Here is a 120,184-nt window from a genome sequence, read left to right as displayed (position 1 = left end):
GCATTGAAAGAATATGTATTTTTACGCACAAAACAGTTCAAAAAGGTTGAATATTTAAAAGCTCCAAAGACCTTTCATTTGTATTGCTCAATTTATTCTTTCAAAATTAGTCGCTCCATATATGACACGTTCAATTTGTTTTGCTTAATATGTCCTTTCATTTTTAATACCTCAAAAGCCCTTTCATTCGTTTTGCTCAATTTGTCCTTTCATTTTTAAAAACTCCAAAGACCTTTCATTTGTATTGCTCAATTTATTCTTTTTAATTAATCGCTCTATAAGACCATTTCAATTATTTTTGCGAAATGTTTTGTTCAATACTCAACAATTGAACATTTTTAGTTGTTGCCGTGGGGAGCATTAAAAATGTTATAATCCAAGAAAAATAAAATGAAACATATTGATAATATTGAAGATGCTGCATATCCCACTACAGATGACTAACGACAGAATATTAAAAACATGTTTTATGAACAAGAGAGCTTTGCTGCTAAGAAAAAATGCTCATATAGTCCTTTTATATTAAATAGTTTAAGTCCTTTCATTTCATTATTCACAACACAATAAGCTTATAAGACCTTTCAATTTAGAAATAAAAAGCCCTCTCATAATGAATCATCTAAAAGCTGTTTCTAACATTCTTTTTAAAATTGATAAGTCCTTTTATATCTAAACTTTATTGTCCATTCTGTAAGAAAAATTTAATACAATTCATAACAGCAAAGTCAAGAATATTTTTGCAAAAAGAAAACAAAACATTTCGCATTGCAAAAATACGTATTATCTACGCACAAAACAGTTCAAAAAGCTTATATTTAAAAGCTCCAAAGACCTTTCATTTGTATTGCTCAATTTGGACTTTAATTTTAACAGCTCATAATACCTTTCAATTGTTTTGCTTTTAATGTTTTCAAAATGAATCGCTCCATAAGGCCTTTAATTTAATTTGCTTTTAAGGTTTTTTTTTTCAAAACTATTCACTCCAAAAGACCTTCTTTTTGTTTTGCTTAAGATTTCCTTTCATTTTTAAAGCTCCAAAGACCTTTCATTTATACTGCTCAATTGGTCCGTTCATTTTTAAAACTCATAGACCTTTAATTTATATTGCTCAATTTGTCCTTTCATTTTAAAAAGCTCATAAGACCCTTTTGATTTGTTTTGCCTAATATGGTTTTTTAAAATTAATTGCTCCATAAGACCTTTAACTTAATTTGAGTTAGATGTCCTTTCATTTTAAAAGCTCCAAAGACCTTTTATTCATATTGCTCAGTTTATCCTTTCATTTTTAAAACCTCATCAGACCTTTCATTTGTATTGCTCAATATACTTTTTCAAAATTAATTGCTCGACAAGACCTTTACTTTGTTTTGCTCAATTTGTCCTTTCATTTTTAAAAGCTCATTAGACCTTTCATTTGTATTGCTCAATTTATTCTTTCAAAATAAATCGCTCCATAAGACCTTTAATTTGTTTTGTTCAATATGTCCTTTAGATTTTAAAAGCTCTGAAGTCCTTTCATTTTTTAAAAGCTCATTAGACCTTTCATTTGTATTGCTAAATGGTTTTTTCCCAAAATTAATCGATTCATAAGACCTTCCTTTAATTTGTTTTGCTCAATATGTCCTTTCATTTAAAAAGCTCCAAAGACCTTTCATTCATATTGGACAATTTGTCCTTTCATTTTCAAAAGCTCATTAGACCTTTCATTTGTATTGCTCAATTTGTACTTTAATATCTGAAAGCGCAAAGACCTTTCTTTTGTATTGATCAACATGGCCTTTAATTTTTAAATGCTTTTTAAGACCTTTTGATTTGTTTTTCATTTTTAAAAGCTCCAAAGTCCTTTCATTTTTTTTGCTCAATTTGTCTTTTCATTTTTAAAATTTCATAAGACCTTTCATTTGTTTTGTTCAATATTTTTTTTCAAAATTAATCACTCCATACATAAGACGTTCAATTTGTTTTGTTCAATATGTCCTTTCATTTTTTAAAGCTCCAAAGTCCTTCAATTTGTTTTGCTAAATTTGTCCTCTCATTTTTAAAATCTCAAAAGACCTTTCATTTGTTTTGTTCAATATTTTTTTTCAAAATTAATCACTCCATAAAAAGACCTTTCATTTGTATTGCTCAATTCATTTTTTCAAAATTAATCGCTCCATATATAAGACATTCAATTTCTTTTGCTCAATAAGTCCTTTCATTTTTATAAGCTCATAAGTCCTTTTATTTGTTTTTCCCCAAAATTAATCGATTCATAAGACCTTAAATTTGTTTTGCTCAATATGTCCTTTCATTTAAAATGCTCCAAAGACATTTCATTCATATTGGTCAATTTGTCCTTTCATTTTTTAACAGCTTATTAGACCTTTCATTTGTATTGCTAAATGGTTTTTTCCCCAAAATTAATCGATCCATAAGACCTTCATTTAATTTGTTTTCCTCAATATGTCCTTTTATTATTAAAAGCTTCAAAGAACTTTCTTTGGTATTCCTCCTTTCATTTATAAAAGCTCATTAGATGTTTTTATATTTCTCAATTTATTTTTTTTAAATTAATCGCTCCATGAAACCTTTAATTTGTATTGCTTTAAATGTCCTTTCATTTCAAAAGCTCCAAAGACCTATAATTCATATTGCTCTATTTGTCCTTTCATTTTCATAAGCTCATTAGACCTTTCATTTGTAATGCTAAATTTGTACTTTAATATGTGAAAGCGTAAAGACCTTTCTTTTGTATTGTTCAACATGGTCTTTCCTTTTTAAATGCTTTTTAGACCTTTACATTTGTTTTGCTCAATATTTTTCAAAATTAATCGCTCCACGAGTCCTTTAATTTGTTTTGCTCATTATGTCCTTTCATTTTTAAAAGCTCCAAAGACCTTTCATTTGTATTGCTTTAAAGTGTACTTTAATATGTAAAAGCATAATAAGACGTTTACTGGATTGCTCAATATGTCCTTTCATTTTAAAAGCTCCAAAGACCTTTATTTTGTTTTGCACAACATGTCCTTTAATTTTCAAAAACTTAGAAGTCCTTTTATTTGTATTTCTTAACAGTCCTTTCATTTTTTAAAAGCTCATGAGACCTTTCATTCATATTGTTCAATTTGTCCTTTCATTTTCAAAAGCTCATTAGACCTTTCATTTGTATTGTTTTTTTTGTATTTTTTTTTCAAAATTAATCAATCCATAAGACATTTAATTTGTTTTGCTCAATATTTCCTTTCATTATTAAAAGCTGCAAAGACCTTTCATTTGTATTGTTCAATTTGTTCTTTTCATATTAAAAAGCTCAAAAAGTCCTTTCTATAACTTATGCAAAGTTTTTACAATTTCAATTATTTTTGCGAAATGGTTCAATACTCAACAATTGAACATTAATTGCTCCATAAGACATTTAATGTGTATTGCTTCAGATGTCCTTTCATTTAAAAAGCTCCAAAGACCTTTCATTTTAAAAGCTCATTAGACATTTTTGTATTGCTCAATTTATGCTTTCAAAATTAATCGCTAAATATGTCCTTTCATTTGTATTTCTCAACACCACCTTTCATTTTCAATAGCTCATACGACCTTTCATTTTTTTTTTTCAATATGTCCTTTCATTTTAAAAGCTACAAAGACCTTTTATTTTATTCAAGAATAAATGCTGATATATGAATTTGTGGGCTTAAAAGTATTAAAAAGAATTTTAAAAAACTTGCCTTTTGATAAATAATTTTCATTAAAGTATCTCATAAGAAATCATACCACTCTTCTAAATCTAATTTTTAGTAATTCCACATAGTTTCTGATATTCTTTATAAGGTTGATTATCCCTACCAGTCCTATCATATTAAACCATTTTCTTAAGGATAAATCTGAAAAAATTTTCAATAAAGTAAAGAAAGCAAACCAAGACTATTCCAACACAATTAAAAATAAGCTCTCAAGTCATTTTAAACTTCCAAAAATTCTTTTGTTAGCTAAAAACTCTCGTCAAATGTTTTGACGGGAAAAGTTTCCCTAATTTAGAAATCTCATCTTGTTAGAAAGTAATATTTATAATTTCATGGATCAAGAACAAAAACCAAAATAATAAGCTTCTCCATTAACATTTCATGAATCCCAAATATCTTGGCCATTTTTGTCCCCAAAAGCTGATGAAACGATTAAAAATATAATAAATCTTGTTTTCGTTTCGCAACTACTTCCTTCTTCCAAAAATTTCGGATTTTCATCTTTATATACCATAAAAAGAAACATGTCAAATATGAAACAACATGATCTCTATAATTTCGGCGAAATAATTTCTTTCATTATTGTAATATTGTAATGTAAAACTAATAATTGTAAAGAACTCTGTAACAAAATCAATCAATCAATATGTAATATGTATCTCACCGATAATTTGTTACGAGAATAAATATTTAGATCTTAAAATAGATTTAAAAACTCACACTTAACGTAAACGTAAATATTCAGAATAGAAAGAAATTGTAAAAATTGTCTAGAAAATTCTATTTGGAATGTTCACTAGTTTAGATGATGAGATTCACACAGAAACTGATCACAGTGTCCCCCCCCCTATCTTCAAACATATTTTACCCGACTTCGTCGTCATTGGTCTAGTTTTAGCGTAAAAATCTCCGCCATAGAATTTATGAATTCAGTCTAAAAAAGATTTTGGTTAAATTAGGTGAATTAGGTCTTTTGTGACGCCTCACCAATCTGCATGTATAAGTAATAAGAAAGGCCAGTATGTGAAGGACCCGCTAGCATTAATTTTAACTTTAAAATGTTGTATTTTAGCTGCGATCTTTCTTACATTTTAAAAAATCTGGGTTTTCAGGGAACTTTGCACCTTCTTGCAAAAACTGTTGATTTTAAATCGCCATTTTTCATCTGACACTGTAAAAAAAATTGCGGATATTTTTCTGTTTAAATTTTAAAATAAAACATTCATTTAGGCAAAACTTTTCAATTTTTACCAGCCGGCGTCCTTACTCTGGGTCATGTGAGTTGCCACATAAAAAAAGTGGGCCTAATCGATTCAGCCGTTCAGACATTTATTGGATATAGACAGGACAAGCCAAATATATATGTATAGTACACCACGAAACTTATTAGATAGGGGTTTATATTTTAACCTAGCTGAAGGACCCAGCGTTACCCGTGTAAAAATATAATTTGAGAAAAAATATATTTAAAAAAAATCATTTAAAAAATCGATTTTGTTAAGCCTATTACACCTTTCGGCTACGAGTGTCCACAAAAAAGTCCCGCCCAATCGGTCTAGCTGTTTGGTCGGCTATAGGCAACACATATGAATGTCTTGTTTTATGTAGCCTGTGAAAAAAAATGGATTTTTTTTTAAAATCTCTATTTTTTAGCCTAAACACCCCACGGTCACCCATGAATGTCCACAAAAATTTTTAGCCCATTCGGTCTAGCCGTTTGGCCGGCTATAGGCAACAGATAAATATACGAAAGTCTTGTTTTATTATTAAGATAATTACCCTACGCCTACCCAGCTACTAATAAGCATCGTTTTGAGTCTTTAAACTGATGAAATGGTCCAAAAGAATCTGTCGAGGTGGTCCAAAAGAATCTGTTGAGGTGGTCCAAAAGGATCTGTTGAGGTGGTCCAAAAAATCTGTTGAGGTGGTCCAAAATAATCTGCTGAGGTGGTCTACAAGAATCTGCTGAGGTGGTCTAAAAGAATCTGCTGAGGTGGTCCAGAAGAATCTGTTGAGGTGGTCTACAAGAATCTGCTGAGGTGGTCTAAAAGAATCTGCTGAGGTGGTCTAAAAGAATCTGCTGAGGTGGTCTAGAAGAATCTGTTGAGGTGGTCTACTAGAATCTGCTGAGGTGGTCAAGAATCTGCTGAGGTGGTCTAAAAGAATCTGATATGTAAGTCCTATTTTAAAATTGCATGCGATTAAAGTTTGCTCTTATAACATTATGCAAAATTTTTTTGCTCGATAATAAGTTTATCGATTTTAAGCTAGCCTTATATCACTCCATATATATACAGGGTGTCCCAATAAACATGGGAATTCAGTGTCGAATTCGATATCGTCTTTTTAAATAATTCTTTGATTTAGTATAGCGATACCTACTGAGAAAGCTGTAATCTGTACGAGTTTCGTCTGCTATGTTCACATTTTGTTTGTTTATGTTTTGACTGCATTCGGTTGTAATAAGTTAAGTTAAACATGAAAATTGCAACAGAGTAAACTTGTCCGTCTTCACTGTTCATCTTGCAGAGACATTATAGACACATCTTTACAGTCATTTGACCTTTTCGTAAAATAAACTCTAGCAGACATAATAATATTAAGGCTTGGTATTACAATTCTAATTCATAACAAAGACGATATCGAATTCGTTACTGAATTCCCATGTTTTTTTCGGACACCATGTCTATCGTTATATGTCCACCTTCAGGAATTTGAATTTTAAAAACTAACATTTAAAAATACAGGGTGTTTCAAAATATAGAGCAAATTTCAATTTTTTCTGTCGTAGGGGTGTAGATTTTCTTAACCCTCCTCCCCAGGAATTACGGCTTTTTTCATGGTTTAATTCACTGTATTAGAAACATGATTTTTAGGGGAGAGGATTTAAATTTATCTAAAAGAACAAAAAAATGAAATAATCTTTTGATTTTCCATTTTCTGCGAACTCATCAAAATCATTTAATTCTCAAAATTATTTAATTCTCAAAATTATTTAATTATCAAAATCATTTAATTCTCAAAATTATTTAATTATCAAAATCATTTAATTCTCAAAATTATTTAATTCTCAAAATTATTTAATTATCAAAATTATTTAATTATCAAAATCATTTAATTCTCAAAATTATTTAATTATCGAAATTATTTAATTCTCAAAATTATTTAATTCTCAAAATTATTTAATTCTCAAAATTATTTAATTCTCAAAATTATTTAATTATCGAAATTATTTAATTCTCAAAATTATTTAATTCTCAAAATTATTTGCCATTTTCTAAATAATTCTTGACCAAAAGCATTTTCAAATTCTTTCCTTTCTAAAATTTCTGAAAACAATATGTTGCTGTTGTTGTAGCTTCATCCTGGTTCAGGTTCTTCGTCTTCTTCCGGTCCAAGGCAATCAGAGGCTTCAATAGGTTGGGTCCATAGGCTGGTAATGGTAAGGTTGGTTGGGTTGGCTGCACAGTTGTAAAGGTTCTTGATACGAGAGAGATCCTTGACGTGGTGCAACCGACGGGGCTGCGAAGTACTGCAAAGCCTCTCATCAAGGAACCGAGAATTCTTTATTAAAACATGTTACCGGTGCGAGCTGAGGAAGGCGCTTACACACACTACACAGACCCCCCTAGAAATGCTCCCAAAATGGTTCAGTGCGATTTTATTTCTAAAATTAATTTCAGTAAAGAAGTCGAGAGAACAACAGATACCACATTACAAAGTCTCCCCGATTTCCGAAGAATTTCCAAGTTCAGCGTTTTTAATACTACTGAAGAGATTTAAGTCTTTTACCGACAGATAATTGAAATTTACGTTTAACAGAACATAAAAACATTTTAAACTGGATTAATAACATTTTTTACCTCACAATTATTTCGTTCAATTCAGATAGGATAAACAATATATATTTCATGTTAAGATTCAATTTTGATTAGCAAAAATAAAATTACAGTTGATAAGAAAATCACATGAACAGACTGAATAATCAGATAAAATGTCGAGGTTATTTTAAAAAAATAAGTATGGCTTCTCAGACCTCTTCTTGTATTAAGAGAAGAAATAATGAGAATATCTTTCTATATATTAGGACTTCATTGTAGGCTGTGGATTTATTTCATACAATTTTCTTCTTCATTTTAAATTGGGACTAGTTGCACAAAATGACTGAACTAGCCTCTGGACAATGGTAACCGGTCTCGTAAAAAATTAGGAATGGAATAGAGTTGTTAGGTTTGTGCCTCTATGCAGACTCGTTGGTTTGGTTTGCCAGAGCTTCAGCCTGTAGTTCTTCTCTCTTCTGCCGAACCAGCTCAGCTTTCCTAGAAACAACGGGTTTGTTAAAAATTCCAAATTAAAAATGCAGTCCAACTCGTCACATTTCTTAACGCAAAGAAAAAGTTGCCAAATTGTACCATGAAGACGAATTCATTAGTTATTTAATCTTGAACAGAATATAATAAAACCTTTTCAAAACAGAGCAAAATAAAATTAAACCTTGCAATAGGGCAGAATTTTATCAAACCTCCTAGAAGAGCAGAATATAAACAAACCCTCCCTGAAGAGCAGAATATAATAAACCCTTCCCAGAAGGGCAGAATATAATAAACCCTTCCCAGAAGGGCAGAATATAATAAACCCCTCCCTAAAGAGCAGAATATAATCAACCCCTCCCTGAAGAGCAGAATATTATCAACCCTTTCTGAAGAGCAGAATATAATCAATCAAACCCTCCCAGAAGAGCAGAATATAATAAACCTCCACCAAACTGTAGCTGGGACCGCTAAAAGAGAGTTTCGTTCTCTTCTGAGGGCGGTTGGCAACTGGAAGAGCAGAATATAATCAGAATATAATAAACCTCCACCAAACTGTAGCTGGGACCGCTATAAGAGAGTTTCGTTCTCTTCTGAGGGCGGTTGGCAACTGGAAGAGCAGAATATAATCAAACCCTCCCAGAAGAGCATAATATAATTGAAACCTCTCAGAAGAGCCGAATACAATAAACCCATCCCAGAAGAGCAGAATATAATTAAAACCACTCAGAAGAGCCGAATACAATAAACCCATCCCGGAAGAGCAGAATAAAATCAACACCTCCCAAAAGAACAGAAAAAAATGCCAACCCCTCCCAGAAGAGCAGAAGATGATCAAACTCTCTCAAAAGAGCAGAATATTATCAAACCCTCCCAGAAGAGCAGAATAAATGCAAAACCCTCAGAGAAGAGCAGAATATAATCAAACCCTCCCTGAAGAGCAGAATAAATGCAAAACCCTCCTTGAAGAGCAGAATACAAACTGAGAAAGATAAACACAAAGCTTGAAGTAAACAAATATATATTTCACATCAATAAACAACTAATCCCAGACTAATCTATTAAATATTCAACAACTTTGAAAGTGATTTTCAAATACATTTTCAATTTTTTTTATTAGAGAACTTTTCAATTTGACATTTATATGAAATTTATAATAAATCATTTGGTGCAACAGTTTTGTGGGTACTGGGGAATAGGACCCAGGGGACATATAGACTCATGAGAGAGAGAGACAAACTGAAACATATATGAAAACGGCCCTGAAGCCACCACCTTAGGGCCCCATGCCTGTCCTAGCCGAAGTGCTTGGACCCTTGGACTTGACCTAATCCTAAATATCTAACTCTAACCTTAAATCAAAATGTAATGGATATATTTCATCCATGAAGTATTATCATTCTTCATACCTGTTCTGTTCAGCTAGTTTATCCATGAGCTGTTCCTCCTGTTTCTCCTTGGCCTGTCTAGCCTTCTCCAGTTTCTCCCTGATACTGTTCTCTAGTTCTGCAACGTAGGGTTTTAATCTATCCTCTTGGTTGGATCGGACCTAGGCAAGAAAATTGAGCTAAAATCATGTATTTATTGTAAAATTAAGTTTAGTCTGGGGTATTTTAACAAAGAATACCCTTTCAACTCCCCAAAATTGTATCTTTAAAAGTTTTTTAATTTTTACAAATTAAGAAAATATGCAACAACAAATTAAACATTTCTTAACCCACGAAATAAACTTACATGATAAAATAATGAGCCAATTAAATGAACTTGATAAGTAATGAAAAAAATTACACCCTCGTCAAACTTAAAGTTAGATCAGACTTTTTTATTGAACTGACATAAGTTGGACTAGTGATGTATCTCTCCTTTCTAAACTTCAAAGGGCAAAATTAACCCCCCNCAACTATGTTAAGACACGACAAACCGGGCTGGATGGAGTTAAGATTCCTCTCGACTAGAATATATTTTAGCGGCAACTCAAGTTTAAAGATACATGTCCTTAAGAAATCGGAAGAATACCTTGCCAACATGTTCCTGGTGTTCCTGGATCTTCTTAAGCATCTCCTCCATCTCTTCATCCCTCTTCTTCTTGTGGTTCTCCATCTTCTCATTCAAGCTTGCCTCAGCAGCAACACGAGCTTGCTACAATAGAAAAAAATACCAATTTGTCGTTGCTATATAGGGTTATGACCAAGGAGCGTGGAATATAAGGGAGATGGAATCGACCCGGCCCGCCCTACCATATTTTAAACAATATACATGCTTTGCAGACAGGGTACTGCAACTGGTTCACCGACATAAGGTCAAACAACCCGGGGTCAAACAACCCAGGGTCAAACGAACTAGGGTCAAACGAACTAGGGTCAAAAAACATAGGGTCTAACACGGTCAAAAGGGAAAAAAAATATTTTATGTATTTTTTTCAGGTTAGGTTAAGACATTTTTGGGCCGAACGCTGCCGCTAGAACAGGCTAGGGGGCAGAACGTTGCGGCTACTAGTTCTTATGAACATAAAAATAGTTCAAATTAACCAAAAATAGTCTAAATGAAATTTTGCCCATTTGTCGCACTTATTGACTATGTCGTTTTACCCATTGTCGCGTTTTTTACTATGTCGTTTTACCCTATGTCATTTGTCCCAATGTCGGTAAACACATAGCGTCAAACGACAAACGGTCAAAAACGCGACAAAGGGTAAAACAACACCACTCTGAAATTAGAAAGATAAAATTTTTATTTTTCAATAACAGAAAATATTTTTAATTTAATCCTTCTATCGGCCCACAACAGCTTTTTTAAAATACAAACAAAAAATACAGAATACATCTTTCAATACCCCCTTTATTTGCCGTAATTATGACAAACGCAAACCACACAAAAATCGAATACATTGATGGGCAATATTATTAGGAAAATATGCATTTTGTTTCCCTGAACTTTTAAGAATTTGAGAATAATATAAAAATGCTCACCTCCAGCTGGTGTTCCAACTCCTTTTGAGCCTTCTCTATTTTCTCCATGTGCTCCCCAAGCTTGTCTTTAACCTCCTGAAGCTGGCTAGATCTTTTCTCTTCAGCTACACTCAGTTTAGAGCTCAACACCTAAAAAGAAACATTTCAGAAATGGTGGATATGCATAAGATGCGCCATGTTTTTATTTTGAAAAAAATATCAATTTAGATTTTGCCCACATTGAATGCATCAAATTTAAAATCAGTGCTTAAGATCCGGATTCGCAAAAATTTGAACACTTACCGTAGGAGAAATGGTTTTGCTGGAACAGTTCCCGAGGGGTGTATATTTTCATAAAAACATCCGCCCCCCTCCTTATGAAAATCATGTTTGAGCGGGGGGGGGGGGGCTTATTTACTGTATTAGGGAAAATAAATATATTCATGGATAAAAGTATCAAAAAGGATGAAAAAACCTTAACTTTTAAATCCTCATTTATCTCCCAGATTTTCATTAATCTTTTCTTAAAAATATACATCCCTGCACTTTCCATAAAGCTCCAGTATTCTTACCTCAAGAGCTTTGCTGGATTTCTCCGCAACTAACTCTTCCCGTTTATTCTGCACGATCTCGATCTTGGCTAGCTGAGCGACCAGATTCTGAACTCTAGAAGAAACTTTATTGTAGATCGCTATGAAAACAGGATATATTTAGGACGACATTTATTAACTATTAAATCACTATCAGTTAGAAGTTTTCATTATATTTTGAGGCTTGTTAACCAAAACAGAAGATTTTTCAGTTTAGAGTTAAAAATCAGAAAGTATTGCAAGTTCAATACTGCACAGTTAAAGGGACCGTAAGCGTTATTTAAAGTGACCCTCCATGCAAAGATGCCAATACCCGATTCATTATGTGACTAAGGTACCCTTAAAGCTTTGTGTGATCAAGAATGAATTAGATATCAATGTGCATAATTTTATTTTTAACTGCTTATTTTAACTTATTGTTTCTCTATTCAGTATTGATAAGATAAAGATGTCAAAGATACCGTTGCAAATAGGACATTGCCATCGTTGCATGAAAAGTAGCTATAAATAGGTCTTACAGAGAATTAGGGAAATTATTTGCTGGACCGGCAGAATTGGACGACAGAATAAAGTATTGAAACTGTCCTAAATACTTAATAGGCGGAATAGAAGACAAAAAACAAAACCGCGAAAAAATAATAGCTGTACAGATAGCCATCAACGGAATTTCAAACGTGAATATTTAAGGATTAGTGTCAGTGCTTAGGATCCATTTAATTTTAATGGGATCCGGATCATGGATTCGCACTGAAAAAAATGGATCCGGATACAGATAAAAGTTATTTTTTAAAATTTACTAAGTATTTTTTAACAAAGAAGACTTTTTAAATAAGTCTTTTCACCTCGCTTATTTTTATGCTAAAACTTGATGAACCATTCAGAAATCAGGAAGGTTTATAATCTCTCTTTTTTTTAATAATTTAGATTTGGGTTTTAAGAGTAAATTTTTTATTCAGTTTTTGATTGATATTGCGCCCCTTGGATCCGGATCCGTGAATTCGCATATTTTTGCGGATCCGGATCCAGGAAGCCAAAATCTTGCAGATCCAACAGATCCGGACCCTAAGCACTGGTTAGTGTTCGTCAAAATAGTTTGATACCCGGTCTTTCACAAACCTTAGAGATTCAAAGTTTTTTCTTCGGTCATCAGCGGACTGAAGTTTCTTGGTGATGTCTTCTTCAGTGATAGGAGAACTTGGTGGAGTTATCTTATTCTTAGGTGCAGCCTTTACTGCAGGGGATAGTAATACCTCATACCTGCAAGAATCAAACTTTTAATTTGTAATAATGAGTCGATATTAAATCTTGCTAATTTCTAACAAAGACAGACTTCAGAAATTTTCTTTGTTCGCTATTATTTTCTCATGTTAGTCAATCGTTTTGTTTGGCTCAGTTTCATTTGCCATAATTACACTTGACATAATACTTTTGCCATAAGTAACACTTGCCATAAGTTACACTTGACACAAGTCACACTTGCCATAAGTTACACTTGCCATAATGATTACACTTACCATAATTACACTTGCTATAATTACTTTTGTCATAATTTTCCCATTTTTAAAAAGATGTAAATCTGTCTTTTTTATTGCAAATGCGGGAAATTTTCCAATGAAAATTCGCAACTTTAGTTTTCTCATTGTTTTAAACCAGATTCAGCTCCATATTTTCTAGAGCTGAAAGAGTCACTATGAGGGGATTGCTAACATTGTCCTACAGTATAATACTCTTCCCATAGAAGAGTACCTAAACCTGATAGCTCATGAATTAATTCAAACCAAATTTGATTTGAATTATGGCAAGAGTAATTATGGCAAGTAACTTATGGCAAGTGTTACTTATGGCAAATGTATTATGGCAAATGTTATTATAGCAAAAATATTTATGGCAAAAATATTATGGCAAATGAAACTGAGCCTATTGTTTTGACTATTGAGGGATATTTTGCCCCGGATACATGGAACTAACAAGTTGAAAATTCGGATCCTAAGCACTGAATCAAAGAAACAATGAACAATGTCTTCAGTAATATGTGTTGAAATTTGTATAAGGAAACTAATTTCACCTTTCATAAATAAACTTCGACACAGGGATATATATTTTTATTGAAAATTCAAGGGCGTATACAGGGGGGGGCATGGGGGGCAGTGCCCCCCCCTAGACTTGTAAAGGGGGGGGCGTAGCCCCCCCCCTAGAATTCTGCAAGCCTTTCACACTTTTCAAATCTTAACTGAAGAGTGAAGAACACAAAAAAAATAAGTTTGCTTTTCATGATTATTATAAAAAATCTAAATTTTAAAATATATATAATTACAGTGCAGTGCTCATGCTGTAACCAAGTTAACCTAACCAACCTAACCTAATTTTAACTTTTAAGTTCACAGAGTAAACAGAGTTTAGTTGGGTTCAGAGAACACACAGTCTGCATACATTTGTACAGCTCACACACTTTACATTATATGCTAGTCTTGTTTAGTAGTGATGCAAAGCCGCGAAGGCTTGAGTTTGGAGGTAGTAAAAGATCATTTTTTGTCTTTTTAATTTGGATTGAATTTACTTTTTTCATTGCACCCTCAATTTGTATTTCAAACTAGCTGAAGTGCCCGGCGTTGCCTGTGGAATTTTAAAAATCTAATTAAAACAAAAAAATTATAATTTATTTAGCTTATGTTATCCCCAAGGGTAACCATGAGTTTCCTCACTAAAATTCAGCCCATTTGATTCCGCTATTTGGCCAGCCATACTAGCAAACATATAAATGAATGAAGAACTTTTAAATAGATTGCAGCAATTGTACTCCTACTTTTTTTTTCACAACAGAAACTTTTACAAGTCATAATTATTTTCTGGACCTTTGTACTTCTTTTCATCTCATAGAATTTAAGTTTAAGTTGTTTTTATTTTCAAAAATGTCTTTTACTATCTCTAGTTTAAATACTAAATATACCCATAAAAGTATAATAAAATGTCGATTTTTTAGAAACAATGTTTTTTTCTGCTAGTTTTGTTTGAAGGAGAGATAAAGTAGTGCTTAGAAGGTTATTATTTGGACTGTATGTGTGCCTTTTAAGTATCTTATACTTATGCCTGATATCCAAGAAGCCAAGTGTTATGAATTTACAGTTCGAATTTTGCCCCCCCCTAGGAGCTCCTGGGGGGGGGCAAAAAAAAATCTTGCCCCCCCTAGATTTATTTCTGTATACGCCCTTGTGAAAATTATCCCGACCGTTAAAACAAAAGTTTTAAATTGTATAAGAGAAAAAATATGTTAAGAAATTAGACGCATCTTAAGGTGGAGTATCAGAATATGAGAGAGGGATTGCTAGGTTAAGAGTCAAATCTTTCATTTATTTGCTAATCTTTATTATGTGGTTCAACGCAAATCTAAAGAAAGGAGTTCAGAAATTTATCTTCCATGGATCTGGGAACAAAAAAATAAATGTTACCTTAGACCTCCATCCTTTGTCTCTTTGTCTTTAGTAGCTGCTTCGATCGAGGCAATCTCCTCCTCAGAAACTTCGATCTGAGGAGCTTTAGGTGGAGTTTCCATATCCTCAGGCTTGGGCATAGTTGTCACACTTTCGGCTTTGGAGGGGGTTGTCACACATTCTCCTAAAATATATTGACAGGTTCAAGATTAGTAAACTGTAACTAGTACAGAACTCAACATTTATGAAGATTTTATTTGGATATTTATAATTTTATGCTCAACTTAACCATTAAGAGATTGAAATGTTTTTATTATTCTCTAATTAGTAAACAACTAATATCTGTATTAAAGCCAAAAATTATTTTTTTTCGCAAGATTTGATTGATAATTTAAAACTTAGATCTGGATCCATGGTTTACGGCTCTGGATCCAGAAAGCCTAAATGAAGCGGATCCAACGTTTTCCGTTTCGGATCGTAATAAAAACAGATATAAATGTTTCGTCCATTAAAGGCGATAACGACTATTCAGAGCTACCATTCCATGACAATGTTTTTGATGTGCAAGTACATAAATTTTTATTTCTATAGAATAATGGATTCAGATTGATGAACAATGGTAACACAGTCTTTAGACAGGTGGTACCTGAAGCTGTAGGTTTAGCTGGAGATGCGGTGGGAGTAGTTGAACTACTCGTAGAACCACGCTTCTTGGGAGACTCCTGAATAATCGATTTAAACATGACTGGAAAAATAACTTACCAGTTAAACGTACTATCACCATTATATCAAGTGATTGTCTATTAAAAGAATTATATGCCTGATTCATTTCAGTACAATTACACCATTTATCCGGAACAGCTAAGAGGAATATATAGAGTTGTTTATTCATCATGCCGATATAATATTGTTCATGTTCGGCTTCATTACTCTTTCTGCACCATTTATTCACAAGGAACCCGTAGTTTAAATTTCATTGGCAAAACAAAAATAATTTTTCCGTAATATTTGCTACGTTAAATGTTTTGGGTCTATCATAAAGAACACTTTCTGGACTCTCCTATATATCTTGTACATGTTTTCGATTTTAACTATTTTCAACAAAATTAATATTTGTTTTGAACTATTTCAGTGTAAGGTTATGTTAAGACAATTTCTGGACTGAGAGCTGCAAACTAGGATAGATTAGGAGGCTGGATTCCAGGGATTTCAAGAGGAATAACAGATCTAATGACCTGATGACTGACTAAAAGAACAACTATGAGGTCGGAAGTTGGGGCCACACGTCCAATGATATCCATGTGTTACATGTAAGTACATGTACAAACTTCAGGGAGATGTCCAAAAAGCGTACAATAAGAAGTTACCAATGTTTATAAGGTATCAGTTTCAATGGGACTTGTCTCAATTAAATTTACGTAGACATAATTCTTTTAGAGGGAAGTTAGACTTGTAGATAGTAACTGCAAATGTAGGCTGGTAGTTAGTAATTACAAACAAAGGCTACCAAATTTTAGAATAAATTGCGCAAATTGAAGTACCCCTTTACAAATTAACGGCTACCGGCTACCCATCCCTATAGAACATAACATACCTCGGATTTAGCTGGAGATTTAGAGTTGGTTCCACCCATTTTAGTATAATATTCTTTCTAGAATAATAGAAACAAATAATACATGGTAGTAGACATAAATAATAATTTTTATTTTTATCTCCGTTAACCTCGTTTCAGAATTCGCTTGACATTATACAGTGCAAGATTATTAATTATTCTTTCAATTAAAATATAAATTCTAATCAAATCTAAAAGAAACAAATGATTAAACAGTTTGAACTTGAGGAGAAACTACGTATTAATTCGATTCTGCTGCTGAATCGGAATTGGAAAATACCGCCAAATGTTAGATGTCGTCTTCAGTGCGGAAAATACCGCGTAAGTATGAAGTAAGAGCGTATATATTCTACACTAAATTTTAATGGTAAAATGAAACTTATGAAAAATTAAATTTTGATTTTCTAATTATATTTTAAAACTAAATAATAAAGGGCGAAAAATATGTACATATTGGTCGTCTTTTATATATATATATATATATATATGGTATTTTTCGACCTACGCAAATCCGCTATACTTCACTTCTGACCTACGAAAAATCCGCTATACTACACATCAGACCTACTAGCATATGGTTTTACAGCTGCTAAATGGACTTGTAGCCGCAGCGCCCGGCCCTCTAGCCTGTCCTAGCCGCGGCCCTCGGCCCCCTAGCCTAGGTCCTAGCCGCAGCGCTCGGCCCAGAAAAGGTCTTAATCTAACCTAACTCAAAAATAATACAAAAATAAACAGCTGACGTAGGTCCAATATTGCAGTAGGTGCGATAGTCTATAGGTCAGAAGTACAGTAGGGGGGAACAACAGTTTTAAAGAGTAGTACTTACGTGCACCTCTCATCATATCGGATTATCATTTATCACTCCTATAAAGTCAAACTACACACGCTCAAAAAACTAGTATTTTCTGCATGCAATTTTTTATTTAGCCTTATATACAATTTATTAAATGATTTAATCTTTTTTAAATCTTCTAGAAATCACCTGATTTGTCCCGGAAATCGCAATTGATAGCTATAAACGAAAACGATCTAATATGAATATGATATGGGAATTACCCTCTTAAAAAGATGAGACTTTTATGAAGACCCAAAACTGTAAAAATATAAAAGAAATGAAAATTTGTTTGACTTAAAAGACTCAAAAAGAGTCAAAATTAATGACTAAAGACTAAAAAACTAGATTTTTAACTCTTCACACATTATAGTTTATTTCGACAGATATTTTCCCTTAAGCATGCTAAGCTATTCTGAAAATAGGAACAAAAAATTCCAAAAATAGAGTCAAAAACATCAAGATGCAAATCTCAATTTAAATCTCAAGGGGGGGCGAATGTCCCCCCCGCCCCCATTGTATCCACCCCTGCATATATTGAAATATACGTAAATTTTTGCTGCGCAGACCAGAGAATACCACATGCAGTAGTTCAACAACCATTAATTCAAACGATCAATAGTTCGAACGCCAGTAATTATAGTTCTGTTAAAACAAATTCGAAATATAAGGAAGACGATTTTTCCGACTCAAATGCCGACGTTAATTCTCTAAATGTGTGTGTACACAGGAAGCAAGCACACCACATGTGTCAAATCCCCGCTCACCTTAGCTCCCGCTTACGGTGCAAATACGCAACAATATTTAAATAATCAAATTTTTGGTAAAACTTATCTGAACTGAAACAATTGTCTTTTAAATATACTTTCTTTGCTATTCTAGTCATGATGCAACTATACTATTTTTCTGTTGTGAGACGAATCGGGGTGAAAAGGAAATGGGGGGCTATTCCTATGAAGTCATCTGTGTTACTTTGATTAAGGTTATTACGTTTAATGATGCGCGAACCGCAAAAAAAATGTTTATATTTTTTTCTTTTTTAGTAATCTATCATACTATTCAGACACAGTGTTTACTGTTTAAGGATTTTTCTGTAATAAATAACTGAGCTCAACATAATAAAATTCTATCTTTAAAAGTTTGGCATTTAGCTATGAATCTATCTATATTATAGCTAACTTTAGTTGCAATCGTAGTTTAAGTTTTTACAATAAAGAAATTTGAAATTGATTCTTTGCCACAAACTAAAGCTTTCTCAAATTTTTTAAAACCCTATATCTTTGTAGCCCTATACCTTTGCGGTTTCAAACTACTAATAATAGTTTGATCCTAACATAATTTATAGCTTGGATATCAAAGGTTTACGACATCGGGTTGATATGGGGAAAGAAAATTAGAGCTTGTGGCAAAAAATTAATTCATTTAAGATATTATTGTGTAATTATCATGTAACGGTTAACGAACTGTTTCTGGATCTCCTGACAGGCGCGTACACATTATTTTAGCCACGGGAGGAGGGAGGGTAAGATAAAGAGAAAAAATTTCCCTCCCCCTCCCTCTGGGCGTTTTATGCCCCCTCCCTGGCCCTTAAATTGCTCTAATTTTATCTAAAGTCTACATATCTACATGTCTCATTTGCAGTCCACAGTAGTCCCAATTCAAGGAATATAGTATATATTATAGTAATGTATCCTTTTATAAAGTTTTGTATTACTTTCTGAAGTCCTGACTCCTGAGTAGTCTCCTGTCCATAAATTTTCAAAATTCCATTAAAGACTATGTTAATTCCGATGACCAAATTCAACATTTATTACAGATTTATTTTTTTATTTTTAAATACTGTGTAAACTAAAATTACATGATTAGCAATTGTAAGTTATAACCGGGTAAATTTACAGAAATTACAACTAATTTATTTGTTTAAACTAGATATATATATAGTTAGAGGAATATTTACTAGGACATTTTACATGCTTCCTCAGCTGAATAAAGTTTTAAAAATATCTGAAATATTTGGAGTTAGATTGTTAAAATTCCCCCACCCCTTCTTTCTTCTTGTTTAGCTGTTTGGCTTTCTGGGTTAATTGTTTTGTTTTGTCAAGTATTTTTAGAGAGACATAACGGCAACTGAATTTTTAATGTTTTTTTGGGTTCAAATTCCTCTTTAATGTGTTTTTGTAGAAAGGTTATAAACTTGTTTTAAACCTTCTTGGGGTTAAATAGGTTTATTTCTAGAATGTCGTCTTGCAATTTTGCCTTGTAATCTATACATACTTAAATTTTTTTTGTTTTTATGTTAACGCCTTCTAATCTAAAAGAATTATAAATTCTAAAGTTTAAATGACGAATTAAAGAATTTTTGATAAATCTAAATCTTCAGTTCTTCGTATTTTATATTCTCCTTCTCTGAAGATTGGAACATAATTGTCCAGGATACCGTTCTCATGACCAGGAGGTTCAAGACGGAGTTGGATTCTCTTCTTCTCCTAAACAATATTTACAACAACACTAATAATTATAGTATATTTGAGATAAAAGGATTGTTCAGGTACTAGGTAACAAGTTTTGAATAGAAGATTCTGATTTTAACGATAATTTCCATCTTTCTCTATTCATATTAGAGTTGCCGAATTGATACTTTTTTACAAGTTTTACAAGTTTCAGATATAAAATTTTAAAAAATGAATTATAAAAAAAAATATTTTTTTTTACAAAATTTCCACAAATCCCTAAAAATTGATAACCAATCCAATCGAAAAAATATGTTTAATAGTGGTAAAAAACACTGATTAATAATTGCCTCAAACTTTATAGTTACAATAGAACTAGTAAATTACCACGTTAGGGTTTCAAATATTGACTATCTAGAGCAGACTAGAGCAGACAGAAAATTTAAGATGTGAGACATCAGGGTTAAGAAATTTACGTATTAGAGAATCAGAGGTTGAGGGGCGGAAATTCGTAATTATGTCCTTACAGCATATTGGATGTACAATGTACATTAGGCCATATTATAGAATTAAAATTAAAAAGAATTAAAATCTAACCTGGCAAGCAAACTCTGTTTCGTCAACATCGTTCCAGCAGTCTGATTTATAATCTTCAGGTAGGGGTCGGCCTAAAGACAAACAGCAACAAAAATAATATCAAGTTAAAATATAAAAAAGGTTGGAAGGGAAAAATTAATTAAGGCTTAGTTCCGCGTAATGAATCCTTTTACTACTAATAAGTCGTTAGTTCTTCTGACACCTTCTTTTTAATCTTTAATGTAATTGTCAAGAAAAAATTGTTTGGATATTATTGTAAACCCTTACGAAGATCTTAATGATTTTGCTTCTTTAACAAATTTAGAATGAATTGAATTTAAAATGTGTTAAATTGCTGTTTTCCTTCGTATTCACAGAGTTTTTTCATTGGTTTAGATTTGACCAGCATTCTGTCCACAGATATGGGTTTCTCCTAAATTCAGAAAATAATTAATAGAATTCTTAAAGGGACTGTATACGTAACGATAATTTCAAATTGATTCTTAGTTTACAGAGAAACATGACCGATTTACAACAGAGCAATAAATATGACGATATCGCGGGTTTTTCCTTAAAAAAATGATTTGCAGATTTATGCAGCATGGATAAAGAATGAAAATTTACAGAATTTTACACTTCTTGAGATAGAAAAACGACGATATCTTCACAATTGCTGCTCAGATTAATATTTAAGGGTACCGTTGTGAATCAGGCATGGAATGGAGTAAGTTAAAATTACGTGGACAGTCCTCTTAAAACCATGGAAACAAATTGCCAGTATTTATTCTTTTATTGGCAATTAGAACAGAACTGAAGACTCGCCCCTTACTCTAAATTGATCCAGCAGAATTCATATATTGAAACAACAACAATTTCCAAAGATATAATGATAAAAGCTTATATAAGAGTAATAGAACTAGGAGTGTAATTAGTTCAGTTTCTTTTAATGTAAAAAATTGAATTGTTACTGAAAATCAGATCTTTGATCAATTAATAAACAAAGCAGAATTTTTAGCCGGTCCAAAACTAAATTAAGTATTTTAGAATAGAACAAAAAAATATATTTTACAATATTAATTAGATTTTTATCGTAAATTTAGAGTTAAAGTACATACAGTGTTACCGACAAAGGTTGAGAATTTGTTAAGAACATTTTCTTCCTTAATCATCAAAATACTTAATTGAATTTAGAAACCAAAAATCAAGCTTCAAATTGTCACATTTTTACAGTTTTGGGTCGTCGTATTAGTCTCATCCTTTGTTGGTAACCCTGTATTTAAATGTTTTGGGTCGTCGATTTAGTCTCATCCTTTGTTGGTAACCCTGTATTTAAATGTTTTGGGTCGTCGATTTAGTCTCATCCTTTGTGGGTAACCCTGTATATAAATGTTTTGGGTTGTACGCGTCGTTTTAGTCTCAACCTTTGTGGGTAACCCTGTATATAAATGTTTTGGGTTGTACGCGTCGTTTTAGTCTCATCCTTTGTGGGTAACCCTGTATATAAATGTTTTGGGTTGTAGTCGTCGTTTTAGTCTCATCCTTTGTGGGTAACCCTGTATATAAATGTTTTGGGTTATACGCTTTGTTTTAGTCTCATCCTTTGTGGGTAACCCTGTATATAAATGCTTTGGGTCGTCATTTTAGTCTCATCCTTTGTGGGTAACCCTGTATATAAATGTTTTGGGTCGCCGTTTTAGTCTCATCCTTTGTGGGTAACCCTGTATATAAATGCTTTGGGTCGTCGTTTTAGTCTCATCCTTTGTGGGTAACCCTGTATATAAATGTAATCTTGAATTGAATAATAAGAGACTTGTGGGTGATTATGTTTCTCATGTGTGTGACGTCATTCTTGCATGATATCATATCATGAAGCAAGTATTTATCTATTTTTATATAAACTGCATCATCCAGGATTTAAAATTTTAAACAGTTTACAGAATCAACCTTATGTGTTTATATTCAGTAAAGAGAACTAAATATACGAATTAATCTGTTTTTCAGTAAAAACGAAAAATACACATTTTTGATTGTATAATTATGATAAAAATAGATTTATTTCACCTGTGGGCAGTAGAACACATCTGGGGTTTTTTCGTTAAAAATTATAGATTGTCTATTTATATCTCCTGCTTCTACAAACACAAACATAAATAACACAAGGAACACAAACATTGTGCACAGATGTGTTGCAGGAACGAACACAACTGGTTTGTGCGCGCACCCTCTCTTATTGTAGGAGGTGAGCGTAAACTGCTTGGGAACCTAGTGCGCACGCGCATTTCTTAATTCTTGGTATGGGAGGTAGAAGATATTTTTACTTTTCCAACCCCAAAAAAACAGAAGAAGAAAGTGGAAGAGAAGAATTGAAAGGAGAAAGTAAGAAAAGAACAATTTTACAAAGAAGAACTCCTCCTTATTCTGCCCCCCGTTGTATTTTCTTTTTTTACCTTCTTCCAATTTTATTTCTATTTCTCTTCCTTTCCCTTCTTTTTATTGTTTTGCTATTTATATTTTTATCCTCCCTTGTTTCATGTCTTTCCCTCGCTTTCTTTTCATTTATCTTCTCTGCTTATATATTCGAACATTATGTATTCGTACTCATTTTTGATCATGTTTTAAACATCCATAAATAAAAAAATGTTGTTAGATTCTTTATTTTGAGGATAAAAAAAAACATATTTCACATTCTTCGTAGAAACATCGTATACTGAAGGTTAAAAAACAAGAAACAAATGGCGACAAAGTTTTTATTAAAGTTAGACAAAGGTTAAGATACATACAGAAATGTTTCAAATTTATTTATGCTGAGTTGTGAATTGAACAAATTTTTCATTTGGTTAGTTCTAAACTCAAAATATTGGAATAAAAGAGATTCAACATGATCTTTGGCGTCTTAAAGTTGAAAACTTTGAATGCAAATTTTAGCTATATTGCAAACAATTGTAAGTATCAAAAGATAACATCTAAGATCAAGATAGTAATTACAAAGAATTGAGTCTTTGCCACAAACTCGGATTTTTTAAATCCCAATTTCTTTAAAACCAAATGTCGTAGACCGTAGATATTTCAAATTATGAATTCTGGTGGATTAAACAATGTAAGTTTGAAATATGAAAGGTATGCATCATCTGGTTGTTGAGATTTAGGTGTTTTAAATTGGTATTTGTGGCAAAACTCAATTCTTTTACTAAAATTTACTAAAACCGAGTAATTAATTGTAAGCAAGTAATTCTATAAAATACTAAAGATAAAAACTGAAATGTTACACAAAATTAAAACTTTATTTTTGCAAGAATCAAAAAATAAACAATTTGATAACTCTGCGTTGATCTATTAAAATTAGCTGATAAAACATTTATATGGAAACTGCAAACGTTTCTTTTAACAACACTTTATTAATTTAAGGAATTGGCTTGTATAATGTAAATTCATTATTTAGTTAGAGTAAAAAACACAACTGTAAAAACAAAAAAGATACATTTTATTTTGCTTAATCTTAATAATAAGAATATAAACATTTTATTATCCTTAAAGTTAAAGTTAGATTCAAGATTTTAAGATCTAAGGCAACAATACGAGTACGTGTAGAGTATAGAAAGAATGTTTAAATTTAAAATATGTATCAGTATAGAGTAAAGCTACAGTTATGTTTACAGTGTATAGAATTTGTACGTGTATTTGATGCGTAGGAGTAGATTCAAGGACAAATGTAATTATCCTTCTCCTTTCTCATTCTTCCTTTCTCCCGACTCATCCATACTAAACCCGGATCATCCTTCCTTTCTCCTGGCTCATCCTTTCTTTCTCCCGACTCATTCTTACTAAACCCGGATCATCCTTCCTTTCTCCTGGCTCATCCTTCTTTTCACCCGACTCATCCATCCTTTCAGCCCGGCTCATCCATCCATTCTGCTGTCTCATACCTTCTTTCTTCCGACTCATCATTACTAAACCCGGATCATCCTTCCTTTCTCTCGACGCATGCTTGCTACACTCGGATCATCATTCTTTTCTCCCGGCTCATCCTTTCTTTTTTCTCGACTCGTCCCTCCTCTCTCCCAGCACAGGTCCTTACTTTTTCCGACTTGTCCCGGCTCAACATTCCCACCTCCGGCACACCCTTCTTTCTAATGGCTTTATCCTCCTTTCTTTCTTCTAATTCTTCCTTTTTCACGGCTTACGCTCTACCGGCTTTACCCTCCTTTCTTCCAGCTCATCCTTCCTTTCTCCCGAGACGACATTACTCCTCCCGGATCATACTTTCTTTAGTCCGGTTCATCCTTCCTTTCTCCCGGATCATCCTTTCTTTCTCCCGGCTCATCCTTCCTACCTATTGCACATTCTTCTTTCTCCCGACTCACCCCTCCCTTCTCTATACTTATCTTTCCTCTCTCTCTCCTCAGCCTTCTTTTCTCTCGGTCAATCCTTCCTTTCTCTCGGCTCATCCTTCCTCTCTTCCTGCTCATTATTTTTAATCCCGGCTCAACCCTCCTTTCATCCGTCTCCTCCTACTTCTTCCTACTATTTTTTTGCCACCTATGCTTCCCTTCCCGATGATAATGTTTTACTTTCTTTTCGTTCTTTCTTTTTCTTTCTTTTTCTTTCTTTTTACTTTCTTTTCCCTTGCCAATCCTTCCTTGGATCCTACTTATTCTTCATTTTACATCCCTTTTTTTTCTTTCTTTTGCTCGTCCATTCTCCTTCTACTCTACTTTCTTCATTCTCATTCTTCTTCTTATATTTGTGCTTTCCTTTCATTTCCTTCATAAATCTCCTCCCCCCCTTTCCTGTCCTTACCTAGATATATCCTCCAGGTGTAACATTCTTCTAGTTTACGACTCATTAATTATCAAAATAGTTGCTGCCGGTCACAGGTCAACTGTATCATGGATTTTTACTTTTTAAAGGGAGTGACCGGCAATGTATGGTGGTTTAACTGAGTATAAAGTATTGTATAAAATCTTTTTAGGATTCATTTGAGACATATAAAACGTTTCCACGATGTATAATTACAAAAATTACAAAATAACAACGACCAAAAATAAAGTAAAAATGATACAGTAAACTAATTAGATGTTTAGGAACATATTTCTCAAAAGAAATTTTTCAATAAATCAATGTTAGAATCAATTATTTCGTTTTCATCTTTATATTGAATTTCTTATTTTCTATGAATTTGTTCGCAGATTTTTACAAGTTCTTCAAATGTGGTCTTTTCAATATTAATTCCAGAAAATCTGCAAAAAATCTTTGTGAATAATGAGAAATTACAGAAACTAATACTTGAATAAGATTACTTATTTTCGATGATAAGAGTTAAGTTTTATTTTCTCAACTTGTTCCTAAACAACTAATTAGTTTTGTCGTCGTTATTTAATAATTTAAAAAACCAATTCTGAAAACGTAACCACCTAAATTCATGATTTTGAACGTCGATTTTGCGCTCAAACTCAGTAAATATACGTTGTAGAATCGTTTTATATGTATTAAATGAATCCTAAAAAAGTTGTTTACAATACTACATTAGAGTTCCTTTCAATTTCCAAATACCCAAGTTTTTGACAAATAGTGAGTTTAGTGTCAAGGCATCTCAGGACACCTCAAATGCAATGATGGATGAGAGAATGTCAGCAATAGAGAAGAAGATGGAGTTACTGCAATGTATCTGGGATAAGGTCAATGTCAATCCTGCACCAAGTTTTGCTGCAAAATTTTACAGTGCGGTAACTAGAGGTAATGATGATTATAGTGGTACAGGGGCAAGACCAAAGAATCTTACAGTCCCCCTAAGAGCAGGAATAGGTAGAGAAAGATCTCCCAGTGTAAAGAGAGGATTAAATGATGGAATAAACTCTCTAAACAAAAAATGAAATGTAGGGAAGCCAGTTGTCTCTGGTACAAGAACTCAAGAGAAAATTCGAAAGATTAAATCCCCTCCGGCTGATATTTTCTGTTATGGTATTCCTAAAGGTACCACTAAACAGGATATTGTGGATGACTTAGAAGAAGCTGATATTAAGATAACAGTTGGCGATATTGTGCAGATGTCTAAACCAAATAAAACATCAAATGTTATTAGCTTTAAAATCTCTGTTCCAGCTGAAGATCTTGAGAAAGCCTTGGATCCCACTGTGTGGCCCTTGCGAGTACGTGTCCGTGAATTTATCCATTATAGGAAGCGGTATTCTGATAGAAATGGAACCACAAGTGTATCAGATTCTGATAAAAATGGAACCAAGAGTGTAGAGAAGAATAGTGCTACTGGTGGCGCAACAGCAGTACAATGATGGATACAGCTAGTACTTTGTGCTTAACTAGCTATAATAGTGGGAGTATGGGAATTGATAAACAGAACTTTATAAGTTTGCTATCTTGGTTCTCAGACATTTTATGAATTCATGATAAATAAGTTATGTAGTTAATAAAAATCAATGTTTTCTATTTGTGCATAATTTTGCATATTTTTTTCTCTTTTCTTTTGGAAACCTGTATTTTCAAAAAAAAATTATTTAAACAAATTTAAACTACACCATTTATATATGTATTTATATCTTTGTGTGTGAATAAATCTTTATAATATAATAATATTCAGTTCAACCACCATACATTGCCGGTCACTCCCTTTAATGAGACAAATAATTCTGCATATTGTTCATGTCAAGGTTAGAATGAAGATGGAACTAAACAAGAAAGTTTATGCAAAGCCTATATTTTCAGGTGTACCCAGTAAAAAAAGTAATACATTTTAGACAACGAAACCTTTCCTAATATAAAATGCAGGAGAAAATGGAAATGGAAAAAAATCTAAATAAATGAATCTTTTAAAAGAATAGGACTTAATTGGTCTCTTTAAAGTAAAAGTAAACTTTATATATCGGTTTTCACATTTAGAAGTAGGATTAAGTTGTTATTGTACCTGGGTCAGTGCTTAAGACATTGTGTGCACTTTTATAGGAGCTTGGAGTTTGGAGAGCAGTTCATTAATTACCAGAGTACAGATTAATAAATAATCTTACTTGGAGTTTAAACGCAGTAATTAGCACGTTTGGTATTTTTAATAAATTGTAAAATTTACTTTTTAGTGCAAGGAGTAGCTCCTTTAGTTCTTTATTCCATGTGTGGTAAAACTAATATTTGAGTAGATTGTTTAGTACAAACATTTCACTTAGGACAGTTTAACATCATTGAATACCTCTCTTGGTATTCTAGTTGGAAGAACTATATTATTCACTAGGTTTTAAAATGTACAAATGTACTTTTGCATAAAAGGTGATTTTTAAGAAGCTTTTCTGCTTGGAATCTTATTTGAAGTAGAAACTGGAATCCTTTTCTAATCTTTTTACAAGATCACACATGGAGCTGCACAGCAGAGGGGAAGACAGATGGGTATAACAGCTGCCCCTTGTTTATTCTCACCATCGTCAAACTTGTCATACTTCTCTCTTCTAACCTTACCCTTCTCAACCTTATCCATGGATACAGGTCCACTGTCAACCATGGATTTAGGTTCAGATTTAGTAAACTCTGCGCCAGGTGGGTAGTAAACCTTAGGACCACTCACAGCTTTGGATTTAGGAGGAGAAGGTTCTCGTATTAAAGGAACAGGATCTACTCGGACATGAACTGAAGGTTCGTCTGGAAGTTCTGTTACTTCAAGGGTTTGGTTGCTAGGTTTATAAAACATTTGTGGAGTTGGGGATCCGCCCTTGTTCACTGAATCAAATTCTTGAAACTCTGACATTAGTTCATCAATTCGCTTAGGTGGGTTCTGTGGAGTAGGGGATCGGGTAGAATGGGATGGAAAGGGAACAGATTGTATATCTTGAGATTTATTAGTCTGCTTAACAGAATTATATTTAGTATAATAGTTAGGTTGGGTTAGATCTGGGCTCTGGGATAAGGGAGGAGACTCTGTGTATGTAAAAGGTTGACCGGATCCAGGTTGACCAGGAGTAGGTTGGTAGTAGCTTGACTCTTGACTTCTAGTATCATCAACTCTGTAGGAATGGGAGCTCTGCTGTGTTCTAGTAGTAGGTTGAGCTCCACGTCTAGCTGATGGAGGACTATTGGGAGTTTTACGTCTAGGAGAGGGTGAAGGAGGTTTCTTTGCTATATCCGGGTGGGACATGTGAGTACTGTATTCGTTGAACGCATGAACAGTCCTCTTCACATGTCCCTCTTTACCTACTGTTTCACTGTAATCATCACTATCTAACCCGAAGTTGTCAGACGAAACAGTATAATCAGCTCCGGCCTCTGGAGATAGATTTCTAGCATTGTTCAGATCATAGAGAAGAGTATCAAGCTCATCAATATTCTGTTTTAACCTGGATCCAGGTCTCTCATCATCCTCTTCTCTCTCTCCACTCAGTATTCTCTCTCCGGAGCTAGAGTACTGGTTGGACTGAACCTTGTATGTAGTAAACTGCTGTTGTTGTTGCTGTTGTTGCTGAAGAGTTGTTGATGTTGGTTTACCAGATCCAACAGTTTTAATACTTGGCATCATATGTTGAACCTATGAAAAAAAAATATTTAAGATTAAAAACTTTGATGTTTTCCTTTATATTTCCTTAAATATTTCAACTCTGTCTATGCTGTTCAACCACTTTTTGCCATTTGTTTAATCTGATCCCTGATGTCAGAGACCTTTGATATATCAAAATAATTCTTGAGTAAACGTTTGAAATATCAAAAGTTTACTATGGTTAATTAGGTTGCAACAATATAGGGAATACAAATTTGGATTTTCTACCTGTTGTTCAAGATTGAATTCTCCAGGATCTTTCTCCGTCCTGACCTCATGCCACTCCCTGGTTCCCTCAGGTCCGGAGTATATCTTGTGAGACTCTTGGATATAATTAGAGCTCTTGACAAGACCATGTTCAAGATCTTTGAGTACTCCTCCCGCCGAGTCCTGTAGGGAAACATTGCTGGCGGATTTCTTTAGAGAATATCCGGTAAATGGTTGAACTGGGAGACGAATAGACCCTGAAATAGATACATTTTACAAATTTTATTTAGTGTACAGAAAGCAATGTATATTCTTCTTTAAAAAATACAAAAACCCTAACTGATCCACTCAGTATTTGTAAAAAAATCATTTCGTTCGCCCAAATTTTAAATTTCTAAAATGTGGTGTAAAGAATCAGGCTCTGTTCACAGTTTCCCACTTAGTTTCATTTTAATACTTGATAAACTTTGAAACCTAGTATTCAACAATATTCATGAGAATTTATAGCAATAAGTATAAATAACTAACACCATGTCCGTGCACTACCTTGATTAGGTTGGTTGGACTGCTGAGTTTTAATCTGTTGCTGCTGCCTCTGAGTATTTTGGTGCTGAATACTTTGCTGCTGTTGCTGACTGCTCTGTATAATCTGCTTACTACTGCTCTGCGAAATCTGCTGAGAAGAGTAGGAATAACTCTGCTGAGATGAGAACTGCTGAGAGGAGAACTGTTGATTAGGATTGGTTGAACCTGAACCAGTTTCTAGATCGGCTAACATCGTGTCCAGTCTCCGATCCCAATCCGTCTCCACGAAGGGACTTGATACACTGAGGGCACCGCTCATTCTCTCTCCTTGTGATAACCTTTACTCCGTCCTGACTCAGGGAGCTAGCTGATCAAACCTCACTATACACAGATCCTATTGTGACCGTAGTAGAATGACTGAAGGATGAAAAAGGTCCGGGGGTAGCCCAGCTAGTCCGGCCCAGCGCTCTATCACTATCCTTGCATACTGAAATAACTGTGTTAGGCTTGGCAAGGTCTCCTACTGCTTTCAACTGAAAACATACTTGTAATCTGGAGTAGATATGACGGCAGGAATGTGTGAACCCAAGAAGGGATCATAATATTCTCAATTATGTTTGTGGATTGTTTTTAGTTCTACATTTTTTTGATGGTTTGAGAGGAAAAAAGGACAGATTAACTTTATTTGTAACCTTTTCTCTTCTTTCCAAATTTAAAACGTTGTTTTCATTTTTAACCATGGTTTCCTGGGATCATGTCAGAGAAAAGAAGAAAGAAATCAAATACTATAACAACTCTATACATGGAAATCGCTAGCTATAGCCAAGGAATGTAAGGTTAAAACTCCCATAGCTTTGTTTTCTTTGAACGTACTGCAGTTTCAGGGAGGAATATAAACAAAGGTTAGTCCTCCCTGAAACTGAAGTACGTTTATTTTGTAAACAAAGCTATGGGAGGAATGGGAGTTTCTATTTTATTCTTTGGGTATATAGCAACGTGGCAGATTTGCGCTTGATTTTTTTTATTTTTGCTTAAAAACTTTTTTGTGCACCTCGTGTCATTACTTCTGTTCATTAACTAAATATTTTGACCCTAAAAAGCATCGAGTAGTGTCGATTTAATAAATACTATTTTGTAAGTTTAATATTTTTGCTTGGTTAAAGCTGACAAAATTTCTGTAATCAATATTAAGGAAGATACAACAGGAACTTTTGTTTACATAAAATCTGTACTGCATTTTCTAAGAGGAACGTAAACAAAGTCTTAGGACGAGTTTTGTTTATGTTCTGCACCCAGAACACAGACTACACAGTTTGCTCATAAACTCTACCTGGATAGGTTGATCAGGCCTGTTGTGTCCCGGCACGCCATGATACGGTTCCATGTAATGTTTTTTGACTGAAATCTCTCGGCCACTTGTTGCATTCAGGGGTTAAGTTTTACAACTTTTAAAGAAATACTCCAATTTTAAACATAAAACATAACGTTTATGAATATTGTCTATTTTTAAAGATTTTGCATTTCCATTCAAAGGATTCTTAAATATCCCTGAATACAGATGTCTACTGATTGGTCATGTACAGTACTTGTACACAATAGAACATGCTGTGGAAAATATCGCATATTATAGGTGTTAATCGATATCTGTAACTCTTATCTCTGACACAGAATAAGAGAGTTCCTTGATCAGTAAGTACATGTCAGGGAGTAAGGAATAGAAGGGAGATGTAACTGACGCAGTTCGCCCTACCATATGATAATACATGCTTTGCAGACAGGTATTCCATTTGTATATGAAATATTCAGAATAGGTTATTGACTGTATACGCATGTAAATATACATCAGACAAATATTTCTTATACAAATGAAGTACCCGTCTGCAAAGCATGTATAATCATATGGTAGGTCTAACCGCGTCAGTTATATCTCCCTTCTATTCCTTACTCCCTGGTACATGTGTACTATACTATTTACTGAGCTGGGAAATATTAATTTATAGTTTGTTGCCAGACATGAACGGCTCAAAGATTTTCATTGTTTACATCATTAATCTTAATATTCTGTCATGCTAACAACTAATTACAGGGTTATGTACAGCATATTGGATTTTATACAAGTGTTAATTCAAAACTAAGAAAATCTTGTAGATATTTAAAGCAAAGTGTCAAAATATGAAAAATGTTCTCCCCTTTTACCGTCTATTTCCAATTATATATTTATGATTCTCTACAACTGTAAACTTTTTTTAGTTGCCATGCCATTAAATAGGCCATTAAAAGACAATATTCAAGGCAAAATCTAACCTTGTAATCGTCATATTTTCAGAGTTTCAGGTCATCTTTACAGTCTCATCCTTTGTGGGTAACCCTATAGTTTAGACAACATATCCATCAATTAAATGAATCACTTCGAGGAGGTAATTTTCTGCCGAATATTGGGCAACGCCGTGTCTTCATGGCAGTTAGAACTTAACATTTTGGGCTTTAAGTTTGTTATCTCAGTCTCAGACAAATATTTCCAGCAATGAAAAAATCCAAAATGAACTCTTCATCACTTTGAAGATTAAGAATTTTCCGAACTCTCAGATATCTGATTATTTCTCAAAAATGTTTAAATTTTGACACTATCTTATGTTTTAATGCAAGTCTGCAGTATAGAAATGATGATGTAAGTATCTTGATATATCTAGGTTAAACTATTCCCTCTATTAGGTTTAAATATAAATATGAGCTTTCAGCTGGATTTTTATACAAACAAGATACAATTAAGTGCATTGAATAAGAAACTGTTAATCTAGTATCATTCTTACTTAATAGAGGATTCTAAACATATAAATTTCCAAATCAAAATGAAAAGTTTCGTTAAAAATAAATATAAAAGAACAATAAAAATAGAATAATTTTAACCTATATTTAATAACAATTTCAAGCCAGCAACTTAAAAAATAATTTAGATGATTAATGCAAACTGAGTTAAAGCTTCTTTCCACCGAAAGTAAATTTTCATGCAAAACTGCGCAATTCCGTGCAAAAATTTGCGCAAATCGCAAGCAAATTTGCGCAAAATTGCAAAAATAACTGCAAAATTCAATATTTTTGAGTTATTATAGTTTAGTATAGAAGTTTTGGACATTCTCGGGCTCAGGAACAGCTTTGAGCGGTAAAATATTTACATAGACAGATAGTTGTGATCATAAAGTAAAACATAAGAAATAAGTGAGCAATCCCTTTAAATCAGCTTAAAGGGAATTGATAATGAAGCTCCAAGATATTTTTCAATTCACACTTCTAGGATATTTAGAATATTTAGGTTACTCTGAATGTCAAGGCCTTGAAAACTTTCCAAATATTTATATTTTCAAAAATTTGCTTCATTCCTTCTCATATATTCTTACAAACAAATATAGTTTGAATAAATCCCAGACATAGCAAAATAATTGAGTTTTAGCCACAAACTCAAATTGTCGAATCCTATATCGTTACAGCCTGTAAACTTTTGATATTTCATACTTTGGCTATCTGATCTGTAAAAATCATAGTTGAAAATATCTAAAATTTCTTTGTTTAATGTTTTAAAAAATAGCTCGTAATGAAATTTCATTAATTAACAACAAAAAAATGTTATTTTCTAATGATTGAAATTAAGATAAAATATTCTGATGTATTTTCATTTGAAAAATAAAGGAATTGAGTTTTTCACACAAACTCGGATTTTCTAACTCCTATATCTTTGCAACCCAATGTTGCAGACCTTTGTCATTTCAAACTATGAATTTTGCTAGATCAAATAGTCTAAGTTTGAAATATCAAAGATACATCATCATCAGAATGCAAAGATATAGGAACGAGAAAATTTGAATTTGTGGCAAAAAAAATAATTCCTTTAAGCAAATTCATTTAGCAATGTATGTAAGTGTTAACCCTTCTTACAAAGCAAACAGAATATAAAAAAATTTTAGACATCATGCTTGAATTTTTCACTTTTTTCTGTAATCAATTGGATTTCTCTCAGTTTGAAAACAATCTCAAATAATTCTTGAATAACAAGATTAAAATTTAATTTTTCTGAAGTAAAGTTCAGAATTGTAAACAATATTTTTTATTTCAGAAAATGAAAAATAGGTTCAACTTTGAATAACAATTCCAAGCTTTTTTGTTGAATTTATAATATCCTTTAATCCTACAAATGACGGATGACGAATAAATTCTCATCTAAACAATTGATTTTTTTAAATTTTATATTTGCAAATCTGTGTAAAATGCAAATTTGAAGTTATGAAAATCGTGTAATAAGTAAAATTTTCTTTCAGAGAAAAAAATTAAAATTAAGATAAAGTTTAACGAATTTAAATTTCATAATATTATTATGTAGGACGTTATTCTAGCTCAATTTATAGAGTGGCTCGTTAGGTTTAAAATGACTTTAAGATTTCTGCAAAAGAGAGTGGAGGGCGTTTTTTTGGTCAAACACTTTTAAAGCTAAAAAACATTGATATCTTTAATTATCAGATAAAAGTGTTAAAGTGAGCATTGTTAGGGCCACGGACGTCTTTATGATGGAGGATAACTTGAAAATTTAACAACAGTTCTTTTGAAGAAAATTTTGAGATTCTATTATGTAGAAAATTAAATAAGTTTATTAGATTAATAAAATTCTCCCAACAATAAATATATTTTGAAAAGTTTTGATCAAGTAATGAGAAACCTACAACTAAACTGTGTAATTAAGGATTATGAAACATTTTTGATCAAGTAGTCCATACAAAATAAACTGATTAAGTAATTAAGGGATTGGAAAGGCTTCAACTGCTATACTCTCTACAGCACATTCATCAGTTCCCCGTCTTATTCTAAAGAAGGAAAATATTTCAAAATATATTGAAAAAGTTTTATTTTTGTATATATATATATACATATATGTGTGTGCATGTTTATGTATATTTGCATATGGTATACTTAATTTTTTATTTAAAATATATTTAAAATGTTTAGATAAATTTTTTTTGCTCAAGCTAAACTCCCACCTTGGACTTTCTGTGTCAACTATAAAAATTCAACATGATCAAATTTCAAAAATATTGTTCACCTCTCGAAAACAAGAATGACAATCTTTTTACTCATTTTCCATTATTTTTTTCTTCAAGAATTTTCTTATTCAAATAAAACCAATCATTCTGATATTTTTTCTAAATGTATTTCAGCACTTCAGCAACAGAAAACATGCTCTAATCTGTACCAACAACTGATGTCAATAAATCAACGCAAATATTGTAATATTTAAAGTATAGGTGACTCATGCTAAAAACCTCCCCCAGCCTCACACCTTTATCTCTTTGTTCTTTTAATGAATGCGGAGTAGTTAACCTGAACTGATTCATTAAGATTCAACAGTGCACCCTAGACCTTTGAACCGAACAGACGTATGAGTTAAGCTCCTATGAGCACTTTAAATGAAAAATAAACAAATATATTCCACACTATAACTATTTACTTTACACGATATTAATATCTAAATCTACTGCAATAACCTGCCTAACCCATTCCTCATACGATACGACATAAGAAGCAAATTTAATGAACTTCAGCTGCGTCGCTAAACTACCTACTGTCGGTTCAAATTTTAACCACCGATTCAAAATTAAAGGATTTGGTGATTCAAAGGAAATGAGTTTTTGCCACACACTCTAACTATTCCCCTCCAATATCTTAGCAACCAGATGTCGTAGACCTTTGATATATTTAAAACTATGAATTCTGTTAGATCAAATAGGCTAAGTTTGAAATATTATAGGTTTATACCATCTGGTTGCAAAGATATAGGAATTAGAAAATTTGAGTTTGTGTTAAAAACTCAATTTCTTTTGCACCGGCTGTCCCTGGGACCGAATTAAACTTGAACTGCCTGCTAAATAAAAAATAATTGCTAATTGAAAAGGTTCATATTACCAACAAATATTTCAGTCAGAACAATAAAAGTGATCATTGCTTCGAAATGTTGTAAATTGGTAAATAAACAGCCGAATGGGTACGTTAAGTCGCCAAGCGATACAGGTGAAGTTGGGAGTAGGTAGAAAAAGTCGATCAGTCGATACAATTAGTAAATTTCAAATGATTGACGGNTAGAGATATAATAATAATCCAGGAAAGCGTTGGGTTTACTATAGTACTGTAAAAGGGGTTCTATTTGGATCATATCAATTCGCTAGTTTTTGCTTTGATTTTTCCCAAATAGGTTAGATTTAAGTTGTAATTGTACTTTCCGGACCTCTAAGCCTAAGCTGAGGTTATTTACAACTACTTGTAGTTGTACACAATTTTATCGTCTTTTGAGATGAAAATGCGCGAATTTTTTTTTATTAAAACTTCGCAGAGTGAATCGTTATTTTCCTTAATTGTCCCAAGGGACTTAAATAACTTAACGTCCTCTCTGTTGAGGGAATCATGGGTCGGTAATGTTGGTTAAGAATAATTAAATAAAATGAACCTGAAATATCCTCCCTCTCCCCACTCTTCTCCCCAGGAGTTCTTAATTATCCAGTAATCTTCTCCTAACCTCTTATCATGTCCATATCCAACCAATAGAACAGCATGGTTGGTCAGCTAAAATACACTCTAAGGAATGTCAAATTTTCATTTAGCAAATTTATTGGAGCACCAGAGCTAAATTTAAATTTGTAGTAATATTATTCTTCAAATTATTTTAAACGATATTTGTCATGGATCAAAATTTGAAGAATAATGCTAATAAGTTAAACTTGACACCAGTGTCTCTACAAAGGAACTTAGTTTTTGCCGCAAACTAAAATTGTCTAATCCCTATTTCTTTGAAACCTGATGATGTAAACCTTTGATATTTCAAACTTAGGCTTTCGTTGTTGATAGAATTTATAGTTTGCAATATCAAAGATCTACGACATCTAGTTGCACAGATGTAGGAATTCTAATGTAGGAGTTTATATAGATGAAAATTTTACATTTCATATTCAATAAATGTGGAACTAACATCTACTTTTTTACTCTACAGAGGTTTGGTCCATCACCATCACTGAATTTTAAATTTCATAGAGTGTATACAAGGACAAGTTTAGACGACCAGAAACTCTGAAAATTATACGGCCCTGTGCACTAAATATGATATCTTAATTAATGTTTACATATGCTGTACAAATTAAATAAAGAATCTACGCAAAAAAATCGAGTTAAAAAACTCTAATTTCACTGAAACAACGTCTTTGGATCCTTTGAATAATTTTCCTCGTGCGCGGAAACTAGTATTTTCACCTATTACATGACTTTAATTCCGATTACGTTCTTGTATTGAAACAAGAAAATTTTCAAGAAAATAGTGCCTGAAATAGCAGGACTTTTTTCTAAAGACCTTTTATTATGAGGATATTTTACATACACTTTTTTATTTCAGAGACGGTTATCAAATCAAATGAACAGGAACGAATCATGAATCTCGGAAAAAAAAGATAAAAATCTAAATTCCATCCATTCCGAGTAACCTTGTTGAAAGAGAGTAATTAATCTAAAATGTTAAGAGAAAATTTTTACTTCATATGGTCGGCGTTTATATTAATACAGTAAAGAAAACTTTAGATAAACTTATGATTTCCATCAGGTTTTTTTTTCAATTTTTTTCAAGTCTACAGGTAAACAAAGAGAGACGGTAAAATATACAACTTCTCTTTGTTTCAATGTTTATATGTATCCATGTTGTATGAAAGCTTGGCAGCAATTAAAATTTAAATCGAAAGTCATGTTCATTGTATTGATATATACGACGACGACTGTATATGAATTATTGACCCCGTATTGATGTAGCGTGAAGGTCGATCTAACCTGAAACGGATGATAATCTGTAACCGGTTGTCTCTGTTGTTGCAGTACAGGCAGTTCGCCAGTGTGATGATACACACCAGACTTGTACATCATAAAGTCATCGTAAACCTACATTTGCATTATACATGAATCATATACAGTGATAGGCGATTATATTAATACAATGAAGACGACTTTTGATTTTAATTTAGATTTTAATCAACCTGTTAAACAGCATAGGTACATATAAAAATAGAATTGATTACTTGTAAACTTGTAATCCGAAAAGAGCTCCTAAACAATAAGAGCTTAGAGTCGTCTTCATTTTATTGATATAACCGTCTACATTTAATTTTCAGCTGAACAAAATGGTGTTTTGCCTTTCTTCCGTTGAAATAAAGCTTCAACTAAGGAATTTATTACGGTTTAATTATATATTTTGAAATAGTTTTTTATGAATCTGAAATGTATCAATTTTAGAAAGATTGTCTCTAAACTGAAAAGATCTATAAGAATATGAAGAAATACTTTTTATAATAAAAAAATTTAACCTCAAAAGAAACAGACAGTGGGCCGTTCTTTACAAGAGCTTTCTTCATCTCTAGTTCATTACAACCTCCGTAGTATCCTCCGACATAAGAGTAGGAAGCTGTATAGTGCCTTAATCAGACATTCAATTAACTTCATGAGTAGCCTCCGACATAGGAGTGGAGGCTGTATAGTACCTTAATCAGATATTCATTAAACCTGCGAAGTATTCTCCTACATAGGAGTAGGAGGCTGTATATTGCTTTAATTTTACATTTATTAAACCTCCGCAGTTCTTCCGACATAGGAGTAGGAGGCTGTATATTGCTTTAATTCAATTAACCTCATGAGTAGTCTCCGACATAGGAGTGGAGGCTGTATAGTACCTTAATCAGATATTCATTAAACCTCCGCAGTATTCTCCTACAGAGGAGTAGGAGGCTGTATAATGTCTTAACTATACATTTAATGAACCTCCGTAGTATACTCCAACATAGGAGTAGGAGACTGTATATTGCTTTAATTATACATTTATTAAACCTCCGCAGTTCTTCCGACATAGGAGTAGGACGCTGTATAGTGCCTTAATTATATATTCATTAAGACTCCGTAGTTCCTCCGACAAAGGAGTAGGACGCTGTATAGTGCCTTAATTATACATTCATTAATCCTCAATAGTTCCTCCGACAAAGGAGTAGGACGCTGTATAGTGCCTTAATTATACATTCATTAATCCTCCATAGTTCCTCCGACAAAGGAGTAGGATACTTTATATTACAAACCATCCATAAAATACGCGCGTCGTTTTTATTTTTCACAAATATACTTACGAGAATAATGTTTATTAAAAACGATTAGTAACTAATTTTAATTAAGTTTATTGAAATCTGTCATAAAGTACAAAAATTATTTTGCTCGTAATACATGCATTCATTTAATTCCAGAAAAACATGTGTTTCTTGTAGATATATATATATATATATATATAAAGAATTAAAACAGGATGGAATTCAATACATTTTCAGATAAATGTTTTACTTCATTTTTTCTTTATAAATTGGAAGATCCATTTGATATCTTCTATAAAATAAAACTCTTCGCTTATATATATATATATATATATATTTGTATGCATGCATGTATGTATATATATTTATATGTTAACTATAGCTGGCCACACGGTTGGACCGAATGGGCTGAATTTTTTTTTGAGGGAACCCTTCGAGTACCCGTGGGTAACTTTGGCTAAAAAATCGATTTTTTTTGATATTCTTTTTTTAAGATTAGATTTTTAAAAAATTCCACGAGCAACGCCGGACACTTCAGCTAGTATTTTATATATATTTTATGCGTTGGTCGCTCTTCTTCAAATTTTACCCGCTAATGGGCCCAAATTGGTAAAGAGCTTTATAGAGCATTTTTCACTTGCCAGTTTTTCCATATTTTTGCTAGATTTTTCAACAAACATCTGATCTTTATATAGTTTATATTAGATATCAATACCTTATACAATTACGTGTTGAACAGGATCCGTCTAAACCTAAATATAATTTAATATTATCTATCTATCTATCTATAAAGTAGTAATTTATATGTTGATATCTGTCTGTTTGTAAGTCCGATCATATTTCATGAACCCTAGGACTGATTTGTCTGCCTTTTTTGTTGGGAAACTCGGTAGAACCGCGGGAATGCTTTTAAGTTGGTTTTAAGTTTCTAAATTTAGTCAGTTGATCTTAATGAGGAAAACTTAGTTTCTGGGAATCCATCCTGAACTACTTTAATATGATATTAAACCAAGTCACTTAGCTAAGGGGACTGTAGTGTAGACTTAATTTCAAGTGGCTCTCTGTTTATAAAATGATTCACAGATTCACAACGGTACCCTTTAGATCTTGATCAGGGAAACAATGGTAATAATGTTTTGAATTCGGTTAACTTCTATTTACTGAATAAATTCTTGAGTCATCCGTATAAAGAAAACACGATTCAAAATAATCCATGTATTCAGAGTTCAGATTGAAAAAACAGAAAAGTTTAAAGAGTAGCGTTTTATAATTGGACATACAGCTCTTTAAATGAAAGGTCACATTAGATTACGTCTATAAAGCCCGTACCCAGGAGGAAGGGGGGGGCGCAAGGGGTCAGGTACAGCCCCCTTTCTCCTAAAAAGGGGTGCAATGACGAATTTGCACAATTTTTTTAAAATAGGTTGCTTGGTAAATCATCTATTTAAAAATTGAGATATTAGTATTCAAAGTTTTTAAAATTTGTTACTATTCTGCAACCTGTATACTGTATAGTGTCTAATATTCTGCAACCTGTATACTGTATAGTGTCTAATATTCTGCAACCTGTATACTGTATAGTGTCTAATATTTTGCAACCTGTATACTGAATAGTGTCTAATATTCTGCAACCTGTATACTGTATAGTGTCTAATATTCTGCAACCTGAATACTGTATAGTGTCTAATATGCTGTGTCTAAACAATTCCCTGTTCCCTCAGACCAACCAAAATAAACCTTCTTTCAAAAATATTTGTCCTGAGGTAAGATTTTTAGAGTGAACTGGTTTCTTGTTTCTTTCGCAAATGTAATGTAACAAATATGTTTCCAGTATGTATCTAAAATTCAATTTTGCAGAAACATTGCCTCAGTTTTAATATTTTGTCCAGTCAATTCAAAATCAGTGAACGTGAGTAGTAATATCAAAATTATCAACATTTTTGTCTTCCAATATCGTAATATTTTAGTTAAAAACTAAATTATGGAAATTTTCCATAAAAAACATCAAATTCAGGGAAAATCGAATTTTCATTGTAACATTAAGTTCAAGCTTAAATGTTGACAAATTAGAAAATAATCTACAACATGCATACAATTCAAGCTAAAATTACTCGTTTGTATACCAAAATTCTGAAAATTTTCGTTTCACTCGGTGATCATGGGCTCATACTTTAACACCACTCTTTGCACCCCCCCCCCTGGGAGAAAATCCTGGTTACGGGCCTGGGTATTTGGTATTTGATCCGTTTTTCAACATTCAAGGATTTCCGGCTCTAAGATGGCTCTTTGAAATCTAAGAGATTAGACATGTTAAAAGATGTAACATGCTCTACATTCTACGAGTTTACTTTATTATATTACTAGCTTGGGAATTCCCAGCGTTACCTAGTGGTTTTCCCATAAAGTAAACCCACTCAAGTTAGAATTTTTAAACTGCAAGCTAAGAACTTTCCCGTGGTTCTACCGAGTTCTTTAATCAACACTTGAAGCAAATCGGTTCAGGGGTTCCTAAGTTATGATCGGACATCCAAACATTCAAACAGAGATTATATCTGACATAAAACACATATAATTTTTTCATTTTATTGTTGTACAAATTGTTTCGTGTTTTTAACACAACTCGACAGAAAGATAGAATACCACAAGAAAAAATAGGCCTGACGTAAGAAAATCAATCTTTGCCAGAATTGTATCTTATGTCAATGTTTTGAAAATTGAAAAAAACTTTATTTTAAAATTTGTTAAAGTTTCGATTTCGATGTTCTAAAACAGATAAAATGATTACCAACTTTGAATTCTATGGTTTAATTTTTAATATATTCTTGATATATTTACCTTTGTACGGGTTACAATTCTCCTCCACAACTCCATAGCTCTTCCCGTACCTGGAGATACAGGGTGTTCCAAAAAATATGAGAATTAAGAAATGACTTAAAATTCGTCTTTGATTTCCGATAATAAATCAGCTTTTTGCATTCATTGATTGATAGATTGTTGCATTAAAATCTGGAGAAAAAAAATATTATTTTTATTAAGTAGTACCACTTTTTATATTCCACGGATATTTAGAATGGTACATAAATCAAATTTGATTTAAAAGTCATCACTTAAATCTATTACTAATAAATAAAATTTTTTAATGTCAGTGATTTTTCCACCTTGCATAATTCTTTAATTACATCTTCATCTTATCTATCCTTTTATAGATGTTCTCTTTTTTTTGATTGGGGGAAATTATCTTTTTTATCTCCTAATAAAATGACGTCCTATTCCCATGCGCTGAATACCCAAAGAGGAGAAAACCACTTAATTCACCAAAACTTGATATCTTTCTCTTCATTATTTTATTTTTGGGTTTATTCTATTTCTGCCTATTCTTCTATCTTTTTATCGATTTTTTTCACTTCCTTCTTTCCTTTCTTTCTTTATAATCTCAAAAAAATATACTCCGACAGTTACCTCTCTTCATCTCATTTATTCATGTACTAACCTTCCTGCAATGAGATATGGAAAACCTCCCTCGCAGCCTTGAGATAGTGGAGAACAAGATACGATATCCTTAATCAAACTTTGCGATGAAACGTTTTAATCAAACCTTAGAATCAAACCTGGGAATCAAACCTTGGAATCAAACCTTGGAATCAAACCTTGGAATCAAACCTTGGAATAAAGCCTTTGAATCAAACCTTTGAATCAAACTTTGGAATCAAACCTCGGCTTTTAACCTTAGAATCTCGTCTCGTAATCAAACTTTGGAATGCAACTTTATAATCAAACCTTGGATCAAACTTTGGAATGCAAGCTTAGTATTCAAAACCTTGGAATCATTCAACTCAAAATAAAACCTTGAATTTAACCTTTGAATAAAACCTTGAAATAAAACCTTGAAATAAAACCTTGAAATAAAACCTTGAAATAAAACTTTAAAATAAAATCTTGGAAGATTCAACCAATGCAAACTCATCATAAAACCTTGTAATCAAATCTTGATGTCAAACTAGTAGAGATGTCAACGATAGTGTAACGTAACGTAAAATGTACGTTTTTGTACGTTACGTTACATTAATGTGTAACGTTTGTTTATATTCTATATAACGTGAACGTTAAACGTTAACGTTATAGGAGCTCATACCTAACTTTAACGTTAAACGTTAAGGTTAGAGGAATATGCCCCCAACGTTAGCGTTTTGTGGAAATGTAACTTTATTTTTCTAATATCTACAACTTTTTTGACCATAACGTAAAGAAATGTTTTGTTTCCAAAGGAAGCTTGAAAGTCTAACGTTTGAAAAATGAATTGTGAATTGATTGAATATCGTAACGAAAGGATTTATATTTCAAAGTTCAACTTATAAAAAGTGTAACGTTGTAAAACTAAAAAATGCATTACTGTTTATGAAAACGTTTTGAAACGTTTTCCCTTATAGTATAATGAAAAATTCAACGTTGCAGAAATGGGTTATTATTTTAATAATCAGGAAACGAAATTTTTTTTACAGAGTAAAATTTCAATAATGTAACGTATAACATTTAAAAAAATGTAATTCTGTAAATCAAAACGTTTCATAGCTTTTCTCTAAATACTAAATTGATTAGTCTAACGTTAGATATACGTCTGATGAAAATGTTGTTCATAAAACGTTAGACTATGAGGGCTGAGTTTTAATTTCAAAAGCGTAACAATAATTTCAAGTTTAAAGAAAATGAGTTTATGCCAAAAACTCTAATTTTCATTTAATATATCTTTGCAACCCGATGTCGTAGACCATTAATATTGAAATATTCAATGTTTAAACCATCGAGTTAGAAAGATATATGGATTAGTAAATTTGAAAAAAAAAACTTAGTTCCTGTCTAAAGTGTAAACGAGTTTTTTTGTAACATGCTATTTGTGAAATTTCAAATCTTATAAATGTTTCTTGGACATTAAAGGTTTTGATTTGCCATTGTTTGATGAAACCCACTAATACTTTGGAAAAGGAATACGACATTAAGAAATTTTACATATGCATTTTCTGTTATAAAGCAAATGATTTACTAATTGCAAAAAATCATAGATATTAAAAAATTCTGATTTTTAAAAACCGCCCCAACATTTGACTGTCCTTCGTCCTATGCAAAATTTGTTCGCAACTATTACGTTGAAAAAGAGAAGAAGTTAAAGCGTTAAAGCCGTTTTTAAGTTATTTAGGAAAAAAACGGGGGGAGGCTGTAAAACAAACCCCCACCCCCTCCAGCCGTTTTGCCCTCATTTAGAAAATAATTATTTTTCAGAGTTGAATAATGAATATGTTGAAAAGCAGTGATTTATCCTGGAGTACAATCCTAGGATATGGCGTTGGTCATATTTTTAATGATATATGTGCATCAATGTGGTTCACCTATTTACTACTTTTTTTTCAAAAGGTCAGTTAGTTTGGTATTGCAAGCATACTCGAACGGATTCGCGTATTTCTTTTTTAATTGCCATTAAAACTTTTTTTTGTCTTTGCAGCACATTGTTTCCAGCTGTGAACAATAGATGCGTAATCATATGACGCATATTATGTATTTTCGATTTGACATTAAATCTACATAAGTTCACATATACAGGGTTACCCACAAAGGATGAGACTTCAGAGACGACTCTACGGAATATGCACTGTCTGTTTCCTTAAATATATAAATTCCTGCAACTTTGAAACTTCTTTAAAGACTTCAAAGAGGAGGGCCTAATTTAACCCCTGTGATTGTCAGATTTAAAAAGTTTCAGGTCGTCTTTACTGTCTCATCCTTGTGGGAAACCATTTAAATGCATTAACCTAATATAGTAATTTGGACATAATTGGTCTGTACACTGTACACTTTGGCCCGTACACTGCACAGTATAATATTCACTTTACAGTGAGATGAGGGGAGAAAAGCCAACCACAACAATTTTCTCGTCCGAGCCACATTCTTCTCATTTTCTTATCCAAGCCCGAAATTCTTGCGTTTCTCATTTTTTCACAAATTAAACTTTTTTGGGAAATTTTAATATTTAATTTTTACAATGATGTGATCGAATTTTTAAAAATATCTAAAAATATATTTTGAAAATATCTCTTATGGTCGGATTTTAGAAAAAAAAATCATTTAGAGATGGCTAGGACGAGGAAATGGTGATAATGTGGCTCGGCAGAGATATTGTTGTGGTTTGCCTTTCTCCCCTCGTTAGATGGACCGGTACAGTGTTTAGAGGCTTGGCTTTAAATTTAAAAAGTCTAAAAAAATTGTTTATTTACATTAGGATTTTTATCTTGCGTATACAGCTGATCAATGTTTGTACTTCTGAATCATAAATTATTTGAACTTTGACCAAGGAATAATTATTCAAAACAATCATATCAAACGTCAAAATGTTTTAACAAAACTTTTTATTCTTTATTTACTCTTTGCGAACAATGCATTTTTGTTTTCATTTAATTGTTCATGGACACCCTCGCAATTAAATACTCTGCCTACCATAGTTTTAGTAGAAATAAATATTTCCAATTACTGCTATAGCGCCGATATAATGATTTATCTCTAATTGGATAATGAGCTAGATAGAAAGATAGATGTTACCGCCATGTACTATTTCTTTTGGTTCAGAATAGACAACAAACACATAACTGAACCCTGATTGGATCCGGCGCTAACGGACTCGGCATACTAGACTGTGGCAGAGGACAAGGGGGGTGTTCAATTAAATATTCTAGTTTTTTGTCTTTGACACAGAGTACAATCTTCTAATTCTTATATCTTTGCAACTAAATGTTAGTGACCTCAGATATTTCAAATTATGAATTTCTGCTAGACAAAAGTTTAAATATCAAAGTTTTACACTATCAGGTTTCAAAGATATAAGGATTAGAAAATTTGAGTTTGTTACAAGGATTCCAATTGTTTATTTGTTTTTGTTGTTGTATATAATCGAGTTTTTTTAGGTTTTATATTTTCAAACAGTGGATAGTGGAGTTCTGTTACTGGTTGGACAAATAGCAGATGGAATATCTACGACTATTGTTGGAATATTGGCGAGCAAACTATCAAATTTATTCTTTTGCAGGTCACTTGAAAACAAAAATCATTTATTTATTATTTATAAAAAAGACGTATAATATAAGAGCCTAAAAGCGGAGCCCATACAAAACTAAACTTTTCACCACAAAACATATCTTTTCAAAACTTATCATCAAAAAACTTATCATCACAAAACTTATCAAACTACAAAACTTATCTAACAACCAAACTTATCAAAACAAAACTTATCAACTAAAAAACTTATCAAACTACAAAACGTATCAAACTCAAAACTTGTCAATAAAATTCATGAATCTAAATTTTCAATTCATGGAAATGTTCCAACAATTTTTTAAAAATCCGCGAATTTTAAGAGAAAATTCGGTAAACTATCAGTTTCCCAGCCCCTTTCTGGGCAGACATGGTTATGAAGGAGGATAGCTTGGGAGTAGGTGTTCCAGGACACCAAGATAAGAATAAATCTAGATACAAGCGAAGGTCACAGAACAGAACGTAAAAATGTTTTTAAAAACAAATTTTGTAGTTATTTTAATAAGTTTTGTAGTTTGATAAGTTTTGTGATGATAAGTTTTGTTTTAATAAGTTTTGTGGTGTTAAGTTTTGCGGTGATAATTTTAGTGACGATATGTTTTGTATGGGCTCCCTAAAAGCTATGTAGATTCTTAAAAAAACAGATCGTGAAGATATAATGAATAGTATTTAAATAAATATTCAAATCGTTTAATAATTAATTTGCTTACCGTTATCAACAGGGTGTCCCAGGAAACATGACAGCTAGAATACTACTTTAAGGTTGTTTTTGATCGTTGAAATTATTTGCGGGATTTGTTGTTAAACCATAATGACAAACTTTTCCTAGTCCTTCCTGGCTTTTACAAAACGTGCTCTGTCTTTGTTGTGCTTCCGATATTACCGGAGATATTAAGAATTTTGATTAGATTTAAAATTTTTGAAGTTTACCAAAACTAATGAAATACCTCCGGTTATTTTAAAATCCCAAAAAATTGTTTTTCAAGTGAAAGCAAACTTTCGTGCAAGAATGCGCACAAATTTGCTTGCCGAATGGGGGGAGGCAGGCTGCCATATGCCATAACATTTCACCCTTTCATACGTTTTTAAATGATAAATTTAGTGCATTGAAATTGCAATTTTTTTTTAATCCTGACCACATTATCTTAAAGAAATTGAAGAAGTTTATTACAGATCAATAAATTGTGTTTTTAGATTATAAACCGCTTGTCATTTTGCAAAGAACATTTGACATCAAATTTTACGCATTGTGTGGGCACTAAGACAAATTGTTAGGAATAGTCTGTAGAATAAAAAAAGATAAGAAAAATCACAATCTTTACTGCACATTAACTGAACTTTACAAATAATATTATATTTTGCAATTTTCTTGTTAAATAGGGAATATGTTCGGTTATGGACGCCCTTTGAACTTTAAGAATATGTTCTGGTGCATCATTTTTATTGTTCATAATGTTTTCAAAAATAAGCCATTTATGGAGAAAGATTGAACTTACTTTTGGGGAAAATAAGCTAAGCAGTTTACATTAAAAGGAGTCGAGCCGTCAATATTGTAATTTAAAACTTGAATATTAAGTTCTTTATGTATATCATTGTGATGTATGTATGACGTCGCTGGATTTTTGAAAATCACAATTTCAATGCGCTAAATTTATCATTCAAAAACGTTAATAACTGCCGGAATACTCATCTGCTGTGGTATCGATTGTGGCTCATAACTGCTGGAAGACAAAAAACTAATATGTGGCATGGAAGGAAAAACCGTGTGGCTTATGGACGTCTGCCTCCCCCTGTTCGCTTGTCTTGTACTCCACAATTACTTTTACGCGGAATTCCGCATTTTTTAAAAAGGCATTTCAGTATAAGCATGGTGTTGTGATATAGTTCATGGCCAAATTTTCTATGCCAGCTCATTTAAAAATTTTAATGGTTGAGTACTAACAAATGACAAAAAAGGTGTTTTTAAATGAATGATCGACCTTTCGACCGTCTGGTAACCTCCTTTGCATTGCATTAAAATAGCATTCTTTAAAATATGTTTTACACAGTAATAAACAGAAAACTCTGGAATAGGAAGAAGACTTTTAGCCTCAATTGTTATCACTTAAAATAGCCCAAGGAACATGAGGCACTGCACTGCAACTAGTGATATGATAAGTTATTAGTAAAGCTGTTTGCTTTGTAACACCAAAAATGCACTTCAGTATTGTTCCTGTTCCACGGTTTTCTGGTTATCACTTTATTCAAGACATGTCAATGTGATAATGTCAAAAATGAGAGTTCTAGACCCCCCCCCCCCTACCCCATGTTTATAACACATTTTTACGTCAGAAAATATGGCGGGAGAAAATCTTGGCATCTGATTGGCTCTGCTTGTGTTCTGGTCAGCTTTCCATTCATTTTCTTGCCTTGCATAGGATGCGAGTAAGTACAGGGGGAGCCAATACATTGTGAAACATGAAGACGACATTAACAAGTAATTTCATATATTTGACAGTTTTACTACAGTCAGTCAATTTTATATGTAATTCAGTTTTATCAGTATGCTTGAAATCAATTTTAGTCATAAAGTTTTTAAATTGTTTGGATTGGACGTTTTTATTATTTGAGTCTCATAGTCGTCTTCCTCTTCCACAATTTTTCTAAGCTCCCCCTCAAGGTGATTGAGCTGTTAATATACTTGCACAATGTACACTAAACAATAAACAGTGATAACCAGAAAACTCTGAAATACTTTTAAAAGTCCAATGAGCATGGGGGGAACATCATGTGCAGTGTAAACAGGCTCATTTCTTTAGATTAATGCTTTAACTAAATAAGTGTCAACTTAAACTATTTGATTTCTAGACACCAATTCAATCAATCACTAATAAATCACTAATAATAATGGGTCTGTTTAAACTCCAAAAATTTTCTGTCTCATGCTCAATTTTATAACTTAATTCCTATTATAGAGTTTTTAAACTGTCCTCAATGTGCATTTTGCACTTCTATATATAAATTTGGCTTGTCTGTCTGTTTGTTTGTATCCAATAAACGTCAAAACGGCTGAACCGATCGGGCCCAAATTTTTTGTGGGACATCACGTGACCACAGGGAAGGTTTATGAATGATCGAAATTTCAAATATTTGTCTCCATCAAAATTCGATCTTCATTAAATTTTTTAAAATTTTGAAAATCCACGAAATTTTTTGTGAAAATCCGCGAATTATTTTTGTTTTGTTTTACGATGTACAGAAAGAGAACATGTTCACAATTAATTTAGAAGATGGGCGCGAAGCGCCCTCTAAGGCTAGTTACAATATACTTCTTACACTGTATACTGTACACTGTGTATTTCAAACTGTACACTGTACATTTCAAACTGTACACTGTACATTTCAAACTGTACACTGTACATTTCAAACTGTACATTGCACATTTCAAACTTTACACTGTAAATTTCAAACTGTACACTGTAAATTTCAAACTGTACACTGTAAATTTCAAACTGTACACTGTACATTTCAAACTGTACACTGTACATTTTCAATATGTACATGTACATTTCACTATAAAGGGTACAATTTAAATTGTACCAAGTAAAGTGTACATTGTACATTTGCAATTGGTACACTGTAAATTTCAAACTGTACACTGTACATTTCAAACTATACACAGTACATTTCAAACTGTACACTGTACATTTCAAACTGTACACAGTACATTTCAAACTGTACACTGTACATTTCAAACTGTACACAGTACATTTCAAACTGTACACTGTACATTTCAAACTGTACACTGTACACTTTACTTGGTACAATTTAAATTGTACCCTCTATAGTGAATTTACTGTAAGCTACTTATTGTTAAGTTTTGCTGAGTTACAGAAAAAAAATGGAATTTCAGCAGAAAAAAATTTTGAATAAATTTATTTCAAAGATGGTCCTTGGTCTGGATCATCGTTTAACCCTATCACGTTTTTTTCTAAATAACGGCTGACATTAGAACACTAAAACTATAACTTCAGTTTTTCAACTTCATAGTTCTGAAAAAAATGTCTAACAATCTTTTTTATGCATAGACATTTTAAACAAGCATTGTCCAATAGGGATAGGATTTATGGAGTTTACAGAATTCAATCCCACAACTTAACAATAAACATTTTAAGTGTAAACATTGTAAAATGTATAAACTTGTTTTATTGTTCACTGTTTCATTATTTAAAGTTTTATTATTTAAATATTTACTACTAGAGAGTCAAGGCGCTTCGCGCCCATCTTCTATATAAATTGTGAACTTGTTCTTTTTGTTTACATTTTAAAACAAAGAAGAAANAATTTAATGACGATCGAATTTTGATAGAGACAAATATTTGAAATTTTGATGATTCTTAAACCTTCCCTGGGCTCCCTAGATGTCCCACAAAAAATGTGGGACCGATCGGTTCAGCCGTTTTGACGTTTATTGGATAAAAACTAACAGACAAACAGACAGACAAGCCAAATTTTTATGTAGATAGATTATAATATGTATTAATGTTTATGCGAGAATTCGATAAGTTTGCAAGATACTTCAGCGAATTGTTTAATCTATGGTTAAATACTCAAAATATAACGGCAAAGAAATTCAGTTTTTGCCACGAACTCAAATTTCTAAGTAATGCTGTAAACCCTAGATATTTAAAAAATACATCATTTGATCATACAGAATTTAAAAGTTAGAAATATCTAAGATCTACAACATTCAATAACAAAGATAAAGGGATATGAAAATCAGAGTTTGTGGCAAAGTCTCTATTCCTGAAAAAAAACATAAAAATTTCTGATTCATTGCTTCAAATAATTTGCTGAAAAATTGGAACTAATTGAAATTAGAAATAAACCTAAATATGATGATTTTGTTGGTTGTTTTAATTATAAGATAATGTAAAGGAAACTAATGCTGACGTCAGATTGTTTAATTTATTACATTGTTTGTTTTCTTTGAATTTTCCTTCAAACAAAGTTCTTGAAGATAAATATAAGGCATGATATCTTCCATGAAATGGAACCTGGTGATTTGTCATAATATTTCCACTAAGATGGGACCAACAACCAAACAGACAAAGAGGGGAAATTCAAATAATTTTAAAATCCTGGTCATACATGAAAAAATGAAGTACTAGCTTTAAAAGTTCAAACTACTGTCATAACCATTTTCTAGAACCGCCCTACGAGGAACCCAGATGTTCTACTATAGTTGTTTTATCATCCTGTTCCAGTTTGGCTGGGCGTGTGTTCAAATATCTCATTTAGCATTGGTCACTCAACTTTCAGGTAGGCACGACGACTACGGTCAATTTTAATTCGACCTGGACCGACTCCTTGTACCGACGCAGCTATTGTGATGCGCGTATAGCATGTTCTGGACCAACCATGCCAAAGTCGTCCTGGTTTCAACTTTGATGGCGCGGCCAGACTTTTTTGCAGTACCCGGCCTATCATAGGCCTATTTGGCATACCCGGCCCTCTTGCTTAGTTTAGTGTGTAGGAGAATATCACAATATTACTTTCTCAAGAAAGAGAGGTTCATTTCAAGGTATGTAGACAATGTACAGTCTACATTCCTTGGTTCATTTGGTGAACCCCCGTTTTAGCCGACTCTAGTCTGCATATGTACTGTACAGCTTGCCCTGGATAGCTTAAAGTCTGTCTGGTGCGTTAAATGATATTACCTATCTATAACAAAATTACGCAATTAAATTTAAACATTATGTAATCTAAAGATAATATTACATAGTTCAAACTTAAATTTTACCTTATTTAAACGAAATTATTACATAAATTGAACGTAATTATTATATGTAATATAAACATAACAATATCAAATCAAAACATAATATTACAATAATAACCTAACATACATAGTAAATAATTCAAATTTAAATATTTCATAATGCAAATATAAATATTATGTAATTTTAACGCAGAACAGGGGTGGAATAACCCAATTATGAAAAAATTACCAAATAAAAATGGAGCTATAGCAAGCCCACACATGATCGATTGAGAATTCTTTATGAAAACTGTAAAACCATTTTTATTCAAGATAAAGGAGAGACGAGAACATTGTTGACCTCCCTCCGATATCTTGGAACTGTGGTTGCTAATGTACTTGTCTACGCTGTAACCTGGCTATTTTTTGGTCTTGAAGGAGGAAACAATGACATATCATCCAAGGACTCAGAAAAATTCAGGTGAAACTTCAGAAAAAAAATAATTCCTCGTTCAATGTCAATGGATTCTCATTGTTTATTTTCTTTAACAAATAAGAAATGAACATATTAGCCATTTTCCTGATCCCTTGATTTCAATATCTACTGTGGGCACATTTAATTTTAGGATAAATACAAATTATACTTTTCCATATCTTCATTTTAGCCATACCCATAGATAAATAAATAAACATAGATAGCTTATGTACGCAAAATCACCAAGTCATACCTCAAAGTTCTCTTCAACCCCAGATCATTGATCTCGATATCCACAATCCAAGAGTTCCAATCTTAGATCACAGCTAGTGCTTCATAGGATAGGTTTAACTGTATTGATAATTTCAATTGGTTGAACATAGTACATAGTGATAGGATTTAACTTGACAAATATTAATATCTTATAGAATTGGAATAGTTTTCAACATGAAAGGAAAAGACAACATTTATTGATCTTAGCATCATTCAATCTTCTTATAAGCAGAATTTATTTTTCATCTTTCCTAAAGTTATATTTGTATTAAGCTGGGACTTTTTTGCTGGATATATCGTTAATCCTGATCGTTTGACCTCAATATCCACAGTGGACACTTTTGAATTTTATGCAGAATATGCATGAACTCTTGATTTTGAATTTCTGCAATTTCTCAGTTCTCTCATTGGTTGAATGCAAAATTATCTTGCTTCTGATTGGCTGTTGATTTTCCATAGAAGACACTCTTCACGCGTCGGGATTTCGACTAAAAAATAAAATAATCAGTAAATTTAGAAAAGATTAAGATCGAACATTGCATCATAAATCGCTATTTAATCAAAAGTAAAATATTAATGATTTTTTATTGTTAAACATATTATTATCATTTCTATCATTCTGTTGATTTATTCTGTTGATTCTACCACTTTGATAGGTATTTCTAAAACCAAATCCAGCCAATGAAAAGTGACCTAGCTTTTTATGTTTGTACTTCTATCAGAGTTTTAGATTGGTTGACTTATCTACACTAATTTTTGACAGGTTTTTAACACAAGGATGTATATTTTTAACTGTATAAATTGTTTAAAATTCTAAATATTTGTTTACTTTGTTTAGAAATGTTATGTTGGTTGGAGTAGGAGTGGGATGTGTTACCACTGCTCTCTTTCATATTTTAGTTAGGTTTGTGGCATTTAAAAAAATGTTATCTTTTTTTGGGGTCTAGTAAGGAATAAACCGTAGTTGTGTTAATAATGGCGACTTCTGTATTTATTGAATTTTAAACCCCAACTCCGTTCACTGGATAGAAGTTTATAAATATCGATAACGAAACGATCAACCGTTAACAATAACGGCCGACATTTAATAAATATATCGTTAAAAATCGAGATTATTCTAAAATTTCTCATACCTTATGCCGAATTTAGACCCTGAGAGAAGACAATCATTTATTACATTTCTTTTCAGGATTCAAATGTTGTATTTTCAAAAATGGCAAATTTTTGCTTTGAGAAGTTGGAAATTATTGTATCAAAATTTTGTAATTTCAAAAATTATCGCTATTTTTCTAATAATTTTGTTCTTTTTAGGGAACCAGACACAAGAAGTTTTCAACAAGAGGTAATTTGCATTTTCTCTGTTCTGTAGAATTGCTATCTACTTATCTATCTATCAATTTAAACTAATGAAAAAAAATAAATTTAAGATTATTCTTTTTCAGGCTCTAGGCTCCAATCTAAGTAGTTCTAGGAAAAGCTATCTTCAATGGCTTCTAAATCCAAAATTTTATCTGGTAACAACTAAATCCGCCACTAATTTATATTAAATATAGTTTAAACAATAAATATGTAACTTTCCTTATCCTTTCCTTTTCCTTTTATTTATATTTTTATATTTTTTTTAGAATTGGGGGGAAATATTCCCACAACCTCTTTTTTTAGAGGTTTTTAAGTATTTTCTCCTGAAACACTTTTTTTTGTATGTTTTTGTTATTTTTCATAAATAAATATTTTTTACTTTTTTTAAAATCTATAACTCATCATTTAGATAAAGGGACATATCTATTATACTTTTAAGTGACATCTTTGTTGGAAAGTGTCATTAGCAATTTATAACCCATCTATCTAATTATAAACAATAGGTTTCATAAAATGATACGAATATTATTTATTAAATTGTATTTTTCAAAAAGAAATAGGGCTTTGCCCCCTCCCCCTCCCCTGTTTACTCTGTGCACCACCTTCTTCTTTGAACAAATTTAGTTACGAAAAGTCTCTTGAATATAAAAATGTCTATCATAAAGGGACTGTAAATGAAATTTCAAGTGACCCTTAAATGCAAAAATGGCAATGCCCGAATCACAACGGTACTATTTACATCTTTGTCTGATCAAATATGAATTAAATATGATTTAGATATTATTGTTTATTATTTTTGAAACTTCTAATTGTGGTTTAATTATCAGATTTTAACACATTTTAAATCTCAAAAAATGACAATATCTTATACTTTTATTATTTTCCGATGAAGGTGTCAAGGGCAAATTTTCAAGTTTGCATGAAGGGTCACTTGAGTATATATATATGCTTACAGTTCCCTTTTAGATGAACGTTTTCTATTTAAATTTTCTTATATTATCAGGTTGGTGTCGTTTACACAGCTTCAAGATTATTTGTTAATCTGTCCCAGTCCTATATACCTCTTTATCTTCAGGTAGTTTACAGGCTAGCCCAATAAACGTGTAAGTATCGCCCTTTTTGGCAGTTGTCAATATGATATCTGCCTAATCCAATTGAAGCTTAGTAATTTCGCAGATTTTACGCAATTTTGACCAGTTACACAGGATCAGTCGGAAATTTTGTTAAACGTTATTTTGAATTGATTATTACGAGCTATTTTGTTGAGATATGAAACTAACATTTTGGTTGCAAAATATTATTTACATAATTAAGTAGCTAGTATATTGGTTTTTGTTATACTAGACTGCCAAGTGATGAATAGCATCAGTTAAAAACAAAGAGAATAGAATATATATTAGAGGGGAATTTACTAGAAAAAAGTGTAAAACGGCCATTTTGTCGTACTGTTTCCATACTGCAGGTGTACTTCACATATTTATGCTATATAACCTTTTGGGCCCTGGAATATCATAAAGGGGGGGTAAGAGGGCGGTGCCCTATTCTAAACCCCTTTGTACAGGTATCAAAGGGGGGGGTAGTGTTCGAACTAAAAAAAATAGTACGACTACACTCGACTATTAGGTCATCGGGCTGGTTTCTGTTTTTTACTTGTTAAAAATTTGTATGTTTAAATATTGTTTTATTTTATAATAAAGCAGGTTTGTTTGTTTGTAAGTAACAAAACGGAACCAAAAACTATCGTTTTTCTTCGTTTTAAAAAATGTTTCTAATGTGTAGATTATTCTCCGAGGAGTTGAGTTGGTGTCTAGGAGGTGTAGTTGGAGCCTGTGCTGCAGTTTGGTTGTATCTTGATGTTGGAGGATTTTTTCTTAAATATGGAATATTTATTGTGTCAATCATATACGGGGCAGCTAATTCTCTTCTACTTATCACAAGGTACACTGCAAATCTACGAAAGGATAGGCTAAATTTAACAAAATTACTGGTAGGATATTGCTCCCTATAGCTTTAACTTTACGCACAAGCATGGAAGAGTAAGTTTAAAGGTAACATTATAGTAATAAAATACAATTTTCTTCCCCTCAATTCTACCGAATTCCCAGTAAAAATTTGAGGCAAATCGGTTCAGGATTTTCTGAGATTTTATCAGACATACAAACAGACAAACAAAAGAAATTACTACTTTTGTATGCAGATACGTTAAATTTCTTAACAATACAAAACCAGGTTTTTAAAATATTTATTTTAACTAAATTAATAAAATTTATTTTAGTTTGGCCCTGACTGCTAATCTGATTGGATCCAATACTGACTTTGCATCGTTCATTTATGGACTTATGTCACTAATGGATAAGGGAATAGACCAATATGAATTCACCACTTTTTGATTTTTTTTACAGAGAGTCCTATAAAAAGAAGTTAAATAGGAAAAAGTCAAACATTCTCATATGTGTATTTTATTTTGTCAAAAAGTAAATAGTTTACTACAGTCGTAGTCGTATATATCAAAACAATAAAGACGACTTTCAATTTCGATTTCTCCCAAAACCTCTTGATTACACAAAAACATGGAAACAAAGAGAAGCAGTCAATTAACAGCTTATCTTTGTTAACTTGTAAACTTGTAATTTGAAAAAAGCTTGTTAGAAATCAAAACCTAAATAGACAAGAAAATGATATTCCAGGGTCCAAAAGGTTATACAGCATAAATTTGTGAAGTACACCTGCAGTATAGAAACAGTACAACAAAATGGCCGTTTTACACTTTTTTCTAGTAAATTCCACTCTAATATATATTCTAGTCTCTTTGGTCTCATTGTATCATAACAAAATCTAAAAAAAAACAAAGTTTAATTTTCGCAGAAATAACCTTTTAAAAATAAACGTTTTATCAGGAATCGTCCAGAAACTGAACTTTTCAAATTTGACATTAGACAAATGTTGAATTCTTATTTTCTAATTTTGAAGGTTGCCAATGGAATCTCTGTGCTGGTTATACAAAATGAAGTCAGCTGTCTGAAAGTAAAAAAAAAGCATTTTTTATTTATTTATTTTTTATGTTATTTTAGTAAAAAAAGGATCTTAGGAGTTTTTCCAATACTTTGTAAGAATTAAAAGCATTCATTAGAAGGAATTTATCATATTACAGCATACGTCCAAACATTCTTCTATATATTAATTTTTTATGTTATTTTAGTAAAAAAAGGATCTTAGGAGTTTTTCCAATACTTTGTAAGAATTAAAAGCATTCATTAGAAGGAATTAATCATATTACAGCATACGTCCAAACATTCTTCTATCATAAGTCCATGGTAACTAGAATACTGTGAAATGATTTTCGTCTTTTTTATTTCTTTGAATTAAGAAATGTCTGATTAAATATTTGACATTTTTTATCATGTAAAATAATACCAAAAAAAGACCCCTGTGATTTATGAGCACTATATTGTAAAGTAAACTACACTGTTGAAAGCTCAATTTTCTATTAAATTTTAACCACCAAGGCATTCTTTTGTAGATTTTAGTAAAGTGCATTATTAATTCCTTAATTGTATGCAAAACCAATGTTGTTAAAAAATTGATTTCTATGCAATTGCCGATGCACTTATTAAGTAAAATAAGTCTGAGTAGTGACGAGTGAGTACACTGCAACAATTGATGTATTTCACGTGCATTGGACCCGTTAAAACAATAAGAGTTTTCTTTCGATTCTCTTTATCTTTGTGGTGCTTTGAGATCTTTAATACACTGTTTTTCAGCTTTACAACTCTGAGATTGGAGATATGGGAACCACAGCAGGTTTACCCATGAACATCACCACTATGACTACACCTTCCCCGAATCTAGATATTACTGGGTAAGCCAAGTATTTACTCTGTCTGCACACTCAACTCATGTGTATTTAAATCTGAGCTGATCCGACCTTTATGGTCCTAGTTTGTACTGTCCCGCCCACTACACATACGGCAGGGTTTAATATAGTTGGCTTAGCTCTGTAAGAAGGGCTAGCTGGTGTAACTATGTTGACGCGGTCTGACTTTAGACTGCATGCTGATTTAATTTACTCTCACTAAAGCGCGTAATTTTGCATGGCAATTTTCAACATTTTTGCCACATTTCTAAGAGTGCTTTAGCACGCTTTTAACAACTTTGTGTTGATACAGGAACTGTGATAAAGAAAATTTTATTCGGCCAATATTGAGAAGGTGCACCTGCATATTTAATATGAAAAAATACTTTTTATTGATCTTTATCTTATATAGAAAAATATGCATTTATCTCATATCTAATTTTAGATATATCAATATTATTTTTTGCTTGGATATTCTAATTTTAAATTTTCAGGCCTGGGTGTGATCAACCATATAATTTAGAAGCAACATGCTTTAAATTTTTCAGAACTGTACTGTTTACTGTAACAGGTAAAAATAAAACAAGTAAATATAAACATTTCAATCCTCATAAAAACGCCAATACTTTTTTTTAACTTACAAGACCCTAACGATAGGGATGAGACGTTTTTACTGTTCTGAAAAACAAAACTTGTTTTTTAAAGTTTAAAGATAAAGGGTTGTTAGGGGAAAGTTTTAGAACACTATAAACCTAGTTAATGGGGTAGGTCAATTAGGCTTTTGATAATCTGGATACAGTAAAAAGTCTGCCCTCGCCATCAAAGTTTAAACCGAACCGAGACACGGTTACAAACAAAGATAGTGTCGGACTGGTAGAAATTTAGTAGAGCTTTCTGAGAAGGCAGTGTGGGATAGGAATAATTCTTAAGTGACCCGGTCTAGACTTTTAAAGCCACCCTCAAAACCTTTGTCAAGGGTAAACTTTTGGTCTCTCATTGAAAACAAGGCATTCGGTTTTTGAAACACTTTAAAATTTATAACAGAAAGTATATACGAAAAAAGTCTACTTTAGTAATTAAAATTGAATTTAAATCTAAGGTTTCAACGATCAATGTAAGGCATCATTGTAAAAATGTCCGTAGATTGATCTAAATTTTCCATGAAAAAATAATCATAAATGATTTAATGTTTCTTAAATATTTCTATATATTGATATTTACTTGCATGCAATATTTTAGATACTAAAAATAAACTTAAATCTATCGGATATTAAATTTTTCCTCTAAAATAATCATAAAAGCTTTCTTGAATCTCTAATTTTATCACGAGCTTTCATGGAACTTTCTGATACAGGTTTTATGATAAAACTGACCTTTTTGTGTTTTATTATTTTTGAAAGCGTTTTTTTGCGATTTCTCAAAAATTTCAAGCTTTTTTGTTGAGTTTTTTGAACATCTATTTGATAATAAACAAAATTTAATAGACAAAGACGGTGATGTAATTTGTATCACCAACTTTTTAATGAAATAGTTTTGTCGGGAAATTAATCTCGATTAGTACAGAGAATTGAAAATGAAACTGATTGCTTAATTTGTAATATTTGTTAGTTAATTACGAAGAATTTTCATGAAATTGCAGTTAAATTATGTATTTGCAGTTGTAAAGTTCATAAAATAAAAATATACTACTTTATCATTTTGAATCTTTTATTAACCCAACATTTGGATAATGAAAGGATATTCATACAAAATTCTTAATTTATCTTTTTTTTAATAATTTCTAATTACGAAGAATTTAAATGAAATTGTTGTATAATTTTGTATACTTGCAGTAGTACCATAAATAATATATAATAACACACGATAATTAATTGTTTCAAAACAAAAGCTAAATTTGATCCTTTGCTTTGTTTAGGTGGTTCAGCAGTTGTGGGATCAATCTTTTGTTTACTAATATTTTTCGTTTATAGAAATAGAAAAGTGAAAAGTATTATAAATGGTATTTAGTATAAACCTGAGAAATTAAAAAAAAATGGATTTGACACAAAATATTTCAAATATTTGATTCAATATTGACAACTTAGTATATTGTAGTGTAACCATAGATAAATAGATGAGTGTAACATTAAGATAGAAAGATATTTAAAATGTATAAAAGAGAAAAAAAAAACAAAAAAAAAGTTTAATTATTCAAATAGTGATAAAATAGACAGTTTGCTGGGAGAAGGACCAAAACTTTGACTCATGGTGAGTTATTGAAATTAGTCCGATTTTGAAGTATTGGCATTGGCTTTGAAGGGCCCATGCAGCCACACATACTTTTTTACAGCCTTGGATATGAAAAAATGCATCTTCTAAAATGAATTTGGCAAAATACTGCTTGTTATCATGTCTGAATCTGAATGTTTTATATCATGGACTAAAATATCCAAGACGATGTATGTCAAATCTATTATATATTTTTTTCTTTGCTTGATTATTTAATACCTGTACCTGTTGTCAGATAGATTATTTCTGTGAATAAATGTATTACATATTATCTATTTATATAAAGTTTCAATCTATGTTTGTTTGTGTGTTCGATCAGAACTCCGACTTTTTTGACTGATTTTCCACAGGGATATGTTCTGAGCTTGGAATGCTCTTAAAAAGATTTTTTTCCAGGCAAAGCTTGGTTCCCCAATTAGTGCTGAATAAATAAATGAAATGAAGAAATTTATGATTCCTTTCTTCCACAAAAAGAACAGCAAATATTTTAAGATTTTTGCGAAAATTTTATACTTTTATAATTTCAAAGATGTATACATATCATCTTGAATGCATACGGAGCCAAAGTTTGAGAAACAATACACAAGACAAGGTTTTTAACTAGTTTTAATGATGTAAGGTAATTTCCAAATTTTGACCCGTCACACAAGACATGGTCTTTAATTAGTTTAAATGATGTTAGGTAATTTTCCAAATTTTGAACCGTCACACAAGACAAGATTTATAACTAGTTTTAATGATGTTAGGTATTTTCACAAATTTCAAACCGTCACACAAGACAGATTTTTAGCTAGTTGTAAGCTATTTTCACAAATCTTGAAACGTCAAACAGACAAGATTTTTAACTAGTTTTAATTTCGGAAAAAATAATCCTTTTTGAAAACGACCCACTTGTTTTGAACTTTTAGAAAACGAATAACAATCTTTTTTGAAAACGATTTGCAACCGTTTTTATACGATTGTTTTTTTTAAATTATCGCTTTTGAAAAAACTATCGTTTTTGAAAATTTTTTTATTGACAATCATGTTAACGATCGTTAAGGAAAGACAAATTTTATATAAACTGCCTTTTTGGAAAAACGATAGTTATATTCCCAAAGGAATTTTTCCAAGCGGAAACTATTTTTTTAACTGTGCACTTTCTCAAGCAGCAACTTTCCATGTCTTTCCTAGCTTCAACGCTTGTATTTAATCTAATGGATTTAATCTAGTTAAAGATTTCGACGCGAATAAATAGATGAATGTTTTTCTATTTTCAACAATTTATTGGATAATTTCTTACAAAGGGCAAATTGAAAAGCCTATAGAATATAAATTGAGTTTCTAGGCAATAAATAGACTTAATACATTCAAATATTAACTTATTCATATATATATATATATAAAGATGCATTATGCATACAATATATGTATTATATTTGTTATACAGTATAATTATTTAGATATAACAATTTAAACACTATTTTACATAAAGAACAGAGCAACAAATTATGTGGTATTATATGTGTCACGTAACCTTCATTTTGCGTATTGTCCCGTTATGTAGTCTGTATTTGACCTGAACAGCTTTCTCTAGCTAACTAAAAGTCGGCCTGGTACTTGAAATGAACTAGAGTTAAACAGTGATGAATTACCTAAAGGCGGCCAAATCAAAGAATATAATTTTTAAACCAAACCATAAAATTTTAAATCGAAATGCAACATAGATAAAACGTTAACTTTTACTTTGTCTGAACTATTACATAAAATTGGCCAACTCAAGCAATTTCTTATTTACGAAATGTCCCAACACCTAGAGTGCAAGAAATAAATGGATGACTTTTTGCATAAAGATTGTTCAAAAATAAAACCTTAAATTCTATATTCTTATATTAAAATATCTTTTATAAGTAAAGTATTGGATAGAATTGAAACTAACATATAAGTCTAAAAAAATACATCACAAGTATTTTCAGTGATAATATAACCTAATTATTTACTTCCTTTCATTCATAATAATTTTTTCTCTAAGATATTGATAAAATTATTGATTAAAAAACTGATTGAATCTATTCATACTTTATTTACTCAATTTTACATATGTTTACAAGATAATAAATAACTATTCAAGCCTCCCCCATAGCGCCTATACGTCCAATATATACATCAAACCATACAGGCTTAATTAATTTGCCCCGTCCTCAAAGGTTCAAAAGTAGAAGTTGTGCCAGGTGTAATGCTTACTTGTACCAGTTCTTCTAGTTAGGGTTTCCACGAAACAGTCAATTCTCTTGCACAACAGGTGCATTCATTCAAAATAACTAATTTTTTTGGACGAAATTTCGCATTAATACGAAATTTAAGTCAGAATTTTTTCATGATATTCGCATGAACATAGGTCATTTATGCAATATTATAATAAGTGGCAGAACTGATAGTGAAAATATCTAAAAATACCAGAAATTCATAAATCGCTAAATAACAGGGAGGGGGCAAGCCTTCTTAAGGGAGGGGCATGCCGCATGCCCCCTTAATCAGGCTAGGGTGGCCATGCCCCCCCTAGTTGCGCGCTTGACCAGACTGATCTGATGTTTAGTGAATGTGATTATGATTGATTAATTCGCGAGTAACTTAGTTACTAGCTAATTTTATTTAACAATTTTTATATTTAAGGTTAGGTTAGGACACTTTCTGGGCCAAGCCCTGCGGCTAGGACAGGCTAGAGGCCACCAGGTCCTATCAATTTATTACATGGCCAAAATTTAAACTACTTTTAACCAAAAAATATTTATTGTGTACTATTTGAGGGTTAGGTTAGGTTAGGGCAATTTCAATGCGCTGTGGCCAGGACAGCCTTCAATTTCAACAATTTTCAACAAAATGGGTGTATATTTAGGGTTAGGTTAGAATAAGACATTCTGGGCTGAGCGCTGCTTGGGACATCTGCTATCTTATGTATTTGTCTTTATTCGCTATCGGTGAAAAAAGTAGATATTGTAAAGCTTAAATCCCCTTCTAATTTTTCCTGTTCAAAGTTTTCTTCTTCTTTCTTGTTTATCTTGCTTTAAGCTGCAAGCACCCATCTCTACTGTCAAGATATTTCCCTTCCACTATTTTCTGTTCAATTAATTTTTTCTTCTTGCTTCTTATTTCTTGTTTTTACACTTTAAGGCCTTTCCAAATAGTTCTTTTAACATCGAGTTGTGGAGCAGGTATAGGAGAGAGATAAGGATGTTTGTAGGAAGAAGGGTATAGGGGATTTCTCCCTGTTTTCCTTCATTTTATACTGTTTCCCAGTTAGGGAGGGGAATTTAGGAATTTACCCATAACTGCACCCATATGATTAAATATGCTTTGCAGAGACGGGTACTCCATTTGTAATTTAAATATTTAGAATAGGTTATTGTATATGCAATAAATGTACATAGGACAAATTTTTCTTGTTCAAATGAAGTACCCGTCTGCAAAGCATGTAATCATATGGTAGGGCGAACTGCGTCAATTATATCTTCCTTCTATTCTAGGAAAACTTCATACTGCAAAGATTTTCTTAAATTGCTAAATTTCTTGGAAAATTTCTTAAATTTAAACATTTTAAATGGTGGAATGCATTTGCTTCTTTTTGTAAATTTGAAAATAAACTTGGCTTTAAATATATATTTATTTATTAAAAGGGAATGTAGGCATAATTTCAAGCGACTTTTAATTAAATCCTCTTTAAAAATTGATAATTTTCAATTGTGGTTTCTCTGTTAGAGTGACTTGCGGATTTCTTGATACAGAAACAATTGGCTGGGAAATTGTGTGAATTCAACTTTTAACTTGAAAATAACAATCTTCCACATTATTGATCAGATCAAGGTCACTTGAATTTACTTGTGCAGTCCCTTTAAAAGCCTTTTTTGATGAATATTTTTTTAACATAATTTATAAAGAAAGACGACATTTCAGGATGATATCTTTTAAGCGTTTTCCCCAAAAAATTTAAATTTTAAACTCAATGCGAATGTTCAGACGAAATTAAATTGTTCATAAAATTTAAAAAAAGTTTAAATTTTGAATTATCTAGCTACCTCAACTGTTTTGTGAGATATCTACCTGCCTCAACTGCTTCACGTGCGTAGCTCGCTTAGGCTTTAGCTAAAATTTCAACATGGCCGCCGCAATCGTTTCGTGCTAGTTGCGTGGCTTCAAATACAGTAGAATTTAAGCAACATTACGATTTTTGTTCAAGTCTAGAATTTAATAGTTAAAAGTTGTATCAAGTAAGTATTTTGTAAAGTTAACATTTTTCAGTCAGACGCCAAATTGTTATATTTTAGTCGATATTTACGTTCACAAACTTACTGTTTCCAGTTTCTGGTCTTAATAGTGGACTACTGGTAACTTGAGGGTGGTCTGGTATATATCTTGTGGACTAAAAATGTCTGGTACATCTGGACTAAGCTCTCACGCTGGGATTGTGGACTTATCAAACTTATGGTACATAGGGGACTCAACGTGGACTCCACGGCACTTAGGGGACTTAATGTGGACTCACTCGGTCGCTGAGTGGGGTTAAGGTCTGGTCTGGTGGATAAGTTATCGGTTAAATGTGGACTTGTGAAGTCTGGTCTTGAAGTGGAACGTCTGGTCTTACAGTGGACCGTCTGGTCTTATAGTGGACCTAGAGTATTGTTAACTTGGACTCGTGGACTTCTTTGTTCCGAGGACTTCTTTTAGGGTCTAGCTAGGGCTATCCCAAGGTATTTCAAAACATCTTATCTTATATTTATCGGAACACTAGCGATTATAGAGATATTAAATCTTAATGAATGACTAAAAACGAAATATACAAAGGGGGGGAGGGGCTCAGGGCTAATACATGGTATAACTGTGTACATGACAGTTATTCTGAGCCAAGTCTGGGTACTTATATGTGTAACTTTGACTCAAGTCATGGTCTAAACATATATATTAAAAGTTCAAAGTATTAACTGTGGAATCGAAGGTTTACTTTCACATCATCAGATCTTTGTCTGGTGGTGTAATCTGGAAATATCTCCAAATTTGTGAAATCTTTAATCATTGCTTAAACGATATTGTATGTTTGCAGGTAGCCTAGTCAGGATGTCCGACTACAAAGTATATATTGGAAACCTGCCTGAAGATATCAGGGATCGTGATATTGAGAAGCTCTTCAGGGGTTACGGCTACTACTTTTTTTTAGAGGTTTTTAAATGTTTCCTCCTGAAAAACCAATGGTTTTGTTTAGTTTTTGTTATATTTTAAATTCTTAACTAATATCCACAAATCTTCTAAATGTTATTCTCTAACCCCTCCATCCCCTCTCCTCTGTATTGTCGAAACTTCGAAAGGAGGGAAAATTAATTGTTAAAATGTTACCTTCTCTCACGGTTTTGAATTTTTTTATCTTAAAATCCATAATGACGCAATATTTTCCTCAAAGCTTGGAAATGCTATTCACCAACCCCTCTCTCCCCCCTGTATTCTTTTTATATATGTATTTATATATACAGGGTGAGTCAAAAAAAAAGTGATTTGCGGCACCTGTTGAATAATTGTACATCTCTTGTGCAACTCTCCTGCATGGTGTTTTTCAATATTTTTAAAAAAAATTTGCATTATTTTGGTACGCCAATGGCCCAAAAAGAAATCTGCTAACCTTTTTCTCTAATAATCAAAAGTTCAGAAAAGCAAAAATGTGTTAAATAATTATTTCTATCGACATCTAACATTTTGTAAAGATTGAATCAAAGAAGCACAGAAAATTCGCAAAATTGTGATAAGAAAATTCGCAATTTTTAGTTCTGGTCTAATTTTTAATGAAAGTTATTTAAATTCTCTAGTTCCTTTCTTTCCTAATTACAATTTTGCAAATTTTCTGAGATTCTGTGATTCATTCTTTTTAAAATTTTAAATTCCGATAGAAACAATTTATTTACACATTTTTGTTTTTCTGAACTTTTGATTTTGAAAGAAAAAAGGGTTCTAGGATGTTTTTTTGGGCCATTGAAGAACCAAAAAAAAATACAAATTAAATAAATATGGAAAAAAACACAATACAGGAGAGTTGCACAAAAAAGGTACAATTTTTCACCAGGCGCTACAAATCACACTTCTTTGACTCACCCTGTATATATCTTTAATTTACTTGATAATTTTCTATGTAGGGCAATTACGGATTTTGTGAGTTTGAAGACGGAAGAGACGCAGAGGATGCAGTTAGGGTTAGTTCTAATCAATTTTACGATACCATCAAAACCACTATCATGGAAGAAATGGGGGGGTTTCTGTATTCAGAAAGTGTTTAATTTTTAAATAAAAAATAAGTCCATGATGGACCAGACGAAATATTTGAACCAAAAAGTATCACAGGGTGTCCCACGAAACATCAAATAACGGATTGTACGCATTTTTTTCAAATGTACGCATTTTACAGAATTTTACAAAATGTATGGATTCTATGGATTTTTCCCCTTAATTGTACGGCTTTTACTAATATCTTGAAAATTTCCGAATTTTTTTAAGAAGGATTTTCTTCAAGTTTTGTCCACCCTGAGCTGAAACGAGTATGATTTTGAAACTATAAGCTCAAGTCTCCTAGTCCTGGCATTTTTGCTGTGTATACTACTGGAGATATTAAGAATTTTTCAATTATGGTAAATAAAAGATACTGCCAAACTTTAAACGAAAATCTTCATATCTCGAGGAAATTAGTACAAATATGACCAAATTCTGGAAATGCCAGGACTGGAAGTATTTTGTGAATTTCTGAAATCAGGGTTACATCAGTATTTTTCAGAATTGAGAATGAAAAGAAAAATGAAATGGGAAATCAAGTCGAGTTTTTTTTCAATCTTTTTATACTTTTCTCAAAAATCAATTATTTTCCATGAAATGTCATTTATTTTCCCAATTCAGCACGAAAAATCCATATTTTTTTTTTGGAGGGGGGGGAATATACAGTATTCACCCTCGGTTTTTAAATCGAAGATTGTTTCGTAGGACACCCTGTATGAAGATTCTGAATATTCCATTATAACTGAATTGTACTGTTCTCTTATTTCTTTGAAATCAGGCGCATAGCTTCTTTGTAAATTATATTTGTTTTTACGCTTTGTATTCAGGACTTGGATGGCTCGCGAGAATTTGGTGGTAGTAGGCTGAGATTAGAACACGCAAGGGAATCGTTACAAACAGAGTAAACTTGTCCGTATTCACTGTTCATCTTGCGGAGACATTATAAACACTTCTTTACAGTCTTTTACCCTTTTCATAAAATAAACTCAAGCAGACAGTATAATATTATGGCTTTTGAAATTAGGTATTACAATGCTAATTCATAAGAAAGACGATATCGAATTCGTCACTGAATTTCCATGTTTTTTTGGACACCCTGTATGTTTAATTTGAATACAACTGTCGTCGCTTTTATGCTTGTCATAGGTTTAATGTCCGTGGAATTTTTTCTTAACGACCGTCTTAATTTAGTCCATTGTGATAAGATTGACTGATAAAATAAGATTTTTCCTAGGTTGATTGTTGAGAATCTGTCAACTAAGACATCCTGGCAGGACTTGAAGGACTTCATGCGTCAGGTATTAATAAAGTAAAAAATTTAAATGCTGATACAAGGGTGTATATTTACCCTATGTTTTTTATTGATAAATTCGGGCAAAAAACTTTTCTTTTTTAGTAAAAAGAATGGTAAATCATAAATAATTATTTCGTATCATTAAAGCCTTGTTTCATTACGTCGTTGCAACATATGGCAGATGTTTCTAAATCAGTGCTCTTAAATTATTTTTATTAAGATCTAGTTATATTCCACTTAAATATTAGCTTTACCTTTTCAATCTTGTGATTTTTACATGAGATAATAGTCACACTGGAATATTTTCAATAGGCATCCCTTCTCATTCTCAACAATTTACTCTCAAATCGGTTAGGTACTGGTTAGGCATCCCTTCTCACTCTCAAGAATTTACACTTAAATCGGTTAGGTACTGGTTAGGTACTGGTTAGGTATCGGTTAGGTTTCCGAAATGAAAACTGGCGGCAATAATGGGAAGATAAAATAAGAATAAATAGCCTTTCGGGGAAATTGAAAAACTTAGGGCTTAAATTATCAAAAGGATTTAGTCATGCGAGCCCTCCACTCCCTCAAGTTGAAACTTTGATAATAAGGACGCACACAGTCGAGATTTTTGGTCGATCATTGTAGTTATAAGGAACAGGAGGGGGAAGATTAAAGTATTCACTAATTTTCCAACATTTTTATATTTTTGTTCAGGCTGGAGAAATAACCTACACCAATACTCATCATCAGCGCCCTGGAGAGGGAGTAGTCGAATTCGGCTCCAGGAGCGACATGGAATACGCTTTAGACAAACTCGACGGAGAGGAGGTCGATGGTCGCCGAATTAAGTTGGTGGAAGAATCACGTGGCCGATCCCGATCTCGCTCGAGGTCCCGCCGCTCTCGGTCCAGGTCCAGGCGATCTCGATCCCGCTCCCGTAGATCCAGGTCTAGGTCGGACAGATCCAGAAGCAAATCCAAGAGCCGAAGATCTCGATCCCGATCCCGTTCATAATCCATTAGCTGTAATCGGTACAGTTACAGATACATCAGCTGTACTCGTTATAGTTCTTGATTCGTCAACTGGACCCGGAACAAAACTCGTCTCAATTATTGACAAAGCAGAGACGTTTCGAGTCTCCGTTTAAATGTTGTACTCTGTAAATTGTAAAAGCCCCACAGCAGCAAATTGAACACCGTAATTATCGCGTTATAGTAATTCTGCATTTGATTTTCAAAATTGTTATGTGGAAACTTTCAATAATTCCTTAATTGTTATATATGGAAATTACTCATTTTGGGCATCTAAAAATTTGTTTCTCATCGTAAATGTTTCAGAGAACATGCAGATCTTTGTTAAGACCCTGACGGGTAAGACCATCACCCTCGAGGTTGAGGCTAGTGACTCCATCGAAAACGTTAAGGCCAAGATCCAGGTACAAATTTTCTTACAGCGGTACTTTCACGGGTCCAAGGACTTCAATGTTTTTTTTTTAATAAAAATTGTACATAAAACATTAAAAGTTATTTTTACTTTAAAAATATTTGTTTTCTCATTCAGCAATTTAAAAATGGCACCAAAACTAGTAAAAAAAAAATCATTTACAAATTGGAGAATATGACTTCAAGAAAATATAAACGTCGGTTTGATTTTGTCCAATTTCTTATCAACTGATTGAAACCCAATTTGTCATTCTCATCAAGTTGAAAACAAACCCTACTATTAAAATCATAAGTCAACCCCATTTAAAATTTTATGAATTGCAATAAATAGTTGAATTACGTAGACTAAGTTAAAGTTGAGGAATCGGATTACTTATTCTATAAACTTGAGAAACTAAACAAAAGAAAGATGAAAGAACATTTTCTGTTAAGGATAAGGAGGGAATCCCTCCAGATCAGCAGAGATTGATCTTCGCTGGAAAGCAGCTGGAGGATGGAAGAACTCTATCCGATTACAACATTCAGAAGGAATCCACCCTTCACTTGGTTAGTTTACATTTAAATTTTAAAGTAGTTACGGGCATGCTTGATTCACTAAGGTACCAATAAAACTTGACCGGAATGAACTTTAGTTGATATCCCGAAATAAAAAAAAATGGAATCCTTCTTCATATTCCAAGAAAACAAGACAAAAATAACTTTTTTTCTTCCACTTCTGAGCCATTGTCCTTACTTATTTTTTTTTCGAAAGGCCTAACATATTAAATCTTTGCTCTTGAGTTCACTATTCAAAATTTTAGGCAAATCGGTCAAGATGTTCAGTAGTTATGATTGGACATACTAACGATAAACAGAACTACTTCTTTACATATAGATGTCAATTGTAACGTCCTACGTCGTCTATTTATCAAGCCCTTATTTCAAATGTATATTCTGACTTAAATCAGGGGTTTGTCAAGAGAAATTGTAGACTTCTACAAAATTTTGCTTAGTCACTCCTTCGTTGGCCATTTATAATTATTAAATAAACCTCTTTCTACTCAATACATTTCAATCTGCCTTGTTACTTAGTAGGTTCTGCGTGGTATAGTTATGGAGCCCTCTCAACCCTACCTATTATAACTAATATCTGCTTAAATACTCCGTTTGCGTGGAGTTATCGAGCCCTCTCTATGTCTGCATATTATAACCAATATGTGCTTGGGTTCTCCGTCTGCGTTGTCGAGTTATCGAGCCCTCTCTACGTCTGCATACTATAACTAATATCTGCTTAGGATCTCCGTCTGCGTGGTGGAGTTATCGAGCCCTCTCTACGTCTGCATATTATAACTAATATCTGCTTAGGTTCTCCGTGTGCGTGGTGGAGTTATCGAGCCCTCTCTACGTCTGCATATTATAACTAATATCTGCTTAGGATCTCCGTGTGCGTGGTGGAGTTATCGAGCCCTCTCTACGTCTGCATATTATAACTAATATCTGCTTAGGTTCTCCGTCTGCGTGGTGGAGTTATCGAGCCCTCTCTACGTCTGCATATTATAACTAATATCTGCTTAGGTTCTCCGTGTGCGTGGTGGAGTTATCGAGCCCTCTCTACGTCTNTTCATGGGTCGGGGGCGGTCAATACAATTTTCTAGAAGGGATTCTTTTTTCTCGACCAATTTCTTATTTAGACCGATATGTTTGGTATGCTTACGCGGAGCTTTACTTTTTTTCGAAGAAGTGTTCGTGAATTATTTCAAGAGAAAATACATACATTCTTGGGTAGAGTATCGTTGGACGGGTGGTGGAAAATAGAGTCAAAATTGTCATCTTGATTTTTGAATGCATCCCTGTTTATTCGATCCATTTTATATACATCTAGCGATGGTAAAAATGTTACTTATTTTGTCTGGGAACAAATAAGTAACTAAGTGATAAAAAATTGTGAGTAAAAATGCGGGATACAAATTTTTAACGTTAATGTTTAGGGCTACTAACTGCAGGAAGAAGGCTTGTGGACACACCTCCAACCTGAGGCCCAAGAAGAAGCTGAAGTAAACTCAGGATGACATTTGCTGCTGTGAAGACGACTTTCATCAACATCTTTAAATGTCGTCTTGTGCAGTATTCTGGTCAATAAAGGATGTGTTCCTCAATAATTTCGTTTTAAACTTTCAGAAATTAAATAATGGCGGATAAGTTACCAGATCCCGTGGTGGACCAGCCAAAAAAGGCAGGCGTTATTATTTGTCATGTTTGTGATGACGTATAGGAACAGTAACTCAATTTTAACAATTCAGAGCTGTGTACCATATCTTATATTGACGGGAAAGTTATCGACACTTAAAAAAGGCCAATTTTTTCTGGCTCCTGATACCGGACCAACAATAACCATCTTTACTGAAATACTTACGCTTATTGTGAATAGTACAGTGATCCCCAGAAAATTGTTGAAAAGGAAGGCTACTTAAAAGCACTAACGATGCACATTTGATTTCTTACAAAGCAAATTGCATTTAATTTTAGTTAATTATTAAGTGAAATGTGGCTGTCTACACTGCACAATTGTCTCGTGCATTGTGGACCATTAAATGTCATAATTGAAGTTAAAAAGTCGGCTTCCTATTCCAGAGTTATCTGGTTGTTCCTGTACGCTCATAATCTTTCATTCTTTCATATTCAGAAAGGGTTTTTTTATCAAGGGTAATGTAATTATGACATTCCACTCCATTATTATCCTGAAGGTGACTTGAATCTATGAAGTAATGCTGAATGGAATTTTAAGTTGCGCGACGCAGGAACTTTATTTTTGGTCCGAGAAACGGGTTATTCACAAAGAATGAAACTTTAAAGACGATAGCGAAGAATTTATTCTGTATTCATCCCAGTTAGTTTCCTTCCTACTACTTAATTTTTTTCTCTTTCAAGTGTTTGATTCAATAGACAATTTTCAGCTGTGATATAGCTGCGACTTCCTCGATTAACTATCCTGGGGCAAGGTTATAATGCAAGGAAAGTTAATTGCAGTTGCGTATACTCTGCGTACTTATTGAAACCAGTTTCTCTGTGAACAAGAATAGATGTGTCCGTATTCATAAAGTATCCGTGGAGGATAAAAGCATTGAATTTTGATAATTCACATAATAGTATGGTACGACCAGAATATTACATTGTTTTTTTATGTGAAAGATGGATCCCATGTCAGGCTGTGAACACCGTCTTGTGTTCACTTTACCGCCCAGAGACGGTACACTGCAGTACAAAAGATGTGTACACCTCTGAAATATCTTTCCTTGCATTATAACCTTGTCCTTGGGAAGTCGCTGCTAAAGCATAGCTAAAAAGCGTTACAAACAGTGCTTAGGATCCATTTAATTTTGATGCGGATCCGGATCCTAGATCCGCACTGGAAAAAAATCGATCCGGATCCATGTCATTTCTTTAAGATTTACTGAATTTTTTTAACAAAAAATAGTTTTCAATTTTTTTTCCCGCTTATTTTTATCCTAAAACTTGATGAACCATTCAGAAATGATGAAATTTTTATAATCTCTTTTTTTAAAGTTCACATTTGGGTTTTATGAGTAAGTGTCTTTGCAGTTATAGGTTGATCCCTTGGATCCGTGGATCTGCATATTTTTGCGAATCCGGATCCAGGAAGCCAAAATCTTGCGGATCCAACGGATCCGGATCCCAAGCACTGGTTACGAAACTGATAAATGTCAAATCTTCTAAGGTTGTAACCAACGAGGTTGTAGTATATAGAGTGATTCTTAACTATTTGTACAGGCCATGTACTCTACTTTCAAAGGTCAATCTGTATGTTACAGTAGGGGGGGGGGGGATTTATGAAAATAATATTGTCACAGATGTTCAATTGGTCCGTTATTTATAATAGTGGAATGTCAAGATTAAGAATGTTGCCCTCAAATGTTTAACATTACTTCTAACACATTTTTCTTGAGAGTAATTTTTAAGACCATAAGACATTAACAGGATGATCCAAATAAAAAGAATATTTGTATAAAGCTTTAACACTAAAATGCTGAATTGGAAGGAAGGGAGAGGATTTTAAAGTTGGGGGGGGGGGGGGCACATTTTAAATATGTATATATCGGGAGGGGAGAGAAAGTGATACGGGTAAAAAATCCCCTTCCCCTTGAACATTTTTACAGGGAATTTTTATAAAAATATTCATTTTTAGTAGTCAAATGGGGCCACAGGCAAGCAAAATTTTGAATTTGTTCCTTAAATGGCTTTAAGTTGCCTACTCTCTCTTCTTTCGTTACTCATTTTTTAAGGGGGAAGGACAGGACTCCCCTTAGTTTTCCAGGGAAGGGGACGTCCCCTAAAGTTTCTAGGGGATGGCCTCCCCCTCCCCCCTGCCTGAAGCCGACTATGGCAATACGTCATTGTTCATTAAAGGTTCTGTATTAACAATGTAAAGTTTACAAAAACTCCCCATACACTTGTACTCCTAAAGCGTACTGCATATTTGATATTTGTACTTTATGAATAGGCCATAATCTCTTAATATCCTATATCAGTAAGCTGTCTTAATCGTACACTCAGGCTAAAACACACAGCCAGGTAGTTTAGTTTCAGCCCCCATGATTTAACCCATTTAACCAAATCCTGTCAAATCTTCAGATTGTGTCCCTGTAGTTATAGGTCGTCCTTGAAGTCTCTTTTATTATGTAACTTTGTCTTGGCACATTGAATAAAGTTTCGATAAGAAATTGAACTAAATTCTGATCGTATTATGATATAATCGCAATATTTTTTTTTTTCACAAGTTGACTTAATTTCAACGTATTATATTGACGCATTTTATCTCGCCTAATGATAGAAATGATAGAAGGGTTGTGAGAATTGTCTGAACAGTGAACACTGGTTTGATTATAAATTAAATAATAAGACAAAGTTTTAAGCTGCATGGAACCATAGTTGAAGAAAGGACAGGGGTTTATATTTTCCTGAATAAATCGCCCCCTCTTTATAGAAAATCTTTTTTTCTTGTCAAATTTGGTTGCGCGAAACGTACATTTTTTCTCACTGAATTGGGGCAAATAAATGATTTTAGATAAAATGTTTCAAAAAGAATAAATAAACTGACTGTTTTCGTCTTATTTTAATTTTTTTATTGATCCCATGCAGTTCATCAAATATTATTTCTGTAATTCTTTAAAATATACACCCATGAGATAAAAATCATTTCTGTTGTTGATACTTTGTGGATATCCCTCTTGAGAAGAAAACAATGACGTCGGGGAAATTGNATAAAATATACACCCATGAGATAAAATATACACCCATGAGATAAAATATACACCCATGAGATAAAATATACACCCATGAGATAAAATATACACCCATGAGATAAAATATACACCCATGAGATCAAATATACACCCATGAGATAAAATATACACCCATGAGATCAAAATCATTTCTGTTGTTGATACTTTGTGGATATCCCTCTTGAGAAGAAAACAATGACGTCGGGGAAATTGTCAGATTTCTATTTTTGCTTTTAGAAAACAGAACAATTTAGAAGTTATTTTAAAATATGAAAACATGTTGTTCAGTTCTTTGTGGTTCTAATTGCTATTTTAAGAATCTGTTCTTATTTTCTTGATTCTCGGCAACAAGTTTCTTTCTTTGCCAAACCATTTCATCAAGCAATTAATTCGATATATGTTCGAGTTACAGAGCGGTGTAACAGAAGTGCTTAGGATCCAATTTATTTTGATCCGGATCCGGATCCTGGATCCAGGATCCGGATCCTGGATCCGCAAAGGATTAAAATGGTCCCATAAATGATCATGAACATTTCTTAAAGATTTACTTAATTTTTAAAACCGTTTAGTGATCGGGATATTTTTTATAATATATCTTCTTTTAACGGTTAAGATTTAAGGTTTGAGAGTAAAAATTATATATTTCAGGTTGAAGAAGATGATACTAAAGATGACACTAAACCAGGTGCTGCTGGTGAACTTTCTGCTGCATCTGGTGAAGATGATCATGATAAAGTTGTTGCAAAGGTTTGTTAAAGGGACTATCGGATGTAACTTCAAATGATCTGTTTAAAAATGAACTGTTAAAGTAAAAATAAGAGATTCCTTTTTTCTGTTTTTTTAATTGCGGTTCTGCATTCCTTGCGGATTTACGGTGGGTTGAACTTTTAAAGTGAATCGGCTTTTCTACTGTATTCTTACCAGTCCATTTCTGGGGGAAACACTTTTCAGAATTTTTCCCCCCCCCCCCCCTTCTGCAGTCGGATTCCTTAAAAAATATCCTTTCATTTCAAACATCATCGAAATTTAACGAAGGTATATTTTATTTTAAAACCTTATTTGGATCAAAAGAGAAAACCTAAGTGTTGGCTTGATTTCATGGTTATATCAATTATTTTACAAGACAAAATTGGTCTTTTGGGTCGGTTTAAGGGTTTCGAAAAGAGAATGATTTTCCAAAATTTACCGGTATTTTCCTGCTTTATCATACTTTTTAGTTTTTATATAAAATATGTATTTTCTATTTTTCTATTGAGTCGAAATTAATGTGTACTTCATATAACACTACTACAATTATCATAGATTAAAAACTTTTAAGTAGAAATATTTGACCGTCGTTATATTCTGAAGAAGTTTGATTGTTATCATGAATCTTTTGGGGTGGGTTCAGATTACTTTTTTACCTGCATTTTGAAGGCATTGCGTTATAAAATTTTAAATGATCTACCTTGAGCCCCAGTATGTTTGGAATTTGATACTTTCATTTAAAAATGAAATTATAGTTATTAAATATAATTTGTTTATTTTAAAGAATCCAGCAAGATATCACATTATTCTCAGTTTTTAATCTAAGCGTATTCAACCGAACTTTGCACTTAGGTTTAGGAAATATTATCTTTCTCTGTTTTCAGATATGATCTTTTTCAAATATGATCTTGTCATATTATTACGAGTTAGACGCTTAGTCCACATTTCATGACTGATAGTTAGTTTATGAAAAATAAAAATATCGTTAGTGCGTAATTTCTGAAGGTTTAGCATTACGTTAAAATTTAGTATTAAGTTAATAAAGCTTAATCGTCAACTATAAGTGTGTTATCTAAAGATTGAATAAAGATGATAATTACAATTACAAAGATTTAAAGTTAATCAAAAATGTATCAATCTAAAAGTTGGCGATTGCTTTTTTTTATTAAACTAGGCTTTTAGCTTCGCGCCCATCTTCTATTTTAACTTTTAATCGTGGCTTTATCTGTGAGCATCTTCTCTTTGAACAGTATAAAACAAAACAAAAAAGTTTGCGGATTTTATAATATTTTTTTGCTTATTTTCATAATTTTACAAAATGTAAAATTTATATTTTGAAAATTTTGATCATTCATAAACCTTTCCTGGGGTCAGAGGTCCCACTCAAAATTTGGGCCCGATCGGTTCAGCCCTTTTGGTGTTTTTTTTTGATAGAAAAAACAAACAGACAGACAGACAAGCTAAATTTTATAGATTGCTTTGTCTCCTTTATCAATTTTTATCTAAAACGAAGTAAAGTTGAATAATAAATGGCAGTAAACGCATACAAAAGATTTCTCTTTAAAAATTATCAAGGGTTGATAAAGTTTTTTTTATTCTGCTTCTCATTTAAAACTTCCTTTCGGCAGCCATGTCCTTATGAATAATGAGAAAGTTCTCTGGTGGTTGGATCCCGTAATCCAGCATGGGTTATAAATATTTCTAAGTCACGGGAAAATACTTTCTTAAACCTTTATTTTTCCTTTCCACCCCTCTTAGGAACTAAATGATTTTTTGGGGTAAATAGTATCAAAAAGGGTAATAAGCTGTACAGTTCAGTACATGTATTCAGGATGGGAGCTGGATTTGAGGATATACCCATAGCTTTACAGTACAGTACAGTTCATGTTTATTCAGAATGGGACCTGGTCTGGAGGTTGGGGTTCATATATATCCCAAGCTGTATAGTACGGTACATAAGTATTCAAGAAGGGACTGACTTGTTTTGGAGGTTGGGGTACATAAATATATACCAAGCTGTGCAGTACAGTACATGTGTATTCAGGAAGGGACCTGGTTTGGAGGATGGGGTACATATATATCCCAAGCTGTACAGTAGAGTACATGTGTATTCAGGAAGGGACCTGGTTTGGAGGATGGGGTACATATATATATCCCAAGCTGTACAGTACAGTACATGTGTATTCAGGAAGGGACCTGGTTTGGAGGATGGGGTACATATATATCCCAAGCTGTACAACAGCCCCACATGTTAGAAGCTGGATTATCAGCAGCTGTGTCGAAAGTGTCCCAGGTGAGGGTTTATCAGACAAATATAATTTATAAAATGTTGAATTCTCATTTCAGGGACAATTTTTTTCTCAGAAAATCATTTCCTTCCCCCTCACTTCAATTTTTTTTTTCAGGCATATGTTCGACACGTTTAGGATTTTATCGGGGGAAAGCGAGATTTGGGTTTTAATTATCCATTTAAAGAGGGGCTTGCAACTCCATGAATACCGGGTTATTTAGAATTAAGTAAATGGGGAGAGGGGGAGGGGGACTTGATGATGCATTGTAGAAGTAAAAGAAGAAGTTAGATTTAACAAGTGTTGTTTCAAACAGGTGGAAGGAAAGGGCTTGAGATAATATTAGTAATATTTATTAGTCAAGGATCAAGATATAGTAAGTGAAGAAATACACTCAAGGGACTGAAAATGTAATTTTAAGTGACATACACTCAAAAATGGCAATTTACCCTTTAACAATTTGTCTGATTAAGTACGTACTAGATACAAAAGTCGCTTTTGCATCTCTACTGTAGGAAAATATATATGAATCCTCAAAATTAAACGCTAATAATCAAAAGGCAATAGCTTTTGAATAATTGATCACTTAAAGGGTTCAAGGGTAACGTTGCGCCCGCATTGCCATCTTTGCATGGAAGGTCACTTTAAGTTTCGCTTACAGTCCCTTTTAAGTACGGAAAATTTCTAACTTATTGTTTCAAGAAATGGTAATTTTTTCCCCTCAGCTCAGTCGAAATCTGTTTAATATTGTTATCGAAAGATTTGTAATATTAAATAATTGAAAACACGTATCCATCCTTCAAAAACATATTTTAACAAGCCAAATTAACAAACAAATTTGTATATTTAATAAGGTTTGTGATTATACTATGAAATGTTATTAATTTTCTCTAATATGATTTCTATTGTGCAGTGGGAAAAACATTGTGTAGTAACGTAATAATTTGTACTACTCGATATATACGTAATAATTTGTACTACTCGATATTATTTTTATCATAAAGATTTATTCACACACAAAGATATATAAATATATAAATAGATATATATAAATGGTGTAGTTTAAATTTGTTCAAATAAATTTTTGAAAATACAGGTTTCCAAAAGAAAAAAGAAAAATTTGCAAAATTATTCATAAATAGTCGACATTGATCATTACTCGTTACATAGCATGTTTATCATTTCAGTTATTACGTAATCATCGAATCCATCAACATATAAAATATTCATTCTTGTATTTAAAAGTTCTTGTAAAACCGGAACTTTCCATGCATGTTCCAATGGGACATCAAAATATTTCATTTGTTTCTTAACTAACATTTTACTAAGATCGGAGGATTTACAGAACAATCATTTGCAATAGAAAATAAATTTCTGCCAAGAACTGTGTTAAGGGCATTTTTACATAAATTAGAAAGAAATCTAGAACTTGCTTCAATAGGCTCATAGAAAGACACACATCTGCTACCTAACATAGTTTTTACATGTAAACATTGTGAAATACTTTCAATCAAGTATATATACGTAATAATTTGTACTACACGATATATACGTATCCCTAAACATGAAGTACAAATTGTACTATGTACTCGTTTAACAATGTACATTGATTGTACTTTGTACATTGTACACACGGGATATTGTTCACTACTGTTCATTGTACATACAGGACATTGTTAACTACTGTGCATTGTACACAAGGGACATTTTACACACGGGACATTGTTTTCATTGTACATACGGGACATTGATATCTACTGTTCATTGTACATACGGGACATTGTTCACTACTGTTCATTGTACATACGGGACATTGTTCACTACTTTTCATTGTACATACGGGACATTGTTCACTACTGTTCATTTTACACAAGGGAAATTGTGCACACGGGACATTGTACACACTGGACATTGTTCACTACTGTAAATTGTACACACGGGACATTGTTCACTACTATACATTATACATACGGGACATTGTTCACTACTGTACATTGTACACACGGGACATTGGTCACTACTGTTCATTGTACACACGGGACATTGTTCACTACTGTTCATTGTACACGATGAACATATTTTACTACTGTACATTGTATACACGGGACATTGCTCCCTACTGTTTATTGTACACGCGGGACATTGTTCACTACTGTACATTTTTCTATGTTCTTGTGCAGAAAATTGCACAGATATGAATTAGATTAAGGTTTTAACGGTACTGTTGTGAATTAGGCACACCACCTCTCTTAGATTGGAGGGTCACTTTTAAATTACGATAACGAAAATCTCTTAAAAGTCTAAAATAAAAACTAATTGAGGCGACATCTGGGGCTACCAAGATGGTGAAGAGTAAATCCATGGAGGTGGTTCAAGCTGTTTCTGGAGATCTCAACGAGGTAAAAACAGGTGGTGGTAGATTGGAACTACGTATTATTTTTACTCCCGAGTGAAAGCTTGAAAAGTGGTGGATTGCAATTTTTTTTTCTTTGTCTGTAGAAGATATTTTATTAATTTTTAGATTAACTTTTGCTTTATATGGCTTAAGAAGCCCCCCGTCTCCTAAAATCAACCCAAATTTCTCTTACTCTCAGTTTGAACTGATTTGACAGTAAGATCGTGTGATATCATAACTAAAACTTTCAAGCTTTCATTTATACCAAAACTTTTATAAGAACGTTTTTAACTACAGTTTTTCAGAAGATATATAATACAATGTTAACTTGAGGAACGTATGCTCTGAATATCCGTTTTCAGGATTTTGAAAATCTTGATTTTTTTCTCTCAAAAGTAGTGAGTAGAGTAAAGAATTAGGGACATAATTGGGGTAAAACATGAAAAATTAGACATCAAAAGGAAGTTTTTCAAGAAAACATAAATCTCTAAAATCTGTAATCAAAGAATTTAAAACTGAGATTCAATTCTAAACAATATCAAAATAATGTCAAGAGAAAAGCTAGTTAGATGATAATTCCAAAAATCTGCCATCACTTTTTTTTCATTTCCTCACTGCTGAAAATGAACCATCAGGATTAAAGTCAAAACACATAATTTTTTCTCGGAATATATTAATATGCACTGCAGGCTTCTGAGTTATAATTCAAATTTTTGGAAAATGCCACCTAGGGAATTTTAATTAAATCCATTTTAAAGAAATTTAAAAATAAAGCGCATTTTTAAGTCTAAACTCAACCGTAACTGTAGGGTCAAAGATTAATCAAGATTATTCTGCGTTTTTTTTGGCGATATTTTTAGAACCGTTGATGGCAGGGTCCCCAAATTTTGTGAATTTTCCTTAACAGTCATAAGACATGTTTTAGCAAAAAAATCAAAGCCTTAGCTCTTACGTGAACTGTAAAATTGACCAATTGCGGCCTAAAAAAGACTTTGAAGTAAAATCAGTAAAAATTACATCAAAAAAAATGTATTCGGGCCGCATTTTGACAGTCAGGCAGTTGACTTAGGGGTTTGATTTTTACCTACAACAAGTTTCATGACTGTTAAAGGAAAATAATAAAATTTGGAGACCATGTCATATACTGTTCAAAAAATATCGTAAAAACCCCCGAAGAAGCAGATTAAAGTCTTGAAGTGACCTGTGAATGCACTTCATATCTACAATTTCTTAAAAATTCCCAAGGTGGCATTTTCTGAAAAATGATAATATAACTTAGTTGCCTGCATATAAAAATAATCCAAAGAAAAAGTTTAGGTGTTTTGACTTGAAACCTGATGGTCCATTTTTAACATTCCTATAATCCTTTATACGCTTTATGTATGTAATAGTTTGGCGTCTCAGTTACATGAGTCCTTACCTGAAGCTTCACATTATCATAGAATTCTTCAATTGAGTGTTCAGGTGCGCGAGAGTGTGAAAAATGCTGCAACTCCAATTCTACCCTATGTAGGAGGGGCTTCCAGTAAAATTGCAGGGGCCACAGGGGCTCTAAGGAATACTATAAAGGTAAGAATAGATCATATGGGAGGATTTATTCAGGGGTTCAAAATTTTGATGATGTGGTAAAAAAAAAAAATTTGACATAAACAGGCAGATCCTACTTAAACATTACAAACAAAAAATTTAATTTTTTCCCCTAAAATCCTTTATTTTCCCCCTTATTTAGCTAATTAAATAATACAGGGGATGGGGGATAAAAAATATGTTAAGGGTTAATTATTCGTTGAATTTGGGAAATTAAATGATATTTATATGAAAATATATGAACTTTTGGGTTAAAAGTATCAAACAAAATGAAAATTTTCCTTTTAATTCCTAGTTTTCCTTTTTCCCCTCCAATCATTCTAAATCAGTACTCCTATCGTTTGGTATGAGGAAAATCGTGAGGTTTGAGTTAAGAGAAAAATGGATGTTTTTTAGATTTTACAAAAAACATTCCACGTGAGATATTTTAGTAGTTTCTGTGATGATTTAACATTGTCTTATCAGAATCTAGTATCAAACTAAATTTGGAGAGATTTTTTTTATTATTTTTAGCATTTAAAATCTTTTTAAAGAATTCTAAGTTTAATGCTACTGGGATATAGTCTTAATCAGAATCCAAATTTACAAGCTTTATTTGGAGAAAATTATTTAAAGCATTATTAAATTGTTTTTCAAGAATTATAAATTTATTTCTAATGGGATATATATATAGACTTAATTTTATAAAAAGTTTCTTCGGCGATGGACTGTTTCTTCCACAGGCTTTTCATCAGGCCCCATAATTTTTTTCACTTGGTCATATCCGCGAAAAGTTTATTAAATGATATTCTACATGTAAACCCCACTTCAGAAAAGGCTGTGCATCTAAGTTTTTACAATCGTTTATTTCCGATTATTCATTGATTGATTGCGACCTTCAGAATGCTTGCTTGTAGTTATGTAGGGTCGGCATTAGCTGCTTTTAGCAGTAGAAAGATGAAGTATCCGGTGATTTAAATGATAGAATAAGTAAAAATTAGTTGTTTTTCTATTGGTTTATGGTAAGGTTTTTGAATGGACTTGTGTTTTCTATCGAACTAACACGTGACTAAAAGACGGGTAAAAGTGAAATATAGACCTTTCAATATCTGCTTGACAGCTTGTGTATTAACAAATTCTTATTTGTATCAGTTTGATTAGTTTTTAAATGTAGCAATACTAAAAAATTTGCACCAAAAACGATATTTCGTCTTGAATGTCGTCTTATTCTTAAAGAAACCTAAATGAATTACATGCAAACATTATGTAAATATTAGTCGTTTAAAATGTAAACAAATTTATCTAATATATATAGATATTTTAAATGTGTATTGTTTAAGACCGAAATACAGTACCCGGACAAGATCTCACGCCTGGACACTCAATAACGTGACACCGGTTTTGTAATGACAGATCCATGTCTTGCGTCCGATTGAAATTGATGTTGAGGTCAACGAGGTCAACAATCGTGTGATGTCAATGGGTATCTTGTTCCGGATAAGATCAATTTCCCAGTCTCTAAGCAAATTTGTTCATATATTATATTTTCCAATTTGTGCAACGATGTTTTCTGTCCAACATAGATTTAATAATCCGGAGACTTGTCAATTTCAAGGAAAACACTGCTGACATTAACTAAATAAAATAATTTTTTCCCGGATTATCCCACATGGCATCCATGTGGGATAAAAAAGTGCGAACACGTTGTGCCCAACGTGGGGTTTCAGACTTAAATGAGGAAAATTTTATCTACACTTTTTAAATACTTTTTTATTATTTTTTCCAAGGTGGTATAGAAGCAACGTCTAAAATATTAGAAATTAAAAGCGGTACAGTGGATACTCAATTCGGGACTGTAAACGCAATTTTAAGTGAAGTTTTATGTATGATATGGCACACCTGATTCTCAATGGTACCTTAATAGCTGTGTCTGATTAAGAATGAATGAACTATCAATGTTTCTCATATTGAAATTTAATTAAGTTTAATTGGCGTTTCTCCAAAAAAGTATTTGCGGATTACTGCTTTTAAAAACAGTGAGGGCATAAGTTCAGGATAAAACATTTTTGAATCTAGAAAGACTACGATAATTATTTTAATTTATTCAAATAATTTTGGGGTTTGAAATATTTCTCTAAAAATCTTGAATCTTAAGATGCATAAAAACTCAAACTTTCTAGAGCGGGGTATGGTAATATTGCCTGGGTCATCCCCCTTCTAGTTCCTTTACACTTAGTAATAAAACTAATACAGCTAAACTATGCTTGGTTCACTTCAGAGTTTAATTGATTAATTAATTAATGTCCATTTAGCATTTTACATTTTACATTTTAAGCGTGGGGCCGGTGCACGCTGGCACCCTGGGGACCCATTCTCTCTGAAACCTCTTTTAGAAGTGAATCAAGCGTTATACTAGCTTGGTCGTTTTAGATATATTACCTTCAACCATCCGTGTAGACCACTGCCTTACACCGAGATTAACTGTTTACTAGCTGATGTTTGTTAACATAAAATCTACTAGAAACTTGTTCCTCAGCAGTACAAATACATCAGACATTTATACGCAAATCCTATCGCCCCCACTTTGTATTCTATATCACCTTGGTTTATTCTATACTAGTTGGACTGAAGAAAAAAAATCATGATTTTAAGTGACCAGGCTGATTATTGATCAGGTTGATTACTGGTTATGTTGATGACTGATTAAGGTTGATTACTGATTAGGTTGATTACTGATTAGATTGATTATTATTTGTGTGATAATTGGTTAGGTTGAATACTGAATAGGTTGATATGTGATTAGGTGGATCACTGGTTAGGTTGATGTTTAATTATGTGAATTTCTGGTCAGGTTGATTAGGTTTATTACTGATTAGGTTGATTTCTGTTATGGTTGATTTCTGATAAGGGGCTCAGTGATAAGGTTGATTACTGATTAGGTTGATTTACTGATTATGTTGATTACTGATTGATTGATTTATTGATTGATTGATTGATTGATTGATTGATTGATTTATTGATTTATTGATTGATTGATTGATTGACCCAGGAGCTTGACGAGGTTACAGATGAGATGACTGAGGCTGCTCTGGATGGAGTAACCAAATCTGTTTCTTCTTTCTGGAACATGGCATCAGGTTAGAAACCATTGTTTGGACAGATTAGGGGAAATCTCTAGATGATTAGATGAGATTGAAATAACTTGTCATAATTTTTTTTGCTATACGTTTCTTATTTAACAAAAAAGACATTATATAAATAAACGCGTTAAATTTCTCATGAAAATATCCACCTGGTTTACAAACTGGTTAAAACCAGTAAAGTGAAGTTTTGGAAATGTTCGATGTTTATGGTCTAATTATATTTAATTTGATTTATGACAAGTGTAATTTATGGGATGTGTTACTTATAGCAAAGAAATTGTGGTAAGTGTAATTTTGGCAAATGTATTATGGGAAATAAAACTGAGCAGTCAAAGAAAAACTAAATTTCAATTCGAGAGAGTTCCCACATCATCTATAATTTTTAAGAATAATTCAAGATAATACAAAAATCTCACGAAACAATAAGTACTTTTGTTTCTCCTTTCTAGCCCTTTATTAAGCAAAAAGCATATATAAAAAGTAACTGAAGCTCAGGCCGCAGGGGTGTATTTTTTTCAATTAGTTTTCTTCGCTGAACTGGGGAAATAAATTAATTTTTAGAGAAAAAGTAATAAAAAAGACAAAAAAAATCCTTTCAATGTCCATTTTTTCATTCGATCCGGGTCAAAATAAAGTAGTACAAATTAAAAATAAATAAGAAATTGGAGGAGAAAAAAACATGAAGATTATAAGACGCCTACTCTTACACAATTTTCCAATTATTCTGTACTTACTGAACAAAAGAAAGATTTCATTTTTTCAAAAAAAAACTTTTTTTCGAGAATAATAAGAATGATTTTTAAAGGAAAATGAAAAAAGAAAGTTGTCAAATATTTATGAAAATGGTGGAGTAAGCCTACCAGTAAATATCCTTTATTTTCATTTTTAGGAATATAATATATTATGGTAGGATACACTAACTAGATGTTAAGAATAAAATCCATAATGGTGGGGTAATCTAACTAGATGTTAACAATAAAATCCATTATGGTAGCCTGGTAGGATAAACTAACCAAATGTTAGAAATAAATCCATGTTGGTAGGATAAACAAACCAGATGTTAAAAATAAATCCATTATGGTAGGATGATCTAACAACCAGATGTTAGAAATAAATTCATTACGGTAGGATAAACTAACCAGATTTTAGAAATAAAATCCATTATGGTAGGATAAACTAACCAGATGTTAGAAATAAAATTCATTATAGTAGGATAAACTAACCATATGTTAGAAATAAATCCATTATGGTAGGATAAACTAACCAGATGTAAGAGATAAATCCATTTTGGTAGGATAAAATAACCAGATGTTAGAAATAAAATCCATTATGGTAGGATAAACTAACCAGATATTAACAATAAAATTCATCATGGTAGGATAAACTAACCAGATGATAGAAAGAAATTACTGTTTCCTACCATAATGGATTTTATTTTTAACATCTGGTCAAAGGCCCCTGCTGTTTCTTCTTTATATAAACAATTTGCCCCTTGCAACATCTTTTTATACCAGCCTCTTTGCAGATGATACTGTTGTTTTAAAGTCATCTCCTAACACTGCTTTTATGCAAACACTGAACTAAAAAAAGCAGCAAAATGGTTTCTATTAAATCGTTTGACACTAAACTAAATGTCTCAAAAACAAAGTTTAGAGTATTTAGATATAAAAATCTGCACTTTGACCCCAACAGTTGTACGAAAGAATTGGTAGTGACTGTGTGAACAAATATTTCAATTTGTTGGACTTCAACTTGACGAATTTTTAAACTGGATTTTAAATTGAACACATCTCGAACAAAATTGCTTGCTCAATCTTTGCTTTGTCTCAAATTAAGAATATCTTACCATTAAACATTCGTCTACTTGTTTATAACTCTCTTGTAAGGCCTCATATTGAATATGGAAGTGTTACTCTTAAACTATAAAAATTGATCTTTGCAAAAAAAAGGCAATCAGAGTGGTTAAAAATAGTACTTTCAAGGCACATTCAAATCAATTATTTTCAAAACTGAAAGTTCTTAATCTTGATGATACATACAAACTTAGTGTTCTGACATTTATGCATGGATACCTTCCATTTATTTTCCTTCCAATTATGTTTAAGCCTCTAGCTGAACCGAATAGAACAAAATCATATGAATTAGAACGGGTTTTAAACAAAAATCTAGAAAGCTTTCGGTCCGCAATATTTCCGAAATTGTTGATTGAAATTGTAAATTGACCTTTTAGAAACTAAATCTGCAAAAATATTTAAGCAAAGAGCAATCAATATTTATCTTGAGAATTATGAGAGGTTTTAATGCGAAAACCCTAGTTTTATATCATATGAGTAGATTTTATATAAAAAACTGAAACTTTATTAGCTTATTTGTGTTTGTGTATCCACCTCCTTAATACACTGTATTTTAATTTATCTCTTTATAAATCCCCCTGATCTCACCCTGCCACAGATCACCTGACAATCTCCTTCTTTCCAATCAACTCCTTACCTAGCCAAAAACATAATTTGATGTGTGTAACCAATTATACTCATTATCGTTAATAAACTTAGGACCAATCACTCAAAACAACCTACCCTGGTTAGGCGGCTCCAAACTGCATAGTAAATTGTGATTGCTTATATGTAATATATCATGCTTTGTAGTTGAATAAAAATATAAAATATGAATGAACCTCGTTGATTAGGATATGCAAACCAGATGTTGAGTGAAGACGATCTACCTGCAGATTCTCTACTAGTTGGAGCAAACTCTGAACCAATTATACTTGACCGACTACAAGCTCAGCTTCACGCACTAGCAATTGACCTCGCCACATATTCACAGGTTAGATAAGTGACGAAAATGGAAATCCATAATGAAATAAAAGAAATCTACTAAGTTATAACTATACATTTATTAATTGTAAAAGTAAGGAGAATCAATTGTTGAAGTATTATGTAACATTTAAAAGCTGAAGATATTACAAGACTTAGGTGTAGTAGTTATGCATGGAGACAAATAGAATTCAGGCTTTCTTCACACAAATTACTCATATGTATACATGATTTGTGTGATGGATTTCTGTTATGACTTTGATATGGTCTTTGTAAATTATTTTTTGAGTTAGTATGGTGAATGGTGAATGGTGAATGGTGAATGGTGAACGGTGAATGGTGATGCTTACTACAGTGATAACCAGAAAACCGTGGAATAGGAAGACTACATTAAAGCAAGTCGGAACTTGAGTCTAAAAGTCGTCTACCAATTCCAAAGTTTTCTGGTTCTCACTGTAGCAAAGCGGTATTTCGTAGATATTTCGTCTGCTTGTGTTCAGAATTTGTTTCTTGATATTATTATTGTTAAGAGAAAAAATACCTAACAGTTAAATATGATCAAGTCTGTGCGGGCTTATTGAATAATATTATTGGGAAGAATACGGTGTACATCATTTGTTTTATCTGTTTAAGCTTTTTCTCCCCACATTATTTAACCAAATCAAAAAAAGGTATGGGGAGATCAATGCTTGATCCTCAGATTTAGAACACAAAAGTTCCGATATCAAATTGAATATTTTTGTTCAGTCCCCATTTTATCTGTCTCTTTAAAAATGAGTACCTCCTAGACTATCTAATAAATATTAAAAAATCGCTTTCAGGATCCTGATCCCAAGGATGGACTAAGTGAAGATTGGACTTCTTGGCTAGCAGGACTAGACTTAGACAAAAGACAAGGTAAACCTAAATCATAGTTTGTTCCAGATATAAACGTAGAAACGGACGAACTGATCAATGATCATTAGGTCCTATTTTTTGTGGTGACTTACCTAACCTCAGAAAAGAAAATTAGCCCTACTGGAGAAATTAATAAACTTTGCATGGAAATTTTGATAAAAAATAATAAATTGGTTCACGAAATTGGGTTTGACCAAAAAGTCAAATTTGTTAATTTCAACATGGAGCCATGTTTTTATCCATTAACGATGGACCCTAAGTAAGAATGTAACTTTATAACATCTCAAAATGCGGATTTTTTTGTTTGAGACAAATAAATCGACAAAATTTATGTTTTATGATGCTTCCAGAGTAATTGGCAGCATGATGCAAATAGTTCACAGCATTAAGAAATATTGATCCCAATATTGTTATTAACAAGAATGTAAGGAAAAGTTTTGTCCAACAGTATTGCTGCTGTATAAACGCGAATGCTTTAAAATCAATTAATTTTAAAATTTACTTTTTCTGAATCAATTTAACATTATTTTTAGTTTTGAGTGGAAAATCTTGTTTAGTGCGTCATCTGACTTAAAAATCAATTTAACCAAGTTACGGTTTATTTTTACCAAATAAATTTTTTTTTATTTTGTTTAAAATATATTTCACTCCCCCCCCCTTGAAAAAAATCTTTTCTTCCAAATGCTCTGTGCTGAGTTTCAATTTTTATGTGTTTGTCCGCTTAACTGGACAAAAAAATAAATGTTGAGAATTATGTTAAATATCCTAAAAATAAATCCTTCATATTTTGTAGGGAATTTTTGAACTAGGTTGTTAAATCCTCTGAAAGCTTTCTAAATATTGTCAAGTTTGCTTTCTTCTCTTAAATCAATGATTTTATCAGGGTTCCCAGGGCCTCTTTATTATTCTCTTGATATTAAATTGGAATCTCAAATTCTATGGTTCGCAATTACTATTTATTATCGATTTTAATTTTTAATGATCAGACATTTGAGATATTTTTTATTTTCCTCTCAATTAGTGTGGAAGCTAATAAAATTATCTTATATTTCTAGGCGAAATATCCGAATTGATGATTAACAACTCTGCAGTACGGAAAATGTATAGCAACTTAGTTCCTGGCGAAGTCTCGCATAAACATTTTTGGGCAAGATATTTTTATAAGGTACAACGTTTTTTATTATTGTAAATGAAATGTTTCAAACTTGTTGAAGCTTTTAAGAATCTATTGTCCCTTGAAAAATAGTTGAAAAATTCAGGTCGCAAGTCGTAAACAAAAATTGTATTTTTTTCATTTGTCGAATATATTTACCATTATTCATAGACCTCATTAGCACCAACCCTTAAAGTTTAAGGTCTATTTGCTTGATCCAGGAGTGTTTAGACAATCCTGGATTCTTGAATTGAATTGGAAGGGTGCTGGTTAAAATCGGATACGCCACTTTAAATGGAGGGTCCTTTAGAATTGCAACTATAGTCTCTTTCATTCCATTTCATGGAATATACAGGAATTTCACAAAGTTATATTTACGAAATGATTGTGTATGGCTATTTAAGGAGGAACTGGCATAGCCCAGATTTAGATTTAAGAGTTTTACCTTCAGGTTCACCTGATAGAGAAGCAGGAGATGAAGAGGCAGGTCTTGAAACAGAGGGCGGAGAGGACAGCTAAGGCGGAGGATGAGGCGGATATTAACTGGGATGACGATGAGGAAGAGGTTTCCATTCCAGGTAAATAGGTATAGGGGTAAATATATATTTTAAAAATCAACTACCCACGGCCGCCCCTTTTCAACCCCAAGGGGACAGAGCTAAAAAAAATTAAGAACCACCCCTTCGGGACAAGATCTCTTTTCATCCCTTCGGGACAAGATCTCTTTTCATCCCTTTGGGACGAGATCTCTTTTCATCCCTTCGGGACAAGATCTGGTCAAAATTTGTAACCCTTCATAAACATTAAACCTACCTTGGGTTTTTGAGCGGTGCCTGAAAAAGTTAAGCCCGATCGGTTCAACCGTTTTGACGTTTATGGAATACAGACAGGCAATTTATGGATGGATAGTTAGGACTGGGAAGGCTAGAATTTTTACATATTTACCAAGATCGACGATTATCTAATTTCTAGAATTATGGAGTAACAATTATACTAGTTATGTAAACGCGTAAAAAAAATTACTTTTTGAAATCACAGCTTATGTCTGTTTTTAGGTTATTAAATTAAATATATTTTGTCAACAGTTAATTTTCCAATTCTGGGAATCAAAATAAAGAAAGTTTATGATTTCGACACATCTGATGACTTGTGATTAAATCCGTTATTTGGGTTGGGATCTGATTTTTAATTTAATTTTGATTTGTGATTTTTGATTTGTGATTTTTGATTTGTCATTTGGGTTGGGATTAGATTTTGAATTTGATTTTGAAAATTTCAGAGGAAGTACAGGACAAACTGTTGGCTGAGTATGAGAAAGAACTGAAGACGACAAAATCCCACGCCAAAAAGGACAGCAGTGCTTCGGACGATTGGGAAAAGTTGTCGGACGAGACTAAACCTTAAAACTTCGTGGATTTATGGATTTTAATTCCCTGTTTTGCTAGTTATACTGAGTTGGAATTCTAGAGATGAAGTGTTTGAGATACTATGGTCCTTATTGTGTGATAAAGAAATATTATATTTTCTCATGGATTCTCTAAATTTCCGGATTTACTTGTTTTAAGTTTTAATATTTAGCATCCTATATTTGCAATTTTAGAAGATTTTCGAACCCGCAACTTTTATTTTATAAGAAATCTCCTGTACCGTTTTTGTACATAACTACATACATACATTGCACTACAAGGGATGCAAGTTCCAAACCGTGATTTCGCCTAGACCTGACACGCGAGTGTCAGGTTGGGGCCTAATGTGCAAACTGCAAAGTTACCTTTTCTTAAAAAATTTCAATTTAGGTCGAGAAGAAGAAACCCGTCTGTATACTTTAATGCAGAATAATTAACGCTATATTTTTATAACTAAGATTTATATATTCAACCCCTACAAATGAATGATTTTCATGTTTTTGAAAATTATCTTAATGTTAGAAAATATCATATTATTTAAGCTAATGCGAAGTTTGGTCCCAAAACACGCATTGGGACACGTCGAGATTTTGAAAATATCACAGATTTGATCCAGTGTTAACTTTCAAGAATTTACTGAATTTTGGTAACAACAGAGTCTTTCGTACACGGTATAATTTGAATAATGAACAAAAAAACTTTTTGTCAATTTGTTCTGTTCGGATATTTTAAAATATAAATACTTATAAAAATTGAAAAATTCAAACATTAATATCATATTGTCTCACAATTATTTTGAAAAGAAAAATGCGGAAAATGTTGGTTTTAAAACGAAGGAAATTTTTAATCGTCTTTAATTCTACGTATAATGTGGAAACAAATTTTAGAATAAGATACAAATACTTTCAGTGTATCATGCAATCCTGTAATTGTGTTAGTTTTGAATCTTAAAATTTGTTAATACTTTGGATCGTAGAAATAGATGGTGTATGCTCCATAACGCGTCCATGATTCGAATCCGTGATTTGTGAGAAAATGGAAAGCCTTGTTATGTTCCAAAATTAGTGGGGGGGAGGGGGGTTATTAAACTTGAAAGACCGCTCCCAGTTTTGAAATGATGTAAAATATTGTTTTATCGTCGTGTCTAATATGTTGTAAATAGTTACTCGAGTTGAAATGGGTAATTGATTAAAATAAAACTTTACACGCAGTGCCGGGTTTTGGCAAAGGCACGGTTTGGAACTTGCATCCCCTAAATTGATGTAATGTACATTACACATATTTTTATAAATACTATAAACTAGATTTGTTAAATGTTAATCAGCTAGCCAATAGAAATTTGTTTATTTATATTCTACTTTTTACATAAAAATTAAAAATTTCTTTTTTATAATTTTGTTTAAATATTTGGAAAGGTTAAAATCTCAATTAACTAAATTGGTGGTTTTTACCTACCTTTGTAATCAATCATCTCTAATCTTTAAAGAGCAAAATTTTCGTTAATGTTAAGAATTTTTCAAAATTAAATTACTGAAACAAAAAAAATTGTAGTTTTTTCCCTTAGGTTTAAGATAGTTTTAAAAATTTAAATTTGGATAATGCATGCATTTTTATTATTTATTTAAAAGTAATTTCTAATATCCAGTTTGTGATAAATTTATATAATATACAAATATTTATATTGTGATTCCTGATATGAAATATATAGATAATATCCTCTTTCTACTAGTATGTACACTGTACACTGTACATTGTACACGATTGAATGAAAGATTTGAAACAAATTACTACATGAAAGTGACAATTTAGTAGTTGCATAATGTAGCATTTGGTAATGACAATTTTATAACTGCATACAAATGGTTGGTAACTTTATTTTAGTGTTGTTGATTAAAAGTGAGTTAAATATTTACATAAAAATGGCAATTTAGTAACCTTATAAAAACTACAATTTAGTAACTATTGGTATCTTTATAAAAGTGTTGATTTGGTTACTGTATTTAAGTGAAAATTTGGTATAACATAAAAGTGAATATTTGTTAACTGTATAAGTGACAATTTGATGACTACACAAAAATGACAGTTTGGTACCACTTCATTAAAGTAAAAAAATGGTAACTATCTAAAAGCGACTATTTGGTAACGTAACTAGTAGTCAACCTCAGAAAAGTTATGTTATGAAAGATTGTCATGGTTAACTATTTTATTACTAGCATTGATACCTATTAAAAATTGTATAAGACATATGAAAGTATTTGTGTTAGGGTTCTGTGTAGGTCCGAAAATGGAGAACAGAAAATAAAACAATATATTATAAGAAGGTTTTATACTCAGCTCAAACTAAACGGTGCAAAAATAAGAATATATGTAAGAAAGTCCCGGGAAAAATGTTTGGAAGTAAAAACTTTGGAACTTTGGAGTCCGAATTTTCTCAAGTCCTTGGAAAAAATGTCACTGGAAATAAGTCCTTGTTTAGGATTCCTGGGGCTTATTTTCCTAAAATAGTATGGGGGCTGCCAGTAAAGTCTCAGGAAATAAGATCTCAGGAAAAAATGTCCTGTAAAAATTAAATCCGAGGAAAAGAAAAACCTAGAAAAAAAGTCCTAAGTCTCGGGAAATTTGAACTCAGTAATTTAAGTCTGCGGGAAAAAAAGTCCTAAGAAAGTTGTGTATAAAATCCCCCGTACAAGTGTACTACGTACATCATACAGGGCTAGTTTTATATTCTTAAAGGGAGCGTTCGCGAAAAATGAAAGGGGGTATAGGCTTAATGCGATAAAAAAGCGCTTTTGATCGCTACTAATCTTACTTCTATCTGTGGCGTCAATAAGGAGAAAATTGTTAAAGACGTCTCATACTAATCAAACAAATCATTCAGATATTACAACCTATAGTCATCGATTATCTTTCGCCATATCACATTTGTATATAGTTTATATTTTATAATGTTTTTTAATTAATTTGTTTTGAATTTGATTATTTCTCTGGTCGCTTGCGCAACTATCTAAGAATGCCGCGTACCACTCACATTTTTACTCACATTTTTCGAAATCCGGTTAAAACGTTTTCTAAAAAAGTAAATGTAAAAAAATTAATTAAAGAATATTATAAAATATAAACTACATACAAATGTGGCGAAAGATAATCGATGACTTTATTTATATTCCCCATCTCTGCGAGAGAAAAAACCTAAAACTTAAAAAAAAAAATTCAAATTTTCAAAGAAAATATTTACTTAATTTTTGGTACAATTTTGGTCCAATATTTTTAAGATTCTTATCAATCTGTATTAACGGGTTTCAGTTCTAACGATATAACTATTAACTATCAAACTTAATATTATAAGCCTCCAGTTGTTTCTAGAATATTAAAAATAAATCAGATTTGATTTGACACTGCAAACTATAATAAATCATGTTTGGTTAATTTTTAAAATATTAGCATATTCACATTCCTTTTCAGCGTGAATTTTGTTGCATAATAATAATTTTTTCATGCTTTAATTTGAGGATGATTTCTACTGTTTGTAGATTTTTAATGCAGCCATGCATCTTGCTACTCTGGAGGGGTCATTAAAAAACTTTATAAGTAAAGAAAGGGGCCATGTTTCATATTGTATCACATAGTTTGTTTTCCTACCTGTTCCCTACGTGGAACTTTTCAATAAATTAATGTTTTGTTGTTTATTTTTAATATTATCTGATTATCTGAAGCTTAAACCGGAGAAAAACCCGGACTTGGGCTTAGATAGAACCTGAGTGAGGATTGGTTCTGACTCGACCAATGAGAGACTGCTTAGAAAGCTTTCTCTCTGTAGCCGACAGGTCAGCTGTGGCCTGTGACAAGGTGATGTGAATTTTAAAAATTCGAACTCTTCGTAGGTACATTATTTTCATAGTATGTTTATTATTTATTTTATACCGTTAATCAAATTTGATATTATAAATAATTCCCGAGATTTTAAATATACAAATATCATAGTTTTAACGAAAATTGCGATGGTCAGCTTGTGAAGACCCGAGTCTTGACTTTTGCTTTATTTGGGTCTAAGTAGACGCTACGACCAAGTTTAACTCGAGTTTAAACTTTTAAAATCTCAGCTCTGTTACTACGTACCTCTTATAGTTTGAAGAGAATTGTAAGCATAATTTCAAGTGACCGGCCGTGCAAAGATAGCAATGTCCGATTTACAACGGTACCCTTGAAACCTTAATCTGATCAAAAATGTGGAAGATATCGTCGTTTTTCTGAATCAAAAAGTGTTTGATTTTACTCTTCCTCCATCGCTTCTTAGAAGCAAGAAATGCGCTAGTTCCTTTTGCAGAGAACTCGCATATGAAAATAACCAGTTTAAAAAAAAAACATGGGCACCTAATTCATACTTGATCAGAGAAAATTGTTAAGGGTACTGTTGTGAATCGAGCATTGCCATATTTGCATGGTGGGTCTTTTAAATTACGCATACAGTCCCTTTAATCATTAATTAAAGAAACAACTGTTCATGGTTTATAAGTTGTTTTGTTAGAACAAAGAATTTGATTATCAGAAGACGTCATTTTCTGGAAAATAATTGTTCATATTGTATTAATTAGTTCGTGGGACTTGCACTTATCAATCACGTTAAATCCAATGTGCCTTTTCTATTTGACACGAATGAAAATACCAGAGATAAGAGAGTTACAGAGATCGATTATCAGCTAAAATATGCGATATTTTCCACAGCATGTTCTATTGTGTACAAGTACTGTACACGACCAATCAGCAAACATCTGTATTCAGGTATATTTAAGGATCCTTTGGATACGAAACACAAAATCTTCAAAAAAAAAGACTGAATTCATAAATGTTATGTTTCATGTTTAAAATTGGAGTATTCATTTAAAAATTGTAAAACTTAACCCCTGAATGGGTATTATGCTCAACAAGTGGCCGTAGAAACTTAGCATGTCGTGCCGGGTCAACGTAGCCCACCCTGTGAAAGGAGGTAAGCAGTCTGTGTAGTCTGTTGAAAATGCAAATCAAAAATGTGCTGAGCTTACAGGTTCACCTTTAATTAAATATTAATATAATCATTTTATAATGTTTTAAAGGACTTAATTTCAACTGAGCCTCCATTTCTAGAGTGGAATTTCAGATTGACAATGTTATCCCTGAAAAACTATGTCTGATCATGAATGAATTTATTAATTTTTTGTTACAGAAACAATAGAGTAAATGGTTAGAATTTAAGACTTGTTTAGTAAGGAAAACGACAATATTTTTCACATAAAAATGGAGAATATTTCCCTGTAAAAAAAAGTAATTTGTAATGTATATTTTTTAGTTTGAAAAATTATAAATGTTGACCATTCATATACATAGTTTTACAGCAGTGGAAATGTAAAAATCACATATATGAGAACACACACTTGAAATTAGTCAGTTTTCAAGATTAGAAACATGAATATCTAATTAATACTGTACTTGTCTCTTTAAAGCCCAATTAAGTTTATTTGTAATGCTAATTTTATATCTCCTAGTTTTTCCATTTCTGGATTTCCCTGCTTTTCGTTGTTCCTGTTTTGGCACCTAATAAAACAAATATTAAACAAATTTTGTATTAATTTATATTCATTTAGTTTTTTACTAAAATCCATTAAGTTAACTTTTTATTCATACCTTTAAAATAGTTAAACTCTCACAATCGACTAATTATCTTTTATTTAAAGGGAGTGTTCGCGAAAAATGAAAGGGGGTATAGGCTTAATACGATAAAAAGCGCTTTTGATCGCTACTAATCTTACTTCTATCTGTTGCGTCTATAAGGAGAAAATTGTTAAAAACGACTAATACCGAAGAACCTAGTGTCCATAAAAATTCAGAAAGATGCAACATACGATTTACACCGTAAAAAAATCTATTTAATTTCAAACAAATTATTCAGATATTACAACCTATAGTAATCGATTATCTTTCGCCACATTTGTATATAGTTGAATTTTCATAATATGTTTTGATTTTATTTTTTTTAAATAATATTTAGCTTAAAACTTGTTTTCGAACATTCCTGGAAAATATGAAAATGTCGTCTTCATTGTCAAAAATCCTCGAAACAGGAATAAATGTTTTTATAAGTAACTCTCAGATCATAACAATTAAAACATATTATGAAAAATCAACTATATACAAATGTGGCGAAAGATAATCGATGACTTCATACAATATATGTACAAATGGGAGCTTATTTCGTTAAACATAATTATCTATATTGTTAACTTCCGAAGTCCGAGAAATCAAGGGTAATCAAAAATGAAAAATTAACTATGTACAAAACATCGTTAATTTTTCATACTTTTTATTGGAGCTCAGCCATATGGATTTTTACGGAGAGGAAGTCATAATATAATAAAGTTCCCTGCGTTGCCTGTGGAATTTTAAAACACTTGCCAAAAATAATGTCAAATTTTGAAAAAGCATTACAATTTTTTTAGCCTATGTTACCCCCAGGTTTCCCATGGGTTTCCTCAAATATGTACAGCCATGTTGGAAAAGAGAATAGAATATATATTATTATATATTGGAGTGGAATTTACTAGAAAAAAGTGAAAAACAGGCTAACAGCCATTTTGTTGTACTGTTTCCATACTGCAGGTGTACTTCACATATTTGTGCTATATAACCTTTTGGGCCCTGGAACATCATTTTATAGAAAATCTAAAATTAATGTTAACTGAAAACCAAATTATGAATTAGCTGGTTTCATAATTGTCCAATGATCATTTCACATAGATTCTCTGCCTTTCACTTTACAAACGATGATTTTCCGTTATAAATATAAATCAAATGATGTTTTTTATTCACCTATTTCATTATAAAGTTTATTTAACAGCTTAAAAAATTTCGAAATTGAAATGAATAGTCTAGGGAACATACTGTATGTATAAATGTACTCTACTGCACATAATTTGTAAACATTTACATGATTTGTACACTTTGAACTCCCTTTCAAGCTGAAAGGGACTGAAAAATTCATACCGAGAGATCCTTTAAATTCCACTCTAATATATATTCTATTCTCTATAATGCATGTTGGTCAAGCCTTTTGGCCGGCTATAGCTAACATGTTTTTCAGTTTTTAAACTTCACATTTTGTTAAAAAAGATTATACTAAACACAATGTTTCACGCCTCATGGACAATCCTCAGACTCAGTATTCAAAATTCTTTGAACAACTAAAATTCCAAGATTTTTTCATCACATATTGCGTATTTTTAAAAAAATATTACAGACATTTGTTTGCAATAATTTTCCTTTAAAAAATATCGCACTTAACTGCAATATACAAATTATTAGATACATCACATTTTGCTAAATCGATGATAACAGATTTTTTCTTCTATGCTTATTAATCCACTGCGCTGATTTAGAAGATGATGATGTGTAGATGTGAGGATAAGGGTTTTTTTCTGTGTTGCATAAATTTCATCTCTTTATAGTTGGATGATATGAGTCTGCATACTTACTTTTCAATAAACCATTTTATTTCATAAAGTTTCTTTTCATCCTTTAATTTAAAAATGTATTTGGAAAGTGCCGTACTTTTTTTGTATTTTTAAATCCTAAAAGTAGGAAACATACATCATCTTTAAATGTGTAAGATGCCGAACCAATATATGCCACTGTATCCTGGTCTGATTTTATTTCTGCTCTGTACACAATAGATTTGGTTAAACATTTCCAAATCACGAGTTTTGAACGTTGAATTTGCGCTCAAACTCAGGATTTATAGACTTTTAAAAAGTGAAATATGTCTCAAATGAATCCTAAAGAAGTTTTCCACAACAATGCGTTCTCAGTTCATTATGCAAGGTGTTCAGTAATCAGTTTATATATATGGCCTAGAAAATAATGAAAAAAAAATTTGAAAATAAAAAAAAGTTGAAAAAAAATTTGAAATTTTTTATCCTATAACAGCCCAATTGGTCCTGCCGTTTGGCCGGCTATACGAAAACATACAGGGTGTCCCAAAAAACATGGGAATTCAGTGACGAATTTGATATCGTCGTTGTTATGAATTAGCATTGTAATACCTAATTTCTAAAGCCATAATATTATTATGTCTGCTAGAGTTTATTTTATGAAAACGGTAAAAGAATGCAAATATGTGTCTATAATGTCTCCGCAAGATGAACAGTGAAGACTGACAAGTTTACTCTGTTCGTATACTGCAATTTTCTTGTTTTACTAAGTACAACCCTATCCAGTCAAAACACAATGTGAACATAGCAGACGAAACTCTTACAGATTACAGCTTTCTCGGTAGGTATCAGATACTAAATCAAAGAATTATTTAAAAAGACGATATCGCATTCGTCACTGAATTCCCATGTTTATTGGGACACCCTGTATATTAGAGATGTCAACGATAGTGTAAAGTAACGTAAAATGCACGTTTTTGTACGTTACGTTACAATAATGTGTAACGTTTGGATATATTCTATATAACGTTAACGTTATAGGAGCTCATACCTAAGGTTAACGTTAAACATTAACGTTAGAGGAACATACCTCAATGTTAGCGTTTTGTGGAAATGTAACGTTATTTTTCTAATATCTAAAACTTTTTTGACCATAACGTAAAGAAATGTTTCCAAAGGGAGCTTGAAAGTCTAACGTTTGAAAATGAATTGTGATTTGATTGAATATCGTAACGAAAGGATTTCTATTTCAAAGTTCAACTTATTAAAAGTGCAACGTTGTATTACTGAAAAATGCATTACTGTTTATGAAAACGTTTTGAAACGTTTTCCCTTATAGTATAATGAAAAATTCAACGTTGCAGAAATGGGTTATTATTTTAATAATCAGGACACGAAATTTTTTTACAGAGTAAAATTTCAGTAATGTAATGTATAACATTTAAAAAAATGTAATTCTGGTAAATCAAAATGTTTCATAACTTTTCTCTAAATACGAAATTGATTAGTCTAACGTTAGATGTATGTCTGATGAAAATATTGTTCATAAAACGTTAGACTATTAGGCTGAGTTTTAATTTCAAAAGCGTAACAATAATTCTGTCAATGAAAACATTTCAAAACGTTATAAGAGCAAAGACTAAAGAAAATGAGTTTATGCCAAAGCTCTAATTTTCATTTAATATATCTTTGCAACCCGATGTCGTAGACCATTAATATTGAAATATACAAGGTTTAAACCATCAGGTTGGAGTGATATAGGGATTAGTAAATTTGAAAAAAACTTAGCTCCTTTTTAGAGTGTAAACGAGTTTTTTTGTAACATGCTATTATTGAAAATTCAAATTTTATAAATGTGTCTTGATTTGCCCTTGTTTGATGAAACTTTTTAAAACTCTGGAAAAGGAATATGACATTAAGAAATTTTACATATGTATTTTCTGTTATAAAGCAAATGATTTACTAATTGCAAAAAAATCAACTAAATACGTGGAACGGGTCTGTGAACAAACACAATTGCTGGGTTTCATGTTTATTTGACTACTTGAAATCATAACTTCAGTTGGCATGGTTCATGTTTTAGGTTGAAAAATTTAGAAATGTAGATACTTACTCAAATGCAACAATATTTCATCAAATGGAAAATACGTGTTATGTTTTATTCATCAATAGATTTTTATGAAACTTTAGAATAGAAAAAAAAATGATTTTTTAATCGATTTTTTTAAAAAGAAAAAAAGGTTAAATAATTTTTTTTCGCGTTGTTTGATTTTTTTGATATTTTTGATATTTGATATTTTTTAACCCCAAACATGAACTCTGAAAACATTTTCATATTGTGGTTAGAAAACTAAAGCTAATGCCGCTTTTTTACTCACTTTGTAAGTAACATAAACAAAAACACAAAAAGAACTAAAAATTCACCACAAATAATAATCTTTGCAAGCTGGTGTTGTAGACTTTTGATATTTCAATCTATGACTTCTGTTAGATAAGAATGTCTAAAGGAATTGCAATTTGTTCACAAACTTATATTTCTAATCCCTATATCTTTGCTACCCAATGTTGTAGTCCTTACATATTTTAAACTATGAATTCTGTTAGATAGAAGAAAAGGGTCAGTCTGCATTACGTAAAAAAAGAAAAAAATTAACCCTAAACTAATCTGAAAAAATTTAGAACTGCTGTTAAAAATGCAAAAGTGGTTTGCCTCGATTCCCAATGATAACGTGTATACCTTTATCTGATTGATGATTTGAAAATTAGGAGTGTTTTCCTATCTTGTATCTTGCAAAAAATAAATATGATACATCATTTTCTTGGATATGTCATGCTGAATTCAGATTCGAAAACCATTTTTAAATATATTAAAATCTAAAGAAGTTATGGCCAAATAACGGTACTAAATTCCGGTTTTAAAACTTTTTAATATTTTTGATGAGTTTTTTAGCTCTGACTCTCTCAATTTTCAATTATTTTAAACGCTTTTCAGATTTGAATTTAGCATTGAAATTCCAATTAAAATAATGTATAACATGAAAATAAAAAATAAATTTTTTTGTGGCCTTACGGTGAAACGCAGCGACTTCTGGTGGGCGGTTGGCTCTATTCCAATATTGATCACCCCTACTGGACAATGGACATGCCACTCCATAAATGGAAGGTCACTTGAAATTGCGTCTCTAGTCCCTTAAAGACACACTTTGAGTTGAAAGTCTAATGCTAAAAACTTTCATTTACAAATTTTAAAAATCGTTAAACATAATAATATTATAACATCTTTATATTGCATAATGCATATTCTTCTACACATTCTCTAAAAAGGTTAACAATACAACAGCAACATACAGGGTTAGTAAAAAAATGTAATTATCACGGAAAAAATCTTTCAATGCTTCATTTAGAAACAATATTATTTATATTATTATAATAAAATGTAACGTTAGATACATTAAGGCTTGAACATTTTAATACAACACAACGTATAGAAGATTTTTTTCAAGTCTTTCTTAGAAACGAAACGAATAAACAGTTTTGATTGTCAGTTGTAAAAAAGTGTAACGAAAAAGTTTTCACAATAACGTTTCGATAGATCGTAACGTAAGAAAAGGTGCATTTTAGTAAAATTTCTAAATTAAAAGAGTTTATATTGGAAACGTTAAGATAAAACGTAACATCAACAAAAAATATTCTTTGCACTGAATTGCATTGTAACGTACAGAACTATGCCCCAATGACGTTTTATTAAAGCAAAACGTTTGTCATCTTTTAGATCTTAAACCAAGTGAAAGTGTAACGTAAGGTCTCTGAAAATATTTACCTTGCATGAAAGTGGAACTTTAAAAAATTGTGGTTATATTACATAAGCTTTAACGCAACGTTAGGAAAGTTTTTTAAAACATCAAATGAAAACGCGTAACGGAACTTACTGTTTTTTCAATAACATTTAATAAAGCTTAATGTTGTATAAGGTATTCAAGTGCAGAAAATTCATTAAGTAACGTTACTCTATGCCATAAAATTTCATAATGTGCAACGTAACGTTTCAAACGTTAATACTTTTGATGAACACTATCGTAACGAAAGCTAAAATCTAGAAAAATCAAAACGTTGACATCTCTACTGTATATACAAATGCCTTGTTTTACTATAAAGAGATAGCTGAAGGGCCCGGCGTTGCCCGTAGAAAAATAAAAATAAATTTTTTTTTTAAATATTGAAAAAAATTCTAATTATTTTAGCCAATAACACCATAAGTGTCCACAAAAAATTTCAGCCCATTTGGTCCATCCGTTTGACCGGCTATACGCAACATTTGTATATGAATGTCTTGTTTTAAGACATGCTACTAATAAATGTCAATAACCATCTTATTAAACAATATAACATGTTCTAGACTTATTTTAAGAAGATATAAATAAATATACAAATATACAAATAAATGATTAAATTGAATTTTTGTAGAAAAAAACAAGACCCAGAGTTTAAAATTATTTACTCATCGGTAATTTTATAACCCCCTTACTCTGCCTATAGTGCTTGTAAATTGGATCTAATAAATGTACAACTATTCTGTACTCAGTACAGAACAATATAGTTAATTTTAGAAGAAAAACTCTTATCGGTAATTTCCAGAAATACAATATCTTAACTAATCAACTATTTACGGAAGTAACCATTTTTTTTTTGATTTATCAGAGGCTTCATAGATTCCTAGTTTGGATGAATGTTTGGAAAAAATTATTTTAAATAAATGAATTATTTAATTTTTTCTAGGGCTGGGTGTCGTTTCGTTTTCAAAAATATCGCTGAGAACAGGAAACCTAAACCTTTGACTCTGGATGAAGAAGATACCAGGAACCCAACCTGTGGATCTGAGGAAACTTTTATTAGAAATATTCAACTATTTGTTCTTTTATTGGTGCGTGACCGCTACCAAACAGATTAAACAAAGTCTTAATGTCAAGTTTAAGTTAAATCACAGTTTCTTTAATATTCCCCCAAAATTTTTGCCAAGAAAGTAACTGAGTCTTTGCCACAAAATAAAATGTTCTAATCCCTATATCTTTGCAACCTGATGATGTAAATTTTTGTTATTTCAACCTTATGTTATTTGATTTAACAGAATTCATATTTTAAAATATCTAAGGTCTAAGACATTTGGGTTCCAAACCAGAGTTTGTGGCAAAGACTCAGTTCCTTTCTTGGCAAACATTTTGGGGGAATATTAATTTACAGAATTACATTTTTTTAAATTACGTGGTAGAGATGTCAACGTTTTGATTTTTCTAGATTTTAGCTTTCGTTACGATAGTGTCCATCAAAAGTATTAACGTTTGAAACGTTACGTTGCACATTGTAAAATTTTATGGTATAGAGTAACGTTACGTAATGAATTTTCTGCACTTGAATACTTTATATAACGTTAAGCTTTAGTAAATCTTATTGAAAACACAGTAAGCAACGTTACGCTTTTGCATTTGATGTTTTAAAAACTTTCCCAACGTTGCGTTAAAGCTTATGTAATATAACCACAATTTTTTAATGTTCCACTTTCGTGCAAGGTAAATATTTTCAGAGACCTTACGTTACACTTTCACTTGGTTTAAAATCTAAAAGATGACAAACGTTTTGCTTCAATAAAACGTCATTGGGGCATAGTTCTGTACTTTACAATGCATTTCAGTGCAAAGAATATTTTTTTTGTTAACGTTACGTTTTATCTTAACTTTTCTAATATAAACTCTTTTAATTACGTTTAGAAATTTTACTAAAATGCACCTTTTCTTTTGTTACGATTTATCGAAACGTTATTGTGAAAACTTTTTTGTTAACTATTTTACAACTGACAATCAAAACTGTTTATTCGTTTCGTTTCTAAGATAGATTTGAAAAAATGTTCTATACGTTGCGTTGTATTAAAATGTTCAAGCCTTAATGTTTCTAACGTTACACTTTATTAAAATAATATTGTTTCTAAATGAAAGCATTGAAAGATTTTTTCCGTGATAATTACATATTTTTACTCACCCTGTATGTTGCTGTTGTATTTTTAACCTTTTTGGAGAATGTGTAGAAGAATATGCATTATGCAATATAAAGATGTTATAATATTACTATGTTTAACGATTTTTAAAAGTTGTAAATGAAAGTTTTTAGCATTAGACTTTCAACTCAAAGTGTGTCTTAAAGGGACTAGAGACGTAATTTCAAGTGACCTTCCATTTATGGAGTGGCATGTCCATTGTCCAGTAGGGGTGATCAATATTGGAATAGAGCCAACCGCCCACCGGAAATCGCTGCGCTTTCACTTAAAAAAAATATTGCAATAAAAAAATTCAAATTCGTCCATAGGGTTGCAATTTGACGATTTAATATCGGAGAATTCACCGTAAGGCCACAAAAAATTTCTTTATTTTTTATTTTCATGTTATACATCATTTTCTTGGAAATTCGATGTTAAAATGAGTTAAAATTCGGCAAGGCAAACCACTTTTGTATGTGGAGCAGTAGTTCTAAATTATTTTAGATTAGTTTAGGGTTAATTTTTTCTTTTTTTACGCAATGCAGACTGCCCCTTTTCTTCTATCTTAAAGAATTCATAGTTTAAAATATCTAAGGTCTACAACATTGGGTAGCAAAGATATAGGGATTAGAAATATAAGTTTGTGAACAACTCAATTCCTTTAGTCATTCTTATCCAACAGAAATCATAGCTTGAAATATCAAAAGTCTACAACACCAGCTTGCAAAGATTATAATTTGTGGCGAATTTTTAGTTCTTTTTGTGTTTTTTTTTAAGTTACTTACAAAGTGAGTAAAAAAGCGGCATTAGCTTTAGTTTTCAAACCAAAATGAAAAAGTTTTCAGAGTTCTTGTTTGGGGTTAAAGATATAAAATATAGAAAGACAAGTGCTAAATTTTTTTTAACACAAACAACGCGAAATAAAATTATTTAGTATTTTTTTCTTTTTAAAAAAATCGATTAAAAAATTAGTTTTTTTTCTATTCTAAAGTTTCATAACAATCTATTGATGAATAAAACATAACATGCATTTTCCATTTGATAAAATATTGTTGCATTTTAGAAAGTATCTACATTTCCAAATTTTTCAACCTAAAACATGAACCATGCCAGCTGAAGTTATGATTTCAAGTAGTCAAATAAACATGAAACACAGCAATTGTGTTTGTTCACAGTCCCGTTCCACTTAATAAGTTGATTTGTTTGCAATTAGTAAATCATTTTCTTTAAAACAGAAAATGCATATGAAAAATTTCTTAATGTCGTATTCCTTTTCCAGAGTTTTAGTGGGTTTCATCAAACAATGGCAAATCAAAACCTTTAATGTTCAAGAAACATTTGAATTTTCACTAATAGCATGTTACAAAAAAAACTCGTTTACACATTAGAAAGGAACTAAGTTTTTTTTTTCAAATTTACTAATCACTATATCTTTCTAACCCGATGGTTTAAACCTTGTATATTTCAATATTAATGGTCTACGAAATCAGGTTGCAAAGATATATTAAATGAAAGTGAGAGTTTTTGACATAAACTCATTTTCTTTAAACTTGAAATGAAAAACCATAAGTCTTTGCTCTTATAATCATCAGTCGAATCTCTTACATCGATATATTAGAGACATTTTGAAATGTTTTGATTGACAGAATTATTGTTACGCTTTTGAAATTAAAACTCAGCCCTCATAGTCTAACGTTTTATGAACAACATTTTCATATATCCAACGTTAGACTAATCAATTTAGTATTCAGAGAAAAGTTATGAAACGTTTTGATTTACAGAATTTTACTCTGTAAAAAAACTTTCATTTCCTGATTATTAAAATAATAACCCATTTCTGCAACGTTGAATTTTTCATTATACTATAAGGAAAAACGTTTCAAAACGTTTTCATAAACAATAATGCATTTTTCAGTTATATAACGTTACACTTTTTAAAAGTTGAACTTTGAAATAGAAATCCTTTCGTTACGATATTCAATCAAATCACAATTCATTTTTCAAACGTTAGACTTTCGAGCTCCCTTTGAAAACAAAACATTTCTTAACGTTATGGTCAAAAAGTTGTAGATATTAAAAAAATAGCGTTACATTTCCACAAAACGCTAACGTTGGGGGTATATTCCTCTAACGTTAACGTTTAACTGTAACGTTAGGTATGAGCTCCTATAACGTTAACGTTTAACGTTCACGTTATATAGAATATATCCAAACGTTACACATTATTGTAACGTAACGTACAAAAACGTACATTTTACGTTACGTTACACTATCGTTGACATCTCTAGTACGTGGAGCTGGAAAAAATGTTACAAGATTCACTAATCATGAAATATTCTTTGTATAAATTAAGTATTCTTATTTATTGAATGAAGCTTTAAAGTAATTTTAAAATCTAAAATCAAATTTTTTTTTTTAAAATTTTAAATTACAGTTATTATGAATTATTTTCAACAAAATTATTTTCGTAACACATAAGAATTTTAATTTAATTCTATAAGAACTAATTATCTAAAAAAAATTTTTTAAGAATATAAATAGACACAATCAAGGGGATCGTAATCAATAAATCAAGGGGATCGTAATTAATCAATCAAGGGGATCGTAATTAATCAATCAAGGGGATCGTTATTAATCAATCAAGGGGATCGTAATAAATCAATCAAGGGGATTGTAATTAATCAATCAAAGGGATCGTAATTAATCAATCAAGGGGATCGTAATTAATCAATCAAGGGATCGTAATTAATCAATCAAGGGGATCGTAATTAATTAATCAAGGGGATCGTAATTAATCAATCAAGGGGATTGTAATTAATATACATTTTGAGTTCCCAGCCCTTCGATCTACTTGGTAGAAGTCCAAAGGAGATTCGTGCATGCCCCGTTGAATTACAAGACAGAAAGATAGCCTGGTCTAGCCACGGCGCTCGGGCCCCTAGCCTGTCCTAGTCGAAGCGCTCGCTCCCTAAGCCTGTCTTAGCCCCAGCGCTCAGCCGAGAAAGTGTCATAACCTACCATAAAACATATGCCAATCCTCTCATTCTTGTAATTCAACGCAGCAAGCGCGCGTAACATCCTTATAATGCAATTGCAATCTACTGGAGTAGTAAAAATATGTTCTCAGCGTCAGGAATAAGTCCTGGCTAGGGCCAGGGAAGCCTAATTGTGTTCTTTTCAGTTGGGACCTGAAAACCATAGATTTTACTGATCCAGTGGGGTCTGAGCCTGCGTGCCCCCCCCCCCTGAGTACGTCTCTGCTGAGCAACTATAAATATCCCTCTAATCAAGAAATCTATGATTGCTTGACTCTAATGAATCTGGTTTAAGTCTAAAGTTTGCGTAATAAGATGGACATTTTTTAAGATAACCAATTTATTTTATGGTCCTCAAAATTTGCAGGTTTAAAACCTTCAGAAACTGCAAGTCAGTCAATGCACAATTTCACAAACAGTCCTTTTGCTAATAAAAAAATTGTCCTTTTATATTCAAATATAGTCCAATATAGTCCATCATACCCCAAGAAAGTCCAATAAGCTTCAAGGAGGGGGGGGGGCAGATTTCGAGGGTTTGAATTTCAAAAAAAATTAAACTCAGGTCTGGACTCTGGAGTAACCTTTAAGGGGCCAAGATAAAAAATATGGGTTTCAAAGTTGTGACAAAAATGAAAACAATAGCCCATGCTTTCATTTCAATGACGTTTTTTCACCTTTCCTGAAAAAAGCATACATTTTACCTATATGAGTTTTTCAGATTTTTTTAATTGCAGGCAGTAAAGAAAACTGAATTTATGGGCAGTAAAGAAAACTGAATTTATGGGTTTAAAGGGAGTATGAAAAAGCACTGAATAATGAAGATTTTTTTAACCTTAGCAAATGTTTGACGTATTTTATGAACGTTTAACGTTTAAATATTTAACGAACATTTCCTTTAAATACAAATTCCGTGTTAGTAAGTTCATGAGTTCATAATACACGATCAAACGTTTTCGCGAGGTCTTCATTACATTTTTCATATTTGTCTTAAACCATTATCTTCATCATTATATTCATTATGCTTTGCGCCCGAATCATTTATAGAAATGTTAAAACTTGTATTTCCCAAACAGGATATGGGCGATATTCCAAAGGTAACATTCCATGTGTACATTTTCCCAAGTAAATATCCCAAATGGCATTCTACCCAGAAAGGGAAAGTGGCATTTCCCAATGTGGGAACATTTTTTGAAAAAGAATTTTTTTAGAAAATACCCAATTTTATTGAAATAGATATTCAGTTTTGCAGTTAAAGATTGAATGTAGGCTGCATATTTCGATTTGATTAAATAGAATCTATCAAGTAGTAGAATCTAGTTTCTAAATAGTTCTAGGAGTAGGGTTGCGCACGTTCCAAGTTTTTAAAGCCGTTTTGTTAATTGTTAGTTCCAATTGTTACAAAAAATGTTAGTTTTAAAGGTATGAGCGAAACGTTCGTTAACGGTTTTTTTCTGTTTTTATTGAAAGTTAAAGTTAGTTACTGATCTCAATTTTATTTACGACACTAACAGTATTTGTTTTGTAAAAAAAACTGCTTTAGCCGTTAAGACATTGTGCAAAGCACAAATTTTTTTTGTCAACAGTTTGTCAAATAAAGGCGCAAGCGGTTTGCGGTTGTTTGTAGAATTATTGGCATTAAAGGTTGGCCAAATACCTCCTAAATTTCTATAAAAAATCGTTAATGGTTTGATTTACGGCACAAGTCGTCATCAAATTGCAAAAACAAATCTTTAAAAGTTCCATAATAAAATAGGGGGAGGGGGTGCAGAACAACAATTATAAACATAAAAATACATAAATTTGTTTTTCCACTTAATTGGCATACTATAAACGTCACTCTCATAAAGTTATACAAACTGTCACCAACGAGATTATAGTGTATAGAGTGATGATGTACGCTAATCCTTTACTAATTTTACGGGCCATAAACTATAACGAGAGCGTACTGCATATTTGTTTATGTTGATTCTGGCCCAACCTATAGTATATTAATATTAGGAAACAGTTTTTAAGTGTACAGTACAGCTAACTGAGCACACAGGTAGAGAAATATTATCCCCCCTGACTATCATCCCTCCCACATGGTATCCACAGCCTTAAAAATAGCCGTTAAAAAAAAAATTCAAAATGTGTTGTTTGCAACATTTTTTTAACTGAAAGATTTTTTTCACAATTTATTCTCTTTTCCATACATAGAAATAATATTGAAAAGATGAGCTGCTCTTGTTTTTAGAATTTAACAATTAGATAAAAGAAAAAATATGGGATATTGTTTATCTAAAATACAAGAAACTCGATTGTTGTTTTCATATATTATAGAAGCTCTTAAGGGGACTGTAACGGAAAAATGAATTGGGGTATCGGCTGAAACCTGAGAATCTCAGGAGTTGAATGATACCTATAACTATAAGACATCTATCTATTGTTCCTGTCTGGAGAAATTGATATAAAACTGTGTCAAATTTATACGAAAACTCATATATACATGCAATTTTGTATAAAAGTTGTGGTATTAAACAGATCATATTCAACAAATACGCAACCAATTTGAAAACGACAATATCCCACAGGAGCCTGAGAATCTGAGATTTGCTCATATCACAATTTTTTTTTTGCATTTTTAATAGATATAATTGATAATATTATTATACATATAGCCCGTATTGTCTATAGTACGTCACCAGAACTTCAGCCAATGGCAGTGCATTATACTGGTCACATGATTTCCGTCTGTATTCTGTTGTCAATCGAGCATTACAATCTCTAGCTGCATGAAAGGTAACTTGAAACTTACTATCTCTTTAATCTGTTTATTTTCATTTGCGGTTTCTTTGCAAAAGTGTCTCGCGCAATTCTTGTTTGTAAAACGCAATTGGAAATTGGAGAGCTTACAGAAAAAGTCTGAAAAATGACGATATCTTCCCCATTTTTGATCAGATTTAGGTTTCAAGGGTACCGTTGTGAATCGGGCATTGCTATCTTTGCATGATGGGTCGCTTGCTTTCCCTTCAAAAGTTTAAACGATTTTCTTCTTCAAATGTTAAGGGCGTAAAAATAGAAGAGGTTTTACACTCAAATTTGATACATGAATATTTTAACTTCTACAAAACATAAAATTCAAGCTAAAATTACTAGTTTTTAGACTAACACTACAAAAGTTTTCTGTGCAATCCCCCCTCTCGTTCACAACATTTCACTCGGTGATATGGAGCTATGCTAAAACACACCTCTTAGCATCCCCCTTTAGAGGAAAAAACCTTATGTTTTTAGATCTATAATGATTCTCTCAAAGATAATTACATTTAAATGTTTCTTAAAATACAGGTATCCTGGCCATCTGGCTACAGTATCCAAATATCGTTTATTATTAAAATATCAATTATTTGTAAAAAGGGTAATTTACGAACATGAGACATGGCCGTCTCATGTTCACCATGTAAAAAATTACTCAGATCTCTTGATTTTTAATCAATATGTAAACTGCTCCAATCTGTTTACAATCATTTTAATTTTCAACAACCAACAAATTTGCAGACAATCTGTTTTAACTTGAGTAATCTCACAAACCCGCCCACGAGATGGTTCAATTTTGTCAGTAAGGTTGATACATTTTTCTTTTCAAAAAGAAATTGAGTCAGACCCGCAAACTCAAATTTTCCAATCCCTATATCTTTGCAACCTTGTATAAACCTTAGATATTTTAAACTTAACTATCCTTGCTGGGTTTAGGTTATATAATTTGAAGAAGTACACTCCCGCCCCTCCCGCCCCTGAATATAAATAAATTTTTCCAACTTCAGCGGTCAGCTAAAAGAAATGATTTTCAAAAAAAGGTCAGGGGGGGATTTTACACCCCTGCAGTTTAGACCAATTGAGCATCCATAAGAATAGACAAACTTAAATTTTCTTATCCCTACAGCTTTGCAGCTTGCTGGTGTAAACTTGACATTTCAAACTTTGATCCAGTATATTGCATACCTTGAATTGTGAAAGGTCTACAACATCAAGTTGCAAAGATTTAAACATTAGATTTTCTGGCAATCGTTCAGTTCCTCTAATTTTTTTTAACACCATCAGAAACAGATAATCTAAGGATTAAACCAAAAGTTTTAACTATTGCCTCTCTTTTAAATTATTTTTTAAAATATACAAGAAGAAGAACCTGTGTTTTTAATGGCTTCAAAGATTATTAAACTCACCAGTCACCAGTAATAGTAGTATGTTAACAATCACGAATTTTAAGCTTTTTGAAACGTGTTCACTGCATGAGGGGTTGTTTATGTTTAGTCGGAGAAATAAAATGTTGGGTTTGGCCAGAGAAGAAAATTCTGGTCGAAGACGACCTTGCAACGGAGCAAATAAAGTTTATGGTTTACAGTGGTCCCAGGCGAGGTTTGAGGATGTTAATTTTACAAGAATAAAAAGTAACCATAAACTGGTAAATTGGTATGTTGATTGATGATTAAAATGGTACAATAGGATATATTAAGATACATGTAAGATTGATATTATTATTTACAAACAAACATAATGATTACAGAGGTTATAGTGTCATGAGCAGGCCGTCGTTAATTAATAAAGATCTTTAGAGAATCGGTGTGTAAGTTAAAATTGAGGACGTAAGGCAGTCATAAAGTAAATAAATGAACAAAAGATTAAATAAAATAGAAATTGAAGTGCTAATTAATGTCTGGCTCAATTTATGATGAAATTAATGAATGGTTTATATTGGTTTTCAGCTTTTTTTTCTTGTGGATAGCAACTATTCAACGAGTCTTATGAAGGGAGTTATGGATCCAGGACAATCCAGCTGTAGCCTTGAGGTATAATTCCGGTGGGTATAGATTTTGGCAATATTGCTAAAAAAACAAATTGAAATAATTAAAAAATTTAAAAAAGAAAAATTGCAAAGTTAAGAAATGTTAATTTTCCAGGGAAATTGAGAAATGCTAATTTCTTCGGAAACTAAGCAATTGTCTCTTTGTTTTTTTGTTGTTTTTTGGAAATTTTAAGAAAATGTAAAATATTTATGAATGAAAACCTTTAAGCTGGAATTATTATGAGCTCTATTACTTGGTTTCTGAAGAATCTGCGTGGAACTCATCCTGAGCTGCTCCAAGCTGGATTCCTGGTTCTGGAGCTAGATTCTCTGCTGCAGAGTCTTCCGCGAGTCTGTGGACTGGTTCCTGAGGTTGAGGTTTCTCCACGCCCATGAAGGGTAATGCTGATTGAGATATCTGACAACGATGATGTTGTGCCCCCCTACTTCTCGTTGATATCTTGGTTGTGACTTATACATGTTCTTTCTGTGGGCTTCAACCCTGTCAGTTGAGATTTGGTGGCAATAGATTGTTTCATTCTTAAAGATAACTACATCTCAAATCCCGCCTGTTGTATTCCTGTTCCCAGAGGGAGTTGAAGAGGTTGAGGATGATTTTCCATCTGGAGAGTTGGTGTTGAACAGGAGCATCTGGGTTAATCTCGCCCCAATAGCATTCCCTAAACACCTGGAGGACACAGTTGGGAGTGAGGGTGATTCCTAGGGGAGTTCCAAGGATTAGGGGGCAGTTATTGAGTTTATCAATGACCTTGTGTTCCCAGGTAAAAAGTTCTTCGTTGTCCATGGTCAGTTGATGAGGTCCAGTGACTGACTTGCTGATGGTGTTCTTGATGGAACTGATTACCCTCTCCACTGCTCTGATCCTGGCGTGGTGTATTGGGAGGGTTACTCTGAATTCAATGGTCTCAAACTTTAGGCTTGAAATAACCTTCATTTCAGTGTTGATCAAGTTCTTGCCTGCCTTTACAATGTTCAATCCAGAGTCAATCCAGATGTCAGTGCAAATGTTCTTCTGAAACCTCTTGTGATGCTCTGAGAGGTGCAGTTGTGGAGGATTTCTAGGAGCACCCCGCATCTGGAGATTCAAAGCACAACAAGAATCAATCTCTTGAGTTGACATCCATCTTGGTGAGCTATTATTGGGCCAATGATGTCTGCCTAACAATAAGAGAAGGGTGGTTGGATGGTCTTGAGGACTTCAGGGATGACGGCCTCAACTGTGGAGAATGGTTTCTTGTTCAGTTTGATGAAGCCAAGGCACGATTTCTTCATGTTTGTGATCATTTTGCAGACTCCTGGTATGAAGAACTTGGACTGTATGTGTGAGAGTACCTGGAGGACATCCCTGCCATGTTATAGTTCAGGGTGTGCATTGTTTATGATGTATTTTGCCAATATGGATTTCTTGTAAATGAGTGGGACTCCAATATGAGATCGGAAACTGCGATCTGAGACGTCGTAGGGACTAAACAACAAGGTGCTTAATCTTATTGGTGTCAATGATGGTCTCTGTGGCCTTGGCAAAACACCTGATTTCAGAAGATGAGATGGAGGTTTTGACAGTGTTCCAGGTTACAGCTAGTGTAGGGTTGGCTCTCCAGGCTCTGCAGGCCTTGTGAATGAAAGTAAGGGCCTTTACCACCTTTGAGAAGCTCTGGCTGTGTTCCAGAAGGCTGATGATCAGATCCTGGGATGGGTTGACCGGAATTGTGGCGATGATGTTGACGGATCTGGTAGGGGTGTCACAAGCTGGAAGAGTGTTGTGGGCCAAGTTGATCTTTCCTGAGGTAGGAAACTGCCATGCAGGCAGAATCTGGAGTTGATCTGGTTACAATTGGTGCCAGATCTGGTAAACAAGTCAGCTGTGTTAAGGGGTCCAAAGCACCAGAACCAGTTTTCTGGATAGGATACTGAGAGAGTCTCCATGAGTCTGGTCCCATACAAATGTACTTTATGACACCAATGTTAAATCTTGACTTTGTTCAAGTATCATTCAATTTACTGAAACATGAGATGCAATTATCTGGTTCTATATCAATTGGACTAATGGTTGAATAGACTAACTCTCAATTTTACTTAAGTCAGCTTTTTACTCACTGAATTTGTGCTTTAACCAAGAACATATAAGTTTTAACTTGTCTTATTATCCTTTAGAAAAATATGTTTAAGTGCAAATTTGAAGGATGTGAAAGGAAATTTTGATATCCTGTTCAGCAAGACAAACATTAAGATGTGTGTGAAAACAGTAAATAATTAATTTTTAACCAGAAATCTAAAATTTTTTTGTTCATTTTGTAAAAGTGTTAAGATTTAACATTTTTTGATAATTTTCCTTGAAGTATAATTCCCTGCAATTCAAAGAACCCATAATCATAGAATTTCTTGGGAAATTTCAGTACCAAATTTTTTTTACCCCCCCCCCCTAGAAAAATATCATGATGTATATCAAATTATTGGTTTTAATTGGGGTTGATTTGCATTTTCCACTCATTTCTGGGATTTACAAACTCAATCTAAAAAAGGCTTCATTACATACCTTTCAGCTTTCACCTTGTTTTATACCCTTCATTATAGTCATTCATTTTATATTAACTACAAAGATCTGTAAAAAAACTGAATTTATTTTATTTTAACTAAACTTTTTATATTAAGTTTGCTGGCAAACATTGACAAAAAAGGCAGTAATATTAAAAATAATAGTTTTACTCTAAGAGGAAAAAAATGTTACTTTTTTAAATCTTTAGAAAAGCTACTCTGCCAAACTTGGAAAAAATATGGTCATTACTCATTATTAAATTTTCTTGTTGTCAATGTAGTTTGTTAAGATCTTAACGAAATCTAATGTGGAAATGACATTATTTAGAAGTAAAAATGTTTTTTTTTTATTGTCCATACCATTTCTATTTTTCTATTTTCTATTAAAAAAACATCTAATTTTAATGACATTGACTATTACTTTAGAATTTAGAATTATTTAGAATATGTTGACTTAAAATTTGAAATATCTGATTCCGACGTATCTGCACAGTGCACATTTTAACTGTTTTAGTGCAAATTTAAAAGATATTCAATTTTAAAATCAACCTTTTTTTAAAAACAAAAACAAAGGAACAACTTTTTCCTCCATTAAAAAGTCAGCGTGGCTTGGCGCTTAAAAACTTGTTAAGAATGTCTTCACGTTTGATTGATTTTAATCTACAGGATGGGAGCAGGAGCATACAAGAGCTTTTGTTTAAGGGGGGCACAAGTTGCGCTCGTAAGCGAGCAAAAAAAATTTTGGGGTCCCCCCCCCTTGGCAACAGTATGCCCTCCCCTTAAAAATCCTTTTTTTGAAAAAATATTGATACCTTTTTTTTATTTTTTTTGCCCCCCTTGAAATTTTACAAAAATGTTGAGTTTGGTCCGATTTTAAAGCTTGAAGATGATGCCCTTCTTCTAGATCATGTGGCACCACCTGGTCTTCATATCATTGATTTAGGCCCACCAAACCAAGTTTTTAAAAAGCTTGCAGATTTGGTTCCTTCAGTGGCAACAGTTCAAGTCATTGGGCTGTGTTAGGGATCCATACAATGACCATGGATTTGATGGAAACACTGTTCAACAGATTTTGAATAATCTCTCTCTTCTGTATGAAACTGTACCTCCTGAATACCTGGATTTAGTTTTAGAAAAGATCAAGGTAAAACATGTTTATATTAAATGTTTCTCTGCAATGTCATTAAGTCAACAAATTCAAAGTCTTAAATGAGAGCTAAAAGAAAAGATCCCCCCCCCCCCTTCCCCAATCTATAATAGGAATAAATTTCCAAAAATGAGTTTAACAAATGTGTACTTAGGGAGTTAAGAGCACTTGTTTGTGGAAAATATCCAAAAGTTGGGTGGCAGAAGAAAATCATTGAGATGGCTTCAGATCAAAATGTCGAAGTAAGGCATCAGGATCTGGCCAAGAGGACAAAGAATGTTCAAACCAGTCAAAAAAAACTGTTTGGGGAAAATGATGATAATTCTTATAAACTGAATTTTGATTGCTTAAAATGTTAGGATAGCATTGATTACATTTTTTCTGACGTATAAATTCTGCTAAAAAATTGAGTGTTACAACACTAATCTTGTTGTTTTACCAACCCTAAATTTTTGGAAAGACAAATATTATTTAGATTTTTTTAAGGCTTATCTGTTCAAAATAATCCTGGTGGAGAGAAATGATGGCGTCCATCTTTAGGGTTCTTTTTAATTCGGTTGAATTAGTTGGAAATGCCCCAATACCCCCCAAGATCACCAAGTACTCTTCAGTACTGCCTTCTGGGGGTACTGGGGGGTACCCTCCAGTACCCTGTACCTGCATTACCCCCAAGTACCCTGCTGTAAATCCAGTACCCAGTAGTACCCAGCAGTGCCCAAGAGTAGTCCACAGTGCCCCAGAATCCTCTATTACTCCTGCCCCTCTACCTCCAATACCCCTCAGTACCACCCAGTACCCAAGAAATACCCAGCAATATTTCACAGAACCCAGAGGTACCTGGTAGTACCCAGTAGTACCCCACAGTACCCCTAGTACCTCTAGTACCCAATCCCCTCCAGCACCCCCCCACCCATCAGTACCCAACAGTACCCCCCAGTATCCCTAGGACCACCCAGTAACCACCCATACCCTCCAGGACCACCCAGAACCTAGCAGTACTCTGAGTACCCTGTTAGAATCACTTTCCATTAAGCAGTTTTTTGGGATAACAAATTGGCGGGTTGCCATCTCTTGAGAGATCAACTGTTAATTGTTTAGCGTCAAACCAGCTTTTACATGAAAAGAAATAATGCAAAAGTAAAACTAGAATAAAATTGTACCTAGAATGCTTCTATGTAGATACTAAATATTTTTTTTCAAAAAAAATTCTGTTCGGTATCCATAGTACCACCCAGTACCCCAAAACACAGCAGTACTCTGAGTACCCTTTTACAAGCAATTTCCATATAAAGCCATCGTGGTTGCCATCCCTCCCTCTGTTGAGATATCAGCTGTTTATTGTTTAATGTTAAACCAGCTTTTACATAAATTAAAATAATGCAAAAAAAAGAATAATTAAGAAAGTTTTGAAAATTTATTTGCAATTATCCAGAATAAAAAGTTTTATCAATAATTAAACTTTTTCTGGTTTTTAGGACATTTATAAAAAAAATATGGTAAAAATTTATTTCTGATACCCCTAGACTTTGCATGGCTATATTTCACCAAAACCATACTGCAGTCATACGATAAATTTTCATATTTCTAAATATCCCAGCGAATGATTTAACACCTTCTTTTTCAATTTTCACTCAGGCATCTTAGGCAAGAAAACTATTGACATATCCCAAGTAACAAAAGTGAGGAATTTCCCCAGATTCTCCAAGTGTGGTGACTTTCTTTAAAGAATTTCCAAGGAATTTCTCGAGAATCATTTCCTCGGAAATTCTCGAGAAATTCCCTTGGTTTTGAGAAATTCTTTGGAATTTTTCCCCACAAAATTTCTCAAAAGTTCTCAAGAATACTTTTCCGGAAATTCCTGAGAAATTCTTAGGACTTAGTCACCAAGGTTACGGATTTTTAGGGGTTTTAAATAAGAGAAAAGTTTCGAGAAATTCCTGAAAATTTCTCTGGAATTTTCTCAAGAAATTTCAAACAATTTCTCCGGAAATTCCTGAGAAATTCTTAGGACTTGGTCACCATGTTTATGGATTTTAAGGGGAATTTAATAAGAGTATTAGTTTCGAGAATTCCTGGGAATTTCTCCGGAATTTCACCCTAAGAAATTCCTGAGAAATTCTTCTGAATGCTTGAATGGAAATTCCTGAGAAATTCTTAGGACTTGGTCACCAAGTTTATGGATTTTTAGGAAAAATAAATAAGAGAATTAGTTTCAAGAAATTCCTGAGAATTTCTCTGGAATTTTTCTCAAGAAATTCTCAGGACTTCATCACAGAACTTTCAAGTTCCGTTTTTCTCCAACAGGTGTCTCTGAGGTTCTCTTCTATTAGGTACTGCCCTAACTAAATTTTTTTTTTTGCATCCTTATTTATAAAAATTACTGATGATTCACTTTAGAACCATCTTTTAAAAAAAATATTTTGAAAATTTTTTCATTTTTTTTATTTGTTCTTGACAATTCAGTTGTCTGAATGAACAAAATACATGACAACTTCAGTAAGATCAAAAACGACTATAACATTCTGACTTAAGAAGATGGTTATAGTTTTAAAAAGTTGGAGGGGCAATATAGTTGTTAAGCTATTCATACTATTGGGCCTAAGTCCTGGTTAGTGAATTTACTCATGATATGCTTAGAATATTTCAAAATATTCCTGAGGAACTCCCAGGAATTTCTTGTGGTGAAATTCCAAAGAAATTCCCAAGAATTTCTTGAAACTAATTCTTTTATTAACTTCCCCTTAAAATCCGTAAACATGTTTACCAAGTCCTAAGAATTTCTCACGAATTTCCAGAGAAGTATTCCGTAGAAATTCTGAGTAATTTTGTGGTTAAAAATTCCAAAGAATTTCTTAGGAATTTCTCGAAACTGAGTCTCAAAACTGTGACCCCACAAAAAATCTCTCATCTTGGGGATCAATTCTGGGGAATTTCTCGAGAATTTCCGAGGAATTAGTGAATTAGTTACAGGAAATGATTCTCGAGAACTTCTTTGGAAACTCTTCAAAGAAATTCACCACGGTTGGAGAATCTGGGGAAATTCCTCACTTTTGTTCCTTGGGCAGGCTTTAACATTTCTTCAACAATTTTACCCAGCTAACATTAAATCTTCGCCAGAGTTGGTTTTCCGCCGTCGTAAATGCGATGGCGGGGGGTACACTGTACTGCAATAGTATATACTATATGTCCCCGCCATAGTGCAATTGTCGCAGTTTCGATGGCGGGAAATTCTGAACCGCTGTAGTATATACAAAATTTTCCCCGCCATAGTATAAAAAATCCTGTAGTCACCCCTGAGTATGGTAGTAGTACGCTGACAATTTGGTGAGAAAGTCTACGATGTAGTATGTTGAATTCGGTGACATTTTTTCCGATATAGTATATTGATATCGGTGTATACCTCTCCGATATCGAATGTAGATTTTGGTGAAGAGGTCATCGCTGTAGTATATACTCCAAAGCACCGATGTCGAAGTGTAGATTTTGGAGTTCATTTGTGCGCTGTCGCATGTACGATTTCGTATATACGACAGATCTGGGTGTGATCCTTTTACTATACCGCCAAGACGGACATCGAACCAGGTGATCGGAGCTCCGCCCAACTCCAGCGAAGCTTGTCGTACAACAAGGCGGTATAACCGCCGTCGGTCTTTATGTTAGCTGGGTAATTGAAACAATTAAGTGGTAATATATTAATGTATACATAAGATGTAAGTTCCCTATATGCAAATGGTTATTTTTTAACTATAATTGGCCAATTATTATCAGAATTATAATTTAACAACCAATTTTAACAAGAAAATATCAATATATTATATCTCGAATTACAATAATTTTCCCAAAGTGCACCAATCATATATTTGCTACAGTTTCATTATCCAATTGTTTTAAACAGTGAAACATCGCTGCAGTTTAAGTTCTATCTTTAAATAAGAGATAGTATGGTTACAATCTATTCACGTGTTTGAACAGGCGACCGCTCTGTCACATTGCTTACACAACCGAATATCAGGGAAAGGTAAGGAGACGTCGAGTTCTTGCCAGGCCCGGAATCCTAGCAAATCCTCGAGCAGGTTCGTGCCTGGCCGCCAGTTCTAGTTGTACTGTCACGCTCGTCTTTATCCCAATCCTTGACTGAACTATCTATCTATCCTACTGACTGTCTATGTATCACGCTAACTCTCCGTGTCCTCCATGTTTCAGTATACGTAGCGAGTGTACACACACGCTAAGGCCCCTGCAGGCTGCCTCTTTTTAATCCAGTGTAGACCATTGAACCAGGCAGTCTTGTTTTTATTGTTTGTAACAAATTAAATAACGCAAGTGTAGATTGAAAAAAGTGTACATCAAGTGATCAGTTCGTGATTTAAACACTAAACCCAATTATCACACCAAAATAACTGGACAAGGTAAAAAAATTGCTTTAAAAATGAACTTTGCATGTACAGTTTTCTAGTGGGGGGGGATGGTCTGTCTTAGTGAACGATTTTTGGTCCCCCGCCCCTCCTCCTATCAATTTGTACATGCACGAAATTAGTAAATTAGCATT

The 120,184-nt window shown here is 32.4% G+C and overlaps 7 protein-coding genes and 2 long non-coding RNA genes across 13 annotated transcripts in view; 5 read left to right on the top strand and 4 right to left on the bottom strand.

The window, feature by feature from the left end:
- Positions 1–7,602: 7,602 nt before the first annotated feature.
- On the bottom strand, positions 7,603–83,607 carry LOC111711550 (inner centromere protein). Its single transcript, XM_023485937.1, has 10 exons — positions 83,566–83,607; positions 16,590–16,646; positions 15,642–15,717; positions 15,014–15,179; positions 12,684–12,824; positions 11,550–11,643; positions 10,999–11,127; positions 10,046–10,168; positions 9,439–9,578; positions 7,603–8,038 (listed from the first exon to the last, which is right to left on the bottom strand). Exons 2-10 carry the CDS (start codon positions 16,626–16,628, stop codon positions 7,960–7,962), a joined length of 987 nt encoding a protein of 328 aa, XP_023341705.1. The 5' UTR covers positions 16,629–16,646; positions 83,566–83,607; the 3' UTR covers positions 7,603–7,959.
- Positions 19,250–22,730, bottom strand: LOC111711584 (uncharacterized). Its single transcript, XM_023485972.1, has 4 exons — positions 22,527–22,730; positions 20,829–20,898; positions 20,487–20,557; positions 19,250–19,925 (listed from the first exon to the last, which is right to left on the bottom strand). The coding sequence occupies exons 1-4, from the start codon at positions 22,635–22,637 to the stop codon at positions 19,788–19,790; spliced, it is 390 nt and encodes a 129-aa protein (XP_023341740.1). The 5' UTR covers positions 22,638–22,730; the 3' UTR covers positions 19,250–19,787.
- LOC111711528 (serine/arginine repetitive matrix protein 1) lies at positions 27,087–31,120 on the bottom strand. The gene is made up of 3 exons (XM_023485908.1): positions 29,743–31,120; positions 29,218–29,453; positions 27,087–28,980 (listed from the first exon to the last, which is right to left on the bottom strand). Exons 1-3 carry the CDS (start codon positions 30,038–30,040, stop codon positions 27,805–27,807), a joined length of 1,710 nt encoding a protein of 569 aa, XP_023341676.1. The 5' UTR covers positions 30,041–31,120; the 3' UTR covers positions 27,087–27,804.
- On the bottom strand, positions 38,212–41,736 carry LOC111711604 (uncharacterized). Its single transcript, XR_002767291.1, has 3 exons — positions 41,697–41,736; positions 39,577–39,613; positions 38,212–38,656 (listed from the first exon to the last, which is right to left on the bottom strand). It is a non-coding gene; the product is annotated as an uncharacterized LOC111711604 (long non-coding RNA).
- On the top strand, positions 44,140–69,421 carry LOC111711558 (major facilitator superfamily domain-containing protein 12-like). 4 transcript variants are annotated; one of them, XR_002767279.1, is made up of 9 exons: positions 44,140–44,267; positions 45,809–45,930; positions 48,267–48,359; positions 51,124–51,236; positions 52,009–52,156; positions 53,262–53,327; positions 53,735–53,765; positions 68,802–68,899; positions 69,339–69,421. XR_002767279.1 is itself a non-coding variant. In XM_023485948.1 (8 exons), exons 1-8 carry the CDS (start codon positions 44,145–44,147, stop codon positions 68,829–68,831), a joined length of 726 nt encoding a protein of 241 aa, XP_023341716.1. In that variant the 5' UTR covers positions 44,140–44,144; the 3' UTR covers positions 68,832–68,900. The 4 variants fall into 4 exon arrangements, 3 of the variants coding, with proteins under 3 accessions (XP_023341716.1, XP_023341732.1, XP_023341724.1); XM_023485948.1 differs by lacking the exon at positions 69,339–69,421 and having other exon boundaries at positions 68,802–68,900; XM_023485964.1 differs by lacking the exons at positions 68,802–68,899; positions 69,339–69,421 and adding an exon at positions 64,978–65,069.
- On the top strand, positions 66,019–67,053 carry LOC111711597 (uncharacterized). The gene is made up of 2 exons (XR_002767289.1): positions 66,019–66,112; positions 67,013–67,053. It is a non-coding gene; the product is annotated as an uncharacterized LOC111711597 (long non-coding RNA).
- LOC111711591 (serine/arginine-rich splicing factor 6) lies at positions 67,376–68,801 on the top strand. Its single transcript, XM_023485985.1, has 2 exons — positions 67,376–67,483; positions 68,179–68,801. The coding sequence occupies exons 1-2, from the start codon at positions 67,475–67,477 to the stop codon at positions 68,476–68,478; spliced, it is 309 nt and encodes a 102-aa protein (XP_023341753.1). The 5' UTR covers positions 67,376–67,474; the 3' UTR covers positions 68,479–68,801.
- Positions 69,877–91,676, top strand: LOC111711536 (BSD domain-containing protein 1). 2 transcript variants are annotated; one of them, XM_023485927.1, is made up of 12 exons: positions 69,877–69,886; positions 71,061–71,118; positions 74,834–74,932; positions 77,121–77,225; positions 79,542–79,619; positions 81,080–81,184; positions 84,231–84,318; positions 87,011–87,150; positions 87,962–88,037; positions 89,093–89,202; positions 89,642–89,768; positions 90,470–91,676. In XM_023485927.1, the coding sequence occupies exons 2-12, from the start codon at positions 71,074–71,076 to the stop codon at positions 90,592–90,594; spliced, it is 1,098 nt and encodes a 365-aa protein (XP_023341695.1). In that variant the 5' UTR covers positions 69,877–69,886; positions 71,061–71,073; the 3' UTR covers positions 90,595–91,676. The 2 variants fall into 2 exon arrangements, with proteins under 2 accessions (XP_023341695.1, XP_023341688.1); XM_023485920.1 differs by lacking the exon at positions 69,877–69,886 and having other exon boundaries at positions 70,846–71,118.
- A 28,108-nt stretch (positions 91,677–119,784) lies between these two features.
- LOC111711743 (protein timeless) overlaps positions 119,785–120,184 on the top strand; it is a 21,196-nt gene continuing 20,796 nt past the window's right edge. The window contains exon 1 of the mRNA XM_023486172.1: positions 119,785–120,044. The gene's annotated coding sequence lies outside the window, so the exon portion shown is untranslated. The remainder of the gene's footprint in view (positions 120,045–120,184) is intronic.

Source organism: Eurytemora carolleeae, unplaced genomic scaffold (genome assembly GCF_000591075.1).
Source record: "Eurytemora carolleeae unplaced genomic scaffold, Eaff_2.0 scaffold15, whole genome shotgun sequence".
Taxonomy (NCBI): Eukaryota; Metazoa; Arthropoda; class Copepoda; order Calanoida; family Temoridae; genus Eurytemora; species Eurytemora carolleeae.
The sequence above is the reverse complement of the archived record's forward strand: the minus strand, read 5'-3'. Positions and strand labels throughout refer to the sequence as shown.

Bases quoted from the DNA above. Each gene is read 5' to 3' on its own strand.
- LOC111711536 (XM_023485927.1), top strand. From the start codon at position 71,074: ATGGCGGATAAGTTACCAGATCCCGTGGTGGACCAGCCAAAAAAG. The intron at 77,226-79,541 runs GTGAGGGTTTAT...AAACTAATTGAG, and splicing joins CTGTGTCGAAAGTGTCCCAG to GCGACATCTGGGGCTACCAA. The intron at 79,620-81,079 runs GTAAAAACAGGT...TTGAGTGTTCAG, and splicing joins TTTCTGGAGATCTCAACGAG to GTGCGCGAGAGTGTGAAAAA.
- LOC111711558 (XM_023485948.1), top strand. From the start codon at position 44,145: ATGAATATGTTGAAAAGCAGTGATTTATCCTGGAGTACAATCCTAGGA. The intron at 45,931-48,266 runs GTCACTTGAAAA...TTTTTACGTCAG, and splicing joins TCAAATTTATTCTTTTGCAG to AAAATATGGCGGGAGAAAAT. The intron at 51,237-52,008 runs GTAGGCACGACG...TTTTTATTCAAG, and splicing joins ATTGGTCACTCAACTTTCAG to ATAAAGGAGAGACGAGAACA.
- LOC111711528 (XM_023485908.1), bottom strand. From the start codon at position 30,040: ATGAGCGGTGCCCTCAGTGTATCAAGTCCCTTCGTGGAGACGGATTGG. The intron at 29,454-29,742 runs GTAGTGCACGGA...TATCTATTTCAG, and splicing joins GTCCAACCAACCTAATCAAG to GGTCTATTCGTCTCCCAGTT. The intron at 28,981-29,217 runs GTAGAAAATCCA...TTTTTTTCATAG, and splicing joins AATTCAATCTTGAACAACAG to GTTCAACATATGATGCCAAG.
- LOC111711550 (XM_023485937.1), bottom strand. From the start codon at position 16,628: ATGGGTGGAACCAACTCTAAATCTCCAGCTAAATCCGAG. The intron at 15,180-15,641 runs GTACCACCTGTC...AATATATTTTAG, and splicing joins AGCTAAACCTACAGCTTCAG to GAGAATGTGTGACAACCCCC. The intron at 11,128-11,549 runs GTAAGAATACTG...GTTTCTTTTTAG, and splicing joins AATCCAGCAAAGCTCTTGAG to GTGTTGAGCTCTAAACTGAG.
- LOC111711584 (XM_023485972.1), bottom strand. From the start codon at position 22,637: ATGTTTGTGTTCCTTGTGTTATTTATGTTTGTGTTTGTAGAAGCAGGA. The intron at 20,558-20,828 runs GAAAACAGCAAT...GTTTGTCTTTAG, and splicing joins AAAACTCTGTGAATACGAAG to GCCGACCCCTACCTGAAGAT. The intron at 19,926-20,486 runs GTTAGATTTTAA...AATATTGTTTAG, and splicing joins AAACAGAGTTTGCTTGCCAG to GAGAAGAAGAGAATCCAACT.